Raw genomic sequence first — 137,093 nt, 5'->3', positions numbered from 1 at the left:
AAATGGAATTGCAGATAAACCTTCCAGCCTGTGAAGAAAATTGCTTGGCAGAAAATTAATTTGCATAACACTCAAATACTCAAGTATTTGCTGAGATGTTTTAGCCTGAAGTGCTGCCAGACCCATTTATATTGAGAAAATAACTGAGGTCGTTTCAGAGAAAACCAAGACAAAGCAAAAGAAAACAGCGATTATAGAAGTCGGCCAGTCAGATGTGTTATGTATGGTTTGCCTGGAATAACATCAGCATAAGTGAAGCCCTGTGGAAAGTTACGGTGACAGTGATCATGGGGTTCTGTGCCTTTAGAAATACGGTAGCTACTGCCAGTGACGCAGGGACCTGTGGCATCCAGGCACTGTTTAATCACAAGGAGCTGCACTGTTCCCTCAATAAATTGCATCTGGTAAAGTTGAAGTGGATAAAAATATAGTTGTTATTTGAGAATTTACTGTTTCTTCCCCTCCTCCAATGTAGAAATTTAAAATGCCCTATACAGCTTAGAACTTGATACAGATCCAGAACTCTGTCCTCTCACCTCCAACCTTTTGAATTTTTGCACACTCTTAGTAAAATATTTTAGCACTCAAATATATGAGTATAAGGTGTATGTCTATTTATATATGTATATGTTTATATGCTGCTCTCAATCTATATCCTACATAGTAGTACAGCTTATTTCTTTTTCTTAATAAGCACACATATAAACAAATTCCAGTATTGTATTCACCTACTTCAATGAATCATCTTTATATTTTACTTTGGAACCTGTTAACAATTGGTCAGGAAGTCTTTACTTTTACCGAGTCACATATCACTTTGAGAAGTGGATGAAAGATGAAAGGTGTAAATCGTCACCCTCCAGATGTGTGCATGTTCTCTTACACCCACAAGCATACAGACGTCCAGAAGGACAGAACTCTGGAATCTACTTTTAGACCAGAGCATCTAGTGCAAAGAGGCACTGTAGACTTTATGGTCTACAGGGGGCACAACAGAAAATGTTGGGTAAGAACTTATTGTCTGGCCGGCGCCGCGGCTCAATAGGCTAATCCTCCACCTTGCGGCACCGGCACACCGGGTTCTAGTCCCGGTCGGGGCGCCAGATTCCATCCTGGTTGCCCCTCTTCCAGGCCAGCTCTCTGCTGTGGCCAGGGAATGCAGTGGAGGATGGCCCAAGTGCTTGGGCCCTGCACCCGATGGGAGACCAGGAGAAGCACCTGGCTCCTGCCTTTGGATCAGCGCGGTGCGCTGGCCGCAGTGTGCCAGCAGTGGCAGCCATTGGAGGGTGAACCAACAGCAAAAGGAAGATCTTTCTCTCTGTCTCTCTCTCTTACTGTCCACTCTGCCTGTCAAAAAAATAAAAAAAGAATTTATTGTCTGGGGAGAGTTGAGAACTTACTGTTCTAAGGACAAAAGTAGCTAATGTTTGAAATGATGGGAATGAAAAATTGGCAGAAGTCTGACTTTTGGTTTAGATAAGACCACTTGATTTCTGAGGAATCAAGGAAATTGATTTTCTTGGTCTTACTGTTTGGAATGACACCTAGTTTCCTTTTTAGCAAATATTGAAGAAACATCTCATTTTTTTCTAGTGCATTGCTGTAGGTATCCCCTTGTTTTATAATAATAAATTCTTAGAATTTTTCCTCTGTGTAAAGGACAATAGCTATTGGATCATGCGTTGAAAACCATCTTGCTACTAAGGACTCTTCTTTTATTATTACTTTGGCTGTTGCTTTAAATAGCATTTATTTTGAGTTCTGCATCTGGCAGAGTTACAAAATCTATCAAAACGTTACCCAGTGTCTCCAAAGTTTGTTAGATATTGCTGCCACATAAATATTGTAATAAAAGTGCTTAAATAAAAATCCTCTTAAAATTTAAAATGAGTTCTGTTTAAAAAAGAAAACTGAACCATTGACTCAAGTAAAAACAATATTGTTCCAAGTTACACAAATACATTTGTTCTGATGTAGATCTTGCTGCTACAGAGAGAGGCAACTTCCAACACAACAATGTGGAAAAACAGGATTAACAACTATTAGGTCAGGCTATTGCTAGATACAGGTCAGTGTATCCAAAATCCCTCTTCAAATAAAGCATTAATATAATCAAAGCACATGTCTTTAAAAGGTATCTAAAGCTCATATTTTCTACAAAATTCATAAAGTTTTCCAAAACACACATAAAATCAAAATCGTCTAAACTTCAGCATAGAATTACACTGGGTTTCTCCAGTTGCTATGGTTAGTCGCACAGGTTGCAAGTTTTTTGGTCTCTGTTGCATTCCACTGGGAGTTGGTTTTCCATCCTTCCCTCACACTTGGTAGAGAATAAAGAGGTACTGCGTGTCTTTGATCTACATTATCTTTTCAAAGATGTTTGTGTAGCACGTAGCATTGGGAGATAGTGGCAATGTCTCCCTCCAGAGCACTGTCCATTACGGAGGATTAGTGTTACAAAACCAAGGGCCTCTGTCCAGTAATAGCACCCCTATGGGTTCACACTGTTCTAGGGAATGTGAAGTGTATGAACTCACTGCAAGGTAATAGTGATCTCCTCTGCTTGGTGCTATGCATCACTGACCCAAGGGTCCTGTCTTCTACCAGCATCCATGAACCTGTGGCAGGCTAAATTGCCAATGTGCAGATAAATTAAAGCTCAGACCTTTCACAGTTATTGATAATTTTGGTAATGAGGATGGGATGCTAACGTATTTTTCCCTATTTTATAGGGAAAAGTCTCCGTTATTTTGTTTGTTTCTTTTTTTTTTTTTCAATAGGTCCTGGCTCCAGTTAAAGGGCTCAGCCCTTTGGAGGAGGTTTCCCTGAGACAAACTCTGATGGGAAACCCTAAAGGAGTGTTGTTAGTGTGTCCCTTCAAGACCTGTATGTTGAAGTTCTGGCCCTCAGGACCTGAGAACATGACCTTTGTGTGAATAGAGTCATTGCAAATGTAATTAGTTCAGATGAGGTCATATTGGGGAGGGTGGACCCCTATTCCTTTATGCCTAGTGTCCTTATAAGAAGTTTGACACAGAGATGCATGGAGAACACCAAGCGAACATATGGCAGAGATAGGGCTGATGTTTCATGCATGCCAAGGACTGCTGGAAAACCACCAGAAGCTAGGTGACAGGTGTAGAACAGGCTCCCAGAGCCCCCAGAAGAATTCCAGCTTTCTGACACCATGAGCTTGGACTTCTAGCCTCCAGAAATGGGAGGAAAAAAATGTGTTGCTTATACCGCCCAGTTTAGGGCCTTTTCTCATGACAGCCTTAGCAAATGAATATAGGCACCGGCTAAGTTCTGAGCCTTTGATGTCCTGAATTGAGTTTACATTATTGATGAAAATGACTCATTACGGAATGGCAGATTGGCATGGTAGATAAATTATTGAGTCTGGAATCTGAGGGGAGACTTGGAAGATTCCTCTATCCCTTGAAAGTAAATTGGACAAGAACGTGCACATTTTTTATATAACAGGGTAGCAAGCATCCGAGATTGAAGTGGACTCCTTTTAAAAACCTGGGCACTGTGCAAGTCCATCCCATACCACTGACAGGTGCAAAGCCACTCCCCTAGTTAGATTACAGGAAGCTGTGACTGCTCAATCAATGAAGCCCCAAAGCTGAAATAGATGCTGCTGCTAATGGGGATCTTGCAGTTCAACCTGGGGCAGGTGGAAACATGGGAAGTTCATATGTCGGAGCATAAGCTGCTTCCTGTGCCCTAAAGTTAAAAGTCAATGCTCTTTGTTTAGTGCTTTGGAGCCACTTTCTCCCTCTGCGCCCTTGATAGACCCTTTTCTATCCTCAACCCAACTGCTTTAAGTGAAAACATGATTAAGGGTAAGGTTAAATCTCCCTGCCTCTCCCTGCAGAAGGGAATGAACGGCTGTGAGCATCTGCTTAAGCATGGTGGGGAGTGGAGAGTTTGTGGAGGGGAGAAGTCTTAGTCTGTTTTGTGCTGCCATAGCAAAATACCTGAGAAGGTGTAATGGTAAAGAACAGTACCTTGCTGATGCAGAAATCTGGACAGTCAAAGGTCAGCATCTGATGAAGGCCTTGCTGCACCATCATATGGTAGAAGACAGAAGGGCATAGAGACAAGAGGCTCAATTCACCCTGTTACAATAGCATAAACTGCACCCGTGGGGGTGAATCCTCATGGCCTTATAACTTATCACTTATCACGGCCCTCTACGACTACCAGGCTGCTGGAGATGACGAAATCTCATTCGACCCCGATGACATCATCACCAACATCGAGATGATAGACGACGGCTGGTGGCGCTGGTCCTATCTCCTAAGACTTCAACAAGGGCAACCAAATTTCAGCATACATTTTGGAATAAACACTCAAGCCATAGCCAGAGGGAATCAAAATTATTATTATTATGCCTGCATTATATACAGCATCTAGGTCACCATCCTACTTTCTTGTTATTGGGATAGGACATGTAAACCCCATGCAAGGAAGCAAATGTGGCCTTGTTTGGGCCGATGTAATGTGTTGTTTTTGTGCCACCTACTCTTATATCTCAATGTATGGTAGGAATTTGGTGTGTGCTATGTGTCCATACCTCCTTGTCTAGGAAGTGCCAGAGGATCAGTCACAGCAGCAAGTAGACAGGGGCTGGTGCCTTTGGACCCACCACACTAAAGGCCTCCATGAGCTGTGGTTCTCAGTGTCTGATTCTGCGCATGGTGATGGACGCTACAGGTGAAGAGGGTCAGCCTTCACCCAGAGGCCCTTCACTGAGGTTGTGACTCTTAAGCTGACAACCTACCACATAACCCTGATTATAACATCTCTTCCGCTTGCTGCGAGGCTTTTGTTATAATGAAATGCTGGACCCACGAAGGCCTTATGATTCTCCATCCTGATATCTCCATTTTGGAGTAGATTGATTCAGACTTGATGGTTAACAATGTGGGAAGGGCCTAACAAGCCTCACTTAGTAACTGGAAATGATATGTTCATGAATACAGCTGGCCTAATCCCAGCAGCATGTCAGCGCCACATGAGAAAGTGACAGCTGTCACTCAGGAGGGAACTTCATCCTTACTCTGCCACTTACACAGTGGCTTGGCAGGGCCTTTGATTCACAGAGGTTTGTGAAATGAGCCTGGTTTACTAATGGTTCAGCTAACCTGGAGCCCAGTGGTATGCTGTTATTAAGAGGTCATTGCTAATGCCCTAGCTCTTTGGTCTGCTACTTGGAAAACTGCATTTTAAGAGATTAAAGGCCTATCTTTTGGAAGCAGGAACCATGGAAACATTGCAACTGCTCACAGAATTGTTTGCATAATTCATGTAAATACCCATGGTAAGGGCCTGTTCTGGAAGGATACTGATTGGATTTTATGGTCCAATTGGCAAAGAGGCTTGCACAGCTGCCGGGACCTGCTGCAATGCCTTCTCTTGTTCTAGGCCCTACTCAGAAACTTAAAGCATTTTGAGTCATTAGGTAAACTGGCTAGAGTTAACACTCCCAAATGCGGAAAGTATTGCAGCCAAATCTAACAGGCCCACCAGGTATTGTTGCTCTTTCTTGGTTATAGAAGAGGCCAGGTGCAGCAATGTATTCTTCATGTTAGAAAGCATATTTCAAGGGGCTGGCATTGTGGCACAGAGGGTTAAGATGCTGCCTGTGATGCCAGCATCTCATATGGGTTCCAGTTCAAAACCCAGCTGCTCCACTTCTGATCCAGCTCCCCACTAATGTGTCTGGGAACGCAGCAGAGGATGGCCCAAGTACTTTGGCTCCTCTACCTATGGGGAGACCTGGAAGAAGCCCCAGGTTCCTAGTTCCAGTCTTGCACAGTCCCAAATATTGAGACCATTTGAGGAGTGAACCAGCAGATGGAAGATCTTTCTCTCTCTCTCTCTATGTGTGTGTGTGTCTCCTTATCTGTAACTCTGCCTTTCAAATAAATAAAAAATAAATCTTTAAAAACTTAAGAGGATTGCATTTGGTCAATAAAATGTCATTTGGGATGCTTGGGTACCACATTAGAGTACCGGGGTTTGAGTCTTGACTTCACTCCCTATTGGAGCTTCCTGCAAATGAACATCTTGGGAGGCAGCAGTGATGGCTCAAGTAGTTCCCACCACCCACGTGGGAGACCTGGATTGAGTTTCCGGCTCCAGGCTTTGGACTGACTCAGCCCCATCTGTTGGTGGTGTTTGAGAAGTGAATCAGTAGATGGGTGCTCAGCTCAGTCTCTCTGACTACAGTTTTTCTTTTTGTGTCTCTGCCTCTCAAATAATTTTTTTTTTAATTTAAAGAAAAGAGGAGTGGGGGCTGGTGTTGTGGCATAGTTGATAAAGCCACTGTCTGCAATGCCTTATCCCACATGGGTGCTGGTTCATGTCCTGGCTGTTCTACTTCCAATCTAGCTCCCTCCTAATGTGCCCAGGAAAGCAGAAGAGGGTGGACCAAGTACTTGTGCCCCTACCACCCATATAGGACATCCAGATGAAGCTTGTGGCTCCTGGTTTCATCATGGCCCAGTCCTAGCTGTTGCAGCCATTTGGGAAATGAACCAGCAGATGAAAGATCTGTCTCCCTCTGTTTCTTCCTTTCTCTTTGTAACTCTGACTTTCAAGTAAAATAGGCTGGCGCCGTGGCTCACTAGGCTAATCCTCCGCCTTGCGGTGCCGGCACACTGGGTTCTAGTCCCGGTGGGAGCGCCAGATTCTGTCCTGGTTGCCCCTCTTCCAGGCCAGCTCTCTGCTGTGGCCTGGGAGTGCAGTGGAGGATGGCCCAAGTGCTTGGGCCCTGCACCCCATGGGAGACCAGGAGAAGCACCTGGCTCCTGCCATCGGATCAGCGCGGTGCGCCGGCCGCGGCGGCCATTGGAGGGTGAACCAACGGCAAAGGAAGACCTTTCTCTCTGTCTCTTTCACTGTCTACTCTGCCTGTCAAAAAAAAAAAAAGAAAGAAAGAAAGAAAGAAAAAGAAAAAAAAAGAAAAAAAAGAAAAGAAACTGTGTTTCAAGTAAAATAAATCTTAAAAAAGAAAGAGAAGAAAGGGTATCTCAACACTCCATATTTCCCATAGAAATGTTGCTGAGGTGGAAAGTCCCTGAATTTTATTTCCTATCCTCTGATATGCAAATATCCCATCAATATGCCCAAGGTAACTGCTACTTTATGATTACTGCATCCAATTAGCATAATGTCATCAATATATTGAACCAGTATGATATGTTGCCAAAAGGAATGGCAATCAAGATCTTGGCAAAGTAAATTAAGATATAGGACTGGAAACTTGATATAAGCTTTTAAATATAGTGAAGGTGTGTTGCTGCATTTCCAAATGAGACAAGTGCTGCTTCTGGGGGACCTTATCAGCAGGTATGGAGCGAAAGGCATTTATGTGGTCAAAAGCTGCATGCCAGGTCAAAGGGGATGTTTTAATTTGTTCAAGGAATGAAAGTGCATCTGGTATAGAAATAGAATTGGGGTTGCCACGTGGTTCAGCCACTGCCATTCTCCAAGATTTATCTGTCTTCTGCATTGAGCAAATAGAGCTGACTGAGGATGTGGGAGGAATTCCCATGCCTATATCTTTGGAGTTTCTAATGGTGGCACTGATGTATATAAGATCTCCTTGGATGAAGCAGCATTTTGACTTAACATTGCCCCTTTTATGTTCAGTTGCACATTCTGTGGTTTCAGTTACCCACATTCAACCACAGTCAGAAAATACCAGGTAGAAAACTTCATGAATAAATAATTCATAAATTTTAGTTTGGTGTGTTGTTTTGAGTAACTTTTAATGATCTATTATGCTGTCCCACACTGTCCCTCATGGAATATGAATCATTCCTTTGCCCAGAGTATCTCTGCTGTACATACTACCTACCCATTAGGCACTCAGTAGCTGTCTTGGTATCAACTATCCATGACATCATTCTGATTTTGATCAAGCAATCCTTACTTTACTTTATAATGGCTCCAGAGTAGGAGTGGTGATGCTGACAATTAGGATATGCCATAGAAAATTGTAAAATGCTTAAGTGAAAAGGTAAAAGGTTTTGACTTAATAAGAAAAAACTCATACTTTGAAGTTACTAAAATCTATAGTAAATTATTGTTGTTAATCTCTTACTGTGTCTAATTTATGAATTTAAACTTGTAATAGTTATGCATTTATTGAAAATAATAGTATACAAAGGGTTTTGTGCTGAATTGGCTCAAGTTTCATTGCTATAATAAAATACTCAAAACTGAGCCTTTTTAAAAAAGATTTGTTTGAAAGAGTTACAGAGAGAGGTAGAGACAGATAGAGAGGTCATCTGCTGGCCCACTCCCCAGATGGCTGCAACGGCTGGAGCTGTGCCAATCTGAAGCCAGGATCCAGGAGCTTCCTCCAGGTCTCCCACACAGGCGCAGGAGCCCAAGGACGTAGGCCATCTTCTACTGCTTTCCCAGGCCATAGCAGGGAGCTGGATGGAAAGAGGAGCAGCTGGGACTAGAACCGGTGCCCACATGGGATGCTGGTGCTGTAGACCAGGGCTTTAACCTGCTGCACCACAGCGCCAGCCCCCAAAGCTGAGTCTTAAAAGCAGTTTCTTTAGCTCACAATTTTGGAAGAAGAAAGTTCAAGGTCATGTGACTCCATTCATTTGGGCTCTGGTGAAGTCTCTCTTGACTATATCACATCACAATGGATGGCGTCATAGAAGAAGCTAATGCAAGAGGAAGAGACCACGTAATGAGAAAGGAAGCCAGAGAACAGCAAAAGGTCAGTCTTACTCTTTCCTAACAACCTTCTCAGGAGAACTAATCAGGACTCCTCAAGAATTACCTTAATCTGTTTGAAGGGTGATGCCTCTGATGAACTAATCATCTTCCATTAAGCTCCATCTCAAAATTTTCACGAAGCTTCCAACACGTGAAGTCTGGGTGGACAGACTCAAACTACATCCAAAGCATAGAAAGTACTATCTATCGTTTCAAGCATCAGCTCACCTCTTGGAATGTATTGCCCATGGATGAGGACTGGGGAGGGAATTGCTTTCTACATTGCATCATTTACTCTGTCTCTCCCCCTTAAGCAACATGAAACTGCAAAAATAACCACAGAATGCATTAAGGGACCCACTGAACTTGAATTAAAGCTCCATGGATCACCTGACCTACATAAACCCCTACTCTGACTGGAACCCTTCAGTGAAATTTTCTATTTGCCAAATCAAAGTCAGTTCATAGCCAAAGTCTAGTAGTCTCTAAAAGTTATGATTTCTTCTCCTCCTACCCATGCGAACTCATGCTGATAAAAGGATGTCTGTCCATTTAAAGAAAGAAAGAAGACTAGCAAAATCAATAGTTGGTAGAGCACCAAGGTTCCGAATGGGAGGCAATCAGACTATAAGAACTTTCCGCCCTGGAGGTGATATGTAGTCTTCCTGTTCACATTGATAATTCTGCCAGAATTAGCAATAGTCTATACAGAACTTTCTTGCAAGTGGTGCAACCTAATTAGGAATCTCTTGTAGTTTTTCACACAGAGTTCCCTGTACACTGAGTGTCATATAGTTTTTCAACCTTGAGATGAGGTGAGAGGAGACCAGGAATACTATGCACTGGTCTTGGAAACTAGACAATGGACCTCTAAGTGTGCCTATCTGCTTGCAAGTCCTTGGAGGAAGAGGTGCACTCATTTGAAGTTGAAGATTCCTGAAAACAGCCATGTATCTAGCAATTAGAATAGCAGGGCTTTGTACCAGAAATTTGACTTTTAAATAAGTGCTCCAATAGATTTTTATCAAGAGTTTTCAATCCCAGGAGGCTACAGTAGTCCATCTCAAAGGGTTGGGGAATGCTCTTAGTTTTTACTGTCTGGACAGCTGACTCTGATAATTATTATCAGTCCTCAAATGTTGGGTTAACGTTTAAACTTTTAGTTTCCCTACATGCTGAACCACAGACACATTTAAGGAAGCAGAAGAACATCAGAATTCTTTCTTATTTCTGTCTCTCCTAGGATCAGCAAGTTAGGGCAATGATAGGCATACTCAGTATATTCAGGCTAGAATAAAAGAAATAAATATAATCCAATGGCCAACCATACACCATAGGGCTACAGGTGGGACCAAGTTAAGGATCCATTCTAAGAATCTGTGCAGTGAATAGCAGCTAAGCCATAGATTGGAGGATGGATGGTAAAGTTCCAATCTAGAATAGCCAGCCAATTAATAGTGGCTTTATGGCATTTATCTTTAATTTTATGATTGTATCTTCAATTTTATAATCAGTATCTCTAAAATAATTCTTGCTAATAACAGGGATTGATTTTATTTCACAGGCTTATAACTGAAATGTGACTCAGCTTTTTCAGACATATTTCCCTAACCTAGGAATGAGTATTTATTTGAGTGGACTTTCAAAAGTTTATGGAAGAAAAGAATTCAAAGATAACTTTATTTTGGAGTAAAGAATATTGAAATGCTTACCTAGTTCTTAATATGTATTCTCAGGCAGTTTATGAATATCTCTCAATATGTTTTTAAAAAGATTTATTTATTTATTTGAAAGGGTTACACATAGAGAGGAGAGACAGAGGGAGAGAGAGAGAAACAGAGAGAAGTCTTCCATCCGCTGATTCACTCCCCCAATTGGCTGTAACGGCTGGAGCTGTGCCGATCCCAAGCCAGGAGCCAGGAGCTTTTTCCAGGTCTCCCACGCAGGTGCAGGGGCCCAAGGACCTGAGCCATCTTCCACTGCTTTCCCAGGCCATAGCAGAGAGCTAGATCAGAAGTGGAACAGCTGGGTCTTGAACTGGTGTCCATATGGGATGACGGCTCTTTAGGCCAGGGTGTTAACCCGCTGCACCACAGTGCCAGCTCCAGATCTCTGTATATGTTATTCCCCTTCTTTTTCCAGGTCTTCTAGCTTTGCTGCTGGCTTTCTTTCAAACTTCATTCTCAACTCCCAGAACAAACTACTTCCTTCCAACATTTGTTATGTTCAAATGAAAAAAAAAAAACCAGAAAATTCAATCAGTATTGAGAAAGAGTACATGAATTCTGATAGTGATGATTTTTTTAGCTATAAGAAGACAGCTAGGAAAAACAATTTTAGATTCTGAAATGCACCTACAAGTGCAGAAAGAAAAGACAATATTTTTTAGATTCTCCAAATCAAAAATTTCAATAATGTTATCCCCTTATAAAAAGTCCACCCCTAAAATCTTAATACTTAAATACTAAATCCAGTATAGTTGACTTATAACAGCTATCTTTTTTGTCACTTTTCATGGAGGAAATGAATAGAATTTACGTAGTTTTTGTTTCATCCACTATTTTTCAATCTTCCTCATGATTTTGTGACCTCTCCAAAACTAATTACTATTGTTTCAAATATATAACTCTGACTGATGTAGAATTCAACAGTTAAGGCTGTAGGTATCTATGAGAATGGAGTCCCGTCTATATATAAGCTGTATCAGCATGGTCATCTTCTCAGTGAAACAAGGTTGGTAGGAGAATATGAGATTGACATACACAGTGACAGGACATGTGTGGAAGGACAGTGAGAGACTTTCTACTATATGTGGTATCTCTGAAAACACATGATTTTAGAGACCTGGAGTCCTACAGTCAAGGTGCCAACAGGGCTCTTTCTCTCTGGAGGTCTCAGGAGATCATCCATTTCCTTACCTCTTCCAGTAGCCAGAAACCATCTGAATTCCATGGCTTGGGCCCCTCCCTTACATCTTTCCAACTTCTGCTTCTGCATCACTGCACTGCTTGGATACTCTCTCCTCTCTCTTCTAAGGACTTTTATGATCGAATTGGGCCTACTCAGATAATTCAGAATGAGCTATATAAATATGCTTGATATTATAACATTTTCAATATCTGTTTTGTAATGTAAAGTGATATTCACAGGCTCTGGAATTAGCATGTGGACATATCCTTTGGGCAGGAGTGGCATCATCTAGCACAGTTAAGGTTATGTATATAGGAGGAGTCAGATCAAAGCTCTGGATTTCCTGACTTAATTCACTCTACTGTTCATTTTTTTATTTGGAAAATTATTTGTTTATTTAAGAAGCAGAGGGACAGAGGAAGTGAGAAAGAGAGAGACAGAAAAAGAAACAGAGCTGCCATCTACTGACTCTCTCCCCAAATGCCCCAACAGCCAAGGATGGGGCTGGCCTGGGGCCAAAGAAAAGAGCCAGCAGCTGAATCCTGTCTTTTTTTTTTTTTTTTTTCAAAAAAAAGATTCATTTATATATTTGAAAGGCAGAGTCACAAAGAGGCAGAGGCAGAGAGGCAGAGAGGCAGAGACAAGGACGGATCTTCCATCTGCTGGTTCGCTTTCCAAGCGGCCACAACAGCTGGAGCCAGGCGGATCCAAAGTCAAACCAAGGTGCCAGGAGCCTCCTCTATGTCTCCCACTCTGGTGCAGGGGCCTGAGGACCTGGGCCATCTTCCACTGCTCCCTAAGACCACAGCAGAGAGCTGGATCGAAAGTGGAGAAGCTGGGCCTCACACCAGTGCTCATATGGGATGCTGGCACTGAAGGCAGCAGCCTCACCCACCATGCCACAGCGCCAGCCCCTGAATCCTGTCTTTTATGTGGGTGGCAAGACCCCAATTATCTGAGCCATCACTGCTGCCTCCCAGGATCTGTGTTAGCAGGAAGCCTTAGTCAGGAAACAAAACCAAGAATTAAACCCAAGTACTCCAATAAGGAATGATATGCTAAAGACTTACAGCCCTATTTTATGTTTTTTTTTTTTTTAATGTGAAAAATCCTTAACTTCCTTAAAATCAACTTTACCTAGGATCAGACTGAGGAAACCACAGATTTTTGAAGCAGACCAAAAACGTCGGTTTGAGTAGCCTTGGAAATTAGAGCAAGATTTTTGTGGACTTTTAAAATTGGTTTCTTGGCAGGAATGAAAATGAAAGTAACAGAGTACAAAGAAGAAAGAAGATCAGTTCAATAAATTGCACGGATATTATTTTTTGGTAGAACATGAAAACATGCTCCATGGTGGGTTGATTTTTATTCACTTAGGCTGATAGAATGGAACACATCAGAAGTTGCTTGTTTCTGTCAACTTTGGCTGCTGTCTGTGGGGTTGGAATGATGACAAAGGAGGGGATCACGGAACCCTGGCTTATATTCTGTACAGTGCCAGTATGGCACATTAGCAAGTCATTTTAACTCAAACACAACACACATGAAAATGAAGCATTTATTGGGGCTGGAGCTGTGGCATAGCAGGTAAAGCCGCCGCCTGCAGGGCCAGCATCCTATATGGGTGCCGGTTTGAGTCCCGGCTGCTCCACTTCCGATCCAGCTCTCTGCTATAGCCTGGGAAAGCAGTAGAAGATGGCCCAAGTCCTTGGACCCCTGCACCTATGTGGGAGACCTGGAAGAAGCTCCTAGCTCCTGGTTTCAGATTGGTGTAGCTCCAGCTGTTGTGGCCAATTGAGGAGTGAACCATCAGATGGAAGACCTCTCTCTGCCTCTCCTTCTCTCTCTGTGTAACTCTGACTTTCCAGTAAATAAATAAATCTTAAAAAAAAAAGAAAAGAAAATGAAGCATTTACATTTTTCTAAGAACAGTGCGTAAACGGATTATGAAGCTCACATGTCATGAATGTTTACCATGTGTCAAGCACTGTAATATGTCCTTTGAAGATGTAATCACATTTAATCTCCACAATTGCCTTATTTTCAGGAAAGCCAACTGATGTTGGGAGAGGATCCGTAAATTGTTTAAGGTAAGGTCAAGCATCAAAGGTTTTATGAATCCCTTTCCCTTATCTGCATGTCATTTTGTCATACGAAAAATGTTTACAATGTATATAATCCAGAGGATCACATAATAAAGATAGCAAATTTAATGTGTGTTAAATTGTACTGTGTATATAATGCTTTCATAAATATAAGCTCATTAGATCCTTTCCAAAAACCCCACAGAGTGTAAAAAAGTTACTCTTTATATTGTCTTTGTTTTACAGACAAGGAAGGTGAAATTTAGGGAAATTGTGATTTCCCCCAATCTACAAAACTCTCAAGTTGCAGATACATCTAATTACCTTCCAACAAATACCACTTGCTGATTTTTCAGACACAGAAAAGAAAAAAAGAATATCATAAGTGAAGTGACTGGGGTTTCTGGTACATTAGCTTCAGTGGGCCAAGGGATCAAATGATGACCCTTAATAATGTACAAGTCGGTCGGTGCCGCGGCTCACTAGGCTAATCCTCTGCCTTGCAGCGCCGGCACACCGGGTTCTAGTCCTGGTCGGGGTGCCGGATTCTGTCCCTGTTGCCCCTCTTCCTGGCCAGCTCTCTGCTGTGGCCAGGGAGTGCAGTGGAGGATGGCCCAAGTGCTTGGGCCTGCACTCCTTGGGAGACCAGGAAAAGCACCTGGCTCCTGCCATCGGATCAGCGCGGTGCGCCAGCCATGGCGGCCATTGGAGGGTGAACCAACGGCAAAAAAAGGAAGACCTTTCTCTCTGTCTCTCTCTCTTACTGTCCACTCTGCCTGTCAAAAATATATATATATAAAAAAATAATGTACAAGTCTCTTGTGCCCTCACATGCCAAACAGACAAAACAATACTTAGGTCACAGAAAACCAGAGGATATAATGTGTAGAAAGTACCATGTCACCTGCTAATGTTATTTAGAGATACTTACTTTTAAAAAGCGAAATAGCATTGAAATCATTGCACTGGAACAAATTTTGTTTTGCACTCTGTTCTTTTCAATAGGCCATTAATGCTTTTCACGAGAAGCCTCATTAATGACTCTTGAATGTGGCTAAACCAGTTTAGGACTCTTTGTGTATTGAAGTTTCATGTTGTTTGTCACATGGGAGAATTATCATGCGTTATCATGAATTATCACACAAGAACTCATCAGGACCCTTCAAAGTACATTCTAAATGTCTTTTTATGAAACAGATATGTTTTTCTAACATACTAATGGTAGATTCAGTAAGATTTTATCCAACCAGCACAGGCTAATTTCAACTTTTACTGTGCTGATAAATGATCCATTCAGAGAAAAAATTTTTTTTCATGTTCCATGTCAATGGATTAATAGAAAGTTACCTCCTTTAGCTATTTTTAATAGAAAGTTACCTCCTTTAGTTATTTTTATTCAAGTTATATTTGTTAGAGAAATTCATAATACAGTTGTCCCATCTAGTGAGATTCACATTTGATTTTTACCAAAAAAGGTAATGGTAATTAGAATATGAAAAGTAGATGTTGGCAAGGGATTTTCTAGCAAATTATCACTTGTCACTCAACACTTCTGTTAAAAGAAGTTGTTCAGTGATATTTGTTTTAAAGCACAATAAGGAAAACATTATTCAGGACCATCACTGTAGGTTCAGGGCCTCTGCAGGGAGGCCTTGCATTGGGGCAGAGAGATCAGGCTCAATTTTGACTGCAACAAGAGTTAAGTGGGAATTCAAAACTCAGGAGCAGAGTGGGGTCACTGGTTGGGAAATTACAAAGATGAAACATCAAAGTAAGGGAAATTTTGTCTAAACAGGACAAACAGTATTCTTGCTGAAAGTGAGTTAGAATGATGAGATACCAGCTGGGATATTGTAGAAAATAAGGAAATTTATCAGTTATCAAAGATGATCAAACATTACATATAGAAGATCCTTGTCAGACTGATTTATTAGGACTCTTTGCTAAAACTGGATTTTACAAGGAAGTGGACAGATGTGCCTAACAGAAGATTCAGAAGTCTAACTGAAGTTTGACCAAGCAACAGAACGTTGATCACTGCCCATGTGGGTGCTTGGCTTATTCAGTTACTAAAGTCACACACTTAATGACTGGGTTGTACAGCCCTGTAAAGTTTATGAGAAACTGTCAAACATGTTGTTTCATGATATCTCATAGTAACTTAGTTGAACAAGGACATCCAAGCAATGCTATCACCAACATAAATGGGCTCATACGGGTTGGGTTGCCTTGCACAAGGCACAAGGTTGATCCAGGTCTTTTCATTACTGCATTTCAGATCTTTTCACTATGCACTTCCAGTGGCTAGACTATATTTCTCAAAGGTTGGCAAAAGGGGTTTAAACATAGTTATTGATTCCAAAAACATCAATAATAGCAACAACCTCAGAAACAATATTACTTAATCATTTCTGTGTATTTGACAAGTGGTACTCAAAGCATCATACCTGCATTAAAACATATGCTGCCTACAACAACACTAAAAGGTAGGTAATATTTTTAATTTTTTCAACACTAGTATATATCGATTTATTATTTTTCTGATTTTTGTGTATAAGTGATAAAGTTGTAGTTCCAATAAATTAAGCAGCTACCCAACATTAGGTCTTTATTGCTTGGTAAAAGAAAGAGTCTAGTTAATCTGAGTGGTTCATCATTACACTACACTGTCCCAAAGCTAAAGGAGTCATCTTTGTGGTATAGCTGGTTAAGCTGCCTCTTGTGATACAGGCATTCTGTTACAGAGTGATGGCTGGAGAACTGGCTCTCCACTTCTGATCCAGATCCTTGCTAATGTGCCTGGGAAAGCAAAATAGAAGAAGCACTTGGGTCCTTGCTATTCAGGCGGGAGGCCAGGATGGAGTTCTAGGCTCCTGGCTTTGGCCTGGCCAGCCATAGCTATTGTGGCCATTAGGGAAGTGAACTAGAGGGTTTCTCTCTCTCTCTCTCTCTCTCTCTCTCTCTCTCTCTCTCTCTCATTCTGTCTTTCAAATAAATTAAATATTTCTTTTTTTAATTTTAATTTAATTTCTTTCTTTCTTTCTTTCTTTTTTTTTTTTTTTTTTTTGACAGGTGGAGGTAGACAGCGAGAGAGAGACAGAGAGAAAGGTCTTCTTTCTGTTGGTCCACCCCTCAAGTGGCCACTATGGCCGGCGCGCTGCGCCGATCCGAAGCCAGGAGCTGGGTACTTCCTCCCGGTTTCCCATGCGGGTACAGGGTCCAAGCACTTGGGCCATCCTCCACTGCCTTCCCGGGCCACAGCAGAGAGCTGGACTGGATGAGGAGCAACCAGGACAGAACCAGTGCCCTAACCAGGACTAGAACCCGGGGTGCCGGCGCCGCAGACAGGATTAGCCAAGTGAGCCACAGCGCCGGCCAGATTAAATATTTTAACAAAGAAAAAAGAGAAGTAACCAAACACCTGAATTAGTGGCTCTCATTCTCTCCTACTCCCTTTTAAGTCCATAATATTCAGTATGTAATTGAACATGAACTAAAGAAGAGCAACATTTTAATACACTATCTAGAAACTTTTAAGTTAGAGAATGCTTTTGGTACACAAACCAACAACTCAAACACCAGATTCCAGTTATCACAGAATGAGATTATAAGAAAGTATATTTCACTCTGATTTTATGGGACCTTAAATCCTGCAGGGTTTCTGAAGGACAAAAATTCATTACTATTAATTATTGCCTAAGATTTTAATTTCTCATTGTTCCCTAATATACAAAGCACATAAAGAGATCTCCTGATTCAGGAAAAGTGCTTGACTAAATGACCTCTAAAATACTTTTCCATGATCAAATACCTCTCAGTGATCTAAAATGTCTTTCATAGCATAATCAATATAATCATAGTATACCATTTCTTACCAAAAATAAAACAGATAATATCTCCTATTCATGTATAAGTTTGCACTGTGGCTAACAGAAGAACAGTTAGTTTTTTTTTTTTTTTAAAGATTCATTTATTTTTTTCAAAGGCAGATATATGGCCAGGGTTGGGCCAAGTTGAAGCCAGGAGCCAGGAGCTTCATCCAGGTCTCCCATGTGGATGCAGGGGACCAAGCACTTTGTGTCATCTTCTGCTGCTTTCCCAGGCCATAGCAGAGAGCTGGATAGGAAGTGGAGCAGCCGGGACTAGAACTGGTGCCCATGTGGGATGCTGGTGTTGCAGGCAGACGTTTAGCCTTCCACACCACAGTGCTGCCTCCAAATTTTTTATCTCAATCAACTGACTCCAGAAGCATAAAGCATTTATAATATACATAACGATTAACTCTATAAGGAAGTGCATACACACACACATACACATATATATATAATATGAGACTGATTTTATTTTTATTTGTACATCTTATGGCAAGAAAAACACTTAAAAAGCTTTGGTGTAGAAAAAGTGATTTTACTCCCTCTCTTTCCGGTGGTGGAGTCGGGTGAAGATGTGCAGAAATGGCACCTAGCAAGGGGCGGGAAAAGAAGGAAGAACGCAAGGGGCGGGAAAAGAAGGAAGAACGGGTCATGAGCCTTGGGCCTGGAGTGGCTGAACGAAAGGAAGTCGTTGGTGAGTGCCACATCTCTATGGGCATCAGTGACACCTCTGTGCACGTCACTGATCTCTCATAAAGAAACCATCTGCTGAGTGACTGGTCGGGTAAAGGTGAAGGTGAAGGTGAAGGTGGCCTGAGATGAATCCTTGTCATGTGGTGCCAAGTTGTTGCCCAGGATATGGCCTAGAGATGCAAGGAGCCAGGCCTCACTGCCCTACACATCAAACTCCGGGCCACAGGAAGAAATAGGACCAAGACTCCTGGACCAGGGGCCCAGCCAGCTCTCAGGGCCCTTACCTGCTTGGGGATGAAAATCGAGAAGTTGAGAATGTCACCCCATCCCCTCTGACAGCACCCACAGGAAGGGGCTTGGCCTGATCAAGCCCTGTGAACAAGACTCCCCACATTATGTTTTCTGTCAATAAACTGTTATCATGTAAAAAAAAAAGTAACTTTAAAAAGTGCTTCTTGGAGTGAGCATTTGGTGCGCTGGCTGAGATGCCAGTTGGGATGTCCACATCCCATGTTGGAGAACCTGGATTCGGGTCCTGACATCAGTTCCTGTTGGAGCGCCTGGATCCAGGGCTTGACTTTGGTTCCTGACTCTAGCTTTCTGCTGATGTGCACTGGAAGGCAGCGGAAGATGGCCCCAGTAGTTGTGTCCTTGCCAACCAGAAGTTCCTGGCGCCTGGCTTCAAGCCCTGCACTTCTTCGGCTGTTGCAAGCATTTGGGGAGGTAAATAAGCAGATGGAAACTCTCTGTCTATCTCTGTCTGTCTCTAGTTCTCAAATAAATAAATAAATATTTTTAAAATATTTCTTTTGATATTTGATAACAGCTTTTTCACATAGCTAAACTGACAGTTAATTTGCAAACTAAAAAGAAACCTGAATATCAGCTTTTCAGGGATCTTTATTATTGAACCTCTTTGATTTCTTATTTCCCACTGATCCAGATCCGCATCCCAGAATGTGTTATGTACAACATCAGACCCTTTTCTTCACTGGAAAGCATTCTGATCCAATCATTTCAAGTATTGGGTGATTGTATCAGCAGAAGTCACAATGATTATTACCATGAGCCTAGGCAATACTGGCACCTGAAGTTCTGAGCTACACTGAAACATATGAAGAGAAAGAAAATCACCATATAAGGAATTGATGAAATTAAAGAACATGCTACTCCCAAAAATGCTCCAAAAACAGAAGTCTTGATTCTGTGATATAAAAAAAAATCAGCAAAATACCAAAGCCCTGAAAAATACGTGCAGAGACCTGAGAACACCCTGCTAAAATGTGCCTCTATATACATAAACTAAGGTTTGGTATTTTCACATCAACTGGAAAAATCCTTGAAAACAATGGTTATGATACTTTTAATATTTAACTTTCCGGACAGTTTTATTTTTATTGTTTGAAAATATGAGTCATATCAGCTGACATTTCTGATAGTTCCATATTGCCTTTTATTTATTTATTTTTCATTCATTAGACTGATCTTCAAATAGTTAGTGTTGACTTTAGAGCTGGTTAAACCATTCTCTAAGCTCCTCCTTTTCCTCTTTAACTGATTCTGCTAAGCTTGGGACATACAAGAAGAATGCAAGATATTGTTTCTGAGAATACTCGTATGACATAATCCACTGCATGATATTATTCTATACTTCTTGTTCAACAGGGCTCACAATAGGTAGGGCACATGGAGAAGTAAATCACCCCACCTTTAGGGCTCTTCCGTGACTGGTGGACACCCTTCTCCCCATGATCATTATATCCTTTGTAGCATCTTGGGGTACAAACAAAAGGCAGCCCTGATTTGGTGCAAATATGTATTGGATAAAGGATAATAAGTGCATAAACAATTCTTGCAGGAACATTGAGGTTGGAAGTCTGAGTGAAACACTGTGCATGTGTGTGTGTGTGTGTGTGTGTGTGTATTTTACAGGAACATGCACCCTTCTTTTCCCTCTAGCATCTTTCTCCAGGAGAACTTTCCCAATTTTTCAGCCCAGACAATAACACACTCCAGAACACAATGCAGACTGAGACTCTGGATGGCTCCACTACAGTTCAAAGGAGCACAGGCAGAGACATGATTAAAAAAATTCTTTCTGACCTATTAAAAATTGTTACATCTAACTGGAGAAAAAAATACAGAAAAAGGAAAAATCTTGGCTCTCAATAAAGACAATAGCCATTGCAACTTTTTCCTGTGAATTTCCCAACGGTAGCTTTTATAGCAAAGTGTGTACCTATGTGCTCTTGTTACTTTGTTCTGCAAAACCATTAAGAAATTGAAGATGACTACTTTCTGAGTCTTTGATGTATCTAGCAATGTCTCTTTCTATATCCTTACATATTTAGCTGCCCTCACACCTTTTCATGGTTGCATGGAGTAATGAGCCATTTTAATGGTTAAAACATAAGGGGCTAATATTAAATACTGACAACTTTCTATAATCTAAAAGCTGTTCATTGCATGAAAGACTAGTCACTCCACCACTGATGGGGATTTTTGTGAGTCATTTATTGTTTTGCTTTTTGGTTTGATCGCTATTTCTGTATAAGTTATCTTTCAACATATCTCTTCCTGCTGATTCCAGTACAATTTTATTGTCTTAGTGTTCTCTCTAAACTGTGTTGAGATTGTTCTCACAGCATACTACTCATATCCTAAAATAACGTCCTCCTTAAGTCCATTTGTGACAGGCGACCTCCCTGGGATCTAATTACTTTCTCCACAACAACCGATACAGCCGCCTCAGGCAGAAAAGCTTTTAACTCGCTCACCTGCACACCGTGGTGCATTAACTGATCCAAACAGAATGTAGACCGGGGATAGAGTAATTCAACGTCTGCGAGGCCTTTCTTCGTACTGGGCCTTTCTCAGTTCACCAGCTGCCTCTGAGACACAGCAGCAGCAGCCAGTTCTAGAGAGTCCAATCACGCAGAATCAGGGCACCTGGACATGACCTAGGATCAGGTACCCTCAACCCCGCCCCAGGGATGAAGCGCCACACCTCACTGGATTGTCCGGTCTAGCAAGGGGCAGAGATGATACTGACATTTTGTTCACCAAATCATATTCCTGGAAATTTTAGGTGCTTCACTCAACCCGTCTCCATGACTAAAAGCAAGCTGTGGTAAGCTCAGTGTTACTAGCTTCTAATTTGCTACATGTGTGATCAAACCACAAAGGAACAGTTTATCTGCAAGGCCACCCAAAACCATGAAGATGCTGATCCTGGGGGCATATTCCTTTTAAGGTTTGCAACGTGTGTGTGTGTGTGCGCGCACACACACACACACACACACAGAGAGAGAGAGAGAGAGAGAGAGAGAGAGAGAGAGAGAGAGAGAGAGACTCCTCTCCACTTAGATTTTGCTAAGCCTGAGAGCAGACCCCTGCATAAGAACACATGTGGCGTGGGAGGGGGCGCGAGGCACCTTATGCTGGCAAGGCAAGCGGCTGGGACTTCTGCATCCTCGTCCTTACGGCCTCAAACCAAGGCCTTGTCACCGGGCGGGGGCGGGAAGGCACTGGAGAGAAGCCGCCTAGGGAGCATCTGAATTCCCTCCTCTGTCGTTGATTGGCTGGAAACTGGTAGTCACTGTCCGGCCTCCCGCGGCTCGACTCGTTATTGGGCGGGAAGAGGTGGCAATCAGGGCGGGCCGAGGCTGCTGCGCTCGCTCCGGCTCGGTGCTGCCGCCCCGGCCGGCTTGCGCTGTGGCTGCCGCGGCTGCTGCCCGGGTCCCTGCGACTGTGCGTCTGCGTGGGGGCTGCCTCCCGGGCTCCGGGCGCAGGTACCATGGTGAGTGCTTTCCGCCGGGCCGCACGCCGCGACCCGGGGCCGGGCCGGGCTGCTGGAGGGAACCGGCCGCGCCGCCAGGGCCGGAGGAGCGCCGCTCCGGCCGCAGGGGCTGCCTCGCGTCCATCGGGACTGGGGCGGTGGGGACGCGAGGGGTCGAAGGGCGATCGGAGCCTCTGCTGCCGCCGGGGGTCCTTTGCGCAAGACCGCGGGTCCCCGGACTCGGCAAGGGCAGGTGCGGCCGGAGCGGCCCTTGCGGGTGTGGGCGGCTCGGGGGCGTCCCGGCGCTGCCCCGCTGCTCGGCGTCTCGGATCGGTGACAGGTGATCGAGGCTGGGAGGATGGCGTGGGGGTGGCGCGGAGGGTGGCGGGGTCTTGCCCCTGCTGGGATTGGGATGGCAGCCCCGGCCGTGCTGGGTACCGCTCAGGGAGCTGAGCCGGGCGGGGGTCGCGGTAAGGGGTGGCAGGAGAGCAGTGGAAGCCGACCCAGGGGTCCTGCCCGCGAGCCCCTTTCCACCCACAGCGGCTCCCTGACGCTCGCGTTTCCCCCTCTGCCCTCAGTACGGATTTGTGAATCACGCCCTGGAGCTGCTGGTGATCCGCAACTACGGCCCCGAGGTGTGGGAAGACATCAAGTAAGTGCCAGGCCCCGGGCCCGGGGCCCTGCGTGAGCGCCTCGCTCAGGGGGGACCCCCGGGGGACGCCCCCCGGTGCGCCCTGCCGCGCCCCGCTGCCGCCTCTGCCTCCCTGCGGGGCCGCGGGCGCGCATCTCCGCGGAGAGGCCTCCGCCCGGCGTTCCCGCTGCAGCCGCGCTCCCACGCTCCGGAGGCCCGGAGCGGCGGAAAGGAGCCCCTTGGGGTCACCGAGGCCCTGTGACCCGGCCTGAGCGTGGGAACGCGCTGCCAGCGCCCTGGCGGCTCCCAGGCCCTTCGGGCGAGTCGGCGCCCACGCGGAGATGGGGAGGGTCGCGTGTGCAGAGGCCGTGGACGCCCAGGGAAGACCGGGGCACCTTTGCGGTTGGCACACCTTGCAGAGGTGCCAAGTAGTTATTTGGGAATGCCGAATCGCACGCAGCGGCTTTTTCTCCATCGCCACTGAGGCCAACGCATTGATTCATTCTGCATTAAAGTGAAATTGAAACGTTTTATCTTGAATTTCCCCTGTCCTGTTTTTCTGCTGTGATGAGGCCTTGACAGTTCTGGCTCCTGGTTTGTCCAGAGCCTAGAGCCCTGGACTCAGAATCTGACAGGAAATACCACACCCACCTGAGAGTTTGAACCTGCTGGGTCATCGCCTCTCCAAGCACGTGGAGCTCTTCCATATATAGAAATTCACGGATTTTCCTATGAGAGCAGAAATTGCGCTCTTGAATTCTAACAGAGGTAGAGGGAAGTGTTACCTGGTGGAACAGATGGGAACACATTGCTGTTCTGTGCTCCGATTCCTGTACTTTCTGATTGCATTTTCTTATCCCCAGTAGATAGCTTCCATGGCTTTTTTTTTTTCTCCCTCAGCACATTGCAATTAACAGCAATCAATTCTAACGTGCCTTATTGTGCACAACAGTGATTTCTTAGAGCTGTCTTTTCCATGGGTTATAATGAACAGGGTTATAAATTAAGGGCTAGAATGCCACTTTTCCTCTCCCTGGACTTCTTACACGTTCTCTAAGCCATTTATGTCACGCACAGGATGCTTCTTTAAGGCAAGGCTGAGATTTGGCAGTCACGTGGTTGTGTCAAATGAGCGTCTGAGCACTAGAGGTTAGAGATTGGAATTCGCTGTCCACCTTATAAATACATTATAAGTTTTATTTTGCTTGGTAGGCAGTTATAGAGAAGGCAGACATCAAGAGCAAGATTTTAAGTATAGGATAGTTTTAAGGCCCCTTTGTGAATTTATGAAACCAACAAACATATTTCGCATGTGATGTGTTCTCATCTCTAAGAAAGGAATTCTGAGATTTCCTGATGGATGTGCCATAGTTTAGAATATTGAGAGCATAGTAAAAGATGACTGTTTACTATGATTAGACAGCCCTTACATAACTTAGCCAGATTTAGAATGTGTGTCCCGCCCTTTGCCAGTTTAAATCATTTGTAAATATAGAGATGAAAAATTATACTTGGTGGAAATACATATCTGAAACTTCAAACAATTAAATTATCAAGAAATTTGTTCCTATTGTAATATTTTCCCCAAAGAAGATGAAAATTTCTGAAAACACACAAATAACATCCATGAACACTTAACTACCAAATCATATTAATAATGTTGTATTCTGTATCAAAAATAACTTGGTACATTTTAATTAAACACCAGTATCTTTTAACTCACCAGTTTACCTGTCACTAGCCTCAATCAGTATCCTTAATTTGTTTAAACAATGACAATTCTAGTCATCTAAACGTATTTTTTCTTGGTAAAAATGAAGCAAACTCTGTTGATATTTTCTCATCAAAATACTTCAAAGGTTGTGTCTATGTCAAAGAAATACTGTCAAACTAGTGTGGAAATTCAGGTGTTAATTTTGGTTCTTGTTTTGTCTGAGCATCCTTTTGGAGGATCCCAGCCTGTCTTGGGTGGAGTTTACTGTCTGGGCTGCAGAATCTGGTTAAGCTTTCTGCCTTGAGGCGATTAAAGCTGCTCCTGTTTTCAGCCCAGGACCCCGGAGGGATCTCTTGCTGGAAGATCATTTGCTTAACGCAGCAGAGATTCTCACTGCCTGGGAGCAGGGAAGGAGAAATTGCCCCAGTATAGTTGTTGAAAAAACCCTCCTTGAGTCGCTCTGATCTTTCCTCCCCACTCCACCCTCCACTCCAGGGGAGACTCCTGCAGTCCCTGGCCCACGATATTTTCAGTTTTAGCTTTTTATGAGATGTTAGATATAGGAGGAAACAATTTTTTGCTTGTTTGTTTCAGTAAGTACCAAACTCCTTATCTTCTCTTTTGGTTTGTGAGAAACTATCTAAATTGATGTTTATAAAATTTTATATAATACTTTTTTGGTTTTGCAGGAAATGGCCATCCATCCTTCATGAGAAAGGATGCCAAACATTTAATGACAAATAAAGCCCTAAGTAACAGAGTCCAGACAGAAAATTCTTAGTGGATGAGAGCCAAAAATGCTTCATTATAAACTCAGTGTCCACTTACACTCTTAACCAGCGATATAACTGTTTCACAAGGGCTTTAAATTCCTCTTTTTAAGAAAAAGAAAAATCATCTAGATCAAAAGACCAGCAGCTCTCTCTTAAAGGGGCAGATAGTGAGTGTGTTAGGCACTGCTGCAGGCTGTCAGAATTGAGGATGTTATGTAGCTATCTAGATACTAGAATGTAGACATGCAAAAATGTAAAAATCATTTTTAGTTCCTATACCAGGCAGAATTGAGCAGTGGGCTCGATTTGACCCATAGACTACAAGTTAGCCAAGCTCTGATTTAGCCCCATAATAAACGTGAAAAAGCCAAAGAGATTTCTGAATCTACTTCCAATATTCTATTGTGGATTTCCTTTTGATTTTCAGATGATTCTTTGAAGAGGCCATAGTTCCTAAAGGATGAGAAAAACTAACTATTGATTTAGAAACTTAAGTCAGGATTTTTACTGTTGACAGAGCCCCTTGACGTAATCATCTCTGTTATCCTTGTATCAGCCTTGGCTGAGCTTATCAGGCATCAGATTGTTGGATTTAAGTATCAGCTTTTTAATTTCACTGGAACATATGCATCCATCTAAAGATGGATTTGAAAACCTGGAAATTCTAAGGTGAATAAAGTCTTATTTAAAAATTAGTAAACAAACCAAAACACCTGAAAGCTATTTGCCTAGGGTTGAAAGGCCAAAAAATAAATTTAAAATTGTTTTTAAGTATTAAAGGTCTACATAGTGTAAAAATAGGAGGCTGGCCCTTATCTTCCATTGGGTAAAGAATACATATTTGTTTAGGATGGCTTTATCTGATTTACTTACAGCAAGATAGCATATTTTTTCATTCATTGATTCATTTTTTTTTTCATTCTTTGTTAAGCTTATCTTGAATGGGCATAGTCTGTTGTAGGCACTGAGGTTAGAAAAAAGAATGATGTAATCCGTCACTTCAAAAAAAGTCTGGAGATATCAAGATATTTTTAGCCTTATTGTTTTTTAAGTTTTACTTTTCCGGCCTGTAACTCAATGTGGAAACATTTTGACCGCTGCATAGCATATACTGATCTGCTAGTTTGGAAATTAATATGTCTAATTGAATCTGCTAATCACAAATTATGCATCATGGTTCCAACAAGCAAATGCTTTACCATAAATTAGCTTTTGTGACTTTCCAAGTTCCCTAAGCCTTCTAAGTCTCTGGTGAATTAAGCCGCTGCTGGCATCCCATGTCAGAGTGCTGGTTTCAGTTCTGGCTGCTCCACTTCCAATCCATCTTCCTGATAATGTGTCTGGGAATTCAGAGGAAGATGGTTCAAGTGGTTGTGCCCTTGCCACACACATAGGAAACATGGATGGGTCCCAGGATCTTGGCTTCAGCCTGTCCCAGATCTGGCTGTTTTGGCTATTTGGAGAGTGAGCTAGCCCATAGAATATCTCCCTTCCCCACTTCCCATGCACACCCTCCTTTTTGCTGTGCCTTTCAAATATACAATTAAATAATTTGTAAAGAATTAAACTTTATAAGTCTCTATAACAAAAGGGAAAGATAATACTTATTTTATAGTGTTGCAAAATACTTAAAAATATAATATATATAGGGTTGCAAAATACTTAAAAATTTTTCAGTTCTTGAAAAATAACTGCTTAATAAATGGTAGCTATTCTTTTTAATTTTACCCAAAATTAGAGGTTTTCAATCCCAAGCTCACCTGAGACACATGGAGCTCCCTTTTTTGACATAGACCCAGATACTTCAAAATGTTTAAAATGTTCATGGAAATGATATTACAAGATAAGTTTATTTTGGTGCAAAAATTGAAATCCATGCATATGAGCAATCCTCAAAAAGTTCTAGAAAATGCATATTGTGAAAACCTATGCTTGTGGCCGGTGCCACAGCTCACCAGGCTAATCCTCCGCCTTGCGGCGCTGGCACACTGGGTTCTAGTCCCGGTCGGGGCGCCGGATTCTGTCCCGGTTGCCCTTCTTCCAGGCCAGCTCTCTGCTGTGGCCAGGGAGTGCAGTGGAGGATGGCCCAAGTCCTTGGGCCCTGCACCCCATGGGAGACCAGGAGAAGTACGTGGCTCTTGCCTTCGGATCAGCACGGTGCGCCGGCCGCGGCAGCCATCGGAGGGTGAACCAACGGCAAAGGAAGACCTTTCTCTCTGTCTCTCTCTCTCACTGTCCACTCTGCCTGTCAAAAAAGAAAAAAAAAAAAAAAAAAAGAAAAACCTACGCTTGAATTTTAAAATATTTGCCCAAAGTAGACTTTTTGTTTCATTCAATTTTTCTACAATTATTTTTTAATTTGAGAAGCAGAGATAGAGCAACAGCCAGGACTGAGCCAGCAGAATCCAGGAGCTAGGAACACAATCCGGGTCTCCCAAATGAGCCATCTTTGCTGCCTCCCAAGGTCTTCCTTAGCTGCACACTGAAGTCAGGAGCTTGAACTGAACCCAGAAACTGAACCCAGGAACACTGGGGTGGGAAAGGAGCTACTTACCCAGCCTCATAACTGTTAGACCAGATGCTTGTCCATCCCTGAGCTCCTGGAAGTGCGCATCAGTAGGTAATAACTTCACTGGTATTGGTCGTGATTCTTTTTCTCAGCTGTTCCATACAGCTGGTACCCACACACTGCATACGCAGCGCCTTTCAGTCTCTTCCTCGTCTTCACCCTCTACCACCTTCCCTCCAGTCGCTGTACCAGCCCTCAGCCGGGTCGTTTGGGTCTGACTTGCCCTGTTCCTCTCCATCCTGCTGGTCTTCTGCTGATGTTCTGCTTAGAAATCAGTTCTGCCACTGCCCTACCCCCGTTCCGTGTTTGTTGTTTGGCAATGCGACATATGCTCTTAATACTCATTTTACCCAAACAAGTTAAAACAAACAAAATAGTGTAGCACCAAAATTTGCCACGTTTTAAGCAGAATTTCATAATCGTGAAGATATGAAATAAATTTCTACACATTCCTGCATCTATGCTTAAATATGAATAAGTCTATGCATGTTTTAAAATGTTAATGATATTTTATGTAATGAAGCTACTTAAAATTCCCAGTCCTTTCATCTCTGTAATTTCAATTGAGTGCTACAACATCTACTTGAAATAAAAAAGGGCTTCCTAGCTCAATACTTTTAGTTTTCTATCTTTTTTTTTAAGATTTATTTTATTTATTTGGAAGGTATATTAACAGAGACAGGGAGATCTTCCATCTGCTGGCTCACTCACCAAATGGCCACAATGGCCAAGGCTAGGCCAGACCAAAGCCAGGAGTCAGGAGCATCTTCCAGGTCTGCCATACGGGTGCAAAGACCCAAGCACTGGGGTCATCTGCTGCTGCTTTCCCAGGAGCGTTAGTAGGGAGCTGGCTTGGAAGTGGAGCAGAGGGGATACGAACCAGATCTCACATGGGATGCTGGCTTTGCAGACAATGGCCTTAGCTGCTATGCCACAATGCCAGCCCCAGTTTTCTTTATTTTCTTTAATACTGCTGAATTTCCAAGAGGTTAAATGACTGTTGAAGGGAATTATATATAGGAAGCTAAAGAGTCAGAACTCCAACCCTGCTATTCGAGAGTCAAGTTTGATACTTCTTTTAAGCCAACTTAGAAAATAAGAGCTAATGTAGTAAACATACACAAGAACCATATTCATTTCCCACCTGGAAAATATTTATACTGAAAATAGATAGACCAAGAACCATATTCATTTCCCACCTGGAAAATATTTATACTGAAAATAGATAGACCAGATCATGGTTAGGAACTGGCCTTTCTGTAGAAAGATCTTCCAGTTAGAGAGGTAAGCTTAGTGTTTAACTTGATAAGCTCACTAGTGTTTGATATTATTTATGCTAGTCCAAATAGGTCTGTGTATGTAAATAAAAATTTTGGTTTTATCAGAGCAAGATCTTTGCACATTATGTTGAGCACCAGGAGAGAGATCAAAAAGTGTGTATTTCACCCTTCATATTCCCATAACTAGTTTTGGCAAATATTAATTAGACATTGCCATTTGCAAGAAAAATGTCCTGTCTACGTGCTCACCTTTCTCCAGAATAAGCCACACTAGCAAGTGTTTCTCTTTAGTGTGCTGGCAAGTGATAGTTACAGGTTGAAACAGTGCAGATGTCGACAGGAAGATACTCTTAAGGAAATGAACATGATAAAGAAATCTGTGAACTGGCCCATTTAGAGGGTGACAACTCAGAATGTGTGAGAACCTGCAGCTTTTCCACTTGCAATGTTGACTCCTTGTCTAGCAAACAGGAAGCTGTGGGGGGAAATGGTTGTGGATTCTCTACTGTTGTGCCTAGTAGAGTGGAACACCTTTTCCAGTATCAAACTGTATCAAAATCATTGAGGTTAGATAGGTTTCTAGTCATGGTCAAGGTTCTGCAGCATTTATTATTTATTTATTTAAGATTTATCTTATTTATTCAAAAGGCAGAGTTACAGGGAGGGAGAGGAGGAGGGGGAGGGGAAGAGGGAGAGGGAGGTCTTCATCTGTTGGTTCACTCCTCAAATAGCCACAATGGCCTGGGCTGGGCCTGGCTAAACCCAGGAGCCAGCAGCTTCATCCTGGCCTCCCAGGTGCGTGTAGGGGCCTAAGAGCTCGGGCCGTCCTCTGCTGCTTTCCCAGGCGCAGTAGTAGGGAGCTGAATTAGAAACAGAGCACTCATACTCAAACTGTTGCTCTGATGGGTTGCCAGTGCTGTTGGAGGAGGCTTAACCCATTATGCTATAATGCCTGCTCCACAATATTCATTGTACTCGTTTGTTACTGTGGTGTTTTTTTTTTTCTATTGCATATTCTGATCCACTTGCCATGCACTGTTGAATCATGAAATACTAAATTGCTGGTAAATTCAAATTCTTATGGTCAATCTTCAAATCACTGAAACATAGACTTTGTGGTCTATGCATCCTACTTTTCTTTAGCACTCTAGCCTCATGGGCCACTTTTTAGGTCCTCAACCATTCTGAGATTTTTTTTAAAGATTTTTATTTATTTATTTGAGAGGTAGAGTTACAGACAGTGAGAGGCAGAGACAGAGAGAAAGGTCTTCCATCCACTGGTTCACTCCCCAGATGGCCGCAAAGGCCAGAGCTGTGCCAATCCGAAGTCAGGAGCCAGGAGCCTCCTCTGGGTCTCCCACACAGGTGCAGGGGCCCAAGCACTTGGACCATCCTTCACCTCTTTCCCAGGCCATAACAGAGAGCTGGATTAGAAGAGGAGCAGCCAGGACCTGAACTGGCACCTATATGGGATGCCAGCACCACAGGCAGAGGATTAACCTACTGCGCCACGGTGCTGGCCCCTCGTTCTGATATTTTGGATGTGTCAGAGTGACACACCTGTGCTAGGAAGGGTCTTTTCTCCTCTCTTGCAACTCCCACAGCATTAATACTTTTCGACATTGAGATGTCAGAACAAATGTTAATTCTTAAGGGAGCCTTCTCTCACTGCCCAAATTGTGCCCCCCAACACTGTATATGTAAAAGAGTAGAATTATGTTTCTGTACCATTTAATTAATATTTGTTCTGCCTCAGCACACTCTAGTCTCCATTAACTATTGCCTAGGAGAGAGCCTGATAGAGTGTTCTCTCCCCTCTCCCCTCTCCCCAAATATATATATATGCACACACATACACACACCCCTATGAATGTAATTCCAAAAGTTTTTGAGAAAAGATTAAATACGAAAGCTTACTTTAGTTCAAAACAATTTTTAATCTATTCATCATTTATTCACAGTAAGTGTTTTCCATGAGCCTACTCCTCATATAGGAGTAGGTAGTAGACACTCTACCAAGTTCTATTTCTCTCTCATATATATATGAATATTTATTCATAAATTGCATATCTTCCACATTTTTGGTTTCCAGAGAATACAGCACACACATATTCATCAAGATGGTTTTTCTGTAACCAGAATTTATGTCAGAATGGTGTTATCTTTAACCACGATTAATAAAATACAAGCCTTGTTGAAATGCACATTTCTTTCCATCCCAGCTTTATTGCCACATAATTAAGAACAAAAAATTATATGTATTTAATTTGTAGGGACTTGACGTTTGCTGTAGACTGTGGAATAACCACCACAATCAAGCTAATTAACATACCCATGCCCTTACATAGTTGCCCATCTTTCCTGTATGAGAACACGCAAAATCTGTTCTGGCAAATTTTAGGGACATATTTTAGTTTTGTTAGCTGTAGTCACATTGCTACACAAAATGGACATTTCTTTTATCAGTAAAAGGCAGAAGCTACAACAGTAAATTATAGCATTTCCTTTTGGAGGGTCCAGAGTTCTATGTGTCTCAAATCATATGTGGATGTCTTGGAAGGCTTAAGAATGCTGTTGTTGGACTGCCCATTTCATTAATCAAAAGACAGTTATTGGGTTGGATTCAGGATGCGATTGAATCCTTTAGCAAATCTCTAAAAGGCAGGTATGTGCAGTGCTGTTTAAAGTCAATGTCATGGACTGTAGATAAATGTTTGTAATACTGAAATTAAACTTGAAAACCAGATGGAAATGCTCACCCTGTCATTCCATTTTGAGTGTAATAGCTCATATATATTGGACACTTACCACATGGTTCTGCAGCCACAGCCTAAGTGCTTTATTCTTATATCACTTAATCCTCACAACCACCATAAAAAAATAGATGCGCTCATTATCTTCATTTTACAAATAACAGAGTGGAGGCATAAAAACATTAAAAAAGACTTTAAGACAACCTGGCTCTGACCACTCAGCTATTAATGATCGGAGCAGTGATTTGGACAGAGTAGGCTGGTAATTATCATATTATGTGGTTTCTCCCAAAGAGAAGGACCTGTAACCTTCTCCTTTCCAAGATAACCAAGTTAACAAGAACGTGAATAATGCATCTGTTTATTAGCACTGCCTGTTTTTGTTTTTATTTTCATGGGATGTTCAAGCCCTGTTACAAGAGGTTTTGACTACAGCCTGTTTAAAAGTAACTTTATTCACCAACTAGCGCATCTACTAAAGAAACTCAGAGTCCTGGAAATTTGGGGCAGGTTATATAAGAGTTACAGATGAAGTGCCTGTACAAGAACCTAAAGTAAATCCGTTTGTCTGATGAAACTCCTGAAAATGACTCATTTGAAGTATTTGTGGAGATGTTTTTAAAATGGGAACTTATTGTGCAGTCATTTCTTGTCCCACTAGGGTCACAGTTAGGAAAACAAAATGCAATCATATATTCAGTGAGGTTGCTTTGCCTAGAACTGAGAAGCTATGTGTGTGACTCCCAAGAACATATTGTTATGGTTTACAGTGCTCGTGTGAGTGAACATGTTGGCTTAGAAGGACTGACTTTGCAAACTGAAAAAAGGTCTAAGCAGGAAGCTGTAACTGGACTTGAAGGGCCAGCCCATCCCCTCAGCAGCTTCCTCAAAGGAGAATCTCTCGCTTTGGGGGTTTAGACTTACTGGGAATTATTAGATGTGGGTGTTGAAAACTCACAGGCAATTCATGCTTTGCAGATGCTTAGAGAAAAGCAATATGAAGTTTTAATTTTTTACATCTTATGTGCCATTATTTTCCGTGGTTTATAATAGGAGATTTTAACATTAAAAATGATTGTACACAAGGCAGCATTCATGATACCCTTCCAGCTCCTTGCAGTGGGCCATCCCAGGGTTTGTCAGGACAACATCTGCATAGTGCTTCTAAGAGCAGTGTGTGTCCTGATAATGTTGTTTACAGGGTAAACGAACTTGGAGCTCTGGTTGGTTGGGTTGACTGCGGATGGTTGTTGACCTTTCCAGTCTGAGAACAGACCTTATTAGGAGACTGTATTTTCAACAAACCTGTATTCAGGTGCTCCCGTTTTCACACTTTGATGGAAAATCACATTGCCCTGAAAGCTGAACAATGTATCTGAAGAGTTAACGATGTAGTGCATACAAAAAGTGTGCAAATAAATTTGTCACACAAATGAATTTACTTAGATCTAAAAATGAGCAGTCCTCATAATATATTTAGCTCACTGGAAGAGTGTACAATAACAGGAACTCGTGAAAATATTAATTTTGTATGTTCACATATTGGAATTAGGGAATACCTCCTAAATATGGAATTATGCAAAATACTGCCATTTATTATATGTTGTATTCCTATATTTAAAAAAAACAGAAAATTGGGGCCAGTGCTGTGACACAGTAGGCTAAGCCTCTGCTTGCGATGTTGGCATTCCATATGGCAACAGTTCTATTCCCAACTGCTCCTCTTCATATCCTTCTCTCTGCTTATGGCCTGGGAAAGCCGTGGAAGATGACCCAAGTGCTTGGGGCCCTGCATTTGTGTGTCAGACCCAGATGAAGCTCCTGGCCCCTGGCTTCAGATGGGCCCAGCTCTGGCCATTGTAGCCATTTGGGGAGTGAGCCTGTGGATAGAAGACCTTTCTCTCTGTCTCTCCTTCTCTCTGTCTGTAGCTCTGCCCCTGAAATAAGTAAATAAAATATTTTTTTAAATGGAAAATAAAACATATTCTTAATTTTGAAAATAAGCTATGGACTTGTCAGTACTGTTTGGTTGCTTGTTTTTAAAGCAAAGAAGTTTGGGAACATGGATATATATATATTTGATTCATTCAGTCACATTTAATGAATTCTAGGCACATGAGTTGGACAACAGTAATTAATAATAAGAAAAAAATCCCAACCTGTTCAACACCATGATAAAAATACCTACTACCTTTTTTGGAAAAGGTAGTTAGTATAAATAAAAGTTTGTTTTAAATGATAATGAGTAATCTTTAGGACTAAGTTTGGTTTAAGTGATAGTTAGTAATCTCTAGGACTAAGTGGGAAAGTAATTGCTACTGGGAACATTTCACTTTACAGTCTCAATTTTGAAGCAGTCATGTGGCTACCAACTCATGGAATATGAATTTTTTTTCTCATTTTGTTCCCAGGTGAGAATTTGGTCTTTATTTTTAAAGCTTTTAGGATAAACAGCTTGAGTTTTTTTTTTTTTTTGACTATCTGAATTCATAAATTTTGTCAACAATCTGAGCGTATATTTATTTTAATTATTTTAATAATGATAAAAATTTCTGAGATGTTGTTGCTCTTCCTTCCCCACTACTTCCCCTTGGTATTTCTTCTTACCCCCTTTTTCCCTCTTCTTCAGCTACTGTGATTCTTACCAGTTAGATGTGTTAGTGCTAAGTGTGAGAAAAGCTCCATTCTGGACTCTTTATGTAGAGTAATCCTGCTGAGGCAGTGGGAGGTTAGTACTGCAGATACTCTGTTCTTACAGATGAGAGAATGAAACAAAATGTGGATTTGCTCAAACTTAGTATCCCTGCAGATAGAATTACCAGGAGCCAGGAGCTTCTTCTGTGTCTCCCACTGGGGAGCAGGGGCCCAAGCACTTGGGCCATCTTCCACTACTTTCCCAGGCCATAGCAGAGAGCTGGATCGGAAGAGGAGCAGCCTGGACTAGAACCAGTACCCGTATGGGATAATGGCAGTACAGGTGGAGGATTAACTTACTGTGTCACAGTGCCAGCCCCCTGAGCAGAATTTAATCCTTAATGCAAGTAGAGTAATTTGAACATATAGATAATGACCACAAAAAACTCTATGGGGGCCGGCGCTGTGGCATAGCCAGTAAAACGGCTGCCCACAGTGCCGGCATCCCATATGGGTGCTGGTTCGAGACTCGGCTGCTCCACTTCTGATCCAGCTCTCTGCTATGGCCTGGGAAAGCAGTGAAAGATGGCCCAAGTCCTTGGGCCCCTGCACCCGTGTGGGAGACCCAGAAGAAGCTCCTGGCTCCTGGCTTAGGATCAGCACAGCTCCAACCATTGTGGCCATTTGGGGAGTGAACCAGCGGATGGAAGACCTCTCTCTCTGTAACTCTGACTTTCAAATAAATAAATAAATAAATAAATATTTTTGTAAAAAAGAAACTCTGAGTTATACTGTGAAAAATAGTAGAAGAGTATGTTAATTTGGGGTTAACTAAGATATTTTTAAAATAATGATACTAATAGGGAACAACAGACTATAATGACACAAAGTGAGAGACATGATGATAGCAGTTCCACTGGCTGTTATTTGATAGATGAGGAATCCTGAATACATTCTGATCCACTTTACCTTCATATTAACTTCATATGGTATTATTTTGTAGTCATAAAATCACTGAAAAAATAAAAGTATACCCAAAATCTCCCTTTCAGAGGAAAAAGTTTAAATTATGACTCTCAGAGAGCTCTGGTTTTCCTCACATGTTCACTAAATACAATTTAAATAACAAGGATATCACATAAGCTCTTTGTGTAATGCAACAATTTAAAGAAAGTTGATGCTCAAAAAATAATGCTGAAAATTTGGTTAATATACATGGCCAATTTGAATACTTTAAGTACAAAAGAAATTATACATATCAAGAAAATAAATCATAAGCTGTTAGAAATAATATGTACAGGGCCGGCGCCGCCGCTCACTAGGCTAATCCTCCGCCTTGCGGCGCCGGCACCCCGGGTTCTAGTCCCGGTTGGGGCGCCGGATTCTGTCCCAGTTGCCCCTCTTCCAGGCCAGCTCTCTGCTGCGGCCAGGGAGTGCAGTGGAGGATGGCCCAAGTGCTTGGGCCCTGCACCCCATGGGAGACCAGGGAAAGCTCCTGGCTCCTGGCTCCTGCCATTGGATCAGCGCGGTGCGCCGGCCGCAGCGCGCCGGCCGTGGCGGTCATTGGAGGGTGAATCAACGGCAAAGGAAGACCTTTCTCTCTGTCTCTCACTGTCCACTCTGCCTGTCAAAAAAAAAAAAAAAAAAAAAAAAGAAAAAGAAAAAGAAAAAGAAAAAGAAAAAAGAAAAGAAAAAAAAAGAAAAAAAGAAATAATATGTACAATGCCTTTAAAGATAAATCTCAAGCTGTGGAGTAGCAATGTAGAGAATGGAGAATTATGAGGTGATAGTACTTGAATTGTTAAAGTTGTTTGTGTATTCTAGATACTAGCTTGCAGCCTGACTTTTCATGCAGGTGCTGGAAATCCTCTGTGGTTTCAGGTAGCAGGTGAACTGTGGGAAAGGAAGCACTACAGCTTCCCTGGAGGAACAGCAGCAGGTGCATTCTCCAGGCGCCCAGCAGATGCTCATCAGCACATCTCTGGGCTGCCAGAGGCCAGCACACTGCAGCAAGAAGGCTGGTCCAGCACCAACTGGCCTAGAAGCTAGCAGAAAAGCAGTGTGCAGAGTTGAGCCCCCACAGAGGAGGCTTTGTTGATTCAAAATTTTTACCAGCCTCACGCTCATACTGCTCTGAAAATTCTCCTTCTCGTCTCAGTGTGTGCAACCACTTCCCTCTCCAGGGTTTGTGATAGCTCCAGTTAGCTTCCCTTTCTATCAGGAAAGACGATGAACAGTGGGTTGTAGAGAGAAGGGAAGTGGTTCCACAAAGGTTTGGTGCTGGATGATAGACAAACCCCGCCTCCTCAAGTCTGCTCAGATGTCCATTTCCCCAGGAAGCCTGCTGTGATCACTATATTTAGTGTTGCCTTCTACCCCTTCCTCCTGCATTCCCTACTCTCCCCCTTAATCTGCTTTTCTGTAAAATATTTTCCACTACATAGCATATTATGCAATTTCATTGGACATTACACATTATGTTTATTGCATATCTTTGCCAGCTAAAATGTAAAGTTTTTTTTAAAAAAGATTTTATTTATTTAAAAATATTTATTTTATTTATTTGAAAGGCAGAGTGACAAAGACAGGGAGAGACAGAGAGAGGTCTTCCATTTGCTGGTTCATTCCCCAAATAGCCACAATAGCTGGGGGGCATGCTGACTGCAATACCAGCATCTCTTAGGGGTGCTGGTTAGTGCCCCCTCTGTTCCACTTCTGATCCAGCTGTCTGCTAATAAGCTTGGGAAGGCAGCAGAAGATGTCCCAAGTACTTGGGCCCCTGCACCCATGTGGGAGACCCAGAAGAAGCTCCTGGCTCCTGGCTCCTGGCTCCTGGCTTCAGCCTTGCCCAACCCTGGCTGTTTTAGGGAGTGAACCAGTGAATGGGAGATCAATCTGTCTCTCTCTCTCTCTCTCCTTCTCTTTTTCTCTATACCCACCTTTCAGTAAATAAATACATCTTAAAAAAATTTGTGCTTAGAAAATTGCCTGAGATATAATAGGTACCCAAATATTTGTTGTAAAACTCTTCCTCGAGAAAAAAAAAAAGGCAATCGAATGTTCCCAGAGATTTCTAAGGTAAATTTAGATAACCAGCCCTAATAGTTTGAATTATTTTTTGTGTTTGTATGTATATATGAATAAAATATAAATTTTCTCTTTTTTTATTTGAAAGGCAGAGAGAGAACCAGGGGAGGAGGAGAGATACAGTGGGAAAGAGAGAGACAGAGACAGAGAGAGAATATCTTCAATTCAGTGTTTCACTCCCCAAATGCCCTCAATAGCAACATGTAGGCCAGGCTAAAACCAGGAGCTGGAAGTCTCTTTTGTGGGTGGCAGAGACCCAAATACTTGAGTCAATGCCTTTTGTTTCCCAGAGTGCACAATCCAGGAAACTGGATTGGGAATGGAAGAGCTAGGGCTTGAATCAGGCACGCAGATGGAGGATCAAAGCATCATTTAAAAAAAAAAAAAAGGTTTTATTTATTTATTTGAGAGGCAGAGTTACAGACAGAGAGAGGAAGAGACGGAGAGAGAGGTCTTCCATCTGCTGGTTCACTCTCTAAATAGCTGCAATGGCTGGAGCTGAGCTGATCTGAAACTAGGAACCAGGAGCTTCTTCTGGGTCTCTCATGCAGGTGCAGGGGCCCAAGGAGTTGGGCCATCCTCTGCCGCTTTCCCAGGTCATAGCAGAGAGCTGGATCAGAAGTGGAGCAGCTGGACTTGAACCAGTGCCCATAGGGGATGCCAGCACTTCAGGCTAGGGCTTTAACCTGCTGCACCACAGCACTGCCCCTGGATACAAGCATCTTAAGTGCAGTGCCAAGTGCTAGCCACGTTGTGAAACCTTTAAGAGGTCATTATTGCCTTCTATGTATTGCTATTTGGTTCACTGGTGTTTAGTTTAGCCCTTCTCTAGGGAGCATGTTGAAGCTGATAATATCAGGAAGAAAGTTTAAAAGATAAGGGAATTTATTTAATAAAAATGATATAGAAGGAGGAAGGAATGCATTGACTCATGGCTAGGGGTTTCAGGGGATAATGGCTGTGCCTCTGCTTTGTGTAGAAGGATCGAATGTTCTTATACCTCACTACTTAGAGTTTTGAATTGGTAAATTTTTCACAGAAACTGAATCGCTACAGAAATGTATGTAATTTCACTGATTCTAATTGAAAGAAAGAGATTAGGCTAAAAGATGGAAGAAAACAGAATGGGGTGAAAGAATCAAACTGTGAAAAGATGAATTTTCACTTCATTGTGTATTTAATTAAAATTTATTTGTATTTTTTAGCGTGTCTTAAATTAGAGGCTATAAAATTCTAATCTGCAGATTAATATCATTTCATAAAAAAGGGCTGTTGCAAAATGACAAAAATTAGAATATCTACATACTTCAAACTAGCAATTCCATTTCTTGGACTTTTTCCTGTTTGTACATGGAAATACAATTAACCACGGAGATACTCAACTGTATTAGTCACCTTTTTGTCACTGAAACAAAATACCTAAGACAAACAAAATGTAAGACAGGCTCCTTATAAAGGAAGGACTTTTGTTCTGGCTCATGATTTTGTAGGTCTGTAATCCAACCCAGGCCGGCCCATGGGTTCAGCTGTGTGGTGAGGTTGGAGGGTGGCAGTGGGGAGAACATATGGAGTGACAACCACATGGTGAGCCAGGAAGCAGAGTGAGTGCCTGGGTTGGACCCTCCAGTGAGAACCACCTTTCATGATCCCACTCCTAGTGGCTTAAGGACTTTCCACTGGGCCCACCTCCTAAGCATCATAATTGGATTCAGTTTCCACTTAGTACCATTAACTTATGACTTTGAAGTTTAACTGTCTTTCTGGATTTTCTTGTGAAAAAAAAAATCTAAATATCTACCAAAACTCAAGTATGACTACACAGTGCCATGTTGTGGAATCATAAAATAGAAGTATATTTGTTGACATGGAAAGATACCCTTTGCTGTGACTTGAATAAGATGCAGCTCCTGAACTCACATAAACACTTCAAGTTTCAACCCACAAGTCTTAGGTTGATGATGCTGAGAGGGTGGAAACAATACAGTAGTGTGTTGAAGGCGCATCTTGTGGGAGCTCTTTAGGTCTTTCAAGGCATGCCTTTGGAAGGTAGTTCTTGGGAGACAGTTGATTATGAAAGCTTGAGATTGGTATAGCCACTTTCCACTGGGTTCAGCTTGTGATCACTCCTCTGCACACATTCCCCCCTTGCCATTCTCCAGCATCACCAGACTGCTGGAATAATGGGGCTTGCCTAATCTTGGACTGTGAACCTTCCAAACTGTAAGACACAGTATACCTCCTTTCTTCATAAGTAGCTTGTATCAGGTAATTTGCTGTAGTAGCCAAAAGCTGACAAATACATTCATCAAATATAAAGTAAAAAATGGAGGTTTAAAGAAATATACATACAACCAAATGCATTCAGGCATGAATGACTTGAATATAATAATCATATTGAATATAATATTAACAGTAGTCAACTCAAAGGGGTAGAGGATTTTTTTCTTTATAGTTTTTCCTTTCCTGTTATTATAATTGTTTACAATTAGAAGTTGGAATGCATAGAATACATTGTAGCATTTTTTCTGAGGGTAATTCAGTGTTTGTACATTTTATTGTCACAATTTTTGAGCATCTTATTGGTTTCTGTTGTTGAAAAGGCTTGAGAGCTCTCTTTTTTATTGTGTGCATTGTTATATATAATTGCAGGTGAATAAGTGGTATCCTGAGAAGCACAGGATCTTTTAAGGACTATCTCCAGCATAAGACAGTGACTAAAGAGAGGCCATTGTTTGAAATGTTCCCTTGAGCAGATCCAGGTGTAGCCCTCAGCAGCAGCTGTGATGGCAACGGTTTCTGAGGGAGGGAGGCTGACCGTGACCTGCCTCAACAACATTTAAGGAGTTATTGGAGCCAAAGTGTTGAAAGTTCACCTAATTATAGTGGCTAGCTTTTCTTGTGTTCTCCTAGCAACACGGAGAGATTTATAGGAGTTGGACTGCGAATCAGAGGCTGATATCCAAGCTCCATGTATTTTTGTGAATTTAACACTGAAAAAGACATCTGGGGCCCTTGTCAGTTCTTTCCTACAGCTGGCACTGTTTGAACAATGAGTTCCCCCTCCCTTTTGGACACTTGTTTGAGAAAAGCAATCCAGATTCTGTCAATATAAATACATTTCTAGAGTCATAACAACCACTAAAAATGGTAACCATAATTTCTTTTCACTAATCCACTGTGCATTTTGAGCTACTGTGTTTAATAAGCTAAGGATATATTGGAAGATTTTTATCAGTCCACTTGGCATCTCACACTTGATATATTTAAAGACATTCTGAACTTAATATGTTTACAACAGAACTCTTGATCTTAATCCCCAGTCTGCCCCAACAGTGTCTCTCAGTTCAGCTACTGGTGACAGCATCCTTCCAGTTGCCCAAGCCAGAAAATCCTGGTGTCATCCCTGAGTGCTCACCCCTGTTCACACCCTGTATCCAGTCCACCAGCAAGTCATGTTGAATTTACCTTCTGCATACATCTGGCTTTGGACCTCTCCCTACAACTCCACTGCATCGCCTCTAAACCAAGTCATCAGCATTTCTCAACTCAGTGTTGGCAGGTCTCCCCACTCTGTCCTACCTCTCATTGGTCCATTCTCAATGCAGAAGCAAGACATGCTAATCCCTTTAGCCTAGGTTAGTTCAAATCAGTGCCCATGTCACAAGTGCCAAAACCATCTCTCTTACCTCAATAACAGTCATCATAATGTCCAACTTGGCCTAAGCACTTGTGACCCTTTTATGCATCTCTGAACCATTTTCTAACAGCTACTTCACCCTCTCCTCCGTTCCAGCCACGCTGGTCTCTGCTCTTCCTCCTGCCTGCTGCTGTGCACATCCTCTTCCCTACGCACAAGAACACACCTTCCTGAGACTGCACATGGCTTACTTTCTAAGCCACTTCAGACTTTGTTCAGAAGCCAGCTGCTCAGTCAGGTCTTCCTGGCTAATGTCTTTCGGTTCTCCATCCTTTTATCTTGCTCTCTTTTTCTTCACGGCATGTTACCAATGAAATTTATGAATTGGCAATAGATGTGTGTCAAGAGATCAGGGGTATTTGTCTGTTTTATTAACAAATTTATCCTTGGTTCCTACAACAGTGTCTAGTACATATGAAGGAATCAACAAATACTTACTGAATATTTATTAAACCAGAAGTTATTTTTAAGTGTATTTAATGTCATAGATTTTATCAGCATTAGAGAACTGTATAAATGTTGGTATGCTAAAATCTAGTCAAGTATATCTTTTCATTGAAGAGTGGTTTGTGATATAATTTTTTTAATCAGAGAATTTTTTGGTCCATGATGTTGATTTATAGACATTTGCCAAAAACACATCCATTTCAGATGTAAAACTACTTTATATGCAATCATCTAAGCTGTAGTAACTCTTTTATTTCAAGTTCCCCTCTGTCTCTCTCATTTTTGTTTTGCAGAAAAGAGGCGCAGTTAGATGAAGAAGGACAGTTTCTTGTCAGAATAATATACGATGATTCCAAAACCTATGATTTGGTTGCTGCCGCAAGCAAAGTCCTCAGTAAGTTGAATGTGGTTTTGCTTCTTTGCCTAAGTTATACGTAGAAGCCCAAAGAAATGCATAGTTCAAAATCACAAACAACGATTCTGTAAGTTGTACATAGCACCACCCTGGTGAGGAGGGCATTTACACATAGTGCTGGGCTTAGGTGGTGCCCGGCCCTGTTCTTTTTGCAAGCCCTTGGAAGATGGAAGAGAGAAAAGATGCTGCTTGTGCCTCCTTACAGAAAACTGTGTATGGGGAGAGGGAAATAGCTGATAGTTGGAGCAATAGCTTCCTTTATGGCGTCAACAGTCTGGTAATTATACAAGAGTGCTGTGCAGAAAGCATTTTCTCCAAATCTCTTTTGCAGTCAGTCACTGGTTACCTTAGCTGTTGGTGAAAGGAACAAGAGGCTGAGATTTACTGGAGACAAAGCAAAGTTCAGAAAGCTCCATGGAAAAGAAGAAGTAGTATTTGTTATTTCATGATGTAGAATTTATAACTAGGCTACATTTTGGACAGAATAAAATGAGACTCAGCTTTGATAAATATAGTCAGAACACAAAAATTATGGGGAAGAAGACTGGTAAATGTTTATCAATATATAAGAAAAATATTCTGCCTCCTTAATAATCAAAATTGAAACAAGTATGAAATTTTTTTTTTCATTTAAGTTTGACAGGTAGAAATAAAAGGGGAAATCACACACATTGTAAAATTAATGGTAAATTAAGATAAATCTTTTAGAGAACAATTTTGTATCACCAAATTCTTTTTAAGATTTATCTATTTATCTGAAAGGCAGAGTTACAGATTGGAAGAGGCAGAGAGAGAGACAGACAGACAGACAGAGACAGAGACAGAGACAGAGACAGATCTTCCACCTGCTGGTTCACTCCCCAAATGGCCACATCGTCCGGAGCTGGGCCAATACGAAGCTAGGAGCCAGGAGCCTCCTCCTGGTCTCCCACAAAGCTGCAGGGGCCCAAGCACTTGGGCCATCCTCCACTGCCTTCCCAGGCCACAGCTGAGAGCTGGATCAGAAGTGGAGCAGCCGGGACTCGAACCAGCGCCCATCTAGGATGCAGGTACTGCAGGCGGCAGACAGCTTTACCTACGCCACAGCACTGGCCCCCACCAAATTCTTTCTAAAAGATTGTCAAACTCTTTAGGAGTTTCTTCTAAAGAAATGATTAGATGTTATTGCATTAATATTTGTATGTGGCAAGTCAGAATTACTTACATCACTAAAAAATGGAAAAACTTAGATTTTAAATAAGAGGGAAATGATTAAATAGATTGTTGTATAGATTGTTGTAGTGAATAAAAATAAAAATGCCATATAATAGATCCAGAAAATTTGTAGTAAAAATTAATATTGTAGGAAACATATGATTGAATATTAAGAATAAGTGAACCATTAGGGTTCATGTTATATATGACATCAAGTTATTAAATAGCCATATGTATATAAAGAAAAACTATTTTGCACCAAAAATATTGTTATATGCAGTCTTAATGATTTTGAAAATCAGCTTTTCAAAAAAATTACTAAATTGAATATACACTTTAAGAAGCTAAGAGTTAAGTAACTTGTCATGGAACCTGAGTAACTGATTTCTTTGCTTGTAAGTACAAATTCACACTGTTGACGTATCAACCCATTGTTTTCTCAGATTTTATTGCATTGTTTTGGCCAGAATTTTTTCAGATGATACATGTTCATTCTGCACAGACTTTAAGAATATTTCAAATTATTTTAATATGTACTTACATATATTCATTGTTTTAATTAATAATATTCTACTGGTGGGGGCAGCATTGTGGCACAGTGAATAAAGCTACCACCTGCATTTCCGGCATCCCATATGGCCGGTTTATGTCCTGGTTGCTCTACTTCCAATCCAGCTTCCTGCTAATGTGCCTTGAAAAGCAGTGGAAGATGGCTCAAGTGCTTGGGCCCCTATACTCATGTGGAAGACCCAGAAGAAGCTCCTGGCTCCTGGCTATGGCTTGACCCAGTTCTGGCCATTGTAGCCATTGGGGAGTGAACCAGTGTGTGAAAAGATCTCTCTCTGTTTCTCCTTCTCTCCCTGTAACTCTGTCAAATAAATAAATAGATCTTAAAAAAAAACCAATATTATACATATTTACATTTACTTTTTAAAAATTATTATTTTTAAAAATTTAATTAGTTTTTAGCAGATTCAATATGGCTTGTAGATAGAATTCTAAGACCATAATGTTATTCCTTTCCCTCCACCCTCCCCCAATATTCTGCTTTTAATACACAGTTGGTTTCTCTCTCTCTCTTAAACCTGTAAATTAGATCTCAATGCTGGAGAGATCCTCCAAATGTTTGGGAAGATGTTTTTCGTATTTTGTCAAGAATCTGGTTACGACACAATCTTGCGTGTCCTGGGATCTAACGTGAGAGAATTTTTACAGGTAAGCAACTTGGGGTCCTCGCCACCAAAGTTCTGATTTGTGGTTCTTCCTGTGAGGTTCTAGGATGCTTTTGCTCTGCCAGTCAGAAAGCTGGAATGGAATCGTGGTGGCAATCCTTTTCTAACTCACATAAAACCATGGTTAGTGGACGTGTTAGCATTTTTGCTTCACATTTTTTCTCTAACATCTGGATGTTGATCCTGAATTCTCATATCACAAATGAACAGACTCTGAAAATATCCATTTGGTCTGTTGTGATCCCTTCAGCTGTCTTTTGTTTCATGGTCCTACATGCCAGTGGTTGTGGTTTGTTTTTGACAGATAACATGGTCTTATTTTCTATTGGTAAGAATGTTACTAGCTTGTACAGTACGATGGATACAGTATGTCAGTATTCATGAAGTTCTACCTGGAGTTCTTTGTTGAGGGCAAAGCACCAGGGCCACCAGGTGTTCTGCTACAAATTTGAGAACCATTGCTGTGAGTTACATATTAATTAATCTACTATAGAAAAGAAAATAGGAAACCTTCCAAGCTTGGTTTCAGGTTTCAAAAAGATAAGTAATGTTAAAAAAAGGGCCTTTGTCTTACACTCTTTTAAATTCACCTTGAACATTTTCACCAGTAAATTACACATTGGATGAGAGGCTATTTCTGGACTGACTGCACTATTTTAAGCACTGGCATTCTTGAGACCCTCTTGTTGAAATGTGTTAACATTGAAAATTATGTGGTTGTTTGCAAAGGATATTTCCAAACTGGCTGCTGAGAGCGGCCAGTTCTTGCTGGAAAATGATGTCAGTGCAATACTAGCTGAACCAGAGCCCAGTTCTGAGGGAATGTAAACTACTTTCAATCCAGCTGCATTATTGATTTAACAGCCAAAATAAGAACTTTAGTGTTTAATCAAAATGTCTGTTGTTTACATAGTGACATTTTTCTTATAAACTTAAAACAGCATTCAATCAAGATGGAAACTGCTTTGCAATCTCTTACCATGCATTCACGAAACTGCTGCTGTCAGATAAAAAAGAAAAAGCTGCCACTTCCAAATGAAGTAGCCGCAGGGAAATATTTAAGTTAAAATTGAACAGGTGATAATTGATTAAGGTTTATTACTTAAAAGTTTTTTGAGATTTTTGAGTACATGTTCCATTTTTTTTGTTGGTACTTTTGTTGCCCTCTGTTGCCTTATGAGCAAAGTTTCAACTTCTAGTAACTGAGTCGTAACTTTCTCTCTCAATGGCCTCTATCTACATAATGAAAGCAATATTCAAATGACCTCCCTGAATTTTTTTTAAAGACATGTACTCATTATGACCATGTGTTAAGCTGCTTATGGCATAGTGTGTGTGGTGGGGAGCAAGCAGTCTCCAAGGCATGATTCTGTCTGTTCTAGTGCTGTGTTATCCAATAGGATAGGCATCAAACACTGGGTCACTCCACACTGGGAAGAAGGTGGGCTTTCAGTGGAAAATACACACCAGGTTCCAAAGACAATACAAAAAGAATATAAGGAGCCGGTGTTTAGCACAGTAGTCAAGGTGCTGCTTGGGGTGTCTGGATCCCATATCAGAAATTCTGACTCCTCTGCTTCCAATTCCAGCCACCTGCCATCGTGCATCCTGGGAGGTGGCAGGTGACGGCTCTGGTTATTGGGTCTCTGTGACTCATGTGGGAGACTCAGATCGAAGTCTGGGCTTCTGAATTTAGCCTGGTCCAGATAGATCTCTTTCTGTCTCTGTCTCTGTATCTCCTTGTCTCTGTGTGTCTCTCTGAGTGTTTTTCTCTGCCTTCTAAAAATGTAAAATTGGCAACTACATGTTTGTTACACTAACTGTAAAGTTTTCATCAAATTGTGCAACTTTGATACAATTTTTCCTCCCGGGGTTTAAAATCGTCTGTCTTAAAGGTGAATCGAATATGGTAAAAATGCTGCTTTCTAATGTAGATATTTATATTTTGCTCAGGATAATTACATAAATATTAAATGGACTTTTTCTATTTAACTGATTATAAAGCAATTGGCTTTTATAAACTGCTAAGATCCTAGATCATGTATAAAAATTGACGTTTTCATTACATAAATAAAACATCATGACAACCTTTAATCCTTCACTAAGGAGTAAAATAAACTGGGCCCATTTTAAAGAGATTTTAAAGATTTTTTTCTGCCTCTTTCACCCCTTAGTTTTAATCTATCACCAAAACTTTGGGCATTTTTTCCTAAATCTGACTTTTGAGGATTCTGCCACTTTTCTCCATTTCCTCAACACTTCCCTATTATTTAGAGATTGAATGGTTTCCCTTTCTCTCTCCATTCTCCATTCTGCCACCCTGGAGATATTTTTTATTTTTTGAAATACAAATATATCTCATGGTAGCATTTTCTTGCTTAAACCTCCTGAGTAGTACCACGCTGCCCATGGGAAAGTTTTAACAATAATGAAAATTACTTCCGTGCCTTATCCGTGCTCTTCTCTCACTTCCCCCACCAGGAAAATCTAACTTCTTTCAGAGCTTCCTTGTGTTTATCTTGCTGCCCCTGTCCTCTGAGCTTCAGCACATGGTCTTGTGTCTGCCAGCGACCATTGTGCTGGTCACCTAGATAAATCCCATTCAATCTGCAGGTCAGATTGCTTCTTGCAGGAACACACCACCAGTATCTGCCTTATCTGAGCCAGAGTAATTGGCCTTCCTCATGTTTTCATCACACATTATTTCACAGCCACAGTAGTCCTCACACTGCAGGATCATTTCCTGTTTATTGGACTGGAATGTAAACCCAGGCCAGAGACCACACTCTCTCAATGATTGCATCTCCACAGATATTATCTATGTGCCTGGCAATGAGTAAGTATCATTTTTTTTAAAAAAAGTGATTATTGATTAAAAAAAAGTGGGAAGCAAACACACCAGTAGCTCAAGATGAATTCTTTTATGAAGAGTTAAGTCAGTTTGAGTAAGACTATATAACTGGGCCAGCACCGCGCCTCACTAGGCTAATCCTCCACCTTGCGGCGCCAGCACACCAGGTTCTAGTCCCGGTCGGGGCGCCGGATTCTTTCCCGGTTGCCCCTCTTCCAGGCCAGCTCTCTGCTGTGGCCCAGGAGTGCAGTGGAGGATGGCCCAAGTGCTTGGGCCCTGCACCCCATGGGAGACCAGGAGAAGCACCTGGCTCCTGCCATCGGATCAGCGCGGTGCACCGGCCGCAGCGCGCCAGCCGCGGCGGCCATTGGAGGGTGAACCAACGGCAAAGGAAGACCTTTCTCTCTGTCTCTCTCTCTCTCACTGTCTACTCTGCCTGTCAAAAAAAAAAAAAAAAAAAAAAAAAAAAAGACTATATAACTTTGTTTAGAGATGAAGCATAGATTGAAATATAAAGGAAGAGATACACACTACACCATTTCCTTCTCATGTGAACGTGGAAAATTACTATTCATTGTTGAATTTACAAGGGGCATTGCTTATATCTGTTGACATTTCTAAAATAGTCATTGTAATCCTTCCATTTGAAGTGCTCAGAGAACAATAAAATAGCTACTGAAATCATAATATGGGCTATGATTTAGCCAGGCCACTCTGCCTCATTCATCATACCAAAGGGGACTTCTCTGGAGTCCTCTCTCCTCAACCCCTCATTTGGATATGTGCATACATTGTTAAGAACAGTTCCTGGGGGCCGGCGCTGTGATGCAGCACGGGTAAAGCTGCCTCCTCCAGTGCCAGCCTCCTTTATGGGTGCTGGTTTGAGATCTGGCTGCTCCACTTCCAATCCAGCTCCCTGCTATGGCCTGGGAAAGCAGTGGAAGATGGCCCAAGCCCTCTGGTCCCTGCACCCAGAAAAAGCTCCTGGCTCCTGAATCAGCACATTGCAGCCATCTGGGGAGTGAACCAGAGGATGGAAGACCTCTCTCTCTCTCTTCCTCTCCTTCTCTCTCTGTGTAACTATGATTTTCAAATATATACATCTTTAAAAAAAACAGTCCCTGTGTGCTTAGTATAAAGCTGTATCTGCTAGTCTATAAACACTTTTTTACAAATTTTCTTAGTTCCAGATATACACAGCATATAACGTACAAATAAGCAATCAGTAGAATCCTTGAAGGATAGCATTAATTATTCTGAAGTATGTGTGTGCATGTTTTCTTTCTCTCTCTCTTTTTTTCCTCTGAAGCTACTTTATCAGGCTCAGTCAGGATAATACCTCTTCCTTTAAGAAATTTTATGAATTTTTTCAAAAACATTTTGAAGATTTATTTATGTGTTTGAAAGGCAGAGTGGCAGAGTGACAGAGAGCAAGGGAGAGACATAGAGACACAGTGGAGTAGGGATGGGTGGGATTCGTAGATCTTCCATGAACTGGTTCACTCACCAAATGGCTGTGTTGGCCAGGCTTGGGCCAGGCTAAAACCAGGAGCCAAGAACTGTGTTCAAGTCCCCTACTTGGGTAGTAGGGGCCAAGTTCTTTTTGGACATCTTTTGTTGCTTTTCCTGGCTTATTAACAGGGAGCTAAATCAGAAGCAGAGATGTTAGGACTCAAACCAGTGCTCTGAAGTTGGCCTCCTGTGATGCCAGCTAAACCCACCTTGTCACACCATTAGCCCCTAAAAAAATCTTTTAAATTAATGTGCTTTTTAGAAAGAGAGACATAAAGGAAAAGACAGACAGACACACAGAAGATCTTTTTTTCTCCTTGGTTCACTTCCCAAATGCCTACAAGACACATAAAATTGACCAGCTGATGATGCGAGCTTGCAAAGCGATTTGATTCTTCCACAGGGATGGCAGGGGTCCAAGCCTGCTACAGTCACCTGTTGCCAACGAGCTTTCACATTATCAAAAACCTGGAATTAAAAGCAGAGCTGAGACTTAAACCCAGGCCCTCCAGTTTGAGATGTAGGTATCTCCAGTATTACCAAATTCCTAACCTTTTTAAAGAAATTTTATATTCAAGGATATACCTATGTAGGTAATTCTGTAGTTTAATTCCAGAGAAGTATTTATTTTCTTATGGATTTTATCATTTTCTTTGATTTGTTCATTTAACTGATGAACACCAAAATATCTTCATCCCTTGAAGAACTTTGCTGTCAATACTGAAATCATAGCCCTGCTTATATTCATAAAATCTCTTGACCTTCCAGATTCAATGTAAAAACTTTGCATTATCCTTATTGTAATCTACCTGGAAGTTTTGAGAATAACAGCAAAAGAGAGCTAACAGCCCTAAAAGGATAAAGTGAAAAAAAATAAGAAATATTTTTAAAGGAAATATTTTATAAACTTTCCTCTTCTCTAGACATTACACAGTTTGGAATTGATATTGTTTTACATTTTCCATGGAAGTATCAATTTGTGGGCTGTTTGTAACAGTAATAATCTTTGGAATTTATCCTTTGCTTGTTTTGATAATTGAAAACATAATTTCTCAAAAAGAGATAAAGAAATAAGATATTTTTATTTTTTTTTGGATTGTATATGTTTGACTTGGCCATATGACTTTAGAGACAAGACTATATTTCAATATTTTTATATTGGAAACAAAATGTGTGGTTCCATGCTGCCGCTATAGCAAATTTTTTTTAACTTTCCTAAGGTTTTTTTTTTAATTTTATTTTATTTAAGGTGTAAAATTTCATGTATTTCATCTATACAGATTTGGAAAACTTTTTAGGATATTGATTACAACACATGCAGAAAATATTTATGTTTTGAAAATGCCACCGGTAACATACTGGTAGGGAATGTCTGATTTGATGGTATTTCTGCCTCAACCTATGTCATTTCTACTTTCCAATGTCCTGTTGCATCAGGAAATATCATGTTTTCCAGAAATCTCTGCGGCATATCTCTCAGGTCATATGCATTTTTTTTTTAAAAGATTTATTTGAAAGGCAACTAAAGAGAGAGAAAGAGAGCTCTTCCAAAGTTCACGTTCCAAATGGCCACAATAGCAGGTGCTGAGCCAGGAAATCCATTCAGGTTTCCCACATGGGTGGCAAGGGTGCTTGGGACATCTTGGGCTGCTTTCCCTGGCACATTAGCAGGGCGCTGGATTAGAAGTGGAGCAGCTGGGACTTGAATCAGCACTCATATGGTATGCCAGCTTTGCAGTCAGCAGCTTAGCTTGCTGCACCACGACATCGGCCCCCTCACACTTCTGCAATATGATTTTGCCTGTCCTCATCAAGAGGTGGAGTTCTCCTTCTCCTGAATATGTGTTGGCTTTGGCGAGTGTCTGACCAGTTGAATGCAGCCAGACACTTTAGACAAGAGCATAGGAAGTCATGAAGTTTCCCCCTAGGTAGCTTAGAAAAGTCGTTCTTGGAATGCTCCCCTGAGGATCCCAGGCACATGAAATGAGAAACACAAGCCACATGGAATGGCCATTTATATACCCTCAGGCAACAGCCCCAAGCTCCTAACAAAAAGCTTGTGACACTTACCATCCAGTTGAGTTGTTTTCCATCTTAGAGAACCATTCTGCTACAGTATTCTGATAATTCCAGCACTGGTGTCCATTTGATTCCCATCCAGAGCAAGAAGTCCCTAACGTAAACAACCCTTAAAGCCACGCAAGGTAATTATAAATCCGTGTTGTAATTAGTAAATTTTGGTATGATTTAATATACAACACTGGGTAACTGGAACAGTAATCTATGCATTCTCTTTCCCCTTATATTTTTAATTGGTGTTAGTATATATGGGTACCCTTATACAAGGAGTCAAGAACTTGAATTGTCATATTTGATAAAATTTGAACTCTGGGAATGAGACTCATGTCAGTCCAAAATAGGGCTACCAATTCGTTTTCAATGATATTCATTCCTATTTTATTACATATTCTTTATTTCTCCAGCAATTTTACAGACTTAAAATGAAATTAAAATGAGCACCAAAGGTTGCCAGATTGACTATTTAAAAATAAAGGGAAAAACAGAATTGTGGAGACCACTTAAGATTTGAATTATGAGCCTGTTTGAATATGCTTAGAAATCTCAACTGAATATTTCTGCATTCTTCTGTTATTTCCTGGAGGCATTCTCTCCCTCAACTGATGTTAATGTAGTGGCAATGTCACACATTCACTCAATCCACATATATTCAGATTCTATAACCAGCCCCTCTGTTCAGCCTTCAATGGGATTTTTTTTTTTCCAATTCATGTTGGCTTCAGATTTTGGCTCATAAAATACAACGTTGTGATTTGGCTGGCCCACCAGGAACAATCTGGGATTGTAGACTGATCTAATTCTTCAATGTTTGTGTAGTGTTATTTTGGGAAATATGAGGATTTTCCTGAACAGCTGTAGAATTCTAATACTTCCCTAAATTATTTATATTTCTCAGAAAAATGCACCATTCACTTTATTTTTAACTTTCGAATTTCAAAAGGAACCGTTTGTTCAGCATCCAAAATGCCAATCCCTATAGCTTGCAATTTTAAAATTTGCAAAAAGGGGTTTAGTTTTAGTTTAAAATCTTGTGAAGGGCAGGCATATTTTGCAGCTGTAAGTCACCACTTAGGACTCCAGAATTCATATCTGAGCGCCTGGTTCCAGACTCAGATCCTTAGCTTCTTATCCAAGCTTCCTGTTAATGTGTGCCCTGCGGAGGCAGCAGATGATGGTTCAAGTACTGGTATCTCTACCACCCACACTGGATACCCAAATTGAGTTCCAGGCTCCTGGCTTTGGCCTGGCCTAACCTTGGTTGTTTCAGGATTTTGGGGAATGAGCCAGCAAATGGGAAATCGCTCTCTGTTTCTTTGTCTCTACCTTTCAAATAAAGTGAAAATCAATCAATCAACTAAAAATTTTAAAACCATGTCAAGAAAGATAAGAATTATTTAGAATTGTAATACTTGCTCTTTGAACAATTCAAATGTTCTTGCAATTTTACAAAATTTTCATTGCCAAATGTAGGATTGTATAGACTGATCTCTTTTTTTGTTTGTTTTTTGTTTTAAAGATGAATTTAGGGGCTGGTGCTGTGGCATAGTGGGTAAAGCCACTTCCTTCAGTACCAGCATCCCATATGGCTGCCCTGGGTGCTCCACTTCCAATCCAGCTCTCTTGTGTGGCCTGGGAAAGCAGTAGAAGATGGCCCAAAGTCCTTGGGTCCCTGCACCCATGTGGAAGATCCAGAAGAAGCCCCTGGCTCCTGCTTTCAGATAGGCCCAGCTCCTGCGGTTGCAGCCATTTAGGGAGTGAGCCAGCAGATGGAAGACCTGTCTCTCTCTCTCGCTTCCTGCCTCTGCTTTCTGTACCTCTGCCCTTCAAATAAAGCAATAATAATAAATTAATAAATAGAAAAAAGATGAATTTAAAAGCATTAAAATAAAATATTCACATAGTTGTAATTATTTTTTTTTCTTTTTTTTTTTAAAGATTTATTTATTTTACTTGAAAGTCAGAGTTAGACAGAGAGAAGGAGAGGCAGAGAGAGAGAGGTCTTCCATCCGCTGGTTCACTCCCCAGTTGGCTGCAATGGCTGGAGCTGCACCAATCTGAAGCCAGGAGCCAGGAGTTTCTTCCAGGTCTCTCATGTGTGTGCAGGGGCCCAAGGACTTGGGCCATCTTCCACTGCATTCTCAGGCCATAGCAGAGAGCTGGATCGGAAGAGGAGCAGCCAGGACTAGAACCTGCGCCCATATGGGATGCTGGCACCTCAGGCAGAGGATTAACCCACTGCACCACGGCACCGGCCCCATTCCTAGGTTACTTTCTTTGGTGCCTCCCATCATCTAAGGTTTGGTTTTCCACTTCATTTAAATTTTCTTTTGTCTCAAAATTTGAAAATGACTGCTTTCTGATATAATTTAACTGATAATGAAGTAATGAAATGAGAAACTCAGACTAGCCTTTTGCTGTCATAAGGTAAGATACATGAAAGGGGTTGCTCTGTAGGAGTTTTCTGGTTGTCAATTTGATAAAGCTAAGAAGCACGACTGACAGCATATTTGAGCTATGCTTCACTGTTTCCTGGGAATCCACCTTTGCTATGAGATGTGTGTTTACATCTTTTCCCATATCTTTTCTTTTTTCAAACATGCGTGTATACTTGCAATCGGCCATGTAGCTATTTTATTTTTATGTTTTCATCCATGCATAGATTTGTTTATTTATTCATTCATTTAAAAAAGATCTATCTATTATTTATTGTAAAGGCAGGCTTACAGAAAGAGAGAGAGAGAAAAAAAAAAGAGAGGGAGAAAGATTGAAATTCTACCTGCTGATTCAATCCCAAAATGCCAACAATGGCCAGGCGTAAGCCAGGCAAAAGTGGATGGATCTCCTTACAGTTCTACCGCATGGGTGGCAGGGACCCAAGCACTTGGGCCTTCTTCTGCTCCTTTCCCCAGGCACATCAGCAGGGAGCTGTAAAGGAAGTGGAGCAGCCAGGACTTGAGCTGGGATGCTGGCATTGCAGGCACCGGGCCAATTCTCTGCACCATGATAATGGCCTGCCATGTTTGTATTTAGAAATGAAACAACATGTCAGTTTTAACAGTAAGCTCTGGTTTCCCAGGACACTTTGCTACAGGCAAGAGTGTGTATAATCAGGTTTGTTTAGATAATATGTGGATGCTTCAGAAAGTTCAGGGTAAAATTGAATTAACAGATAATTTTATTTTGGTGCGAAAATTCTGAAATCCATGCATATTTTTATAATATGTATTTTCCATGAAATTTTTAAAGACTGCCCTCATATTATCAAATGTGGAAAGAGTCTCTCTAAGGCTATTTTAAGACTTGCTTTGGTGACCTTCTGAGGTTGTTTCAAACCATAGTAGTGTAAGTATAAACATGGCACTTTTATTAGCTATATAAATGTGCTCAAATGGAGATAATTTAATTTTTAATTCGTAATCCCATTTCTTATAATAGGCAGCCTGTAGTAATCACTTTAATCTTGAAAGAGTAAAATGGAGCAAGCAAAGCTGTAACTAGAGAAATCCCCAGAGTGGTTTTATTTTGGATACTATCTAAAGAAAATCAATATTACATTAAGTGGTGTTAAATCTTTTATGCTACAGGGAAGCACTTTACTTGTCCGTTTAATTAATAGGAAACTCAGTAAAACAGGAAATCAATGGAGAGTTCCTTACCACAAAAAGACTTGAGCGATGAACATTCTCAATGGGCTTTTTGCTTGTTTGTTTGTTTTTTGCTTTTATTTTGTTTTTTAGTAACCTTTAAATGATAAATTTAGGCAACATAAATATTGTTTGTTATTGAAGGCACATTGTGGTGTGTGGTTAAAGTTGCTGCCGGCATCCCATATGGATGCCATTTCAAGTCTCGGCTGCTCTATTTTAGACCCAGCTCCCTGCTAATGTGCCTGAGAAAGCCGTATAAGATGGCTCAAGGGCTAGTGCCCCTGCATCCACATGAGAGACCTGGAACAAGCTCCTGGCTCCTGGATTTGGACCAGCCCAGCTCCAGCAGTTGGGCAATTTGGGGAGTGAATCACCAGATAGATTTCTCTGTGTGTCTTTCCATCCATCTCTTTCTAACTCCATATTTCAAATAAATACATGTAAAAATATTTTTGTTATTAATATTAATAGCTCAATATCATAACAAACAGCTCCACCCACATTTGGTGTCTTGGTAACTGGGCTGAGCCACTGCATCCACCTCTGGCCGACCTTGGCACCAATGGTGCTGCTAACAAAAGTGGTACCATTGTTACTGCCTTGTGCTGTCTTCTTGCCTGCATGTGGAAATGTACTAATAACACAGCATGATACAGGATGGAAATGGACGGTATATAAGTGATATAGGCATGGTGACCTATGAGATAATTCAGCTTTTTGTATAAAAAAAATACAAAAATGTATATTTTGAGTTATCCTCTGTTTAATTTTTTTTAAGATTTATTTATTTATTTGAAAGAGTTACAGAGAGGCAGAGGCAGAGAGAGAGAGGTCTTCCATCTGCTAGTTTACACTCCAGATGGCTGCAATGGCTGGAGCTGTGCTAATCTGAAGCCAGGAGCCAGGAGCTGCTTCTGAGTCTCCCACTTAGCTGCAGGGGCCTGAGGACTTGGGGCATGTTCTGCTGCTTTCCCAGGCCATAGCAGAGAGCTGGATGGGAAGTGGAGCAGCCAGGACTCCAGCCAGCGCCCATATGGGATGCCAGCACTGCAAGCGGCAGCTTTACCTGGTACACCACTGCCTTGGCCCCATAATTGTTTTTCCTTTCAAGTGAGCCACAGCTCAGTACCTGGACCTATGTTAGAAAATTTCCTGCACACAGCCCCAGCTATATTTTGAGTTTGTGGGAAAAGGAGATAAAAGTAAAACCCTTCTGGTGATTTCTTTTTCTTCCTACCAGATTGTCTAGAGATTTTTCCCATCAGTGGAAGTGTAATGGATGTGGAAAGAGTAGGAAGAGCAGTATCTATTCTTCCCTTCTCAGGGCAGAAATGCTGTGAAAAGGACACTGTTCCACCGGCTGAAACCGTTCTGGGGTTCCAGAGCCTGCAGGTGACCTACCCTGTGCAATACCCAGTTTCCTGCAATGTTGGATTACTTTTACATAGCAATAGCATCCTCTAGAGGCCATCAGGAGGAATGCATGTTTCGTTTAGCACAAGCCTGATTGGATTTTAACAGGTGTAGTTGGGGGAAAGAAAGCAGAAAGCACTATGGATGAAAGAAATTGACAGAGACAGGAGCTTCACCCAGTGAGGGGGATTACTGAAACACTCATCTGTGTCAGCATGTTAACCTTCATGCCCAAGCTCAGGCCTCAGCATTTTCACCATGAAGTCTTTCTACTCCACTCTTTCAGGCCAAGCTCATTCACATTTGCTCATTGAAAACCAATGTGACTATCCATTTGCAGATATAAACCATGAGCTTCTTGCTCTGCACAATGCAGATCTGTATCCACACCTCTACCTTGCTCAGCGTGCATAACAGAGCACATGCTAACAAATGCACCTGTACCACGTGATTAAGTGAGTGAGTGATTGGATAGATAAACCAAGGATGGAGAAAACGAACAACAGGGCTGCAAGTGCCCTGGGAAAGTGTTGCTCAAATCTGGGTGCTCATGGAGTCGTCTCATGCCCCTTCCCATTCCTTCCTGAAGTCTTCTGTTAACCGACGTTGACCTCCAGCAGCAAGTAAGAACTCAATTTGAAAACTCATGGCAGAGCAAGTAAAAATATAGTTTGCACCATTTCTCCTGGTCATCTTTATTCAAAACAGTTTTGTATGTTAGGGAGTAATAGAGGAGTTTAGGGGATTGGGCATTTCCTGAACTAAGGGTAATGCTGCATGATTAGAAATGTGTCTGTTAGCCAATTTATTAATTTTCTAAGACTTCAACTTCCAAAGATATTTATGAGTATTTCAAAGGTTAGCCAGGAAACTCTTATCTGGATTGGAGACTATTAATGAACATGAAGAAGGTATGCTGTTTTAATTTCTAAAGCATGTTTTTAATTTCTAAAATATGAATTCAAATATAGTATGTTGGGGCCAGTGCGGTGGCATAGCAGGAAAAGCCACTGCTTGCAGTGCCAGCATCCCGTGTGGGTGCCAGTTCGAGTCTCAGCTGCTCCACTTCTGATCCATCTCTCTACTATGCAGCAGAGGATGGCCCAGGTCCTTGGGCCCTTGCACCCATGTGGGAGACCTGGAGGAAGCTCCAAGCTCCTGGCTTCGGATTAGGCCATCTCCAGCCATTGTGGCCAGTGAGCCAGTGGATGGAAGACCTCTCTCTCTCTTTCTCTTTCTCTCTGTCTCTGTCTCTCTCCCTCCCTCTGCCTTTCGAATATATAAATAAAATCTTAAATAAATGTATGTCTAGGCCGGCGCCGCGGCTCACTAGGCTAATCCTCCGCCTTGCGGCGCCGGCACACTGGGTTCTAGTCCTGGTCGGGGCGCCGGATTCTGTCCTGGTTGCCCCTCTTCCAGGCCAGCTCTCTGCTGTGGCCAGGGAGTGCAGTGGAGGATGGCCCAAGTGCTTGGGCCCTGCACCCCATGGGAGACCAAGAAAAGCACGTGGCTCCTGGCTCCTGCCATCGGATCAGTGCGGTGCGCCGGCCGCAGCGCGCCAGCCGCGGCGGCCATTGGAGGGTGAACCAACTGCAAAGGAAGACCTTTCTCTCTGTCTCTCTCACTGTCCACTCTGCCTGTCAAAAAATAAATAAATAAATGTATGTCTATATTTTCCTATGCTTATGACTCTGATACAGATTTTTGCATTAGTGGTTAAGTTTTAGGATTGTAGTGTACAGATAAGCTGACATATGGTCGCTTCGAGCATTCCCTATTGTTTAACATGATATACACTATGCAGATGCCTCAGATTCCTACAAACAAGTATGTTTGCTTTAGCCCTTAACTGTATTTGTTTTTTGCATTGGGCTTTCTTTTTTTTACATCACACTTGTTTATCCTTTCTTAACATGTACTATTAATAGTGGTGCTATTTTAGTCCCAGTTTCCCTCTGGTACTTGCCTGCAGATATCTCAGTGAATGTTGACTCTGCTGCTCTGCCCGGACAACGTGGATTTGAACCTCGTCTCCATACCTTGCCTTCCCCAAGTGGGCTGTCACTGCAGAGGTGTTGTGTGTTCCTCACTCTGTCGTCTTAATTGCAGAACCTTGATGCCCTGCACGACCACCTCGCTACCATCTACCCTGGGATGCGGGCACCTTCCTTTAGGTGCACGGATGCGGACAAGGGCAGAGGACTCATCCTGCACTACTACTCTGAGAGAGAGGGGCTTCAGGATATCGTCATCGGGATCATCAAAACCGTAGCTCAGCAAATACACGGCACCGAGATAGACATGAAGGTACGGAACAGTAATGGAGACTTCTAAACACTGATGGCATTAGGGATGTCAAAAATGTGAATGTACCTTTAGTTACCACTGATAGTGGAACCCACCAGAAGCACATGCAAGCTGTAGCGGGGGAAGTACCAGCAGTTTTCTATATTTGGCCTCGCTATGCATTTTGCAGAATCTATTTTTTCCCCTGTGGCAGCAGATTTTTCTTTCTAATTATCCAGTGCTTAAGGCAACAAGGAATTTTGGTTTGCATTCCCTGCGGGTACACTCCAGCGGGAAGCAGAGGGATATATATGTGTGTGGCTGCGCTGTGGGCTTCAGCATGCAAGATATCCATCAGGGGAGTGGTCGAATTCTGAGATAATGTAAGGTTGGGAATCATTTTACAGACTGTGTTTCTCTGTGGAAATTTTTGTCTGCCCTGAAATACAGCTGCAGTGTCTCATTTTGAGGACTAAATGTTCTGTTTTGTGTTGTCTTCGTTACTTTGGTGAAAGAAGCCAGGACTACTACTTTGAGAATTGCACTCCCATGAGAAGGCACACTCTGAGTTTTGAGTGATAATTTCGAGGTACTAATGTAGCAATGGTACAACAGAGAACTCCACTGTTTCTCCCTGTCTCTGGCTAAATAGCCACTCCCAGTCAACTGCTTTTTGTGTGCATGATCAGCCCCAAGAGTCTTTTTTTTTTTTTTTTTTTTTTTTTTTTTTTGACAGGCAGAGTGGACAGTGAGAGAGAGAGAGACAGAGAGAAAGGTCTTCCTTTGCCGTTGGTTCACCCTCCAATGGCCGCTGCGGCTGGCGCACCGTGCTGATCCGATAGCAGGAGCCAGGTACTTATCCTGGTCTCCCATGGGGTGCAGGGCCCAAGGACTTGGGCCATCCTCCACTGCACTCCCTGGCCACAGCAGAGAGCTGGCCTGGAAGAGGGGCAACCAGGACAGAATCTGGCGCCCGACCGGGACTAGAACCCTGTGTGCCGGCGCCGCAAGGCAGAGGATTAGCCTAGTGAGCTGCGACGCCGGCCCCAAGAGTCATTTGCAGCAGCCCCTAACCTCGAACCCAAGCAGAGAGAGGGATACCCAATTTCAGCTGCTTTTCTTTATGGCAAATTGGATAAGCAGTGCCTTATTAAAGCAATCATACCTACTGTGTTTTTAACACACATGAGAAAGGTGCAACATCTAAGTACAGTATTATACAAAATAAAAAGTTGCAACATTTAAATAGATTCCATTAGAAAGGAATCCCACTTATTCAGTCTGGTCATGTCACACTAGTTTCATGGTTTCCTTTATTTTAGAGTTGGTGTTGGTACTTAGGTAGCACCTGCTGGTGGTTCCTAGATATACATCATTGTTCAAAATTGGAAAGTGAGACAATGTGAACATAACATTATAAAATCCAGGAACACTTAAAAATTAATGCCAGGATTAAAGGATCAAAGTTCATCCACAAATGGGAATCTCACTGGAATCCAGCCAAAATAGTTTATACTTCCCATTTTCAGTCTATTTATTTATTTATTTATTTGACATCAAACTAACATGACTTAGATACTGAGTAAATCTATTTCAGGGACTTCATGTGTGTTGTGTCTACAGTTGGTTTTGTTTTTATTTAAACAAACAAAGCAGCAAGAAGCAGGTACATAGAAAATTCAGAAACACAAGTTAGGACATTTAGAAATTGCATTTGCTATGGTTCTTAGAGTCTTTGGAGTAGGAACTGGACAGCATTCGCTCATGCAACATAAAATTCAAGTTTTGATTCACTTTATACCATGTTTAGCTTCTCAGTGTTTTATTCAAGTATAGATTCTAAAATATTTGCATTTTATAAATGTTTTGCATTTTTAAGTTTTTGCAGGCACTATTTTAACCTCTTAGGGTCTTGAGAATCAGACAATTTGAATCACATCAGAAATGTTATATTGTGTCATGAAGTGATATACCAATGAGAGATTAAAAATAGCATCAGAAAAGCAATTTGCTTTGCCATTTTTATCAAAGCAAAAAAGCAGAACTGAAAAATTGGTCAGTAAATGTAGGTCCTTATTCAGTTTCTTTAGCCAAAATAAAAACAGAGCAGAACATCAAAATTAGTCCTGGATTTTAAGATTGATTCTGTTTTGTTTTGTACATGATTTAAGAAAATCATCCTTAATGCAGCAACATTTTTGGATTATAAATAACAATATTAGTATTTAATTTTCTGGTACACTAGAGTGGCTGTGGTAGTTATACCCTAATTTTTCCGTAAGTGACTATATACATGAGCATGCATGCATATTGTGATTTCTCCTTTAGTTCTCAGAGTATGCTGCAGTGAACTCCTGAACAAAACAGTGACAATGAGCAATACTTTGTGTTTATGTAGCTGTAACAAAAGAAATGTCACCCCAGCCATTCCCTGTTTGGATCTGGCTGCAGCTGAGACAGAGTTTATAAATGGACACATTAGTTGAAATGTCTTAAACTCCAAAGAAAAAAATCTTTTATGTACTTCAATAATATATCAACCTGTGAACTGCACTTTACAAGTTTAGTTATTTAAGTTATATAATTTTATTTTCAATTGTGATTCTTTCCTTTGGATGAACCCTAGATTTGGAAATAAACCAAAGACTACACATTTTAAAGGCTTTTTACTCATATTATCAATTTATCCTTCAGCAAAATGAGTCAAAAGACCTCCCATTAGTGCTATTTAAGAGGTCCCATTTTTAGTACCCTACTCAGTTTGGTATTGAAAATTGTTAAGGCTTGCCAATGGTTAACAAAACGTCATTACTGATATTTTTGGATATGTTTTTCCATGATTTCTTTTGCCATTGTGTTTAAATGTCATTTTTATAGTCCACCTTGTGTCATTTGTAGATTGTTCACAGTATTAATGTGTATTTAAGAAGGCTGGGCCCATCCGGCCAAAGGGTGCTTTTTTTTCCTAATTATATCAAGGAGTCTATATAAGCTACAGGCAAAATGATACCAGATTTGCATTGTACTGTCAATAGTTATTTCAAATTTCATAGATCAATGTCCAGAAATATTTTTCTATTTTAGACATGTATTGCATTTGCATCTCCATATGCAATTCTTATAACAAATCTCTTAAATTTTAGGTACCTTGACTAAGCTGAAATGCAATTAATACCATTTCCCCCTCTGCCATCTAGGTTATTCAGCAAAGAAATGAAGAGTGTGATCATACTCAATTTCTAATTGAAGAAAAAGAGTCAAAAGAAGAGGATTTCTATGAAGACCTGGACAGATTTGAAGAAAATGGTACCCAGGAATCACGCATCAGCCCATATACCTTCTGCAAAGCTTTTCCTTTTCACATAATATTTGACCGGGACCTAGTGGTCACTCAGTGTGGCAATGCCATTTACAGAGTGCTCCCCCAGGTAAAATGACAGCACACTTTCTTGGGGCCTGAGGCTAAAGGTCATAAGATGCCACTGTTACACGTGGCCATCTGTTTATTTAGCCCTCTCACTAGGAATCAGGTAATACGACATCCTGTATATCACAATTTGAATTGTAAGCTACGTATATTTGAGCTTACTGCAACTTTTCCTAGCACTTTTATTTATCTGTTTCTGTGTTTTAAAGTTTTTACTTATTTTCTCTTTATCTGAGAGGCAGAAAGAGACAGAGAGAGAGCATTTCCCATTCAACTGTTCACTCCCCAAATAGCCACAACAATTTGGCCTGGACTGGGTCAAGCCAAAACCAGGAGCTGGAAACTCAAGCAAGATCTCCCATGTGTATGGCAGGGACCCAATACCTGAGCCACTACCTGCGCTTCCCAGGGTGAACATTTGTGGGAAGCTGGAATGGAGAGCACAGCTGGGACTTCCACCCAGGCACTCTGATACTGCATGTGGTCATCCCAACAATGTCCTATCCAGTAGGCCAAATGCTCACCTTTGTTTCTTTTCTAATTGCTTACAGGGAGTGCAGGTAAATTATGAGGGAAATGTGTACTTGTTTTAATAAGAAACTAGCAGACTTTCACTTATGTATTAATCTTGTAAACATTCATGCATAGTGTTCAAAATAAGTCATGGACATTTTCAGGAAAGAAAAGAAGGAAATTTTAAAAGCTATAAAGAGGAAAAAGGTAGAGAATTTCATGGGGTTTAGCAGAACAAGCAGCAAAGAACAGTGTTTTGGAGAGAATCTACAATTGACTTACATAATTCTCAACCACCATTCCATCCTTTTCACATACTCCTCTTAGCTACTGACTTATGGAGTTATACATGACATCTGTCCACTGTTACCTTTTGCTTGTAATTAAAGAGACTTGATAATTCATGGTTGTTTCCAACAGGATCAGATGTAAACCTGCAAGCAGCTTGGTGCTCTGCCTGGGCTCCTGTGCTGGCTCTACCTCTCTTCCTTACACGACTTTCCCCTGTGCTGACATTAGAGTGGATAGCATATCCAGATTGCTTAGTCCAGTGCCTGGTTGATAAGCAATCAAAAATGTCACCAAACATTATTATTTGCTCTTCTTTGATAAAGTGAAAAAGAGGATTTGCAGATGTTTTTGATATTTAAATTTTAAGTCATAGGCATTTAACAATTCATGCTACATTTCAGAAGATAAATTTTGGGGGCTGATGTCATGGCACAACAGGTTAAACTTCCACTTGTGATGCTTGCATCCCATATCGGAGTGTCAGTTCAAGTCTCACTTCTCCACCTCCGGTCCAGCTTCCTGCTGATGCACCTGGGAAGGCAGAGGAAGATGCCCAGTACTCTCCTCTGTGGCAGACCCAGATGGATGGAGTTCCTGCCCCTGGCTTAGACCTCACCCAGCCCTGATTATTGCAGTTGCTTGGATGGTGAACCAGTGCATGGAAAATCTTTCTTCCTCTGCATCACTCCCTCTCTCTTTCATTCTGCCTTTAAAATAAATAAATCAAAAGATAAATTTCCATTCTTTCTTAAATAATTTTGAAAATGTTTATTTTCTGTTAGCTTATTTTGCATATTGGCCATCTGAATCCATATTAGGTGTTGTGTTCACACAATTATTTGATTGTTACTTACTAAATTGCCTAGTGAAGATTGGAGTCTATAGTTGAGGTAAGTTCCCCACAAAATACTGTGTTTTTCTAATTTTGACCATCATCAAGCCAGTTTAATCTGATGTGAGTGGCAAAATCATAAAAATAGTTTTAACTAATGCAGTCTCCTCTGTTTTTATCTTCATTTTAGCTCCAGCCTGGGAATTGTAGCCTTTTGTCCGTCTTCTCTCTGGTTCGCCCTCATATTGATATCAGTTTCCATGGGATCCTTTCACACATCAATACAGTTTTTGTGCTGAGAAGCAAGGTAATGTAGATATTATTTCATCAATTGTAAGCAAGGCATGTTACAAATTACAAGTGATCAGGAGGGAATATCAGCTAAGCTGCTATCACGTTCTGTTACATGGAGTGATGTAGTGAGAAAACCAAACCTCCAAGGGAGACCTGTTTACTGATCTTTGGCTTGCCTGAGGAGGAGTTGAACTCTCTCTGCTGGTCAAACTTCACAGAAGTAATTTCTAGAGAATGTTGTGCTGGGGCAGCTTAGTTTCACATAATAAAAGTGACATATTTTACTCTGCTCAGCTACAATGCCTTATTTTGGAAATCAGAACTAATAAACTTTTTTTGAAATTCATCTAAAGTCACTGATTCATTCTTCTTTAAATTGTTTATCATTCTTGGTGCCGTTTGTGTAGGAAAAGAAAAATGATAGGATATTCATGCAGTTGGTAATTTAGGTCGTGTCCAGACCTCATAGTTTCTATTCTTGGGATAAATTCAGCAAAAGCAATTTTCCTGGAGTACACATTTTCCAATGGCCATAACTACATCTATTTTATTTTCTGGCAGAACCTTGTAATACAAGGGGTCTGCAAAAATGTTTATGGAAAATGTGTAATATGAGAAAACTATGCATGGGTTTCAAAAATGTTCGCACCAAAATAAACTTAATTTTTAACTCAGTTTTCCCTAGACTTCTTGAAGTCCACTTGTGTATGTTATAAGTCTACTGGAAAAATCAGGGAGAAAAGATTCACAGATGAACAGTAGCCCAGCTGTTGCCTTTGTGAGTTCAAAGGCGACCATCAGTTTACTTTTCTGTGGGGTCCTGAGGGAGCCACTGCACTTACTGCCCAGCAGAACTGATGAGACGCTCTCCCCTGTTCTAAAAGATGCACTTATTTGCCCTTATGGAATTGTGGGAAATGAAGCTTGGGTGTTGTTCTGTTGCTGAATTGTTAACTTAGGGAAAAAGCACTAATGCATATGCATATCTTACCTTTAAAGGAAGGATTGTTGGATGTAGAGAAATTAGAATGTGAGGATGAACTGACTGGGGCTGAGATCAGCTGCCTACGTCTCAAGGGTCAAATGATCTACTTACCTGAAGCAGATAGCATACTTTTCTTGTGCTCACCAAGGTAAGAACCTTCATATTCATTATAATGAATATCAGGACCCATGCTAACTAGCAAAGGAATTCATAACATTTTACTCAATTTTGTTTACATATGCCAAAGGGCAATTTGATTTTATAACCCTTTTCCATCACAAGGATGATCTCACTGAGCATTTGTAATGAACTCAGAAGAAATAATGTGCTTTGCCACAGCTAAATCTATTTGAGAAGTATTAATGTCATTAGACTGTGGACTATCTGTTCTGCAGTTAGCTAATTCATTACTTGTGTACCTTATAAAGAAGAATCATGTGGAAAAACAATTCTGTAAAATGCTTAATATGATGGCATGTAGAGATGACTATTTCTATAGCAGTATGGTGCATTAGTAAAAATTATGAAAGGATTGTATTTCTGGATTTTAACTATTTCACATTAAATATTTAACTACTTTAGTTCAGATACAGTATTCAATCATGCTATTAAATCAAAATTTATATACAACATGTTGTTTGTAATAAATGTCAAAGGAAATTAAATTTATGTCTGCATTTTCCCAATTTGATAAAGCATTTTACTAAAAGATATGTGGGTATTCAGAATATGAATAATATCTCTCAGCTTTAGAACAGTAGAAAAAGACTCTTACAGGAGTTGTTTGGTGAGATTTTACGTATTAATAACTATGTATAACCAAAATGTATGTGAGCTGTCTAGTTGTACACTCAAAGAAGCTAATGTTTTGGTGGAGACTTGGTTAAAAATTTGCTTCAAACTCCACCGTGATCTATTTTCACTTAGAGTCTGTCTTAAAATTTCTGAAACAAATTTAACAAACTTTGTAACGATACCTCTAATATTGTTGGTATAGTATTAAAGATTACATAAATCAAATACATGTATTATCAATTAAGTACATTTGACATTCATTAAATATTATTTAATTATATATTTAAAATTTATAATTTTAATATATGAGGCTGTATAAGAGTTATAATTTTTTTCTTGGAAGTATATATGATAAAAATAAAAATGAGGGCCGGCGCCGTGGCTCAATAGGCTAATCTTCCGCCTTGTGGCGCCGGCACACTGGGTTCTAGTCCCCGTTGGGGCGCTGGATTCTGTCCCAGTTGCCCCTCTTCCACGCCAGCTCTCTGCTGTGGCCAGGGAGTGCAGTGGAGCATGGCCCAAGTGCTTGGGCCCTGCACCCCATGGGAGACCAGGAAAAGCACCTGGCTCCTGGCTTCGGATCAGCGCAATGCACAGGCCGCGGCGGCCATTGGAGGGTGAACCAACAGCAAAAGGAAGACCTTTTTCTCTGTCTCTCTCTCTCTCACTGTCCACTCTGCCTGTCAAAAATAAAAAAGAAAAGAAAAATGAGAAAACTAAGGAATAGAAATACTTTTTCTTTGTTAATAATCTGCACTGATCAAATGGTGTCTCCAATGCCATCAATAAGTGTTTTGTTCTGCCTCTCTGTGGGTTGAACTGCAGTGAAATGACAGCTTCCCAGCAGGGACAGTTTCTGTTCATGGAGGGGAAGGTTTTTTGGGAAACGCAGGCAGAGAGGCAGAAAGCATGGAGGCCATCTGTTAGTTGCTGTATGTTGCATAGTAAGACATTCACAGAATGTCATAAGGGATGTGCTCATCTGTGTTGAAAGATCCATAGAGATCAAGGAAAAGAAGATTTGCTTAATGCCAGGAAGCTTAGTTTATGTTTAGAAAAACACTTATTTTAATCATTCATTAAAATAATAGACTTTTTTTAGAATAGTGAGACCTTTTTAGTATGATTCAATTTTCCAGTTCAATAGGAGCATTTTTAACCATTCATTTCCATGTAAGTGCATTATTTTTCCCTCCAGCTCATGGGCAGATCTTGTATACCATTTGGCAAATGATCTGGCCCTGATCCAGATGGGTGCCTTCCTGCAAGTGAACTTCAGCTTGCATACTTATTTTATTAAAATCTAAAGAGATGATGGGATTAATTTGTAAAACCTTTAATTATTTTTGTTTTCTAGATTAATATGCTGATATTTGCTTTGACTTTTGAGGTTTTTACTGAGACTGTGATGCAGGGAGAATTTTTATTAATCTACAATTCATTAATAAAGTCAGTACTCAGTTTTGTCATTTAGAGAAATTATTCTGAGTAACCAAAAGTAATTCTTTTGTGCTTACAGATTTCAGGTTCATAGCATAATTCTAAGACAGTTTAACCAATGAATACATTTTTAAACAGTAGTCAACTTTTTACAGATATTCACTGAATCAAAAAAAAAGTATATGGTCCCAAAATGACATAAATTATTAAAATGAATAGAATTCAGCAAGATCCAAGAATGTTTCAAAAATGAGAATTAGTCAAAGAAAATACAAACAGCAGAAATGAGAACCAGAGGTAAGAGTAGCATGTTCAAGCGCATACCACAATAACATTGACAGCCTTAAAATGTGTGTTGAGGATTGGTTTTATACCTTGTTGTAGACTTTTATTCACTTTGTCCAAAAGTGAAAAACAATTATTTGCTAGATTCATAGAATATGTTAAGGAAAAAATGGACCAGTTTATCGAAAGAAGCAGCATTATTCTTTTTTTTTTTTTTTTTTTTTTTTTTTGACAGGCAGAGTGGACAGTGAGAGAGAGAGACAGAGAGAGAAAGGTCTTCCTTTGCCGTTGGTTCACCCTCCAATGGCCGCCGCTGCAGCCGGCGCACCGCGCTGATCCTGGCAGGAGCCAGGAGCCAGGTGCTTTTCCTGGTCTCCCATGGGGTGCAGGGCCCAAGCACCTGGGCCATCCTCCACTGCACTCCCTGGCCATAGCAGAGAGCTGGCCTGGAAGAGGGGCAACCGGGACAGAATCCGGCGCCCCAACCGGGACTAGAACCCGGTGTGCCGGCGCCGCAAGGTGGAGGATTAGCCTATTGAGCCACGGCGCCGGCTAGCAGCATTATTCTTAATAAAAGAGAGAAGAGGTTTTGTTTCTTCTCTTTTAATGAAGAAGAAGTGAAAACACAATAAATAATAACATTTTCTTGAACACCTGAGCAGAGTTCATAGTGTCGTGTTCTATATGACCCTTCCATTTAGGCTGATGGCTCCAAAGAGTGCAACTTGGCAAAGGTGCATCTCAGTCTCACTGCTTTTTTGATAGGTCTTTAAGTACTTAGGAGGATAAAGTCCTCTCATTCACTGGATCCCCCCAGTTCTGTTTCTTCAACCTGACTTTTGAATGGGAGGACAGTCATCAGACCCGGGGTTGTCACTGATTCTTGCCCCATTTCTCTACGGCAGCGTGATGAACCTGGATGATTTGACAAGGAGAGGTCTGTACCTCAGTGACATCCCTCTACACGATGCCACACGCGACCTGGTTCTTTTGGGAGAACAATTCCGAGAGGAGTACAAACTGACACAGGAGCTGGAGATCCTCACAGACCGGCTGCAGCTCACCTTAAGAGCCTTGGAAGACGAAAAGAAAAAGACAGACACGTAAGAATGCAACCCTTGTGGTCAATGAAGGGTGTGCATCGCTCATCCTTCATGTACTGGGATTCTGCTGTTGTCAAAACTGGTAACCAGACCAAAAGGGTGCAGGACCTGGGGTAGCTCTGCAGCAGTATGCAAAACCTTCCACGTTGCTTCTAAAAAGAAATTATGTGTAAGAAAATAAATCAGTCTTAATGGTAGGGGGAGATGTATCTTCTAATTTTAGAAGCCAAGTTGAGAGAACAGATGCCAAAACTTGTCTCTGCAAGTTATGAGAACAATCCAAATCTGTAATTGAAGTCCAGCTCTTCGTTCATTCATTCATTCATTCCTCCTGTGCTGATCTTCATCGTGCCAGGGGCTGGCCAGGAGCGCGAGTTACACTGAATAATAAACTTACGCTTGGCAATTATGTTTTAAAAGGACTCTTTTTCTTGAACTATGAATTGCTTTAGAATTTGGAAGATGTTAAACTGATAATTTATTTTCAACAAACTAAATTCATCTTTGAATTTCATTTTCCCAAGAAATTTTAGAAGTCCCCTCATACATTTGCAAAAATATCAAAATGTAAAATGATTCTTGGAGCAGGCATTGGCATTGGAGATAGCAGTTAAGTCACTCTTGTTATACCCACATCCCATATCAGAGTACCTAGTTTGAGTCCTGGCTCCAGCACTTCTAATCTAGCATCCTGCTAATGTATTCTGGGAGGCAAGAGATGACAGCTCAAGTACTTGGGACCCTGCCACCCTCATAGGTGACTGGGATCAAGTTCCAGACTACTGGCTTTGGCCTGGCCCAACCAGGTGTTGGGTGGGGTTTGTGGAATGAACCAGTAGATGGAAGGTCTCTCTCAACCTATGTCTCACTCTCTTTACCTTTAAAATAAAATGAAAATAAACAAAACTTTTAAAAACAAATTAAAAAAATACAACTATTCTTTTTCTGTGAATAGTGGATTCCATTATAAAATATTGGGCAAGCAACCAATACAATACTTAATTTTAAAATAATGTATTTGATAAATATGCATTATGGATGCTACTTGATTTTGGTTCTCTATAGTAAATAAAAACACTACATCACTGGCATTCTTACCCAGGTTCTCATGTGTTCTTTTTTTTATTATTTACATACTAGAAAGCTATCTTGTTAGATAATTGAGCCAATCTGCCTTACTTCCCTTAAGAATTGTTTCAGCACATTTTGTACCTAAACGATTGCTTTCCATGTTTCTAGCCTTGCTTCTTCCAACAGACCAGGAACCCAAACTTGGGAATTGTTGGGAACAGGGCCATGGGCTGTTCTTTAAAATGGGCAGCTGACAAATTCTCATCCCAAGACGACATTGACTTCCTGAAACTCCCTGTGCTTATTCAGAGTTGTTGTGCTTCAAGAATCCTTATATTATTTATTAGATTGTTAGATTCAAGTGACATTTTTATTGATACTGAATTTTCAAAGTGATTTGATTATAAGCCATTCTTTTTATATTTTCTTTAAAACCAGGCAGTTCTGTCCACATGCAATATTCAAATAGAGCTTTGACATTTTATAACATAGTCTTCGCTTCAAAATTAAAAAAAAAAAAACACACACACACAAGACTGGAGAAATTCCATTAGGAACACCAAGAGCTCAGGTCCGTTCTATATATTTATACTTCACGCTTTTGCTTTAGGGAAGAGAGAGGCAAGGAGGCCTCATTTGTCCCTCTGTGTCTGTTGCCCAGAGCCTATGGGTCTCCCCTGTTTCTGCTTTGTCCTCTCCTGCAAGCTTCCCTCACAGTGGCTCTCCCCCATCCCACCCAACAGATTGCTGTATTCTGTTCTTCCCCCATCTGTTGCCAATGAGCTGAGACATAAGCGTCCGGTGCCTGCCAAAAGATATGACAACGTGACCATCCTCTTCAGTGGCATCGTGGGCTTCAACGCTTTCTGTAGCAAGCACGCGTCTGGAGAAGGGGCCATGAAGATTGTGAACCTCCTCAACGACCTCTACACCAGATTTGACACGCTGACTGATTCGCGGAAAAACCCATTTGTTTATAAGGCAAGTCCTGTTTAGCGCCCACCTGCAGGGCCCTAGTTGAGTCTGCTTTTCTGAGTCTTCCTGGTGGGGGCGCTGCCAGTACAGTTCCCTGGCCAGCTCTGCAGCTCTGCTACAGCAAGCCGCTGGGTAGTTAGTATTCATCGTTTTCTTAGATAGCTACCTCTTGGAGAAAACTTTCTTTTCCTTGTAAGCAAGGTGAATGTTTCATCCAGTAGATGAGTTCCAGGTTAAAATTAAGTACTCAGTAACTCACTCACTTGCACTTAGGTTAAAAAAAAAAATCTGTGCAGGTTGTTTATCACATGTAATATAAACATGGCATTCATTAGTGCTCTGCAAAAAGACATTTTTAGTAAAATGTATAAATGCTGTGTACCATCAAGAAGTCACAGAAAAGGAGGAGGAGGGCACTGGCAACCCAAATTTACTTTCAGATAACATCGGCTTGAAGATAAACATTTATAAGATATTTCTGCCCTTTGTTTCAAGGGCAAATATAATAACTGGAAAAATGAAGTCAGTGGAATATTGCTTCGTAAAGGCAAGAATGTTAGCTAAACCATCCCTAAGCAACTGGGGTACTATAACTCCAGGACTATTTGTTTTACAGTGGGTTTTGAGGTACAATGTAACACTTGGTGTGCACATAATGAAAATAAATGGATGGAGCACCAAAGTTCCGGCAATGGTTCTTGTGCCATCAAACCGTCACTAGTCTCAGGGTAAAGACAATACATTATTTTAGTGACTTATAAGTGGAGCAGAGGTAGGTCGGAACTATTTGCTTCCTGGAGTAAAAAATAATTCGGTGTCTGCATATACCTCTAATCAAAGACCCCAAGTGCTACTGAGTGTAAATCCTAGTTAGAAAGCTTCCTCTTGTTGGAGCTGAATGTATCAACATTTAAAGAGAATTAAAGGAGTGGAGCAGTTTAAAGTTACTGATAGTCTTGGGAAAATACTTGTTTAGTAGGATAGCAAATACCACATTTTCATGCTAATTAATGGCCCTCTGTGTCTGTTGTGCTGTGTTAGGTGGAGACTGTTGGTGATAAGTATATGACTGTGAGTGGCTTACCAGAGCCATGCATCCACCATGCAAGATCCATTTGCCACCTGGCCTTGGACATGATGGAAATTGCTGGCCAGGTTCAAGTCGATGGAGAATCTGTTCAGGTTAGTAAGTAAAATAGAAACCATAGTAGCAGCAGTATACCTTGGTTAACAACTAATTCATATTCTTAAGCAGCTAACCATTCATATGTACAAGAAAGGGTATCTTTGTTATCAGGGAGTATATTTTAAAATTAGTATTTTGGGTTTCTTGTCTCAGGCTTAGAGAGTTATTCTAAACTTTGATATATACAATTTAAGCAACATGGTAAAAGCTCAGAATTTATTTGGGGAAGTGAGAGAAATACAAAGGAGTGTGAGGGCTTTATTTTATTTAAGGGCGAGGGGGATCAGAAAGATGAACCAGGAGTTCCATACCAGGCAGAAAGCAGATCAGGGGACCACATGTATGAGTCCACAGGCAGGATGCGTGTGGGCAGCCACGTGGGCGGAACCAGCCGCAGATACCGTGGCATGCGGGTGAACAGAGCAAGAAACAGCCAAAGGGCTGGGTGCCCAAGAGGCGCAAGGGAGAGCAGGGAGGCCCCGGGTGCTCCTTGCCTCTTATTCACTTCCAAAAAGGGAATTGGCAGGTGGGCGTATACAGATGAGATCAGGTAGGGGGAAGGGGGGCATGGTCTCCAGCTCAGCAATTTTGATCAGTCTAATTTTATCTGCTCAATGTGGGGGCCATATCATCTTGACAATACGGCTGTAATATTTACAGAGCCATTGTATTAGATTCTTTGAAAGAGATGCAAGTTTGCCTATTTGAAAGCATCTAGACTGCCTCAGGTAATAAATGATGAGGATGCGGTAACGCTTCCTGCCCCTTCTATCTGTGTTTTTTTTTTTTTTTTTTTTTTTTTTTTTTTCTCTTCCTATGTGTCGTATGTAGGGAGATTCACATCTTGGAAATCTTTAGACTTCAGATGTGTCTCTTGGGGCAGAATGTTCCTCTAGAGAGATTCTGTGAGGGATGTTGATGTTACCTGTAGTATGTTTGGAGTCCTCATAGAGAATTCTTGAAATTGTGTACGACAACTCCACATTTTTCTCTACTATAAAGTAAACGAAAATGCATGTGGTAATGATAGGAGTTACTAATGAAAGCTTTGATGTCTACAGATAACAATAGGGATACATACTGGAGAGGTAGTGACAGGTGTCATAGGACAGCGGATGCCTCGATACTGTCTTTTTGGAAATACCGTCAACCTCACAAGCAGGACAGAAACCACAGGAGAAAAAGGGAAGATAAATGTGTCTGAGTATACATACAGGTAAGAGAAAATGTCTTGTTGGTATTCACCTCCCTGCAAGACAGTGTGCCTGGCATAACTGAGAGTGATGACTATCTTTAAACAGCATTCCTTTGTTCCTAAGAGGACTGCTTGTGTTCTGTTTGAAAAGACTGTGTAGTTACTTCCACCCTAATGAGTCCACCATATTAGCCGTCCGTGACATGACCGTTGTGTCTGAAGCTCTGTGTTATAAACGTATCTTCGTATGAATCTCGCTTCTCACCTCTGTTGTCTTTTCCATGTGACCTCTGGACCCTTCTGTGCCTGCTCCCGGCGACATCTTTTAGATGCCTCATGTCTCCAGAAAACTCTGACCCACAGTTCCACTTGGAGCACAGAGGCCCAGTGTCCATGAAGGGCAAGAAAGAGCCAATGCAAGTGTGGTTTCTATCCAGAAAAAATACAGGAACAGAGGTATGACCCCAGGAATATGGGGAGTTAAATGATAACCACTGAAAACATGCTCCATCTGGAAAGAATACTTACTTACAGAAATCAACTGTTAAGTACAGCAGTGGAAAGAAGCATTAATGAGCAATGCAGCGTAAGAAATACCTTTTAGGGGATACACTTTTGGCTGCCTTTTGTTCCCTAATGAATTTTTTAAAAGATTTATTTATTGGGGCCGGCTCCATGGTACAGTAGGTTAATCCTCCCCCTGCGGCGCCGGCATCCCATATGGGCGACGGTTCTAGTCCCAGCGGCTCATCTTCTGATCCAGCTCTCTGCTATGTTCTGGGAAAGCAATAGAAGACTGCCCAAGTCCTTGGGCCCCTGCACCCGCATGGGAGACCCGGAGGAAGCTCCTGGCTCCTGGCTTCGGATTAGCACAGCTCCAGCCATTGCGGCCATCTTGGAAGTGATCTAATGGAAAGAAGACTTTTCTCCCTGTCTCTCCCTCTTACCATCTGTGACTCTACCTCTGAAATAAATAAATAAAATCTTTAAAAAAAGGATTTATTTATTTATTTGAAAGTCAGAGTTACACAGAGAGTGAAGGAGAGCCACAGAGAGAGAGGTCTTCCATCCACTGGTTCACTCCTCAAATTCCCGCAACAGCCAGAGCTGCACTGATCCGAAGCCAGGAGCCAGGAGCATCTTCTGGGTCTCCCACGTAGGGACAGGGGTCCAAGGACTTGAGCCATCTTTCACTGCTTTCCTGGGTCATAGTTGAGAGCTGGATTGGAAGTAGAGCAGCTGGAACCATTGCCCATAGGGGATGCCAGCACTGCAGGCAGCAGCTTTACCCACTATGCTACAGTGCCAGCCCCAGCCCCTAATGAAATTTAACCAGGGCACTAGATTGAGAAGGTCTGTTCATTTTGTTTTTTTTTCTGCAATGTGTCTCAGACACCACTGGGGCAAGTGGGCTATGGGGGCACCGCATGAGCCTCTCTCCTCAATCCCCCAAGCTAGTTCTGAGATCACCATCTGGGCTAGGCAAGGGCTACAGTTCTCGAGAAGGTTCTTAACCACAAAGCTTAAAATTCTTTCAAGGGCCACAGCATCTCCCTTCAGATGGCTTTAGGAATATGCTTGAAATCCTGGTTCCTTGTGCGCTTTGCTTCAGCCAGAACTCCTGTGCTGCAAAGCACTGGGGAGCACCAGGCCATGCAGACTGGAGTGGTGCCCTTCCCAGTGCCTTTGTCCACACCAAGGTCATGCCCAGCCCTTTCTGACCCACACCTTGCGACATCACATGCAAATTCGGTAACCCTGTTCCACTGTTGATGTGTGGCGTGGCCACAGAGAATAAGACTCTGGAGTATATTTCTGTTTCTCTGTGTACACATTCCCTAAAAATGCTCTTAGAGCCTAAGTCCTAAAGGGATGGAATGCCGAGACTTTAAATATTTATCTTTCTCCTGCCGTTTTTACTTTAAATAATTTACCTATGGGGCTGGGATACTTACTGAGAAAGCAAACCATTCCTTGTATGTTGGTTGTCTCTGCTGGGCTGCCCGAAGAATCATTTCACTAGAATAATGATGAGAATAATTTATAGACACCATAAGGTGCGAGTGCAGATCTTGCTCTAAGAGAGAGATAAATACGTGTAGGGCATAATACAAGGCTTGCGATCACGGCCTGCCAATCCTCCTTTCTTTCACTGTTTCAGGAAACAAAGCAGGATGAGAGCTGAATCTCTGAGCCTGCAGATTCGGCTCCAGTCATCTCCTAACACATCAAACCCACAAGCAAGTCTTCCCGAAGAATACAGATGCTTCTTCTCCCCTTCAGTTATCTCAAGCCTTCCTCCTGGGTATATCTCTCATTATTATTCCACTTCAGTTCTGCTGTTGAGTATTTTTAAGGTATTTGTATATTATCTAGTTTGGCTTACAATGTGAATGATGTCAATTTCATATGTCTTAAAATCTACTACAAGCATTGCCTACATGGTGATCCACTAGTAGTAGGCACCCAATAAATATTTGTTGAATTTAATTAAGTGAAGCTAAACAGTATTTGACCATGTGAGTGTATATATATCATGGTTTGCCAAATCTGTTTAGTATGCCATATATATAAATATGTATATTTTAATGACTATATGACAGTGTTTATATCATGTTGGTGTATATCATCATAGAAATCATTTTCTAAAGGAGTGATCTCTAAGTTTTAGGAAAAATGCAATTTATTTTCTAACTCCCAAAGTAAGAGTTAATATGCCATGCTAAGAAAATAGTGCATATTTTGATGTATGCTAATTTCCCACTGGGAATATAGAATACACATTCAATTACTAAAGCATTTGGTTGCTCATTCAAATCATGTGGCAATTATAGTTCCTCTAAAATGCTATCCTATGTGTTGTATCCCTTGCTTTCAAACTCATTTGCCACATGCAGCTGTTATAGAAAGCTGAATGATTTCATACTGAGTATTACACTAGCTTGGGCTCAATGTTAGGGACTCTCACCACATCCAAGAATAAAGCTGGAGAAGTACTGCTGGGGTCCTCCTGCTAACCAGAGCCACCCTTAACCTTTTATTCCCAGAAATGAGATTCCTTTTCCTAGCTTTGAATAATGTGATTATATCCAGGGCATCATATTCAGAAAAGTTAGTGTAATTTCAACATTAAAAGCATTCTTTTTGGAAAAATTGGCCTGTTGTTCTTGAATTTCTCTAATAAGTTATTAATATCAATCTTTATAAAATATAGTACGATGACTTTTGTGTCAAAATGTTTGTCTTAAATTTAGTATTTCATATCAGCACCTAAATATATGTATAAATGTTCCATGTTAAAGTGTAAAAGAATCTACAATAAATTATTTTTTCCACTTGTCTCTAGATACTTTTTATTTCAAAAAAATGATGGTAACATTCTCATTTATAGTTCTGTTAGTGCCACTTTGTGTATAAATTTTAGCATTGTACTTAAACTTTAATTTTTATTTGCCATTATTATACATTTTTAATAGTGCTTCTTAAATGGGCATATTCTTAAGTGCTAATTTTGGCACTAACAAATTGACAAAAAGCAAAACTCCTTATTGGGGAGATACACAGATAGATATGAAATGACTTCAGCCTCGTTAAGTAGCTCACAACATTTTAGGGGTGGTAGAAAAGCAGATAATTAAAATATTTGATGCTTGTAATGATGAAGTATATTCAAGACAAAGAACTTTGGGAATGAGTAACCTGGGAGATTGGGAGTGAAGCAAGAATAATCATTTTGCCTCTTTTAAGGGAGAGTCACGAAGGCTCGAAAACTACAGTTGACAGGACCACAAAACGCTCATGTAAAATTGGAATTAAAAAAGTGTTTATTTGGTGTAAAACAATTTTATAATGTGTTCTTAATTTTTTAAAGAAGTGTTTATTTAATTATTTGAAAGGCAAAGTTACAGAGATGCAGAGACAGAGAGAGAGAGAGAGCGAGTGAGAGAGGTCTTTTATCTGCTGTTTCACTCCCCAATTGGCCGCAATGGCCAGAGCTGCGCCGATCCGAAGCCAGGAGCCAGGATCTTCTTCTGGGTCTCCCATGTGGGTGCAGGGGCCCAAGTACTTGGGCCATCTTCTACTATTTCCCCAGGCCATAGTAGAGAGCTGGATTTGAAGAAGAGCAGCCAGGACTAGAACCAGTGGCCATATGCAATGTTGGCACTGCAGGTAAAGGATTAACCTACTGTGCCACAGCACCAGCCACCATAGTTTTTTATAATTTGCATTTTTCATGAACTTTTTGAAGTACCTTTGTGCCTGTTGTAGGGATTTGGGAGGCATCAATGAACAAAAGAGCTCTGCCCTTGAAAACCATATATTCTAATTTTTATAACATGGATGTTGGCTTTTCAAAGTACTTATTTATTTCAAAGATACAGGAAGAGATTAATCTCCTACCCACTGGTTCACACCCCAAATGCCAGATGTGTCTTGGATGGGCAGAGCAGGAGATGGGAATCAGAAACTCAACCCCAGCTCCCCTGTGTGGATGGCAGGGATCCAATCACTCGAGCCATCTCCATCACACCCACGGTCTGCATTAGATGGAAGTTGGAGTTAGAAGCTGGAGGGATATTGAACCCAAGCACTCCAGTGCAGGACATGGGAATCTTAACTGGCATTTTAACTGCTATGCCCTATGTCCACTCTAGCCTGAATGTCTTTTAAAAAGTCTGATTTATTCTGACTAGATGTTCCTGGCTCAGGCGTTCATTATCTCCCACATGAACAGTTACAGAATCTCCCTTGGAAATCTGTCTACTTCCTATCTGTTCCCCCTTCATTTCACACCCTCGAATTGCTACCAGAGTGATTTTTTCCAAATACCAGCTCCTCCTGAGACCACATGGTTGCCACTCATTACTTGTATACCTTTGCAAAGAATACAAAAACTGTCCCCTTTACTAGCATGAGCTGCTTGGCACTTTTGTGGCGTTATCCTTTGCTCTCTCTGGAATGCCTTCCACTCACGCTTTGGTGGAAAACTCGTTTCTCTTCCAGACTCAGCCCAGTTTCCTCTCTTTGGAGATTTGTTTGCCTGAGTCCCTTTTGCAAGTTTAGGTCCTGCATCCCCTGTTGTCGTTATGTACATGTTTCTGAACTTACAGTTGAACACACTCTTATGTACCTGTATATTTCTGAACCAGTTTATTATTTTAAACTTTTTAGTTTCATTGTCACTGAAGGGGCAGAAAGAATTTCTTGTCTGCTTAATTTTTTCTTCTCCTTTGCTAGTGGCTCTTGGAACCTCTAGAGGGCAGCAAAGAGTATTATTTGGAATTGGGGAAGGACGCAAATCCCATGGGGAGCTCACCCTGGGCTTCCAAAGGCTACTTCCTGTGTGCAACCCTGAACCCTCCCTCCTCAGATTCAGAGATGTCATAGAAATGATTATTTCTACCAAGTATGATCATCTATATAGAGCGAAACCTCTTTACAATTATCTTGTTCAGAAATCTCACACAGCTGTTTCCTGTTAATTTTGTAGGCAGCTATAGAAGTTGCAAAACAAGCAATTTGCATAGAAGAGATAGCTTTGTGCATTATTACTATAAGTGAACTAAGTTGCATGTAATTCATATTAAAAACTACCAAATACAAATGAGAAAGTAGTGTTTTAGAAGGAGAACATGAATAGCACTTATTTTACATTCACAAAATAAAAGTGCACCTTGTCTTCTTTGCTACTTCTACCGTGTAAGAGAGTAAAAATGCAATGAAGATTCATAAAACAAAAACACAGGACAGAGAATCAAGATCCTGGGTCCACTTCTGTGAAGGCCAGCCCTGTGCCCTTCACATGCTATTTAACCTCTTAGGACCGATTTCCTAATGCATACATCCAGATGATCTCTTAAGTTAATTCCTGCTACAAAATTCCATTATTTTTCTTGGCAAAAATGCCACTGTGTTTTTGCTGTAGCTTTGGTCCTTTTTTTCTGACTGGTTTAACTCTAACTAGGAACACTGGCTAGATAACTGAGGGATTTGAAAGCTAACCTCCAGGAAATAAACAGATCTGAGGTAAAAGCCTGGTGAAGATTTGTTTTTAAATAAAATCAAAATGACTAACCTCACACTAATGTAGAAGACTATGTATTTCTCTAAAATGGATAACTGCCTTAGCATGTTAGCTATGTTCAAATTCTCTAATTAAAGAGTGGAGTTTTTGATTGCCTAAAAATAAGGGAAGAAAAATTTATATAGTGCAGTCATTGTCTTTCTTCTCACACAGTAACTGCGATAGAGTAGACCCCAATACAGCTTAAATTACCCAACTATCCATCATCCTTTTGGACTGAAAACTATCTCTTAAAAATTAAACAGTGTAAGCATCAGTAAATGCTACATATAGTTTGATTTTTATTAGCATAATTATTATTAATGAAGTTTATTGCTCATTTTATAAAGTGACAACAGTTGCCTACCAGGTAACTTTATTTATCTGAAAGACTAACAGAAAGAAGGGAGGGAAAAGAGAGAGAAAGAGATAGAGAAAGAATCTTTCCATTCACTGGTTCACTCACCAAATGACTGTAACTACCAGTGCTAGGCCAGGCAAAGTGAGGGACCAGGAACTCTACCCAGTCCTCCCACTAGGGTGGCAGGGATCCCAGTACTTGGCTCATCTGCTGCCTTCCCAAGCACATTAGCAGGGAGCTGGACTGGCAGCAGAACAGCCAGGACTCCAGTTGGCAGGCACTCTAATGTGGATGCTGGTGTGCTAAGCAAAAGCTTAACTCGCTGAGCTACAACAGCAGCCCCTACTAAGCAGTTTTAGATCATCAGGGGAAAAAAAGTCACATGAAACTATTGACTTACAAAACACTTCCTTTAAAAAACTGTAAATACTTTCCCTTTGCGGTTTTCCTTATAACATGAATCAATTTTAATATAATGTACATGTACCCATGGGATAAGGCAATCATAAATCCTGAACAACAGTGACTAAACCTGACGTGGTGATTATAGTTTTGAGTGTTGGGAACCAAATAGAATTTGTTTATATTTGTGTAAAAATAATTACAGTGTAAGGGCTGAACACTGCCAGGCAACTGGGATTCCAAAGGGGTATCGTTCAGGAAGAGTTTGTTTCCAAGGATCTAAAAGAACATGAGGTCAGTGCCTGAAGAAAATAAAAGTCTCAGGAAGTATGTCAAGGTCAGGCTCAGGATCTGACAAAACACCTGGTGACCCATTAAAACGAGCCAGGAGTTTGAAAAGTTACAGGGATGAAGGATTTGGGGGGTTAAGTGTGTCTGGCATGTGAAGGCTTTTTCCACTTGTAACATGCAGTGATGTTTTTGAAATGTATCTGGTTAATGTGTTCATATCCTCGGTTGTAAGTATAGAACAGGGTGTTAAATAGTGAGGTGGTTGTAATTACTTGATTTATTAGTAGGAGATATTGTTCTCCAAAGCATAGTATTTTAAAAGTCTATTTATAAAAATTACAGAAGTAGCCTCAGTCAGCACAGTCTAATAGAAATGTAACATGAGACAAAAATATGAGTCAAAAATGACATGTGTCTTTAAATTAAAGATTTCTCATAGCCAAATTTCAAAAGGTGGGGAGAAATTGGTAGACTTTGTTATAATATATTTTAGTTAACCTGGTATAGCCAAAATAATATCATTTCTACATGGAATCCATTTAAAATTGTCAATTATGTATTATACATTCTTTATTTTGTCCCGTATCTTTAGAGTTCAGTGTATATTGTATGTTTTCAGACCACTGAACTTCAGACTAGCTACATTCCAATGTTTAGTGGTCAAATGAGGCTGGCAGCTACATCAGACATGCAAATCCAGGTAGAAAGGCTACTGATTAGATCTTCCTTAAAAATTATTAGTCATTTGATGTTTGATTGCTTGTTGTCTGATTGTCTTGTTATTTATAAAAACAAAACAAGTAAAGTAGCTGAATGGTTAAAATTGCAAGTGGCCACTGTGTTAAAAAAAAAAAAGCATGTGTGTTTATACTTCTATTTTGATTTACAATATGCAGTTCTGAATAGAGCATTTCTTTTGAACTTTCACCTTCTATGTTTCACAACATAATATAAATGATAGCAAGAAGAGTAATAAAGGAAAATGAGTTCATTACAATGAGAGTTTCTAGAAAAATATTTAAGAAAAAGAATTTGGACTTTTTGGTAAGTTGCTAACATTAGCAAATTAATGTGGTTTTTTTTGTGATGATAAAGGATCTTAACATTTTCACTTGACAATTCTTTTGCAATATTTTTAATGGAAGCAATTATAAAGCGCTAGTCAGCACCTATTATCTTTTGACAGATTTGAGCCTCTTTAAAAAGATCTATTCATCATTCAGTTACCACCCACATTAGATACTTTTTTCATTTGTATTCCTGTTCTTTTCTTGTCAACCCAACCTACTCTTTTTGCACTTGACAGGAATAGTACCAAAGTTTAACTGGAGGAGAATCATGCGAAAGACAACTACCAGGAGATTTGCACGAGTGTGTACACGGGAGCCGTTTTTACTTGAGTTCAACAAAATGTACCAGAACCATAGGAACTCTTCAGATTTTAGCGAGAGCAGGTGTCCTTACCACATGCCTTTCTCTGAATTTACCAGAATTTGTTACCAAAAGCTTGAGATGCAAGACTCACTCAATACAGCTCATTACTTTTTTTTTCACATGTAAACCATTTTTAAAAGAGCTGTTTAAAAATATGTTAGTGCTATAATAAAAGTCATAAAACTCCTTTTTAACATTTAATTTCAGAAAAGTTTTAAATTTACAAAACAAAAACTGTGACATAGTAGTAGGAAGAGTTCCCAAATGCCCCACACCCTGTTTCTCCTATTGTTAGCATCTCCTATGGGTATATTTGTCAGAATTAATGAGCCATACCCGCCCAGGTTCCCCTACTTTTTTATTTTTATCCAATTCCTTCTACCCCCTCCCAGCCTGTAATAGTAAATATTTCTGTGTAGACTGAGTTTTGGTCATTTTTTTTTTAATCTTCCACATATAAGGGACAACATGTAGTATTTGTCCTTCTGTGTCTGGCTAATTTCATGCAACATGAAGTCTTCCAGTTCCATCCATCTTGCTGCGAATGACAGGATTTCATACTTTTAAATGGCTGAATAGTATTCCATTGTGTCTATATACCATATTTTCTTGATTCATTCATCCAATGCTGGCTACCTTAGTTGATTCCATGTTTTGACGATTGTGAACAGTGCTGCTATAAACCTGGTGGAGCACAGATCTCCTTGATAGAATTAGTTCATGTCTTTTAAATCCACACCCAGCAGTGGGATTGTTATATCATATGGCAGCTCTATTTCTAGTTTTGCAAGAAATCTCCATACTGTTTTCCACAGTGGCTGCATTAATTAAAATTCCCACCAACAGTCTATCAGGGTTCCCTTTTTCTACACCCTTACCAACATTTGTTACTTTTATGTATTTTTTATGACAACCAATGCTCACAGGGGTGAGGTAATATATCTCGTTTTGATTTGCATTTTCATGCTGGCTTGTGATTTTGAGTATTTTTGGCCATTTGTATTTTTTCTTTTGAGAACTGTCTATTCAAGTCCTTTGCCCATTTCTTGACTAGGTTTATTGTTTTTTGTTGCTGACTTTTTTGAGTTCCTAACATAATCTGGATATTAATCCTTTGTCAGATAAGTAGCTTGGAAATATTTTCCCATCTTGTCAGGTGTCTCTACTGTATTGATTATTTCCTTTGCTAGGAAGAAACTTCAGACTTTGGTATAATCCAAGTTGACTAGTTTTGCTTTTGTTACTTGCACTTTGATGTCTTATTCAAGAAATCCTCGTCTACTCCAATGTCTTGAAGTGTTTCCATTATGTTTTCTTGTAGATTTCATTATTTCTTTAAATTTTTCAATTTTTTCAAATATTTAATAACCAGAAAGAAAAATTATAGGTTGATTATATCCAATTTTCTATGTTGAACATATATGTAAAATATGTTTAATTATCTACTTATTTACTATAACATTTAAATAATTTTAGAAAAAAACTGCTTGATACTGATGAAATGCCTTATTATAGTTTGACAAAAAGGAATTAAATTGAGATTGAAGGAGAAGAGGGAAATTTAATTTTCAAAAATGGGAACAATTGGGGTATCTCCATGACAGGGAAAGTTATTACTCAGAGAGGAAGAAATGTGACACTCTATTGAGAAACATCATGGCAAATTTATGAGAAAGAACTGCCTTGAGTAAGTATAATGGGAATGAAGGCTTTTTTATGATTTATTTATTTTGAAAGTTGGAGTTACACAGAGAGGCAGAGAGAGAAAGAGAGAGAGAAAGAGAAAGAGGTCTTCCATTCGCTGGTTCACTCCCCAGATGGCCTCAATGGCCAGAGCTGTGCCAATCTGAAGCCAGGAGCCAGGTGATTCCTCCTGGTCTCCCATGTGGGTGCAGGGGCTCAAAGACTTGGGCCATCTTCTGCTGCTTTCCCAGGCCATAGCAGAGAGCTGCATTGGAAATGGTGCAGCTGGGACTTGAACCAGCACCCATATGGGATGCCAGTACGGCAGGCAACTTTACCCGCTACGCCACAGTGCCGGCCCCAGGAACGAAGTTTTTAAATGATGTTGGATATACAAAATGCTTAGGCTGTCTAAGATGACAAGAGATTGGAAACTCTGAAATGATATAGGATAAGCTTTACTCTGGTAACTTATTACCACATATTAGATTATCAAAGGGAAACGCAGAGGTCTAGAAGACCGTTGTCAAATTCTGGGCATAAAGATATGGGTTGGGATGTGGCCCCCTGGGAATTGAGAGGAAAGAAGAAATCAGAGAAAATATCCAAAGAGAAACGACCGGATATGTAACTGGAGATGAACACACAGTCTGCTACAATGAAGGATTCATACCAAGCACATAAGTGGTCTTGTGACTTCCAGAAATCTCTCCTCATGTAGTGGAGACACTATACTGGGATGTGCAGAGGAGAAAGACGATCTGGACCGATGGGTTCTGGAGCCTCTCCAGCTTTTGTAATCCACTGATCCTGGCTGTCCTTGGGGTGGGGAACTGGCTGTTACTCTCCAATGCAGCTAGACTTCAAATATTGTTTCTTCGTTGCTTTATAAACACCCCCAAAATGGAGGGGCAGGTGTTTTCTGCTATTCACAGAGCTGAGACTGATTGTCCGTTATCTTTGATATGAGTTAAGTATATTGCTGTAAATTCTTGAGTTCCATAGGCAATTTGTCATTATGGCTGGAGGTCAGACCACAGAACCAACTCAGCTCTTAACTCTATCTCCCTCCATATATCCCCCAGAAATTTCCTAAACCTCATTATAGCAACTTCAACTGTATTCGATGCATAGAATTAGAACTACTAAGATGTTAATTTCAATCAGGACTCTATCATCCAATGAGGTGCTCTGATTCCCTTTCCAATACATGCTAGATGTCACCAAACATCTCACAATTTTTCTGATAATTCTTTACTTCTTGAACTCAGTATTTCTATCCTCTGTCCATTGTTTTTGTACTTTTTTGCAGATTTTTTTTAGAGTAATTGAACTGTGTATGTAACTTTCCCAAATTTGCATTATTTTACATCTGGCCATTCCATCTCCATAGGGATTTCCTTCCAAAAATACATCTTCATTCTAGGACTATTGTCCACTCATTTTATTTACATTTAGGCTTGTAAGCAAGTCTTGTGTTGTGTCATTTACCTGCACTGAATAGATTAAAATTTTGCTTTATACAGCTTACCTCAAGTAGTTCCATCATGTTATTTCCCCAACTTCTGGCGAAAGATGTCTTTCAATATAAAATGCATTTCCTGCTCCAGTGGTAGTTACCAGAGGCCACTTCCCACAACACTTCTGTTCCATCTGGGGTAGGTAGAGCACAGCCATACCACAAGCTTCGAGAAGCAAATTTTCTTTTGTTTTCTTTTTTAAATATTTATTTATTTATTTGAAAGTCAGAGTTACATACAGAGAGAAGGAGAGGCAGAGAGAGAAAGTTCTTCCATCTGCTGGTTCACTCCCAAGATGGCCACAATGGGCAGAACTGCGCTAATCCAAACCCAGGAGCCATCTTCCACTGCTGTCCCAGGCCATAGCAGAGAGCTGGATCAGAAGTGGAGCAGCCGGGACTTGAACCGTCACCCATATGAGATGCCGGCACTGCTGGCAGTGTCTTTGCCTGCTATGCCATAGCACTGTCCCCCCCCCCCCTTTAAGATTGATTTATTTACTTGAGAGGTTGAGTTACAGGCAGAGAGAGAGAGAGATGGTGAGTAAGGTCTTTCATCCTCTGGTTCATTCCTCAAATGGCCACAATGGAGCTGGGCTGATCCAAAGCCAAGAACCAGGAGTTTCTTCCAGGTCTCACACAAGGGTGCAGGGGCCCAAGCACTTGAGTCATCTTTTACTGCTTTCCCAGGCCATCAGCAAGGAGCTGGATTGGAAGTGGAGCAGCCCGGACTTGAACCAGCTTCCACATGGGATGCTGAAGCCACAGGCAGATACTTAACCTACTATACCACAGCGCCGGCTCCAGAAGCAAATTTTCAACAACACATGATTCCAGATTTCATTACGAAACACTGATCATCTGTCTCCCAACCAATTGCATATACAATGGAAAAAGTTCCTTGCCAATTCACAGCACTCTGGCCAGGGCATAGGAATGATGCAAAAGTGTTCTCAATTACTGAAGGCATATTATGATCATTTAATCTGCATGTAGTATTCCTACAAATGCATTCCCCCAGCCTGGGTCTCCATCACCACTAGGCACTAATCCTTCTTGCTTAAATATATATTTTTAGTAGTTCTAGGTTTAAAGAAAAATTATGCACTAATTACAGAGTTCTCACAAACCCCTTCAACCATTCCCCATCTCCCACACTATCAATGTTTTGTATTATTGTGGTAGGTTTGTTGCAACTGATGAATCAATATTGATATTTCTAGCTAAATTTAAGAGTTGACATTGGAATTAAGTCTTGCACCTTCTGTGGATTTTAGCAAGTACATAATGGCATACATCAACCAGTACAGTGTCATCCAGAATAATCTCACTGGGGCTGGCGCTGTGGCGCAGCGGGTTAAAGCCCTGGCCTGACACGCCGGCATTCCATATGGGCTCGGATTCTAGTCCTGGCTGCTCTTCTTCCAATCCAGCTCTCTGCTATGGTCTGGGAAAGTAGTAGAAGATGGCCCAAGTCTTTGGACCTCTGCACCCACGTGGGAGACATGGAAGAAGCTCCTGGCTTCAGATCAGCACAGCTCCTGCCGTTGCGGCCATTGGAGAGTGAACCAGAGGATGGAAGACCTCTCTCTGTTTCTACCTCTCTCTGCAACTCTTTCTTTCAAATAAATAAAAAATAAAAAATAAAAGCAATCAGAATAATCTCACTGGTTTAGAACTCCCTGAGCTTTATTCATTCATTCTCTCCTCCTTCGAATCCCTGTCAACACTGATTTTACTTATTTATTTTTTAAAGATTTATTTATTTACTTGAAAGTCAGAGTTACACAGAGAGAGGAGAGGGAGAGAGAGAGAGAGAAAGAGGTCTTCCATCCGATCATTTACTCCCTAATTGGCTGCAAAGGCCGGAGCTGCGCTGACCTGAAGCCAGGAGCCAGGAGCTTCTTCTGGGTCTCCCACATGGGTGCAGGGGCCCAAGGACTTGGGCCATCTTCTGCTGCTTTCCCAGGCCATAGCAGAGAGCTGGATCGGAAGCAGAGCAGCCCATATGGGATGCTGGTGCTTCAGGCCAGGGTGTTAACCCGCTGCGCCACAGCGCCGGCCCCAACACTGATTTTATTTTGCGGTCTCCAGATGGCAAAGTTTTGTAAGTAGTCGATGACAATTTTCAGCCGAGTGGTCCAGTTTTCCCCTGGCCTTGTGAGTTTTATTATTTATCCATTTATTTGTTTTTTTTCCCCTGGACTTGTGACTTCTATTTATTTGCCTATTTATTTGGTTTTTAAAATTACCGTTGACAAATAAAAATTATATTTAGACCATGCTTTTAGTAATAAAGCATCATAAAAAAGTAGCCTCAGGAGGAAACATTGTATCTTTCCAGAGTCCCACTAGAATGTTTTGGCCTATAATAAGGCCCAAAGATTTGCATATGTGTGTGCTTGTTTCAATACCAGACCCAATTTCACATTGCTTTTATTTTGCTTTGTTTCCTTTCTTTCATGTGTGATTTCACTTTCACTTAAAGTGATTAGCAGTAGCAGGGCATTCTGTTTATAGCATTTCCTCCTTAATTCAGCTCCTCTGTTTCAATTCATTTTGCTAATTTCTCAGGGGCCAGAGCTTTGTCATGCGAAGTCTAAGGATAGCATTTACCTCTGGTAGTCTACTTTAAAGCTTTTGCTTCTTTAAAACAAGGGTAGACTGACAATCAGGGGACATCAAAATTCCCTAGTGCTCATTTTTCCTCTCATGGTGCTTCTGCTGTATTGATTTCAGGGTTTGAAAGTCAACCTTATTTTTTGCGACATGGTGCATTGTAGGGTCCAGGGACCAGGATCGCTGGTCTGAATGAAGAGAAATGAGACTTAAATGTTCATTATGTGTGTGTGTGTGTGTGTTTTTTTTTTGTTTGTTTGTTTTGTTGTTGTTTTTTTTGACAGGCAGAGTGGACAGTGAGAGAGAGAGACAGAAAGAAAGGTCTTTCTTTTGCCGTTGGTTCACCCTCCAATGGCCACTGCGGCCGGCACACCGCGCTGATCCGATGGCAGGAGCCAGGTGCTTCTCCTGGTCTCCCATGGGATGCAGGGCCCAAGCACTTGGGCCATCCTCCACTGCACTCCCTGGCCACAGCAGAGAGCTGGCCTGGAAGAGGGGCAACCAGGACAGAATTGGGCGCCCCGACTGGGACTAGAACCCGGTGTGCCGGCGCCGCAAGGCAGAAGATTAGCCTAGTGAGCCGCGGTGCCGGCCCATTATGTGTGTTTTTTAAATATATATTTTGGGCAGGCACTTGGCTAAGCAGGTGGGATGCCGCTGGGAATATCAGCATTCCATGTTGGAGTTCCTGGGTTTGAGTCCCAGCGAAGCTCCAGGTTGCACTTCCTTTTGGTGTGGACTCTGGGAGGCAGTCGATGATGGTACAAGTAGCTGGATCTCTGCGATCCACATAAGGAACTCAGACTGAGGGGCTGGTGTTGCAGCACAATGGATGAAGCTGCCATCTGTGATGCCAACACTGGCATCCCATTGGGCACCGGTTTGTATACAGACTGTTTCATTTCCTACCCTGCTGGTGGTCTGGGACAAGCAGTGGAAGATGGCCCAAGTTTTTGGGCCCTCCTGGAAGACCTGGAGGAAGCTCCTGGCTTCTGGCTCCTGGCTTCAGATGGGCCCAGCTTCGGCCAACAGCGGCCTTTTGGGGAGTGAATCAGCAGATGGATCTCTCTCTCTGCCCCTGCATCTGCCTCTCTCTAATTCTACCTTTCAGATAAATCAATAAGTCTTTAAAAAAGTGAAAAGCAACAAACTCAGATTGAATTCCTGGCTCCTGACTTTGACCTGTCCAAGCCTCAAATGTTGTACGCATTTGGGAAATGAGCCAGAGGATGAAAGATCTCTCTCTCCCTCTCTCTCTCTCTCAAAATAAATCAACAAACAAATAAATACATTTAAAATATTTAAAAAGAAAGGTTAGAGGAAAACTGGAGAAAAAGACACCCACACTTGACCCCCATGTGTACATATTTTATTTGCATAAAAAATATTGCATTTAATGCCACTTTTTTCTTTTATCCTCAGTTTTTGTACCAAGAATTTTAACTTTATGATTTTTTTTTTCTTTTTTTTTATTTATTTGACAGGTAGAGTTATAGACAGTGAGAGAGAGACAGAGAGAAAGGTCTTCCTTCCATTGGTTCACCCCCCAAATGGCCGCTACGGCTGGCGCTGCGCCATTCCAAAGCCAAGAGCCAGGGGCTTCCCCCTGGTACCCCATGCAGGTGCAGTGCCCAAGCACTTTGGCCATCCTCCACTGTCCTCCCAGGCCACAGCAGAGAGCTGGACTGGAAGAGGAGCAACCATGACTAGAACCTCATGCCCATATGAGATGCCAGTGCCGCAGGTGGAGGATTAACCAAGTGAGCCAGCCCCCCAACTTTATGATCTATTAACATCCTTGTAGGCACATTTAATGCACAGGGTCTCCCTCCTGCTTAGACTTTACAGAATGCATTCACACTGCTGACTGCTGATGGATCTGTCGATGGTGAACATCCTAGCACGTCACATCTCTTTGGTAGGATTCCTTTGGCACATGTTCCCAAGGTTGGTCCTTTGGGTCATGAGACATACACGTTCCTAATTTGACTGAATGCCATCAGACTGCACTGATTTTGTTCCCACTGCACCAGCACTAGCTTATCACTGGACTTGAAAACAACATTTCAAAACTTTCAGGAGTTAACTCTCAAGTGTCCTGAAGGAAAATGCAACCCAGCAACACTTCACAACCTGAGCTCAGGGCTAGAATTCTTTGGCTTGATTATTATTTCTTGACTGTGTTTGAGAGGATTTCTGAGCAATTCACCATTGATTGGATGAGTATTCCAATAAGAGGCTGAAAGTAGGTTGACTTCCTGAAGTGTAAAGGTTGCATTGCCACTTCTCAATTTCCCCTCTAGATGAAATGCATACATAGAAGTACTTACAAAGAAATGACAAAATCCGTGCATTACCAATATACTACAGCTTTAATTTATTTCCAAGTAGATTTATTTTAAGTATCCAGCAATGTAGGAAATATAGGTTTCTGCCTCTCCAAGTCAATTATATAAAACTACATGGATAAAAAAATTATGTTGAATCAGTGGACTTAACTATTCTCAGAATTTTTATGAAGTGTAACTATACATATAACTTCTTGAAGAAATAATTATCATACTTCCTCATAGTTTATTAAATGTAATTTACATATTTCTCTATAAAGGCTGAGTTTTTATTACTCAAATATTCATTCATTGAAAAAAAACAAAATGTCTGTCATAAAATTGGGAGTATAGTTGTGAAAAAAGCTAGAGAGTGCCTATTTTGTATTTATATATATTTACACACATTTATATGTAAAATAAATATCGATATATATAAGTAGATGTATAAAGAGAGTGGTTTTTATTGAACTCCTGAAAAATTACAATACAGTTAACATAACAAAGAATCAGCCATGATAAACTATTGTGAAGAGAAAAACACTTTCATTCTAAATGAACATTAACATTCTTCTATTATCCTGTTTTTGGTTCCCAAATTATTCTGGTGAGGAGGAATCCATTCTGTCATTTTAGGTATCTTCAGCAAAAAGAAAATACATATCCAGTAGAAATTTGTGAATATATATTCAATAATTTCTATGATTGTAATCATACTGGCCCCACAAAATAGGCCTAGTTGACCGCCAATATCTGCTGTAATAAAATCAATAGAAAAATCGAATGTCATTGCTTTTTCATTAAAAGCAAATAAAACACTATTAGATGTTAAATTATTTGAAACTAATGGGTTAATCATAAGTGATATTATATAAACATAGGTTCATCCTAGTGTTTCAAATTATCATATAAAATGACTACAATTAGTAATATCTGACAATCATGCTCACACAAATTATCCCAAAAAGAAGAAAAAACAAGCACACCTAAAATCTGTTCCCAAAAATACAACTCAAAGACTTTGGGATGTTTAATCTGGGCAAATTTATAAATCCTATATCATTAAAATTCAGTTACATGGGGCTGGCTTTGTGGCATAGCCAATGAAGTCATTGCCTGGGACAGCAATATTCCATGTGGGCACTGGTTCAAGTTCTGGCTGCTCCATGTCTGATCCTGTTCACTGCTATGGCCAAGAAAACCAGCAGAGGATGGCCCAAGTGCTTGGGACCCTGCACCTATGTAGGAGCCCTGGATGGAGCTCCTGGCTCCTGGCTTCGTTTTGGCTCAGCCCTGGCCTTTGTGGCCACTTTTTGAGTGAACCAGCAGATGGAAGATCTCTCTCTCTCTCTCTGCCCATCTCTCTGTAACTCTGAGTTTCAAAAAAATAAATATTTTTAAAAATTCAACTCCATGTGTTAAATGAAGAGTATAAATTGGACATTCAGATGGCATGACTAGGTCATGTGGTTTTCCAGAAAATAAATTTCTAAGTAATTTGGGTTAACAACAAACTTTGTTTTTTTTTGAACATTTATAATATTTTATCTAACTAAAATATATTAACACAGCAGTGCCTTTAAAATGTTTTTAAGTCTCTATCTTCATTATCTGAGTATTTATTATACTAAAATATATATAATGTGAAATTTATATTTTGAACCATTTTTAAGTGTACAGTTCTGTGGCGTTAAGTACAAGCGCATTGCTGTGCACCCATAATCATCATTCATCTCCCTTTTTTTTAATTGCTATTGATTTGAGAGACAGGGGTTGGGGAGAGAGAATATGTGCACTCTCATTCTCTGGTTCACACCTCAAATGCCCACAACAGTCAGGTCTGGGGCAGGCTGAATCCAGGAGCCAGACACTCTATCTAGGTCTCCACTATGGGTGGCAGGGACCCAATCACCTGAGCCATTGACCTGAAGCCTCCCAGGGTGCACATTAGCAGGAAGCTGGAATCCGGAGTGGAGCTGGGGCTTGAACCTAGGCACTACAATATGGATGTATCTGTCCCAAGCTGTCACCCAGCTCAGAAGAACTTCTAACCTTCATCAGCTGAAAGCTTTTAAACAGTAACTGTTCATCCCCTCCTCTCTGCAGCCCCTGGCAGTCACCCTTTTACCTTTTGTCCCTAGAAATCACTCTAGCGCTGTCTTATGAAACAGATCATTTGTCTTTATCTCATTGTTCTGAGCCATTCTCAGGGTCATGCTATTTGTAAAGTGTGTTAATGAAGGCTTGGCTTCTCTAAGAGCTTCCAGGAATTGGGACTATACAGGGTCTCAGCTGTCAGATCTGATGACTGTCGCTTCCTCTGACTCTCTTGGCCAATTCTCTCACCTCCATGGCTTCCTCCAGTAGGCAATACCAGCTAGCAAAGCAGTGACGAAGTTAGTTAAGGACTGCATCCTGAGAGTGAGCACATAGTGCTCGCTAACTAAATGGCTAATCTTGGCCACTCATGTTCTTCCTTTTAACTCTCTCTGGTGTGGAACTCTGGGTGGAGGTGGAAGGTGGGAGGTGGCAGACATAGGATTGCTGAGAGACTCTGTGATTGTTACCTGATGATCGGGATACTCTGAAAGGACAGGGAAATGTGGGAGTGAGTCTGAGACGAGTAACCCCAGCCTCTCTTCAGAGCAGTGAGGTTGGTTTGAAGTGTTTGCCACAAAGTGGAGAAGTATCGGATAAATAAACAAGGATACTTCAACAAATGTGGGGAAAACAGAATTAAAAGATTAAGTTTATTTCGGTGTAAAAAATTTTGAAATCCATGCATAGTTTTTCCTCTCACACATTTTCATGAAATGTTTGAGGACCTCTCATATACAAAAATTTCATTTTTTGTCCCCAAATAAATTCATTTTTGAATTTGATCTTTGCAAGCACTTTGATATATCCTTATAGCTGACAAATGAAATTTTTGCTAATTATTTTTCCTCCATTGATAAGTGAAATCTCAACTCAGGAAGAGAAAAAAAGCTAACAGAAAATTAGGAACAACCAAATAGCACTTACCTAGTAACTCAGGCACACTCACTGCTTTTTGCTGCTGGGTTATCTTATAGTTTAAGTCACTATAGTTTATTTCAATGTGCACAAGATTCTCCCTAGGGATTAAAAGGTGAGTTAACATAGTCATGATTTTCAGCATAACTTTTAAATCCCATCTGGTGAAAGGTAGTATTCACTTTTGGGTTTAAATGCTATTTATGGCATTGTATTCAACATTAATTACAATTAGCACCATTTAGAAGGCACCTTTTTTTCTGTTGGGTTTTTAGGAAAAATATCCTTTCCTGAAATCTAATACTTTTTTCACAGTTCATTCCTGAGAAATTCTAAAAAAGGCATTCAATTGAAATATCTGCTGAGCAGGCAGAACTGTCTACTGGTCAAGTATTTACAAATGTTTAAGGGTGTATTTAATTTTAATTCAAGTACTTGTTCTATTCTTTGCTACTTACACAACCCTAAGGAAATCACTTTGTTTACCTGAGTCATGATTTCCTCATCTGCTGCAGGATATAGGGTTATGGAGAGGAGAAGTTGAATAATGTAATAAAGAATTGGCATACAATATGGTCCGTATTAGTACTCAATAAATATTAGTCATTTACTCTATGCCATGGATATATAAGTGGGCAAAGACCCTGTTTCCTTAATGTCTTCTAGAAATCATCACATGTGATCAGAGTAGAAAACACTGCTGTAAAATAATAGGTGTTTGTTCTAAGAGACTCGGACCCTCTTCAGCCAAGACTTCCACCTTGAACTTCAGTGATATATTTATGGCCTCTGGGTATTTTTATTTGGATACCTAACAGATATTTCGAATATAATATTTCCCAAACTGAACTCTGGGTATTCCCCCTAGCTATAATGTAAAATCCCACACTCCATAGCCAATCCTGCATGAAATTCTGTCTTACTTTCAAAGTACTCATGTATCTAGAGCCTTACTACTTTTCACTCCACTCCACACTACCATCTCTGCCCAAATCTCCATGAATTCTCCCTAGAGTTTTGCAAGTGTTTCTGACTGGTCTTTCGACTTCCATTTTTAATGCATCCACTTCAACAAATACCTACCTTCTGTTCTTTACACAACAGCCAAGCTATCCTCCCTTAACTCGCCAAAGCATGTGTCTCTTCTGTTCAACTTCTCCTCCACTCCAGCTTCCCCATCCCAGTCTCCCCAGGACACTGTAAGGAAAGCTCCTCCATGGAATTCTGTGAACCACTGTTTAGAAGTTTGCTTAAACGTCACTTTCTCAAGAAGTTCTTTCCTGATCATAATCTACAACACTGCCATCAGCTTTTGTGTCACCCTTCCCTACCACCTTCTAACATGCCTCTATACATTTATTGTCCATTTCCATCCCAGTGAAAATAGGTGCAATGAGACAGGGTTTTGTCTTTCATACACTGAGGATCTCTAATGCCTAGAACATTTCTTGAATATTACACATAACAGGTGCTCATTATATATTTATAAAATGAACACATAAGGGAACAAATTAAAGATTATTCTAATAAATAAATGGATAAAATATTAACCTGAGTTATGAGCTAAGGTGGAACCCAACACCCTCATGATTTTCAGGTAATAATCACTGTCATTAGGAATGGATCCTATTATTAATATTTCCCGGAATCACGTGATGTTCTTTAATATATCTAAGGAACATGGTTGTAAATCACTCTCCTTGGTTTTTATAGTCTTTAAAATCAATATGTCCAATCATAATTAATTTGAAACACATTATTAATATATTTACTTAATTTCCATTGGTTTAATCCTGGGTGACAAAAGAATGTACTGTGTTTGAAAAGATAATCAGGAGATATAATAACGTTGACAAATAATAAAGTAGTCACCAAAGTAAAGAAAATAATAAAGTTGTCTTGGAAATCCATACATTTCAGTAATATTTCAATCTTTTTGTCCATAATTATGCTCCTAATTTTCATGTACACCGATAATATCGTTGACTTTCCCAAGCACAATATTCATGATCATTTCCAAGCTTTACTCGTCTCTATGTTAGAGAGAAGATAAATTTGTCCCCCACAAAAGTATTGTGAAATTTACTCCATTGTATCTGCAAGCTGATTTGTCCAGTAATGTGGGTCTCACTGAATCTGTGCCGCATGGTGAGAATGAACTTCTTTAGTATTTAAATCAAAGGATATTTGTTTCTATCAGAAGAGGCATAATTATAAAATAAATAATAAGGCCAAAGAGAGCAAAGAAAAAAACGAGGCTTCATTGCATTACAAAATGCTCAGGAAATGCTTGTGGGTGCCTGAACATGAGTGCTGCATGAAGGGGAATGGATTGGTTTTGCATACAGCATACCAATTTATGACTTGTTATTATAAAATCTGTTACTTTAAAATAAAAACCTTTTAAAAAATTCACTTGTGTGACTAATGACTAACTTTGGCTACAGTTTACCTTTATATTCATCTCCTCACTGCCTGCTTCAGTCCAGGTGAGCTTCTCATCATTTAATGAAGTTCAGCACCCATCACCTAAAACTGTAGGCTGGGGCCAATTTCTGCCCCTGAAAGAGTCACATTCAGCCCTTGTGATTTAGTTAGGGAGTGCTTCCTTTGAAGGCTTCCTGATGCTTAGGGTTTTTTGTTTGTTTATTTTTTAAAATTAATTTATCTATTTTAAAGAGTTAGAGAGTCAGAGATCTTCTGCTGGTTTACTCCCCAGATAGCGGCAATGGCCAGCACTGGGCCAGGACAAAATCAAGAGCCAGGGCTTCATCCATGTCTCCCACATGCATACAGGGTCCCAAGCACTTGAGCCATCTTCTGCTGTTTTTCCCAGGCCATTAGCCGAGAGCTGGATGGGAAGTAGAACAGCCAGGACACGAACTGGCCCAGGCCACCCTGATGCTTGGATTTTATATCTGCTCTCCTGTCAAACTAAAAATGTGTGTTCTCATTTACAACTTTTCCAGTGTCAGTACAATGACTTCTTAATTATACGTTTGAGTTCTGAGTGCCTCTGTCTGGGACTCAGGCAACTCCTCAATCTACCTGCCTTTGTTCAGCTACGTGTCTTAGTCTTCCTGTTAATGGCCCCCCAAATTCACCATCATGGAAGGTCACCATGTGTTAATTATGTGATAGGATTAATTGGAGAGCTTTTAATGTACTCTGACTTTTAAGAAAAAAGTACAGTGCTTTCTATGATTACATTGTTTTATAGATGGATTTCTTTTCTGATTCACCTGTATGTCTCCAACCCAGGCCCAAGTTCTCGGCATATTAAACAGTTCAAAGTGGCCTTCTACGTCACATTTTTAAAATATCGTGCTGCTGGAGGCAGAAGTGTAAACAAAAGTATAGTTTCAGATTTTCCAGCTTGTCTTCTCTCAGTGTTCAAAATTACATCCTATCAGTCCTATCTTAATTAAAACATTTTCCTTTCTAATTTGGAAAGACCATTTTACTGGCTTGGCATTGATATGAGAGGAATGTTTTTTATTTTATTAAAACAAATACCCACTTAAAACTGAAATCAAAACATAGTTTCAAGTTAGGGAATTGCTGTGCAAATATAAATCAGCTCTAACACATTGTTATTTTAATAGATATATGTATAAATAATAATATATTGCATTGCTATTTCAGATCCTAAGGCTAAGAATGTAAATTCCCAAGAAGAGAAATATTACTGTTGCTTCCTGATGAGACAGGAAAGAATCCTGTGTGACGCATGACTTAGAATTTCTTAGAGTTTTCTAGAAAGAAAACTAGTTCAATTCTCAGTTACGGAGGAGAACTGGAATCATATATCTCTGTGGAAAGCAGGGGGGACCAGAGTCAAAGCAGGGTCAAACAGCTGTGGCTGAGCCAGAGCTGAAACCTGGAGCCAGGATCTCAGACCAGATCTCCCTCTTGGGTTGTGAGAACCCAGTCACCTGAACCATCACCACTGCCTTCCAGATTTGCATAAGTTGGCATAACTTCTTTCTGAGCCTTGACTATCTCGACAGGACACTTAGTTAAAAGGGGGCATGCTTCCATTTCCTCCTTTGTAAAGTGAGAATAATAATTTCTGCTCCATCTACCTTACATAATTACAGAAAGCTTCAAATTATGCAATATAGAGGTAAGGACACTTTCATATGTTAAAAAGTTAATGGATATTAGTCAGCATTATTACTTTCCACAGTTAAGGCAGTAAAGGTCTGGTCATGAGAAAATCACTCAGGCAAGCTTCATTTTACCTTCCACACAATTAAATTTAGGGGTTGAAGAATGTGCCTTATCTTACTTAAAAATTCTTTTCTCTCATTGTTAACTTAGTGACATAAGCTGTCATTTCTCTTAATTGATGAGAATTTCATTTCCTAAGTGTTTGAGTTTCCAGTAAAGAAAAAAGTCATGTTAATTATGAATCATTTATAAGGTTAATAAAAAATTACCTGATATATTCTTGGCTGTGGTTCAACTTCTTGGAGAGATATTTCAAAGCTTTTTGACTTGGGAAAGTGGTGTAAGAAATAGTAGCAGGATATTCTGTTTCTTCACAAGAAACAGGGCAGCTGGAATTATGTGTTCCCACTGTACATAATTCCTTAAATTCAATGTGGTCTGAAATGAAAATGAGGAACACATTCAGAGAATAGGAAAAATTAGCAGCATGGAGAATAATGCTTTTTTTTAAGTTTGTAAGTTTACTTTCCATGTTAAAAAAAAAGGTGCCTAGCAAGTGCTATCAGTACTTTCTTTTCTTTTTTTAAAGATTTATTTATTTATTTATTTGAAAGCCAGAATTACAGAGAGGAAGAGGCATAGAGAGAAGTCTTCCATTCACTGGCTCATTCTCCAAATGGCCACAATGGCCAGAGCTGGGCGTATCTGAAACCAAGAACCTGGAGTTTCTTCCAGGTCTTCCACATGGGTGCAGGTGTCCAAGGGCCTGAGCTATCTTCCTTTGCTTTCCCAGGCCATAGCAGAGAGCTGGTTGGGAAGTGGAGCAGCCGGGACTTGAACCACCACCTGTATGGGTTGCTAGCACTACAGATAGTGGCTTTACCTGCTATGTCACAGTGCTGGCCCCAATCAATACTTTTTTTTTTGCATGCATTTCATAAATACAACTTTGGGAACATAGTAATTCTTCCCACCATACCCTCCCTTCCCACCCACACTCCCACCCCTCTTTCTCTTCCCCTCTCTTGTTCCCAGTCTTATTTTTTTTTTTTTACTAAATCTATTTTCATGTACCTTTATTTAACTCTATTTTAGGTAGAGTTCAACACTTTGTATAAGAAAGAAATAGAAAAAAAAAAAGAAAAAAAAAACAAGAACAAACACTATTTCTCAACAGTCCAGAAAAGGCCCCTTTGAAGTCATTGCATCTTGAAGGCAATTACTTCTTTTTTTTTTTTTTTAGAAACTTAATGATCTTTAAAGAACCCAAGTGCTAATGCGAATGCTTAGATTGTACTATAATTGTGAGACATGATAATATCCTCCACTTAATACACGAAAGCAAAGTAATTCTTTGAGAGCAAGTTTTACTATTAAGCTTGGTAATACAACACTGAGAACAAGAAGTTAGTGCACAGTGACTGCATGGGGAGTTAGTGCACAGTGACTCGTGTTGTTAATTTAGCAATTAACACTCTTATGTATACTATCAGTGATCACCCAAGGCTCTTGACAAGAGCTGCCTAAGCTATGGAAGTTTTTTGGATCCACAATCTCCATCAGTATTTAGACAAGGCCATAGTCAAAGTGGAAGCTCTCACTTTCCTTAAGAGGAAAGTACAACCTTCTTTGGTGGCCTCTTCTTCCCACTGGGGTCTCATCCACAGAGGTGCTTCATGTAGAACAATTTTTGCCACAGTGTCTTAGTTTTCCATGCCTGAAATGCTCCCTTGGGTTTTTTAGCCAGACCAGAATGCCTTAAGGGCTGATTCTGAGGTTAGAGTGCTACTTAAGGCAATTGCCATTCTATGAGTCTGCTGTGTGGACTGCTTCCCATGTTGGAGCATTCATTCCTTTTTAATTCTATCTATTATTATTACCAAACACTTAGTATTATTTATGTGATCCTTTTAACACTTAATCCTATCTATATAATCACTTTAACACTTAAAATGCTGTTTTTACCACCCAGCTTAAGGGGACTTTGGGTCCCTGGGCAAAGTTTTAAACTGTACCCTTAGAAGTAAGTACATAGGAATATATGCAGAACTATACAGCTTTACAGTTACAGACTTCATATATTTCACAATTACAACTTTAGGATCATGGTGATTTTTCCCAAAGTGCCGACCCTCCCACCCACACTCCCACCCCTTTTTCTCTTCCCTCTCTTATTCTCACTCATTTTTAACCGTGATCTATTTTCAGTTAAACTTACACAGATATGGTTAACTCTAGTAGAGTTCAACCATTAGTATGAAAGAAAAAAGGTAAATAAAATAAGATAAAAGAAAAGAAAAAAAGGAAAAAAAAACTTCAACAGTCGAGACAAGGTCTGTTCAAAGTTCTTGTTTCTCAAAGTGTCAATTTCATCAGTACTTTCTTCTTTTCTGAGCACAGCAGTGGCAACAATGTAAAACACAGGAGTTGCTGTCTTGGAACTCCTTGAGTCACTGGACTCAAATACTTGTTAGAAAGGAGACAATCCTTCTAGGAAGTCCCTGGGTATATTTCCAGAAAATATCAGATACTTGGACAGGAGAAAGATGGCAAGTAATGTAACATTTGCCACTTTGGGGGAACTTTAAAAAAAATCCTGAAAGTCCATGACTCAAGCCGAGCTTTGCTCTACACTTGTCTCCAGATGTGGTGTTGTGAACTGTGCGGCCAGGTGCTGGGAGTCTCTTGTTTCTGTGAACCCAACAGTTCCAAGTCAGCTCCAGAGGTTCTCTGTCTCTGTTCCCTCTTAGCCCCCTTAGAACAACCAGGCTAGTCATAGGAATCAGTCCTGGGAAAAGCCTCTGCAGGAAGTAGACTTTGTCTCCAGCTTCAGCTCTTGGAACTGACTGCCAGTGCTCTTTCTCACTATTCCTCACTCTTGGGTTTTGAGCCTGAAATCTTTGTTCTTGTGAACACACCCTTCACCAGGACACTCTGACTGATGATCATCTTTGAACTTCTCTTCCAGATTCTAAGTTTTTGTCTCTTTTTTAATTTTTAATTTATTTGAGAGGCAAAGAAAAAGATAGGTGGATAAAGAGAGAAAGGAGAGAGAGAGAGAGAGAGAGAGAGAGAGAGAGAGATGATTCAGTCTCCAAATGCCTACAATAGCTGTGCGTTGGCCAGGGTTGAAGCCAGGAGCAAGGAAATCCATGCAAGTCTCCTATGTAGGTGCTAAGAACCTAACCCTGTGCTGTTACCCCTGCCTTCCAGAAAGCTTTGCCTTAGCAGAAAGCTGAGATCTATAACCAGTCAAAATTTGAATCTAGGTACTCTGGCAAGGTTTTAAACTGTACCCTTAGAAGTAAGTACATAGGAATATATGCAGAACTATACAGCTTTACAGTTACAGACTTCATATATTTCACAATTACAACTTTAGGATCATGGCGATTCTTCCCAAAGTGCTGACCCTCTAACTGGTGTCTTAACCTCTAGGCAGAATTCTGTTAATTCCCAGTCTTCCCACACTCACATACACACAGTCTTACCCACTCATACACTCACACAGGCACAAATACTTTTCTGACGCCTGTGCCCACAGCGGCCCCTAAAGAAGTGTATGTGGATATATTTCCCCAAGTTCTTCTTCAAATCTCCATCAAGAAAAGAAAATCAGAAGAAATTTGCCAGAATAATTTCAATTATCTTATTCAGTAATATAGCTTCTGCCTACTTAGCTTGTGAGCTATATATATAATATTTATATAATGTATATTTTATTAAAAAAAATCCTATCCTAGTTAACAGTAATTAAAATGAACAAACCTGTTTAAACAATCTGTGCTGTCCTCGACATATTTTCAAGAGTAAGATAAGCAATTTTTATAGAATGGTATATAGTGAGACTTCCTTTCAATAAAATAATCCATGAATGAAAGTCATAAATATGAAGCTATAAATATGGAGAAATTTATGGTAGATTATACTAGTGTAGCAATAGTGGGGATTAATATAAGAAGTATATAAACAACAGTCAACTGTTTGGGGATAAATTTCACAAATAAATATGGCATGCATAGTTACAATTCCATTTATGTGAAATGTTATGGGTACATTTATGCATAATACATGTATAATGAAATGAATAAATGAAAGGATGTTTCCCAGAGAGAGCAATTTTCAGAGTGATGCAGCTGCTTCTACTGATTTTTATTTCTTTTTTTATGCTTTACTTTTTCATGTTAATGTAATAATATTAAAAGAGAACAGATTCAGTGCAGGTCATAGCTACAATCCTTAGGATATAATGTTACCCCTTTCCTCCATCCTAACTTCCCCCCTTACCTCTCCCTTTCTTTCCTTTTATCTTTCCTTCTTCTTTTTTAGTTTTAGAGACAACGTATTTTTACTTAAGATTATAGCCAAGGACTTAATTCTTTACTAACTAAAGAGATCTACAGGTAAAAAGTAAATCCTAGATCAGTGGTAATATAGAAAAGAGCTATAAACAATAATCATATCAAAGTATGATGGGGCTGGTGTTGTGGCATAGTGGGTAAAACTGCTTCCTGCAACACCAGAATTCTATAGGGGAACCAGTGCCTGTCCTGCCTGCTCCACTTCCAATCCACCTCCCTGCTAATGGCCTGGGAAAAGTCAGCAGAGGATAGTTGAAGTGCTTGGGCCCCTGTCACCCATGTGGGAGACACGGATAAAGCTCCTGGCTCCTGGTTTTGGCCTGAATCAGCTCCGGGGAGTCAACCAGGGGATAGAAGACCTTTCTCTCTGTCGCTCCATCTCTGTGTAACTCTGACTTTCAAATAAATAAATAAATCCTTAAAGAAATAGGGAAAATTTCACCCATATGAATAAAATTTTAAAATAATATGAGAGATCATGTGGTGTTTGTTTTATTCAACATGATGTCCTCTAGTTGCATTCATTTTGATGCAAATTTGAGAATTACATTATTTTTATAGTTGAATAATATTCTATTGTATATGCCTGTGCAAACATACACACACACATATTACATTTTCTTTATCCATTCATCTGATGATGGGCATCTTAGATGATTCCGTATTTTGGCTATTGTGAACAGTGCTGCTATAAACAGTGGTGCAAGTGTCTCTTTGATACAATGTGTTCGTATTTATTGAGCATACACCCAGTATATATGGCAAATCAACAGTCAATATCAGGCTTAATGCATTTCCCCTCAGATCTGGAAAAAGGCAAGGATGTCCATTTTTATGACTCTTATTCAAAACAGAACTGGAAGTATTAGCAAGATTAATTAGGGAGGAGAAAGAATTATAAGTTATCAAATTCAGAAAAGAGGAAGTCAAATTGTCCATGTTTGCAGATGGTTTCTTTTCTATTCCATGATGTTTGAAATACTCAGAGCAAGCTTGTTTTATTTACAGAATTAGAAAAAATAAGGACATTTTAATTATAGAAATTATAAAATTTTAAAAGCAACATAGAGATTTAGAAATAAAAGTTAAAATTATCTACTATTGCTTTGTCACTATTAATCTTTAAAATCACATGTGTCTTGAAATCAGAGGATTTGTGTGTGTGTCTCTGTGTAATTTCCATATTTATGTAAACTACTGTTCAAAAAATTAATAAGCTCCTTCTTTTAGTGTATTTTATGTTTCCTGTATAGGCTATTCATAGTACTGATTGAATGTCTTGTGTTAGGCAACCTTAATATAGATCCTGAAAATAAACGAAGTAAATCACAGCACTTACCAAGTAGAGGGGAAACACAATTGTAGTATTTCTGTAGATCACATTCTACCCCATTTCCTTAAAAACAGTGAGTATATAAAGATTACATCTTATAAAACAGGCAAACCAATGGCAAAAGTATGTTTCCTATCTACAATCATCGATCAGTTTATCCATATAGACATTTATTCTTCTGTAAGAAAACACGTGAAAGCATGTTGGACCCACTGGAGATATTTGTTGAAAGAATAGTGTTTTTGTCTCTTTTCTTACTTACTTCTTTCTGACTATGTAATTCTAAAACTCTACAAGTGGAATAATATTTTAAAATTATCGGTAGCTTTCCTATTTGTAACTGCGTTCACAGCTCTCCTCGTTTGATCCTACTCACAATCTGTGAGGCCAAGGCTGACCATGGTACAGGTGAATACACTGAACTCAGACAGTGGTTGCCCAAGACTGTGCGCCAAGGGGCCTTGGCATTCTCTATGTCTTCTATTCTGTTCTTTCTATCCACCGATGTGTATATGTCCTTGGTGCACTGCCTTTCTAGGGGTAGAATGGTACAGAAAAGTATCAATATTTGGTCAGTACTAGCTGTGGATTGCAAGACAAATTGTAAAATCAATATGTATTAGACTTGGGGTTGATCCCAGTGCTGATACTGAAGCCTTAGTATTTGAATCTTAACAAAACATTTATCTTTCCCGACAATCCCTGTGGTGTCTGAGGTTACTCACAATGTTTAGTTGATAATACTAAAAATAACCAGTGGAGATTATCTGCTTAATATTTGTAGGCAATATGTGGAATTCTTAGCTAACCTTGAGGAAGTTCTCTCTCTGAGGGAAGCGATAGAAAACAAACGAACAAAAACAACATTCAGCATTAGGTTGGTAAAAATTCTCATTTTTTTCCAAATTGTGGCTTACCTCATGCAACATTATTTCTTCCATTATAAAGAACAATGAAATTTTAGAAACAACCCATATCTAAAAACCTGGTTTAGGGGATTGCTTCTGCAGATTTTTAGTGGAGTTGCTTCAACTAATTCATTTGTGTCTATAAGTCTCAATTTCCCCATATAAAAGACTTGAGGAATGTGTAAGGATCTAATCAAATAAGAAAGCACCTGATCCATCCTACAGTTCATGCAAATGTCATGCTTGGTGTCTTGTACACCATCTTGCCTAGTTTCTGATGCATATGAGTCTTTGAATTTTGTGATAAATACTGCATTTTTAAAAATGTAAACATTATTCCACATCAGTTAATTCAGACTTATTCCTAGTAATGAGGCCATATAACTGGAAATGACAAATCAGAGCCAGACCTAGCAGTTTTACAGAAGGACAGTTTCTGGAAAGGTCAGAGAATAGTGATCAAGAGTCTAGAAGGAAAGAATAAAGTGGACTTCTTGTGATTTGATTGTTGGTTTTAGCCCTTGTTTCTACTCCTGTGGAAATGTGGTCTTTCTACTTTTTACTTGTTGAATATTATGGTTAGTGGTGTATTAAGCCTGTGATTATAGAGTGGATTTAAGTTATGTTTTTGCAAAAATTAAAGAAAAATGAAAGGAAGAAAGGTGGGTGATTGAGGGAGGGAGAGAGGAAGGGAGAGAAATATGGTTTTCTTCTTAGAATTGTACCTATGAAATATATGAAACCTATAAAAATAATAAATGTTTAAAAGTATTATAAAACTGAAAACAAAAAGAAGGAGGAGATTATTTGAAATCCATGAGACACAGTTTGCTAGGCAATTGGTAATGTCAGGTGGGAGCCTCTGTGTAAGGTGTAGGGTGAGGGGAGAGAAAGAGAGAGAGAGAGGAGAGAGAGAGAGAGAGAGAGAGAGAGGAAGTGGGCTATAAACGGTAAACTTGTAGAGCCAATCTTATATGACCTTAATGCACTATACATTTCTTTATAGCTTTATTCCAGGAAGGAAGGATACCTGAATTAAAATGTCCAACATTTATAAGGTATTCCATTTTCTATGCCAGCCATTTTTTAAACCATTTAAATACTTGTTTCATATTTATAACAACCGCATAAAGTAAGGAACTCTTACGCTCTCAATTTTATGGGATACACTGAGAGGTTAAGATCACCTAGGAGAGAAATTGTGGCATTCGCATGAGTTGGCTGGATCAGATCCAGCTCCTCTCCACCCTCCCTTATGGCCTTCCTGACTGCCAGCCTCTGAGATTCATGGATCTGTAAATGTTTCAGATGCATGCAGAAGAGCCCTGAGGTTTCTTTTACAGTCCCCAAGAAAGAAATTTCCTTACCATGAAATCTTCATGGTCAGTAAGAGCTAAATTCAAGGTCAAATTTTGCTTTCAAATTGAGAAAATCTTGATGTGCAGTTGCAGACGTTTGAGAGCACCTGATTTTAATCTTTGGAAATAAGAATTGGGACCCACCCTAAAAACACACCTTTCTTTTCCAGAAATCTCTACTATGGTTCCATGATTTTGAATTGCTCAGTGATAATTAAATTTGGCCAGTGAACATTTTCCAGTGTAAAATTTCCTAAGAGTGGAAATCAATATAATGATGTGTAGATTTCCTATATTTCAAGTTAAAGGTAATTAAGGGAGTGGTCTTCATTCTTTGTTTACCTGGAAGCAGAAAGGGCAAACATCCACACTGCTTTTTTATGTACTGGGCTTTGCATTCCTTCAAGCAACCAGAGGTGCTGTAACTGCTGAAATTCTTCAGTTTCATGTTAGGATTACATTCTCCCCAAGGGTACTCCTGATGGACTGTCTAAAGACAGAAGAAATGCCTGATTTAAATGAATCCACACATTGTCCATCAGAGAGGTTGCTTTACAGCTCTTTAATATTTTAATTGAGTGTATTTGCCAATTTTGCCTACTCTATTAACCTTAAAATCCCTAAACATAAATGCAATAGTGATAATTTGACATATATTCCAAGCTCTAATCAATGAAATCAGACAGATTAACTCTAAAAATTATCTCATATAAGAAAAACAAAAATCATCTATATAAATGTTTGATTAGCATATTAACTTACCCACAAAACAGCAACCAAAATCACAAGAAAAAAATCTTTCACTGAGCATAATCCTGTCCCAGGCAACAAGGTAAGTACTTTCTTCATGGACCTGCATCTAAACTTCATGATAACTATGAGAGGGAAATATCACCACCCCTGATTATGCAGACAGAGCATGGAAATTCAGGAAGTTAATTAAGGAAATTACTGAGAAAGTGGCTGGCAAATGGACACCTGCCCAGACCACATCGAAGCTCTTCCCACAGTCATTTTCACCTTCTCAGAGTTCCAATGAGAAAACTGCATAGCTCAGCAATTTGGGTGTCTCCCTGTGGCCCCATGTGTTTCTGATGAAATTCAGAGTCGTGCTGGATTTGATAGGAGTTTCAGCTTTCATTTTACTGTGTGTGTGCATTCGCTGTATTCTCTAAATCTATGCCTCCAGATGAAGGAAACGCATCTGAAATGAACTCTGGCATGCCCACTGGGGCTCCAATGGCATGGAGAAGGGGGCTTCTATAGAAAAGTAGCATTTGTGTTGAAGGCGTTCATCACCCCACCACATTCACTCAGACTGCACTTTTACCTTCACTTGGCGGATTGTTGCCCGAGCATGCATGCCCACTGGCGACGACAAGCCTAGACCATCGAACTGTGGCACTTTCCTTGGAGAATGGATAACAAAGATGATTCCAGCATCAGCAAAACCCACTGTTGGGTTATCAGTGAACGCCTCCTGAAACAAAAACATCTGTTCCCCCAAGTTGCTCAGTGGTTCTATCTATTCTACATAAGTTTAGGATTGAGTTTTATCATCTCATGAGAGCTTTGACTTATCTAAAATCAAATTTCATAGTAAAGCTTCAATATTAAGGTTTCATATAAAAGCTGTGAAAATTAAGCACCTAAGACAAAGTCCAGGTTTTCATGAATCCCATTTCACCTTGGGGTAAATGCCCCGAGTACAAAAGATCACTGTTAATGGTTCAATTATCGTAAGCAAAAGGAATGGACTTAAGAATATAATGATTTTTGTTGAATAACAACAGTTTATGTAATTACATTTTATAAATGTGTTTAATACTCTATTTTTAACTCCAAACTCTATTTCTCATGGACGTGACATGATTTTCTAAGAAACATGTAATTGGTTAGTCTGGAATAACATTTCAGTGGTGTTGAGTTGCTGTATTTTAAAAATATTTGGTAAATTCTATTTAATAAGATGCATAACTAATATTTGAGCTGACCGAACAGTTAATATTTTAGTGACCTGAACCTATTAAATACATGTACAATTATTGATAGATGCATGCCTTGCTGTGTGCTGTGTTGTGTTATTTGAGCATAAAGAAAACTACCTTGAATGGGAAATAGGAAAAAGTTATGATGCGATCCTGTAAAAAATTCTTACAAGTGGCTAGTGGCCTCTTTCATGTAGATTGGGAATTGAGAATCAAGAAGACCAGGTGTGTTTCTTACCTTTGACATTAATTATGTTGTTTTTGGATCCTGCATCCATCAACATTTCAAAATCTTCAGTAATGAAATCACAATAATGGAACAGAATATCCTCTAAATTTACAATACTAGGAATGTTTATGCAAGAAATAAAAGGAGAACACAGTGGGAACTATACCAGACACCTTTGAAGAAACACCGCTGCATCTCCCAGGTGTTTGAACACATGTCCCCCTAGCCTGAACACTGACAAACTCTTAGGCCAATTACAACTTTCCAAAAACTAGGCTTGGGCAAAGTCCATTTTGTACAGCATTCTGTACATAGCAATGAGTTTTCATCACTTTTACAGATATAAATTCTTTGATTTGTCAAATGTGTATGACTAGTTGCCTTCTTTACATGAAAATCTTTCTAAGATCTTTTAAATGCATAGAGTCATCTTCAATTATCTATTTAGAACACAATTTTGCAACTTGGAAATTTCTACTTATTTTATAGTGTGACTATTTCCTGGAGTCACAATAATGAAAGACAGTTAAAAGTCTCCAGGTTATGCTCTAAATTGTTCCTTTTTTATTTCTAAGTCAATAGTTATATAGAATCACGGGAATCTAGGCTAAACCAACAAAAGCTGAGATAATATATAATTTCTGAGAGCTTTTTTACAGGGTAGACATTTCTGGTCACATTTTTTGATTCTCCTAATCCCACTCCCCCCTCTCATTTGCCTTCAACTTTGTCTAGACTGAAGAAAATTCAGTACCTGATTGACATCGAAGACCAAGTTTAAGCCTCTACCAGACACACTCACTTTTTCCTTTCCTTGCTTATTTTCACCATGATTAAAAGTAAAGCAATTTCCATATTCAGTGAAGACATGTGCAAAATCCTCCAATATGAAAAGGAACGAGATAAAATACAGTTATTAGAGTGTTTTGTCATTTCAAAGGTTTAAATTGTCTAATTTCAAAAAAAAAAAAAAAACCCACAGATGTCTAAATGAGAATATAGAAACATCAGAAAGAATGGCCGTCTGGTGATTTATACATGTCTTCAGGGATAGTTTTCATTTGGAAACATATACACTCGTCAATTGGCCTGTGATTATATAAAGAATACATTTTCACATGTAATTAGACATCTTTTCCCCGCACGCAAACACTGCTTGTTTTATGCTTCCCTGTGGATCTGTGGCAGTGTGTTTCACCTGTGAACTACTTCAGGACCCTGCCTTTGAGAAACCCCTTCCCCTCCGTGCTCACTGCAGGTCAATCATGTCACTCTGCTCCCTTGACCCTCCCGTACCAACGTCTCTGCCACAGAGCTGGGCCAATCTCAACAGCCCACCCTCTCTACTCTGTGATTGGTTCAGGAATTTATATGTGTCACAAAGAGAGCCAATTAGCAACTTACAGGGGTTTGGGGCATGGATAATGTAGTGTCAAACTGTAATAATGGGAATCTGGTGTTGCCAGCAGCCTCCGTGTCTCTGAGTGGGGAGGGCTCATACAGGAAACAGCCATGCAGAGTTATGAGACGGAAACAAAGACAGGATCTTAATGATAGTCTTGGGCTGCCTTGGTTCAGTGTTTTCTGAAGCCAATTCTACTCTTAGGCTTCCCACTTGAATGAAATCAATTCATTTCTTTTGCTCTAAAGCTTACTAGAATTGGGTGTTCATAATATGCAACTTGAAATTCATCTCTAATGCAAAATTTCTGGGAGCTGAGTTTGAGCATGATGGTAAACAAAAAGCAACCTAGAACAATTTCTTCTCTAAAGTAAAATTGTAGCCAGTGGCTTCACCTCTGTCAAATGTCTCTCAGCTAATTTTCCATTTCCTACATGCCAAAGAAGGCTACAACAGGGATAAGAAATTGAATGCAAGAGTAATGACTTTGTGGAATTTACTTAAAAGCACTTAAGAAAACAGATTACAAAATTGCTACCTGGATGGCCGGTGCCGCGGCTCACTAGGCTAATTCTCTGCCTGAGGCTCCGGCACCCTGGGTTCTAGTCCCCGTCAGGGAGCCAGATTCTGTTCCGGTTGCCCCTCTTCCCGTCCAGCTCTCTGCTGTGGCCAGGGAGTGCAGTGGAGGATGGCCCAAGTTCTTGGGCCCTGTACCCGCATGGGAGACCAGGGGAAGCACCTGGCTCCTGGCTTCGGATCAGCATCAGCGCAGTGCGCCAGCCGCAGCGGCCATTTGGGGGGTGAACCAACGGAAAAAGGAAGACCTTTCTGTCTCTCTCTCTCACTGTCCACTCTGCCTGTCAAAAAAAAAAAAATTGCTACCTGGAAAATGGGATCCACTACTGACGTATCTTTCCATTGGCAGATTCCAGATATCTCCAGCACTTTCTCTTAAATGTATATTAATCACATAAAAATGAAAACTGAATTGCACATGTGTTATGAGTGAATATATATGTATATGTGCATATATCTGTTAACAAAATATTTCATGGATATATAATATATACAATTTTCTTATTAAATGCTGGATCCACTCATTTTCTGTAGTTTCTTTTCTTCTTCTTCTTCTTCTTCTTCTTTTTGACAGGCAGAGTGGACAGTGAGAGAGAGAGACAGAGAGAAAGGTCTTCCTTTTGGCATTGGTTCACCCTCCAATGGCCACCGCTGCCGGCACGCTGAGGCCGGCGCACCAGAAGCCAGGTGCTTCTCCTCGTCTCCTAGGGGGTGCAGGGCCCAAGCACTTGGGCCATCCTCCACTGCACTACCGGGCCACAGCAGAGAGCTGGCCTGGAAGGGGGGCAACCGGGACAGAATCCGGCTCCCCGACCGGGACTAGAACCCGGTGTGCCAGCGCCGCAAGGCGGAGGATTAGCCTATTGAGTCATGGTGCCGGCTACTGTAGTTTTTAATATCACAAAAATAAAAAATAATAGTGGTTGCTTAATGATAAGATTATCTTGGAATAGGTTGTGATGAATGAGAAAAATTAAAACTTTTTTGTTAAATTATTTACCTGTTGGAAATACTATACTGCAAGAAATGTAATCAACATTCAGTTCACTACCTTTCCTTATGTAACTGTGTGAAAGAGGAAATTTGTCTCATGTGTATTCCACAAATCTGATATCATAAGACCAAGTTGATGAAATATAATCTTTGAGAAAATTAAGATGGATTCCCTGTGGGAGTAAACTTTATCCCAATATGAAACAGCACAGCAAAGTAGTCTATTCTATTGATAGTGTTGGAGAGATATTAAATCATTACCTTTGGGCCACACGGCTTTCCAAAAAACTGACATTTCAACAAAGTGTTGTTGTTGAGATAAAAACCATTGTTCCTGACAAACTCTGTAATGCTGAAGTTTTGATGACTTGCAACAAAATCCATAGCTTCTTTAGAAGCAGTAGAATTTGCTCCAATATCCTGAAGATGGATGACTTTGGATACAATATCCCATAATAAAATCACCATACCAAATTTGGCTACAGCATCAGATTGAAACCTATTAGTTGGAAGAAAGGCAATGCTTAGAATAATAAAAGCTGGTGATTAGCCAGAAGACAGACACTAAGCATCAGGATTCTATCAGCTCCTCTTTTTATCTCCTACACTATACTCCAATCAAGAAAAATTGGATTTCAGTGGTCTTTGACATATGGTGAAATTTACCCTGCATTTGTACATACAGTTTTAGTTACTTGGAATGTTCTCCAGACCCTACTCTGAATGAATCCCAATGGATATGTATTCTCTCCTTCAAAGAAAGATCTGGGAATGTGTAGTTGTTAGCACCTAGGAACCAGATTTCCTGGGTTCAAGTCTCGGGGTCGACATTTTCACTGTGTTAGTTTCAGGTGTATTTTCCAGCATTCCCTTCCTGGTACCTATCTCGTTACACCATGAGGTCCATAGTAGAGCAGAACCTGAAAACACTGCAGCTGGTCTGCAGAATCCACTTGTGGGGGAGCGGTCAGCAGTTTTTCAATCTCTCCCTTCTGCTTTCTCAAATCCTGGGCAAGGTGAAAGTGAGACCTGCTGAAGCTGCCGGGTGTCCTGCAGGTCACACACACCTCTAGGATCAGAGGGAAGAAGATGTGCGTTACCAGCTTCTAGGCGTTTCCCTGTCTCCACATGTGTTTTTCCTTCTGACTACCGGCACTGCTGACTTTGGGGCCAGAAACAGACCACAGACTCACAGTGACTGCTCACCCAGCGAAAGCTTCCTCCCCAGAAATACATCTCTTACTCCATGTCACTCGTAGCTGACTGTTTCTCCAATCAAGCCCTGATCGTTACAGCCACGTAGTGGTATGACTTACCAAATGCCTTCATCTACCCGGCATTTCATTTCTTCCCTTGTTAAAAATAGTATATGTTCATATAACCTATCTCAACAAGGATAAAAAGAAGTATTTTTCTGAAAACTTGTAGAAGGGTACCGGGACTATAGTGACTATTAGGTAAGTATTCATTAAATAAATGTCTCATTATTGTCAATGTTCTAGCAACCAAAGCAGAAGTAATGTACGTATCCTAAAATCTGTGTTATTTTGTGATCCTCATTTTGCTGAGAAATTCCTGCTTTGTGTTAGGTACGATTCTTTATTTGCATGCTTCTTATTCTTTTCCAAATATGATCATTACTTCTATATTTTGAATTCTGCAAGTTTTGAAACTAAGCAAACTTTCTCTCTTTAAATTGGCTGCTAGAAAGCATAGAGAGGACTGTGTGGTCCATGCTTGGTACACGGACAGGGCCACGTGGTACAGGGCTTGTGATCATTCCTGGATCTGCTTTATGTCATGTACTGTAGTTTTGCTTTCCTTGATATTATCTTTTATATGTATACAGTTTTCCTTTCTAGCACAAAATATATGAAATCCTTTCCGAAAGTGGATCATACACAAAACAAAACAAAAAATGGGGGCCAAAAAAACACGTCAAACCAGCCTTTTATATGTTTTCAGAGATGAGAAAATAGTTTTCATGATCAGCATCTTATATAAAACCTCACTTAGCCATGTGGGATCCTTGCAGAGACAGCCCAGGTACCAGAGCCCTGTGAATGGCCTGCTTTCATCTCATTCTTTCATCCTTCCTTCTCCGTTCCTTTCTTATCGAAGATTCATTTATGTATTTAAAATTCAGAGTTAGAGAGGGAGAGATGAAAGAGAATGAGAGAGAGATAGAGAGACAGAGACAGACACACACAGAGACAGACAGACAGAGGGAGAGAGAGATTTTCTATCCACTGGTTCACTCCGGGATGGCTGCAATGGCTAGGGCTGAGCCAGGCGGGAACCAGGAGCCAGAGACGTCATCCAACTCTCCCACAGAGGTGACAGGGGCACAAGCACTTACTTGAACCATCATCTGCTGCTTTTCCCAGCGCTATTAGGAGGGAGCTGAATGAGAAGTGGAGCAGTGGGGACAGGAACCAGTGCCCACGTGGGATGCTGGTGTTGCAGGTGGAAGCTTAACCAGCGATGCCACAACACCAGTCTCTCAGTTCTCTTTTCTGAGACACTATTTTTTTAAAAGAGATTTTATTTATTTTGAAGGCAGAGTAACAGAGAGGAGAGAGAGAGAGAGAGAGAGAGAGAGGTGTTCCATCTACTGGTTCACTCCTCAATTGGCCACAAAAGCCAGGGCTCAGCCGAGACAAAGTCAGAAGCCAAGAACTCCATCAGAGTTTCCCACATGGATGGCAGGGACCAAAATCCTTGGATCATCATCTTCCACTGCCTTCCCAAGCACATTACCAGGAAACTGGATGAGGAGTGGAGCAGCTGGAATTCTAGCCAGAACTCCAATGAGGGTGGCAGGTGTCCCAAGTGGCGCCTTACCGCACTGAGCCACAATGCCAGCTCCTCTGAGAGTACTCAGCCTCTGTTGTAATAGTATTCCACCTCACTACAGTGTATCCCAAGCCTTACCTGTTGTGATCAAAGTATTTCTGGGACTCTTTTGAAGAGTTAGCAGTTTACATTAACAACAGATACTGGGGAGAAACGCAATGTGAATCACTAGTAGAATGATACACCTCGAAGCTATTTCAAGTTTCTGACAATGCCTCACAGGATACCAGGGTTCTGCAACCAAGAGTGTTGGATTTAGGAAAAAGAAGGGCAGAGTCGAAAGCAGTTTATTTGCTTCAGCTTGTTTTTCAGAGAATGTATCAGACAAACTTAGCGTGCAGCATTGTGTTTAGAGAGGGCCAGATCACCACAGACAAGCAACAGGTAAAGCTGCAAAAAAAAAAAAAAAAATTAAAATAATTGGAGGCAGATTTTCTGAAGGCATGATGTGTGAAGACATGTCCTGCAAACAGGAAGAGCCTCCCAGCTCTCTCTTTTCTGCATCTGGGCCACTCCTTAGCTTTTTTTTTTTTTTTTTTTCAGGCAGAGTGGACAGTGAGAGAGAGAGAGAGACAGAGAGAAAGGTCTTCCTTTTGCCGTTGGTTCACCCTCCAATGGCCGCCATGGCCGGCGCACTGCGGCCTGCGCATCGCGCTGATCCGATGGCAGGAGCCAGGTACTTCTCCTGGTCTCCCATGGGGTGCAGGGCCCAAGCACTTGGGCCATCCTCCACTGCACTCCCTGACCACAGCAGAGAGCTGGCTTGGAAGAGGAGCAAACCGGGACAGAATCCGGCGCCCCGACCGGAACTAGAACCCCGTGTGCCGGAGCCGCAAGGCGGAGGATTAGCCTAGTGAGCCACGGCGCCGGCCCTACTCCTTAGCTCTTAGCATAAAAGCGCTAGCAAGTTGCTTCTCAGGCAGGCAGCTGCTGTCGGGGGCTGTGATATCCCCTCCACACGCCACAAGTATGTGCAGCTTTCCGCTGAGCAGCTCCTGCTCGTGGCTGCTGAGCTGGCAACACCCTCAGCGAATGGACCCCTGTGTCCACTACCAGATCCTGCTCCCAGATCCTGAGGTTCTGGAATCTTGCACCGGCTCAGCGTCCATGCTCCCTCATGTAAGCGTCACTGGATTCTGCCCAAGACAACTTAGAGAACTGCAGGGTTGATCACACGTGTGGGAAGTACAGATACGATAGATAAAAAGGCTAAAAGGCAGAAAGGATTCCTTGAAACGTTCTTTTAAAAATGGATTAAACTCAATAAATAATGTTGAACAATATTAGGAACAAGGAAGTGAAATTTTGTGTGATGTATTGATTTTGTGATTTTTGTGTGATGTATTGATTAAAACCAAAATGGTTTTTATTGGCTTTTTTTTTTTGGCTTTAATTTGAACTTTGAAGTCTTGCTGAGTAAGCCTCTAAGAAGCATTGCTTAGATAAGGATTACCTTATTATGTTACTTAACATATGCTGAGAAGGGCCAAGTAAAAGAAAATAATAAATATATTGTTCTGCTTCAACAATTTAACAACTGGTAACCAGTTATTAAATCCATCCTGATTATGCGTGGTAATGATTTTAAATGTGCTTCCCCAAAATGCGTGACCCAAGTACATACATTTCTGATGTTCCAGTTGTCTCAGTCCTTCATTGAGTCCTGCCAAAACATGCCCAAGTATGCCACATATTAACAAGGTGTGTGTAGGTTTTTTAAATGATGTATTTATTTATTTGAAAGGTAGAGTTACAGAGAGAGAGAATGGGAGAGAGAGAGAGGTATCGTCCATTCTCTGGTTCATTCCCCAAAGGCCAGGGCTGGGTCAGGCCTAAGCTGGGAGCCAGGAGCTTTATCTGGGTCTCCTGTATGGGTGCAGAGGCCCAAGCACTGCTTTCCCAGGCATGTTAGTAGAGCGTTGCATTGGAAGTGCAGCAGCCAAGACACAAACTATCACCGGTATAGGATGTTGGAGTCACAGGAAGTGGCTTAACCTGCAAAGCCACAACTCTAGCTCCCCAGATGTGTGTGTGTGTGTGTGTGTGTTGTGTGCGTGTATGTACATCTAAGATTTACTTTATTTATTTGAAACTCAGAGTTAGAGAGAGAGAGAGGTCTTCTATCCACTGATTCACTCCCCAGATAGCTATAATAGCTGAGGCTGGATCAATCCAAAGCTGGGAGCCAGGAGCTTCTTTTGGGTCTCTCACAGATGCAGGGGCTCAAGGACTTGGGCCAGTTTCTGTGGCCTTCCCATACACATTGGTAGGGAGCTGGATCGGTAGCAGAGCAGCCAGGACTTGAACCAGTCCCTATATGTGATGCTGGCATTGCAGACGGCAGCTTTATGTACTACGCCATGACATTGGCCTCAAAATATGTCTATTTTACAAATTGTTTTTGGAAAAGCAGAATTGGAACGAATGTCTGAATTCTCTTCTCTTTTGAGCCAATTTAAACATGTTACATGTCTCTCATTAATTAATAATATCTGTGATATAAAACTCTTTTCTATTTTTATGAATCATGATTTTATATTTTATTAAAAGTCAGTTAATACTGTTTTAAATTTAAACAGATTTGGAATAAATAAGAAGCATGGTGATTATAAAGTTGAAGGACCCTGAGTTTCTTGTCCCAAAACAATAGATTAAAAAATACCAGTCCCTATTATATCCAGCCATTAGCTGATTTTAATGAATAAAACTGATTTCAAAAGTTTTTAAGTAAATATAATGGAAATTTATGATAAATTTCATGATGAAGACATTTTAGTGGAAATTTTTTACCCAGAAATATTTGAAAATCACTTAAACATGTTCTAAAGAAACAAAATCATGAACAGTATTGCAATTTCTGGAATTAATTGTGAAATTTAATTTTCTTGAACCGCTGCTCGATGTATCTTTATGAGGTTAAGTCATCCTATTTGTGCAGTTGTTAATTCATGTGAAAGAAACTTTTCAAAATTAAAGTTAAGAATTATTCTTTAACCAACCATGAGTGAAGCTAAATTTGCATCTCTGGCTGCACTATTGAACTTTAACTATGGAAGGTTCATTTTGATGAAGTCATCCAATGGGCAAAATAAGTGAAGAGGGGAACAATGTTATTCTTCATTGCTGTATTTCTTTTAAAGCATGTCCTTTAAAAATACATTAGCAGGCCGGCGCCGTGGCTCACTGGGCTAATCCTCCGCTTTGCAGCGCTGGATTCTGTCCCGGTTGCCCCTCTTCCAGGCCAGCTCTCTGCTGTGGCCAGGGAGTGTAGTGGAGGATGGCCAAAGTACTTGGGCCCTGCACCCCATGGGAGACCAGGATAAGTACCTGGCTCCTGCCATTGGATCAGCGCGGTGCACCGGCTGCAGCGTGTCAGACGCGGAGGCCATTGGAGGATGAACCAACGGCAAAGGAAGACCGTCCTCTCTCTCTCTCTCTCACGGTCTACTCTGCCTGTCAAAAAATAAATAAATAAATAAAAAATAAAAAAATAAAAAAGTTAGCATTAAAATGCACTAATCTGTCACTTTCCCTATTTACATATTAAGTTTATTTTGCTTTTAAACATTTATGGCATGCATTGTTTGTTTAATTTCATAGCCATTACTAAAGTAACTTTGCAGTACTGAGGAGTGGAGTATTAAACAGGATGTGCTCTTACTGTCACATACACTGGATAGGCCCCTGGAACCAATCACATAGTAAACTCTTCCTAATAATCCCAAGTCCCTTGACCAAATCTCCCCATTCTGCGTATCCATTTCCTGTTAATAAGGTAGTTTCACCAAAAGGTTATAGGAATTGAGTTCTATCAGCAGACCCCTAGCTGATAACTGAGCAACTGATAATATTCAGTTTTGCTTTCTCTCAAATAACTTACAGATCACTGCACTCCCTGGCCACAGCAGAGAGCTGGCTTGAAAGAGGGGCAACCGGGACAGAATCAGGTGCCCTGACCAGGACTAAAACCCGGTGTGCCAGCACCGCAAGGCGGAGGATTAGCCTAGTGAGCCACAGTGCCAGCCCAGTTCATGTGGTTTAAACAAGGGTTTTCAAACCACTGCAGATGCCTCATTGTTCTCATATGGGCTCTGGTTCCTGTCCCGGCTACTCATCTTCTGATCCAGCTCTCTGCTGTGGCCTGGGAAAGCAGTGGAAGATGGCCCAAGTTCTTGGGCCCCTGCAACCGTGAGGGAGACCTGGAAGAAGGTTCTGGATTCTTAATAATAAAATAAATAAATAAAATCTTTAATAAATAAATACCACCATCTAACACAAATCTTAAATCATTGATTTGTGATTTGAGCTATGAGAAATACATTGTTTCATACAAAGAATATAAAAGAATTGAAATCATAGAGCATTAAATATTTTCTTTAGATATTTTTTAATCTGTTTTAGTCATCTTTTTAATACACTTTGCCTGTAATCACTTCTTTAGCTGTGCCCCATTAATTTCACATGTTGTGTTTTAATTTTCATTCATCTCAAAGTGTTTTCCAATTTTCTCTGTGAGTTTTCCTAGAACTTGTTGGTTAGTTAAATGTGCATTGTTTGATATTCTCATATTTGTGAGTATGCCAAATTTCTAATTTATTTCTATGAAGACTGATGAACATATTTTAATTGATCTATAATCCTTTCAATTCATTATACCTATTTATGCTTTCATTTAGTCTACCTCAACAGAATGGACCATGTGTATATGAGAATAATGAACATTGTCTCATAAATGGGTAGAGTTCTGTAGATGTTTCTTGAATCTAATTTGTATAAGAATGTTCGAGTATTTTAAGTACTCTATTGATCCTCTCTCTAGTTGCTTTATTGATTATTAATGGAAGGTCTTGAAGTGTCCTGACTCTCTCTCTCTCTCTATATATATATATACACATATATATATAATTATATATTCATGATGGCGTAAAACTTCTATCATTATAAAATACTTATATTTCTGTCTAGTAATATGCAATATTTTAGAGTCTGTTTTTCGAGATGAGTATAGCCACTATAGCTTTCTGATAGTTGCATAAGAATACCTTTCAAGGTTTGTGGAAATGTACACATTTCTATTGGCTGGCTCACTCCCCAAATAGCTGCAATGTCTGTGACTAGGATAGGCAGCTGCCAGGACCCTGGAACTCTAACCAGGTCTCCTACATGAGTGCCAAGGGCCTAAGTACTTGGGCCGTCTTCTACTGCTTTCTAAGGTATGTAAGCAAGAAGCTGGAGTGGAAGCAGAGCAGCTGAGACTTGAACTGCTGCTCTGATGTGAGATGCCAGTGTTACAGGAGGGCAGCTTTACCCATTATGGCCCCTGGATCTTATTGTTTAATCTAATTTCTGCCTTTTGATTGGCTTGTTTAACATATTCACCACCCCCTTGCTATTCTCATGGTAAAACTGGGAATTCTTAAGGAATGGGACAGGCACTTTGGACCTTGCTAAAGGTAAGTTTTGGGAAAAGCAATCATTTTGCACCCTAAATTTCCACCAGGACCCCCCTGACTGCCTATTAACCCATCTGACTCCTGACAAGGAGACTGAATGCCTTCTCTATGGCAAATAGGTGATCTTCAGGAGGTCTCCACATCATAGAAAAATCCAACATGTGAACTCGCCTGCAGGAGCTCACTGGGCAACTCTGGCCTCCTCCCTGCAGACTTGGTGCACAGTTAGAGGATGGCAGTTTTCTGATGTGACAGCAGTAACAGAGCATAAATCAAGTGTGAGGCTCTTTCACACTCAGGGCCCTGTGTGACTGCCCCAGGGAACATATCCATGAAGTTAGCCCTGCCTCCACTACATCAACTATCTTGCCAGAAGTACCACAACATTTCATATGTCTGTACATTTGCACAGTAGTTCTCTCTTCCAGTTCTTCCTCACATCCACCTCTGAGCCTCTTTTATGACACCATAAACAGATAGTTACTCTGTTCTCTGTGCTTCTGGAGCCATTGAAAACAACTTTATTGTAGCATGCAATTACCATATTACATTGTGATTTTTACTTTTTTAATATAATTTTTTACTAATTAATAAGCTTTAAGGGCAGGAGTCAAAAAATTTATATCTATTTTTCAAACATAGAAACTGGAACCTAGCATTTAATTGTAATAGAAATGAAAGTCAGTAAAGGAAGAAATTAATAAGCTTCTTTGCTTTCATAGAGCTGTGCTTCCAAGTATAAGAACTTCAATAATTTTACATATGTTAAATACCACGTCTTTGGTCAATGCTAATATTTATGACAGCCACCCAAGAAAGCTTATGCTAGCAAAGAAATAAAGATTAATTTTTATGCAAACAGTGATTTTTACCTGTTCAAATTACAAAATGTCACGGCTGGGAACTCCATCTTTTCCACATACTGCACCTCTACAGACGTTGTGGTTGGCCATCTGAAGTAGTTGAACAAGCGACTGTAGATCTGCCACACTGTGAGTGAGACTGAGCCCAGGACAACAGCGGTCCACATCGCCTGGCGCCACTTGCTCTGGTTCCGGACAATGTTGTGCACCCCGTGAAAGGAAGTGGAGATGGCAAAGTCATGGTCAAACTTCTTGCGGTCAGTGGGAGATGGCAGGGCTTGCTTCGAAAGGTAGAGCTTTATCTTTTCTATGAGTCCTTACGATTTTGCCCAAAAAATAACAAAAAAAGTAGTGAGTTAGGAACCCTTGGTCTTGTGTGTAAAAAACATGAGCCATATGAAGCCAAACAGGTTACCCCTTTTTATGTGTTATTTTTAAGGACTCAAAATTATTTTGCATCGGATGACTTATTTAGGAGTCAAGAAGTACAAGTGTTTCCTACATGAATCTATTGAGAACATGCCAATGCTATTCAGAGTGACTACTGTTAATGCAAATATATTCATCGCATCATATTAATATGAGGTTAATTCCAGCTTCAAAATCAACCCACCTTGAATGAATTTCCTACAACATGTAATGTTTTAAAATCCAGCTTGAATTGTTTTTGGAATTTTTATTTATTTGATAAGCAAAGACAGAGGGAGAAGGAGAGGGAGAGGGAGAGGGACAGGGATAGGGAGAGGGATGTATACAGAGAGATCACATTCTTTGATGAACTACCTAAATGCCCACAATGGCATGATCTGGGCCAGACTGAGTCCTGGGGCTGGGACTCAGTGTAGCTTTACAACATGGGTGCCAGAGACTCAACTACTTGAGCCATCATCTTCTGCCTCCCAGGGTGCACATTGGCAGGAGTCTGGTAATGGGAGCGGAGCTGGGGGTTGAACCCAGGGAGTATGATATGGAAGGCAGGTATTCCAAGTGGCACCTTGCCTGCTAGAACAAATACCTGCCCCTGTAATTTTTAAAATACCCTTTTTAGATGCCATGGACTACAACAGGCTCACTCTTCAGAGCTACATCAGTCTTATTCTTCTGATATTTTAAGTGGAGCTAAAAGCAATCTGCTCTTCAATTAATCTTTGTCGTATGGTGTTGGAATTTATGGTGAGAATGTGCTCACTTCGGCAGCACATGTACTAAAATTGGAATTTATGGTGAGCGCAGCTTCCATGCTTTATATGCTTCCATAAACAATAGTTTTGGTTTTGTGGGTTCTTTAGTCTGAATGTTTACAGTTGCATCATCAGTTAAGAAATCTATTTTTGGGGCTGAAGTAGCCCCTTGACAGTAGGGACTCCATTTTGGGGCACTTGAGACTCCATTCTGGGAAAGCAACCCCCCCACCGTGAGACTCTGGTCTGAAACTATGATCTCAAATAGTCGGACAATAGCAGTGCACTATATCACCCGTGGCAACGCACAAAAACCTCCTAGCATGATTGCTCAAGCTTAAAAGTAAAAAGGTTGCACCTGGGTTACCTGAGCTAATAATGAAGATGTGATTTGTCTATGTCTTAAGATCATAATTGCTGATTGTAAGATATTAGCAACCGCTTAGCAACCGTGTATACTCTCCCCCCTCCCGATTTTGCGGTTTTTGCCTTTATAAACCCTATGCTGTAGTTCCTCGGGGCTCCTCTGTCCTTGTATGTTCAGAGAGCCCCAACATGTTGGATCAATAAATCTTTAACCCTTTGCTGGTTGGATGAGAGAAAAGACTCTTGGAGTCATTCCTCGGGCGGTGGGCGTTTTCGGACCCTAACAGGGCCAGCGCTGTGGCTTACTTGGTTAATCCTCCGCCTTGCGGCGCCAGCATCCCATATGGGTGCCGGGTTCTAGTCCCGGCTGCTCCTCTTCCAGTCCAGCTCTCTGCTGTGGCTAGGGAGGGCAGTGGAGGATGGCCCAGGTGCTTGGGCCCATGTACCCGTGTGGGAGACCAGGAGGAGGCACCTGGCTCCTGGCTCTGGATTGGCACAGCGCCGGCCGTGGCGGCCATTTGGGGGGTAAACCAACGGAAGGAAGACCTTTCTGTCTCTCTCTCTGACTGTCTAACTCTACCTGTCAAATAAAAAAAAAAAAAAAAGGAAATCTGTTCTACCTCTTCATAAATGAACTAATCTTTTTAAGACTGTCAATATTCAAAGAATATTTGTTGATATTGATTGACAAGAACCAATGAGAGTTGTACTAAAATATTTTGGATATATTATATATATAATATTTGGAATTTTATTTTGGTTTAATTTATTTTAATTTGTCCATAGGAAAAGATACGAAGACTCCTTTTGCTCAGGGAAGAACACAGCACAGTTCAGATGATGGGCTGGGCCTTGCAATGGGAAGTCTAACTTCCAGTTCAGCCCTCACCTCTTATAACCTTGCATCCTCAGCCAAGTTTCTGAATCTCACTCATTCCTCTTCTGCCTACTGCAGCAACAGTTTCTGCTCACGAGTTGGTCGTGTGTACTAGGTAAGATAATGTGTGGAGAGAGCTTAGCACATGACCTAGACCTTGATTGTTACTCAACAATATCAGCTATTTTTTCTACTAATTCAGTAGTGATGTGGTAATGGTAAAATAGTTAAGGGTTTTGATAATTGTTTAAATTCTCACACAAGAAACAAGTACTCCACAACTCATGAATGCTCATAGTAAGATGAATTAACGTTGTGTCCTTTGCTAAAAATCAAGAAGTATTATTTTTGTTAACTGTCTAGCATTAATTTACTCTCAAGCACTGTCAAACTCTACTTATCATTAAATAATTGACACTAACAACTAGCTACAGACTTTCTCAGACGTGGGTGCATATAATATGCACTTAGCAACATTTTCTGAGGGAGCCCATTTCATTGTCAGTGTTTGGTGGTGCTCGCAAATTACACTGTGATTATTTTCTCAAGACTATACAACAAATCAAGTTGAACTAAAATCTTAAAACAGCACCCACCTAGTGTTCTTTGTAATATCAAATTTGATAATATGTATGTAGCAACTGTCTCAGTCCCAGGCCAAAGTAGGAAACGTGGAAAATGTTTTTTTTTTTTTTTCATTCTTATTAGTTAGCATGATAAATCTAATTATTGGGTTCTTTTGTGTATTATGTGGTCATTACAAACACCTGTGAAGAATTCATTATTAAAGGGGTCACTCAGTCTCAGGGCACCTTCATCTCCTCTATTACAGGCATCAAATCCAGGAGGAGGGAAAGTGATCTGATAACTGCTAGGTATGGCTGTTTGCAAGCTTCATCCTGAGACCATGTCTCACATGCATCTGTCAGAAACCAGCCAGTCCATTTAATACAGATCTGCTCCTAGACCACTGGTTGGCATTACCGGAACATTCTCAGCCCTTTACTGGGTTTTAGGACATGTTTAAAATAATGTGCTGGGTGAATAGTGAAAAAACAAGGCTGTGCCTGACTGCCAGAGGGATTAGAATGGGTTAAATAAGCAGCGCCCTGGTCCATAAGGCAGAGAGCTCTGCTTCCTGATGGAGTGCATGCTGGGGAATGAGGGCAAGTGGCCCTCACATTGAGTGCTGATCATCATAGGGGCATTTTGAGGAAGACAGAGCAAGTGTTATTCCGTTTAAAAAATAAAACCTGCAGACACATTATAAATGTAAATCAAAAGGAGCAAAACAACAAAGAACAAACAGAATAGATTCTAATATGCAGTCGTATTTTAAACTAGTTTTTACTCTCTTGTATAACTTACTCTTTGAGCAACATTTTGCAAATTTATTTGACCTATATCATGTCCATGTAACACTGGAATTCAAACCAACCAAATGGATAAATTAAAAGAATACCCTTCCTTTGTCTTATTCCAAGCCCCTTGGGGTGAAGCTGGTTCTCAGGACCTACCTCCCGCAGCGTGCGGCTGAGTCTGCTCCATCAGTGACTTCGGTAAGCAGGAGTCTTCAGGCTGTGTTTGGTTGTCATCAGTAGCAATCTTCATTTTGTGGCCTTTATATAAAATACAGCAGTTGAGGTTGTAAAACATGAGGGCAATTTAAATATTTGTGTTGCTATGTTCTGCTTCTCAAACTACATAAGCTATAAACCAATGTATTGGCAGAGCCAGCAATGGGTGTTTAAGGACTGATGAGAAGCTATCATGGAATGAAAAACAGAAAACTATCTTTAGGAGGTCATTTTCTAAAAATAAAGAGATTTAAATGGACGATCCTTATCAAAAACCTATGGTTTCACAGGAGCTCTGTCCAGCCCAACTGACAGATGACCCACCTGGGGGTCTCCTCAAGTTATATCTCTCTTTACCCTCATGCAATTCCAAATATAAATGTAGATGAAATAACTTTTGGGTGGAAAGGGTTTTTTTTCTTGTTGAAGTCTTTTAGTATTTTTATTTATTTATTTATTTTGACAGGCAGAGTGGACAGTGAGAGAGAGAGACAGAGAGAAAGGTCTTTCTTTGCCATTGGTTCACCCTCCAATGGCCTCCGCGGCCAGCACACTGCGGCCAGCGCACCACGCTAATTGGATGGCAGGAGCCAGGTACTTCTCCTGGTCTCCCATGGGGTGCAGGACCCAAGGACTTGGGCCATCCTCCACTGCACTCCCTGGCCACAGCAGAGAGCTGGCCTGGAAGAGGGGCAACCGGGGCAGAATCCGGCGCCCCGACCGGGACTAGAACCCGGTGTGCCAGTGCCACAAGGCTGAGGATTAGCCTAGTGAGCGGCGGCGCCGGCCCGTCTTTTAGTATTTTTAACAGATGAAATTGTTTATAACAGAAATAGTAATGAAAGCTACAAAATAAAACTGCAGAATACACGTCCTCAGGAATAAATCGTTTTTGGAAGAATATATGTGTTGCAAAACCTTGACACCACTTGTTTTGCATATTAACATTTTGAAAAATCATTCAAATTTGTTATATTGAGCAAAGAATGCTCATTTTGTTTATAAATGGCACCATCTCCTGACACAACTCAGGAATTGCGTGTATCTCTACCAGCTCAAACCTGCGAATTTGCAAAGGTAAAATTTTACAAGCATCTAACCAATTACTACTTTTTTTTTTTTAAAGATTTATTTATTTTATTGGAAAGGCAGAGTTACAAAGAGGCAGAGGTAGAAAGAGAGAGAGAGAGAGAGAGAGAGAGAGATTCCATCCACTGGTTCACTCCCCAAATGGCCGCAATGGCTGGAGCTGCACCAATCAGAAGCCAGGAGCCAAGAGCTTCCTCCAGGTCTCCCACACTGGTGTAGGGGCCCAAGGACTTAGCAGTCTTTCCCAGGTCATAGCAGAGAGCTGGATTGGAAGTAGAGTAGCTGAGTCTTGAACCAGCGCCCATAGGGGGTGTCACCACTGCAGGCTGTGGCCCCTACACCACAGTGCTGGCCCCACCAATTACTATTCACATGTATTTTACATATTCTTGGAAACTTGGAAATTTGGGGCTAGTTACAGTTTTGAAATTCAGGACCTGCTGGGCAGCATAGCAGTCAGCCTCACTAGTCCCCACGCCTTGCTCGACTTCCCTTACTCTTTCTACTCAGTGTTCAGGTGCACTCCGGCTGCATGGTGACCTACAGGGTTAATATTGCCAACTGGCCCAGTTGTCAGGTAAGTGCTGCTGTAACTGCTAGGGGAAGAGCAATTGGTTGCTTTGAGTTTGGGCACAGACTAGTAGGGAGTGGGGCTTGTCCAGAAAGCTCAGACCAGGCTGGAGGCACAGTGACAAGGGACTTGGGGTGGCCATGGAGGGAAATGCGTGGACAGAAAATTCCAGAGAAAACGACAGCGAGGCTTCAGAAGCTATACTTTACCTGCTTCATAATTTAACCAAGGCTCTGTCGTGAGAGCAAACTGGCTTAAAGCTCACTTACTGTTTCTGCTTCCACGTCACTTCCTCTTTCTTCCCAGCCACAACCTGTGAATATTTCCTCCATGGCACTGTGTGTGATAAAGAAAAAAGATGGAAAAAGGAAAAAGGAAGACAGATTGGTTTTCCCATTTCCTGCCTATCCTCTACTGGATCCACACAGTCTAGAGTAAGTGTTTCCTAATTTTATTGGCTGAAACTGTCCCTCTTCTGTAAAAACATTAAAAATATTTGATCTTACGTGGATAGCTCTCCATTTCTCATTTTTTGTTGTTGTTTGTTTCTTTTTAAGATTTATGTATTTGAAAGGCAGAGTTACAGAGAGAAGGAGAGATTGGGAGACAGAGAGATCTTCCATTTGCTGGTTCACTCCCTAGTTGGTCCCAACAGCCAGATAGAAGCCAGGAGCTAGGAGCTTCATCTGGGCCTCCCTTATGGGTAGCAATTGTCCAAGCTATCTTCTATTGCTTTTCCCAGGCCATTAGCAGGGAGCTGGATTGGAAGTGGAACAGCTGGGATTCCAACCGGTACCCATAGAGGATGCTGATGTCACAGGCAGTAGCTTTACCCACTCCACCACAGTGCCAGCTCATTTTTTCTCTTTTAACGTGAAGCATCCAATAGTCTTTCCTGTTTCTTTTTCAGTTCTGCCAGTACCTCACTCCTTGCATTCCCAGCTCTCAGCTCAGGCCAGTTGGGCCCAGCTAGAGGCTTCATGGGCATTGAAATGAGTGGACTCAGCAGATGGGATCCCTCTCTGTTTGTCATTCTTTGTGAGTCTTTCTGCTTCTCAAATAAATAATTTTTGAGAATACTTCACACTTGGCCTTGCTTTACTAGTGACTTGAATAAATTTGAATTTCTTCTTCTCTACGTAGTTAGAAAATCAGAGCTCTATATCCTCTTCATGGCTATACCTTGTTTCTTCTCTGTCATTTCAAGTTTCCTAAATTCCTAAAATCCACTAAGAGTAGTTTGGTGGTGGTGGTGGGGGGGGGGCTGGCATTGTGGTGCAGCCAGTTAAAACACTGCTTGTGACATCAGCATCCCAATTCATAGTACCAGTTGAGTCCCAGCTGCTCTAGTTCAGATCCAGCTCCCCAGTAATGTGCCTGGGAAGGTAACAAATGACGCCCAAGTACTTGGTTCCTGGCCACCCATGTGGGAGACCCAGATGGAGTTCCTAGATCCAGGCTTCAGCCTAGCCCAACACAGCCATTGTAGCCATTTGGGGAGTGACCCAGCACATGGGAAACCTCTCTCGCTTGCTTTCTCTCCCTCCCTCTCTCTGTCACTCTGCCTTTCAAATAAATAAAACATAATTTAAAAAGTTCTTAAGTGGCCAGCGCTGTGGCTCACTAGGCTAATCCTCCGCTTTGCTGCGCCGGAACACCGAGTTCTAGTCCCAGTCGGGGCGCCGGATTCTGTCCCATTTGCCCTTCTTCCAGGCCAGCTCTCTGCTGTGGCAAGGGAGTGCAGTGGAGGATGGCCCAAGTACTTGGGCCCTGCACCCCATGGGAGACCAGGAGAAGCACCTGGCTTCTGGTGTGCCGGCAGCAGAGGCCACTGGAAGGTGAACCAACGGCAAAGGAAGACCTTTCTCTGTCTCTCTCTTGTCGCTCCCCCTCTTCGCAGAGGAACGACACAGGACCCTGCGCTGTTCTTTTGTCTGCTCGGCTCTCCCTGGGTTTGCTGCTGGTTCTTCCCAGGTTGGCTACTGACCCTTCCACCTCCGTGGAAGGGTGGTTCCCCCTGCCACTTTCCCCACTTCCGCGGGGGAGCGGCACGCCGCCGGCCGGCTCTCTCGGGGGCTGCACAGGTGTTCCCCTTAGATGTTCCTGGTGCATGTTGTCTCTCTCCTCCTTTATAGTCCTCTTCCGCCAATCCCAACTCTGCTACCCACACGCCGAGCACGCTGCTCTCCTCCAATCAGGAGCAGGATCAGCTCCTGCAGGTTACTGGTCGAACTGGAGGCAGCTGTGTAAAAGCTGTTTACTCCTCTCCCAGCGCCATATTGTGGGAGAGCAGATGCATAGAATAAGTCTTAATTCCAGTAACTTAGTCTAGTCCTAGTTGCTCCCCACACTCTCTCACTGTCCACTATGCCTGTCCAAAAAAAAAAAAAAAAAAGTTCTTAAGTGAGGCCAGCGCCGCAGCTCACTAGGCTAATCCTCCGCCTGCGGCGCCGGCACCCTGCGTTCTAGACCCGGTTGGGGAGCCAGATTCTGTCCTAGTTGCTCTTCTTCTAGTCCAGCTCTCTGTTATGGCCCGGGAGTGCAGTGGAGGATGGCCCAGGTCCTTGGGCCCTGCACCAGCATGGGAGACCAGAAGGAAGCACCTGGCTCCTGGCTTCGGTTTGGCGCAGCCCGCCGGCCACAACGCGCCAGCCATAGCGGCCACTTGGGGGGTGAACCAACGGAAGGAAGACCTTTCTTTTTCTCTCTCACTGTCTAACTCTGCCTGTAAAATAAATAAATAAATAAAAATTCTTAAGTGAAAATATTATATAAGTTCCCACTTTCCTTATTCTAGTTTCCCTGTTCATTACAGCTGATCTGAATATATTTGACAGGCGACAAATTTTCAGATTCCTTCCTCTTTCTTGTCTACTGCCACATATATACTCACATACAGCTTAATAGTTAGAAAAATCAAAACCCAGTGAGGATCTACAGTTCTGAATTGTCCTTATCCACTGTTTTTGCACAAGTAGTATCAATAGCAGAAAACTACTTATTCACACTGATGCATGCAAAAGATGGAATCAAAACAAGCAGATAAAACACACACACACAAACACACAACAAACGTACCTTTCATCTGAGCTTGACTTTGAGTTCAAAGGGTAAGCAACATCCAGAATCAATATGCAGTGTCTAGACAAGTGAGTTTGTTCTGGCCCAGGACCATTATACAAATGCATAAAAATATTTCCAATCAATCCTACTTTTGAAGAAAAAAGTAATTTTTATGTGTTTTAATAACAATTTAGGTTCTGCTGATTTTCAGATACCCAGAAATATTCCGTTTTGGATTCAGACTTTGTATTTCACTGTTGTTTGAGGCAATGCCTGGCTGTGAATAGTGATATGATTTGTTTTCAAGAGAGAGAAAGTAGAAACTACAGGGTGTTTGTGTGTCAGTGGGACAGAGGGTGTAACATCTCCTGAACTGAGCAGGAATCCTGAGACCAAAAAATGAAGAAGAAAGTGCCACATGAGAATCAAAGACTTAATGAAGGCAGCTTACACATTGGATTCCAGCTAGTGGCAGCAAGCAGTACAGACACAGCTACAGGAAGTTTTTTGTTTGTTTGCTTTGCTTTGAGAGAAGGAGGGTGAGTGCCAAGTGTGTGTGGGAGGGCCAGACTCCATATGGCATTATTATGACTTGTTGCCACTCAACAGGGTCTGCAGAAGAAGACCATGTAAAGAATACTTTTCAGGGCCAGTGCTGTGGCCTACAGGTAAAGCCGAAGCCTGTGGCACCAGCACACCATGTGGACTCTGGTTGGAGTCCCCACTGCTCCATTTCTGATCCAGTTTCCTGCTAATGCCCCTGGGAAAGCAGTGAGGATGATCTACCGGCTTGGCCCCTACGTGGGTGATGCAGAAGAAGCTACTGGCTCCTGGCTTCCAGCCACTGTTGCACCAATTTGGGGAGTGAACCAGTGGTTGGAAGATATCTCTCTCTCTCTCTGACTCTGCCTTTCAAATAAATAAATAAATAAATCTTAAAAAAGAATACTTTTTAAATTTAGTCCAAAATAGACTTTTTGGGGTTAACAATCTTGGAAAGAAAAATCAAAGCAAGGTCACTTCTTAGCACATGTTTAAGGTAATAAATGGTTCAGTAGTGTCTTGCTTTGGGTTTGTAATAAATGGAACCAATAGAGTCATTTTCTGGTATGGGCTGTGTTAGTTTTTTTTACTACAATATATTCTTTTTTTAGAAATCAGGTAGAAGAAATTAGCCAACATATTCTACCTATTCAAAGCAAATATGTTCATGCATTGGTAATGAGAGCATGTGATGCAGAAAGTGACCTTGAGATATCAAGTCCAACATTTACCCTTGGGACAGTATTCCCAGAAATATGGAAGAAAGGTGGAAGATACATGAAGATTTGTTGTTGTTGTTGCCTTTTTTGTTTGCTGGTCTATCCAACTGCATAGACTAATGACTAGCAGATAGGAGAAAAATACTTGTTGAATAACTAATAAGTTTGTTCTAGGGGTGAGTTTTTTTTATTACTATGACATGAGAAAATTATTGTAATTTTCCCAACATTTTATTTTGAATAGTACAAACTTACAAAAAAGTTACAAAGACTCAACAATGAATACTCATGCAGTCTTTACCTCATTTCACCAATTTTTAACATTTTCTCACATTTGTTTTGTCTTCACCCCTAAATGCTTCCTCCTCTTATCTCTTAAATGCAAGGACATCTACCCTGCCTTAATACAATATAAAGACCTCATTCAGGGAACTTAACTTTTATTTCAAATGCAACCCATACTCTAATATTACAAATTTTTTCCAAAATTAACTATTTTTTTTCAAGATTTATTTTATTTATTTGAAAGAGTTACAGAGAGAGGGAGAGAGAGAAAGAGAGAGAGAGAGAGAGAGAGAGGTTTTCCATTTGCTTGTTCATTCCCCAAATGGCCACAATGGCCAGAGCTGAGCTGATCTGAAGCCAGGATCTTCTCCCAGGTCTCCCATATGGGTGGCAGGAGCCCAAGCACTTGGGCCATCTTACAGTGCTTTCCCAGGTGTATTAGCAGGGAGTTGGATCAGAAGTGGAACAGCCAGGACTCAAAGTGGCACCCATATGGGATGCTGGTGCTGCAGGCCAGGGCTTTAACCCACTGCACCACAGTGCCAGCCCCACCAAATTAACTTTAAAGTGTTCAGTTTCACCAATCATAAACCCAGTCTAGAGTCACATGTTGCTTTCAGTCTTCACATACAGAAGAGTTCCCTGGCTACTAATTTATCTGTTTGTTTTGGTCCTCTCATCCCATTTTTATTTTCAAAGGGTTCATGTCAGATGCTTTGCAAGATGTCCCTCAGTTTGGAGTTGTGCAGTTCATTGCTTAGTTCCAGGTGATGTATTTATGGGATGAGCACCATGTGGATGATGTTGTTTGCTGTCATGGGTCCCATCAATGAGTCTATGACCTCAGCTTCTCCTGTCTTTGGTGACAGTAAGTTTGATCTCTTAAAGTGCCAGCCAGAGTTCTCCTTTGTAAGAGCACCACTTCTATTTTGTAATTAATAAGCAATATATGGAGGCAATGATTTGAGATTAGACTATCTTGTTCTCATTTTCTCATGCAATGATTTTCAGCGTACATCAGTGAATTTTTTTGAAATAATTATTGGTATGGTGATCTATTTCTACTATATTTTTTCTCTGTGTATTTGCTGGTATTATCCTATAACAATGAGCTTTACTTTCTGCTCTTCTGATTTAAAAACAATTAAATACATTTGAAAATGCATGTATTGCTTTATTATTTTGTACATGATTACCTATTCCTATTTATTCCTTTAAAAATTCTTTAAATTCGTATTATTCCTGGAAAATACTAATTTAGAATGAGCTTACTATATTTATTGATATCTTATTTTCATAGTTATCTACTAAAAGTAACTTAAAATATTTTAGTAGAAAAATATTAATAATTTGATGATTCAAACTTGTAATACTTTAGATTCAGGTTAACCAATTAAAAGCACCAGTGTATTCAGTTGTAGACAAGAGATAGGATTCTTTATCATTTTAGCTCTTGCTTATCGGAGAGTTCATGAAGAAAGAGGTAACACAGTACACAGACATACTCACTTCTGGATGTGCCTTTTAAATAATTCCATAATTTACTTATGTTCTATTCATTTTATAGTCTTTTGTCAGATATACTAGAAACCAAACCTCTAGATTTCTTGGTCAAAACAACAGTGTATCACATATTTTATTTCTTTATTCTACTTTAAATAATCATTTATTCTTTACTTAATGTATTCTAAGCTGATCTTCTGTATATTAAGAGAATCGAAAATGAATCTTGATGTGAATGGAAGGGGAGAGGGATTGGGAAAGGGGAAGGTTGTGGGTGGGAGGGACGGTATGGGGGGGAAGCCATTGTAATCCATAAGTCGTACTTTGGAAATTTATATTCATTAAATAAAAGGTAAAAAAAATAAATAATCATTTATTTATTTGACAAAGATACAAGAAATGACATGGAGAGAGACAGAGAGATAGTCAGAGGGAGCTCTTTCATCTTCTGGTCAACCTGCCACATACCTACAATAGTCAGGGCTGAACCAGGCCAAATCCTGAATACCAGAATTTATCGTGGGTCTCCCATGTGAGTGGCAGGAACTCAAGTACTTGAGCATTCCGGAAATGGAGCCAGGCCATCTGAAACGGGATGTGGACATCGCAAGCTGTGCCTTAACCAATGCAACAAACCGACGACCCTCTTTATTCTACTTTTTTATTCCATGACTGTAGCTTAGAAGATGCTCAGCTTGTTACCCAAAAGAATTCTGCTGATTTTTATTTGCACGTACTGATAGAAAATAAATCATCCTTGTATGTTTAAATATAGGAAGCAACTATTTCTTGTAATCTGCACTGGCGTAATGGAGTAATGACTCTGGGGTGGGAACATTTCTGTGACATCGTCACCGACATGTACTCAATGAGTTATGGATCAATCCTAGTCATTTGCACATTCCAAAGCCCATCCCTAGCTGGTGTGTTCAGTTTTCCGAAAATGAAAGACTTTTGGGAATCTGCTTGCTGAGTTTCTTACTCCTGTTCTTGGCTGCGACTTGCTATTGGCTCAGTCAGTAGGAGGCTTCTGTTTGTCACTCAGCTGACAGCCACACCTTCAGGGAGACAGGTTTTGTTTAAACACCTCTGTGGTTTTCATGGAATATTGAAAATGTTCCTGTAATTGGTCAAGGCAGGGGGAAGGACTCCACTAATGCTTAACTTGTGGGTCCATTAGGTTGCAAAATTACATGTTCACGCAATACATAACACTGTGGGTCAAGGTGACCTGGCTGTTGCCCTCCAAATACTCGCTTTGCCGTTTTATGTTCCTGTCTGTTTTCTCAACGCTGATCTTTTATCTGTGTGCAATAGAACATTTGGGAGAAATTTACCTTCCATCCAATGACTTACAACACAAATATTGATTTGTGAATATATTGGTAACATTGAGGACTATTCTAACAGATGGTTATAAGTAGTGTGCTTATGGAACCTTCTAAAAAAAGAAAAGCTAAACAAAACAAAATTAAATTAAAAACAATTAAAATCAAAGATGTAATATTTTAAAAAGTCAAACATTAGAATGGCACAAATCATGGGGAATAATTTAATGTGAATGGTTAAGACATTTTTTCATGTAGATTTTACACAATGCACTGAGATAATGTCTCTCCAAATTCATGTTTCTTTCATTCATGGTAGAATGGATGAATCATATTGTTACTCCCCTTTGTAGGGCCCCATTGTGGAGGAGGGACCCCGATATAGGTCCTTCGTCTATTAGTTGTCATGAACCCAGGAATGACACTGAAGCTGAGCAACAGTAGCACAAACTTTATCTAGTGGCCAAAGAGTGGAGAAGCGAGAGCCTGGCTTGTGGCTCAGTTTATCAGTCCACTGGGGACTGATGAGCCACAAAGTGGGGTAACAGGAGTGAGAAGGAGGAATATGCTCACGAGTGGGAAGAGAACTCGTGTTTTTCTGGGAAAGGGACAGCGTAATTCTCAGAATCTAAGAGCCACCTTCTTTTCATGCTTTTTTTTTTTTTTTTTTTTTTTGGACAGGCAGAGTGGACAGTGAGAGAGAGAGACAGAGAAAGGTCTTCCTTTTGCCGTTGGTTCACCCTCCAATGGCTGCCCGCGGCCGGCGCACCACGCTGATCCAAAGGCAGGAGCCAGGTGCTTATCCTGGTCTCCCATGGGGTGCAGGGCCCAAGGACCTGGGCCATCCTCCACTGCACTCCCAGGCCACAGCAGAGAGCTGGCCTGGAAAAGGGGCAACCGGGACAGAATCCGGCGCCCTGACCAGGACTAGAACCCAGTGTGCCGGTGCCGCAAGGCAGAGGATTAGCCTAGTGAGCCATGGCGCCGGCCTTTTTCATGCATTTTTTTAAAGATTTTATTTATTTATTTATTTGAGAGGCAGAGTTACAGCCAGAGAAAGGGAGAGACAGAGAGAAAGGTCTTCCATCCACTGGTTCATTCCCCACATGGCTGCAATGGACAGAGCAGGGCCAATCTGAAGCCAGGAACCAGGAGCTTCTTCTGGGCCTCCCACGTGAATGTGGGGGCCTAACCACGTGGGCCATCCTCCAGTGCTTTCCCGGGCCAAAAGCAGAGAGCTGGATCAGAAGAGGAGCAGCCAGGACATGACCTGTTGCCCATGGGATACTGGTGCTGCTAACAGAGGCTTAGCCTGCTACACCGAAGCACCAGCTCCCTTTTCTTGCCTTTTTGTTCTCTTTGGTTGTTCTCATGGTGATGTTAACTGCCATGGTGCCTGTGGTGTGCAAATTAGATTATAATGAAGTTTGAGGTTTTGTGAAGGCCACTCAGGTATCCTTACTGGGGCTAGCTGGCTGTGGGCAGTTAGCCTGAGAGGCAACTTCTAACGACAAGGCATCCTATTCTCAAAGAGAGATAATGTTAATGTGGGGTAGACACTTAAAAAGGCATTTCCCTGTATAAGCATCATAACCATGCAACGTCCCAGCCGTGGGAAGGGTCCGCTGATGAGGAGGTTCATGGCCATAACTTTAGAGAGAATCTGGTTAAGAGTGACTTATGGGAGCTTTTTTTCTGCTCTAGCTGCATCTTGCTGCAGACATCCAGTAAATAAATGAGACTGAGCCATGGTGGAGTTCTGGCCGCAGGATTAGAGTGAGAAGAACAGCTAACGCACAGGAAAGAGCGTAAGTACTAGTCAGTGCAGTTCAGCAGGGTGAGAGTGATCAGAGGACGTGGAGGGGCTGAGGGAGAGAAAAATCAGCTCAGTGCCTTTAGGATCTCAGAAAGGCTGACGAGGTCAGGATTGCAGAAGTGTGCTATGGGGTGGGGGGCGCTGTGGCACAGTGGGTTAGCACCCTGGCCTGAAGCACCGGCATCCCAGATGACGCCGGTTCAAGACCCGGCTGTTCTACTTCCGATCCAGCTCTCTGCTGTGGCCTGGGAAAGCAGCAGAAGAAGGCCCAAGTCCTTGGGCCCCTGCGCCCATTTGGGAGACCCAGAAGAAGCTCCTGGCTCCTGGCTTCTGGCTTCAGATCGGCACAGCTTGGGCCTCTACACCTGCATGGGAGACCAGGAGGAGGCACCTGGCTCCTGGCTTCAGATCGACGCAGTGCCTGCCATGGGGGCCAATTGGGGAGTGAACCAGCAGATGGAAGACCTCTCTCTCTGCCTCTCCTCTCTCTGTGTAACTCTGACTTTCAAGTAAAATAAATAAATCTTTAAAACAAATAAAGAGAAGGGGTGGGCATAAATTGCGTGCAGGAAATTGAAATTATGGAAGTTAACAGTTACTTTTGAAGGCTCTGGCCTGGTGTTGTTCAATGCAAATATAGTATGAGGAACATGGAATTTTAGATTTTCTTAGAGCGTTTAAAAAGGTAGCCATAAAATTAATTTTAATAATATATTTTGCTAATCAAATAAAGAAAAATAAGATTTTGTGGTAGCACGTTAGAAATTGGTCTATGTATGAGAGAGGGGCCTTTGGAAAACACAGCAGAAGCACACCTCGGAAGCATCCCAGTATTTCACACCAGAGTCATGACCGTACCCCAATAACTTTACAGGTAGTCACACCTTCCTCCCAAGGAAGGCACCCTGTGGAAATCTCCCCTTCTTGGCACCAGGTGCACTATCAAGTTTGATAACATCAGACAATAAAGCTTTGGGAACAAACCTTTGTCCAAGAGAAACAGCTGGAGGGTAAGGAGAAACAAAGAATTGGACCCCACTCCCTTATAAGCTCCAGTTGGAACAGACTGCGTTCTCAGCCCCTCCTGAGATGCTCATCCTGTCTGACAGGTGTATTCTCTTCATCCACCTCTGGGACTTGACTTATCCCAGTCTGACTACTGGGCATGCTCCCTGAGATTCTGCCTGGAGACATGCCCAACAATTCCAATGGATGCCCGACCCCAGTCAACTTTGCTACCTTGCTTGCCACTCCTCTGTCCCATGTCTGAATTCCTTCTTGTGTGAAGACAAAACCCTATTTCATCTGCCTCCGCTAACAATTCCAGCTGATAATTAATGAGAGAATTGTTAAGGATATGTCTTCAATTGTTTTTTCAGTGTTGGTCTTCAAAACCTAGGGTATGCTTTGCACTCACGCCTCAGTCTGGAGGTCCCCATGGCTAGCAGCTACGGCAGTAGCTGGCCAAGTAGCTGGAATTCAAGATCCTCAGTGAAGGAGGGGATATCAGGTAGCAGAAGGCCCAGCGATTGAAAAGTGGAAGAGGTTAATGCAAGAGTAGGGAGACAATAGTGACAAGGAGGAGTGATGCGGGTTGTAGGGAGAAAGGTAGGAGAATGGTCTGAAAACAACAGTAAGAAATGACTCGCACTTCTAATTCCCCTCCAGGTCCCATGGTGCAAGGGCTGGCGGGAGCAGAACAGCCTTTACATGAGAGTCCTGGGAAAATCAGCATCAGTAGGAGAGGTTTTCCATAGAAAGAAAAACCAGTTCATTAAGCCTACTTCTGTGTTTATAGCTCTCAGGAATGCACTGATGAACCGTGTGATAAAAACTGTCAAGTGTGTCTTTACACTTTTCAGAAGACACGAAGAAGACTTGATTTAAAATTCTTTTTAAAGCAATTGTTTTTCTAGGCACAGAAAAATTTGAGGAAGATATGAATCAAGTTAATGGTTCATTACACCCTGGAGGTGAAAGCCTAGTACTGCTTATTTTTTAAGAGGTGTGCTTTTGTGGAGCTATTTTGTTACAGGATGTACTTTTGTGATTTAATAAGGAGAAATTCAACACTAGTTCTTCCTTGAGGTCTTTCAAGTTGATCAAACCTCTCTCCTGAAGAAAACACCAGGCTTTCTGAAGACTAGCTGACACCAAGATTGTTTCTTACGTGTGTGTGTGTGTGTGTATAATACCTAGTCAGATAATAAATGTAAAGGAAAGCCAGAACCACAAAATATTCAGTAACAATTCTCAGTGTTCACCATATACAAAGCTAACACCAGCCTTCACCAGGAGGTCCAGATCCTGCTCTTCAGATGCAGAAGCAAAGCCAGTATTTCCCAGATGCATTTTATAGAGGGATCCCCTCTGAAGTCATAGGTGTCACATGCCACCGTGGGCTGATGGTGTAAAAGAAAGATTTCAGCCATGCCTTGAATAATTGGTACATTGCTGGAAGGCTATCCATGTTATTTTGCACCATGTGAAGACATCTTATGAAGTTGGTTTATTACTTGTTGCAATAACTGAGACCACACACAATGACCTCTGTAGATAGGACAAGAACTCCTACTTCTCCAGTGAAAACTGTAGCCCCACTTTTACCTCCTCCTACAATATCCATCATTAATTTTGTTATGTCATCTTGATGCTTCCTGTGTTTAGTTTATTTTACCATGTTTACACAGGCAAAGGAAAGTTCACAGGTGAGACATCAAGATTCTGCCATGAAGGAGTCAGAGTTTAGGCTTTTCAGTAAAGGACTTCCCAAAGTGTGTTCTATAGTACACAAGTTTTCATACATTTTTTGATACATTTCTTTGAATTTTTAAATGAAAGTCACTTAAGTTTGAGATTCACTATCCACTTTGGCAGTTTGAAAAGTTTCTCAGAAGCATTACAAGTGCTAAGCTCATTTGTGTATGGCCAGTGTTTGACGACAGAAATCTGTATATTTTGGGCGAGGGTATTATTTTTTAATTTTTAATCAGTTTTAACAGATTCAATATAGTTCCTAGATAGAATGTTTCCTTCTTTCTGCAGTCCTGCTTCTCCCTGTCTCCCTTCTACGCTTTTCTTTCTTTCCCTTTTTAGTTTTTGAGATAACATAGAAATCTTTATTTCTACAAATCCTATTAAAGAGGGGGAGCCTTCTGTTTCGGACTACTCTCTAAAACAATAAATTGAAACTGTTACATAGTAATAAAGTGTAGGCAATTCAAGTACACCATAATCCTCAATAGAACATCACAGATTGAGATTAGT

At 40.9% G+C, this 137,093-nt stretch overlaps 2 protein-coding genes and 1 pseudogene across 2 annotated transcripts; 2 read left to right on the top strand and 1 right to left on the bottom strand.

Annotated features, from left to right (window-relative positions):
* The first annotated feature begins 18,193 nt into the window (after window positions 1–18,193).
* On the top strand, window positions 18,194–18,728 carry LOC108178036 (small ribosomal subunit protein uS11-like; annotated as a pseudogene).
* A 3,217-nt stretch (window positions 18,729–21,945) lies between these two features.
* Window positions 21,946–76,041, top strand: GUCY1B1 (guanylate cyclase 1 soluble subunit beta 1). Its single transcript, XM_008267287.4, has 14 exons — window positions 21,946–22,115; window positions 22,673–22,746; window positions 41,973–42,073; window positions 44,385–44,503; window positions 58,132–58,329; window positions 61,506–61,736; window positions 63,562–63,678; window positions 64,665–64,798; window positions 68,076–68,273; window positions 70,088–70,325; window positions 71,361–71,501; window positions 72,567–72,721; window positions 73,030–73,156; window positions 74,862–76,041. The coding sequence occupies exons 1-14, from the start codon at window positions 22,113–22,115 to the stop codon at window positions 74,883–74,885; spliced, it is 1,860 nt and encodes a 619-aa protein (XP_008265509.1). The 5' UTR covers window positions 21,946–22,112; the 3' UTR covers window positions 74,886–76,041.
* A 13,836-nt stretch (window positions 76,042–89,877) lies between these two features.
* Window positions 89,878–122,922, bottom strand: ASIC5 (acid sensing ion channel subunit family member 5). The gene is made up of 10 exons (XM_002716885.3): window positions 122,850–122,922; window positions 118,918–119,224; window positions 109,998–110,235; window positions 107,520–107,645; window positions 105,879–106,028; window positions 104,891–105,038; window positions 102,289–102,345; window positions 96,858–97,026; window positions 92,425–92,516; window positions 89,878–90,156 (listed from the first exon to the last, which is right to left on the bottom strand). The coding sequence occupies exons 1-10, from the start codon at window positions 122,878–122,880 to the stop codon at window positions 89,963–89,965; spliced, it is 1,512 nt and encodes a 503-aa protein (XP_002716931.2). The 5' UTR covers window positions 122,881–122,922; the 3' UTR covers window positions 89,878–89,962.
* Window positions 122,923–137,093: the final 14,171 nt, after the last annotated feature.

This window comes from Oryctolagus cuniculus, chromosome 8, assembly GCF_964237555.1.
Source record: "Oryctolagus cuniculus chromosome 8, mOryCun1.1, whole genome shotgun sequence".
NCBI classification, from domain to species: domain Eukaryota; kingdom Metazoa; phylum Chordata; class Mammalia; order Lagomorpha; family Leporidae; genus Oryctolagus; species Oryctolagus cuniculus.
This window is presented reverse-complemented; position numbering and strand designations above follow the sequence as displayed.

What these genes read in the sequence shown, in the direction of transcription:
- GUCY1B1 (XM_008267287.4), top strand. An exon ending in TTTTTGTGCTGAGAAGCAAG is followed by an intron (nt 63,679 to 64,664) that starts GTAATGTAGATA and finishes TTACCTTTAAAG; the next exon opens with GAAGGATTGTTGGATGTAGA. An exon ending in AAAACCCATTTGTTTATAAG is followed by an intron (nt 70,326 to 71,360) that starts GCAAGTCCTGTT and finishes GTGCTGTGTTAG; the next exon opens with GTGGAGACTGTTGGTGATAA.
- ASIC5 (XM_002716885.3), bottom strand. Translation starts at nt 122,880, where the DNA reads ATGGAGCAGACTCAGCCGCACGCTGCGGGAG. An exon ending in GAAAGCCGTGTGGCCCAAAG is followed by an intron (nt 107,646 to 109,997) that starts GTAATGATTTAA and finishes TTCATATTGGAG; the next exon opens with GATTTTGCACATGTCTTCAC. An exon ending in GAGTGTGCCTGAGTTACTAG is followed by an intron (nt 90,157 to 92,424) that starts GTAAGTGCTATT and finishes ATTTTATTACAG; the next exon opens with CAGATATTGGCGGTCAACTA.